At 48.5% G+C, this 121,896-nt stretch overlaps 4 protein-coding genes across 7 annotated transcripts in view; 1 reads left to right on the top strand and 3 right to left on the bottom strand.

Moving 5' to 3' along the window:
* Positions 1–747: 747 nt before the first annotated feature.
* Positions 748–30,236, bottom strand: LOC146009842 (uncharacterized). Of its 2 annotated transcripts, none has more exons than XM_083150379.1 (3): positions 30,160–30,236; positions 9,077–9,445; positions 748–1,924 (listed from the first exon to the last, which is right to left on the bottom strand). In XM_083150379.1, the coding sequence occupies exons 2-3, from the start codon at positions 9,360–9,362 to the stop codon at positions 1,020–1,022; spliced, it is 1,191 nt and encodes a 396-aa protein (XP_083006505.1). In that variant the 5' UTR covers positions 9,363–9,445; positions 30,160–30,236; the 3' UTR covers positions 748–1,019. The 2 variants fall into 2 exon arrangements, with proteins under 2 accessions (XP_083006505.1, XP_083006506.1); XM_083150380.1 differs by having other exon boundaries at positions 748–1,921.
* Positions 30,237–30,311: 75 nt separating this feature from the next.
* LOC146009851 (uncharacterized) lies at positions 30,312–69,113 on the top strand. The gene is made up of 8 exons (XM_083150391.1): positions 30,312–30,393; positions 32,280–32,432; positions 34,072–34,263; positions 36,212–36,335; positions 39,453–39,550; positions 39,670–39,823; positions 53,523–54,660; positions 67,838–69,113. Exons 2-8 carry the CDS (start codon positions 32,328–32,330, stop codon positions 68,523–68,525), a joined length of 2,499 nt encoding a protein of 832 aa, XP_083006517.1. The 5' UTR covers positions 30,312–30,393; positions 32,280–32,327; the 3' UTR covers positions 68,526–69,113.
* A 13,004-nt stretch (positions 69,114–82,117) lies between these two features.
* LOC146009831 (uncharacterized) lies at positions 82,118–107,249 on the bottom strand. Its single transcript, XM_083150354.1, has 5 exons — positions 107,141–107,249; positions 97,201–97,279; positions 93,430–93,527; positions 93,180–93,336; positions 82,118–83,829 (listed from the first exon to the last, which is right to left on the bottom strand). The coding sequence occupies exons 2-5, from the start codon at positions 97,232–97,234 to the stop codon at positions 82,541–82,543; spliced, it is 1,578 nt and encodes a 525-aa protein (XP_083006480.1). The 5' UTR covers positions 97,235–97,279; positions 107,141–107,249; the 3' UTR covers positions 82,118–82,540.
* An 11,234-nt stretch (positions 107,250–118,483) lies between these two features.
* The window catches only part of LOC146009832 (uncharacterized), a 47,100-nt gene continuing 43,687 nt past the window's right edge, over positions 118,484–121,896 (bottom strand). For all 3 annotated transcript variants that reach the window (XM_083150355.1, XM_083150356.1, XM_083150357.1), the window contains one exon: positions 118,484–121,896. This exon is cut by the window's right edge. In XM_083150355.1, coding sequence (XP_083006481.1) covers positions 120,766–121,896 — 1,131 coding nt within the window. In that variant the 3' untranslated portion in view covers positions 118,484–120,765.

Raw genomic sequence — 121,896 nt, 5'->3', positions numbered from 1 at the left:
CACAGGAAGTGGACAGCCGTTCACAGACAAGGATTCCTTTTTGGAGGCACACTTTTAATTTGTTGAGAGAAATGTATAGTGAATGAGTTAAAAATTAACTTTTAATTCCAATTATTCTAAAATAGTAATAACTCTATTAAATGATATGATGCAAAATTAGCTATGTAGAGTTAAACAAACAATTTAAATATTTTACATATTTTCATGTGAACAACAAGAGGGTCACTGATATACTTTAATAAATTCGTATCAAGATCAGTGGCAATTGGTGGTGTTATTTTACTTAAACATTTAGCATAAATTATGCAGATTTTAATTTTTCTAAAAATAATTTTTTGAACCTATAATAGGTTGGCTGATGACTGACCCAGGATATGTGATTTGTCTGTAAATACTTTTTTATATTTAAATTGGAGTATATAATATAAGAAATCACATATAAAGGCTGGGATATGATGGTGAAAATCACCAAATACCTTGCTGGACATAGGCCCTTATTCAGATCTGATCACGGTACAAATTTGTTCTCAAAATGGGCAAAACCATGTGCTCTGCAGGTGGGGTAGTTGTAACATGTGCAGAGAGAGTTAGATTTGGGTGAGTTATTTTGTTTCTGTCTAGGGTAAATACTGGCTGCATCATTTTTACACTGCAATTTAGATTTTAGTTTCAACACACCCCACCCAAATTTAACGCTCTCTGCACATGTTACATCTGGCCCACCTGCAGTGCACATGGTTTTGCCCATTTTGAGAACAAATTTGTACTGCGATCAGATCTGAACAAGGGCCATAATCTGATGCTAACATATTAGTGGCATATACTGCAGGACACCGAAAGAGGTCTTCTGGATACTACTGTATGTCTCATCAGCCCAGACCTGCTATAGCAGCAATGACAGGGACCTACACAACATTAAGCAGCTGTTTTTGTGTCTTAAACACACCTGTGTGACTTCTTTCATGTATTACAAAATCTGATTTCCGTGTAAAACATTTCCCTCACACAGAAAATGGAAATTACCTCTCACCAGTGTGACTTCTCTGATGTCTAACAAGATGTGATTTCAATGTAAAACATTTCCCACACTCAGAACATGGAAATGGCCTCTCACCACTGTGACTTCTCTGATGTCTAACAAGAATGGATTTCAATGTAAAACATTTCCCACACTCAGAACATATAAATGGCCTCTCACCTGTGTGACTTCTCTGATGTGTAACAAGATTGGACTTCTGTGTAAAACATTTCCCACACTCAGAACATGGAAATGGCCTCTCACCTGTGTGACTTCTCTGATGTTTAACAAGATCTGAGTTCTGTATAAAACACCTCCCACACTCAGAGCATGGATATGGCTTCTCACCTGTGTGACTTCTCAAATGTTTAACAAGATCTGACTTCAACGTAAAACATTTCCCACACTCAGAACATGGAAATGGTTTCTCCCCTGTGTGACTTCTCTTATGTGTAACAAGATCTGATTTATAAAGAAAGCATCTCCCGCACTCAGAACATGGAAATGGTTTCTCACCTGTGTGAGTTCTCTGATGTTTAACAAGATCTGATTTCAATGTAAAACATTTCCCACATTCAGAACATGGAAATGGCCTCTCTCCTGTGTGAGTTCTCTGATGTCTAATAAACACTGACCGATATACAAAACCTTTGTTACACTCAGAACAGGTAAAGGCTGAATCCCCTGTGTGAGCAGCCCTATCTGTAGCAATACTAGAGTTATTGGGAGAACATTTCCCATGATTAGCGGGATCAGATGATATATCAGCAGTGTCAGGTACAGGATGTATATATACAGTAACGGGGATGTCTCCTGGAGAGTCCTGTGTGATGTCATCTTGTATGTTACTATCTGGGGACAATATGAGATCTCCCTCCGAGGTCTTCCTGCCGGTGCCTCCATCTGCTGGAAATACATGTATGACAATAGGGTGTTGTTACCACCAGGAACACATTATACAATTAGTGACATCAAGAGGTTCAGTTGTTGCATTTCATAACTACAACTGATCACACTTATACATATATATACAGTATATAGGACTATATCACTGCACAGATAAGACATTGGTGTAATATACATCCAGATCCATCTGATAGGTCACAGCCATCACACCTGTCCTAGTGGTCTTTGAGAAAGCCCAGGATAGGAGCCGACATTCCCCCCATGAGTGGGGGAAATATAGCAGGAGACCCCTTGCACTAATATAGTTCTATATGTATCAGTGCCTAAGCAAGTGTGGGGTGGAGACTGGACAGATCTCTGGGCTGGTAACACACAGTGACATGATGTGAGGGGAGAGCAGGAGTATAATAGGGGCTGATGGTTCCTGATGTATGAGATACACCAGAGAGTGTGGGGAGGAGACTGGTCAGATCTCTCGGCTGGTAACACACAGTGACATGATGTGAGGGGGAGAGCAGGAGTATAATAGGGGCTGATGGTTCCTGATGTATGAGATACACCAGAGAGTGTGGGGTGGAGACTGGACAGATCTCTGGGCTGGTAACACACAGTGACATGATGTGAGGGGGAGAGCAGGAGTATAATAGGGGCTGATGGCTCCTGATGTATGAGATACACCAGAGAGTGTGGGGTGGAGACTGGACAGATCTCTGGGCTGGTAACACACAGTGACATGATGTGAGGGGCAGAGGAGGAGTATAATAGGGGCTGATGGCTGCTGATGTATGAGATACACCAGAGAGTGCGGGGAGGAGACTGGTCAGATCTCTGGGCTGGTAACACACAGTGACATGATGTGAGGGGGAGAGCAGGAGTATAATAGGGGCTGATGGCTGCTGATGTATGAGATACACCAGAGAGTGCGGGGAGGAGACTGGTCAGATCTCTGGGCTGGTAACACACAGTGACATGATGTGAGGGGGAGAGCAGGAGTATAATAGGGGCTGATGTCTGCTGATGTATGAGATACACCAGAGAGTGCGGGGAGGAGACTGGTCAGATCTCTGGGCTGGTAACACACAGTGACATGATGTGAGGGGGAGAGCAGGAGTATAATAGGGGCTGATGGCTCCTGATGTATGAGATACACCAGAGAGTGCGGGGAGGAGACTGGTCAGATCTCTCGGCTGGTAACACACAGTGACATGATGTGAGGGGGAGAGCAGGAGTATAATAGGGGCTGATGGCTCCTGATGTATGAGATACACCAGAGAGGGCGGGGAGGAGACTGGTCAGATCTCTGGGCTGGTAACACACAGTGACATGATGTGAGGGGGAGAGCAGGAGTATAATAGGGGCTGATGGCTGCTGATGTATGAGATACACCAGAGAGTGCGGGGAGGAGACTGGTCAGATCTCTGGGCTGGTAACACACAGTGACATGATGTGAGGGGGAGAGCAGGAGTATAATAGGGGCTGATGGCTCCTGATGTATGAGTTACACCAGAGAGTGCGGGGAGTAGACTGGTCAGATCTCTGGGCTGGTAACACACAGTGACATGATGTGAGGGGGAGAGCAGGAGTATAATAGGGGCTGATGGCTCCTGATGTATGAGATACACCAGAGAGTGCGGGGAGGAGACTGGTCAGATCTCTGGGCTGGTAACACACAGTGACATGATGTGAGGGGAGAGCAGGAGTAAAATAGGGGCTGACGGCTCCTGATGTATGAGATACACCAGAGAGTGCGGGGAGGAGACTGGTCAGATCTCTGGGCTGGTAACACACAGTGACATGATGTTAGGGGGAGAGCAGGAGTATAATAGGGGCTGATGGCTCCTGATGTATGATATACACCAGAGAGTGCGGGGAGGAGACTGGTCAGATCTCTGGGCTGGTAACACACAGTGACATGATGTGAGGGGGAGAGCAGGAGTATAATAGGGGCTGATGGCTCCTGATGTATGAGATACACCAGAGAGTGCGGGGAGGAGACTGGTCAGATCTCTGGGCTGGTAACACAGTGACATGATGTGAGGGGAGAGCAGGAGTATAATAGGGGCTGATGGCTCCTGATGTATGAGATACACCAGAGAATGCGGGGAGGAGACTGGTCAGATCTCTGGGCTGGTAACACACAGTGACATGATGTGAGGGGAGAGCAGGAGTATAATAGGGGCTGATGGCTGCTAATGTATGAGATACACCAGAGAATGCGGGGAGGAGACTGGTCCGATCTCTGGGCTGGTAACACACAGTGACATGATGTGAGGGGAGAGCAGGAGTATAATAGGGCTGATGGCTCCTGATGTATGAGATACACCAGAGAGTGCGGGGAGGAGACTGGTCAGATCTCTGGGCAGGTAACACAGTGACATGATGTGAGGGGGAGAGCAGGAGTATAATAGGGACTGATGGCTGCTGATGTATGAGATACACCAGAGAGTGCGGGGAGGAGACTGGTCAGATCTCTGGGCTGGTAACACAGTGACATGATGTGAGGGGGAGAGCAGGAGTATAATAGGGGCTGATGTCTCCTGATGTATGAGATACACCAGAGAGTGCGGGGAGGAGACTGGTCAGATCTCTGGGCTGGTAACACACAGTGACATGATGTGAGGGGGAGAGCAGGAGTATAATAGGGGCTGATGTCTCCTGATGTATGAGATACACCAGAGAGTGCGGGGTGGAGACTGAACAGATCTCTGGGCTGGTAACACACAGTGACATGATGTGAGGGGAGAGCAGGAGTATAATAGGGGCTGATGGCTCCTGATGTATGATATACACCAGAGAGTGCGGGGAGGAGACTGGTCAGATCTCTGGGCTGGTAACACACAGTGACATGATGTGACGGGGAGAGCAGGAGTATAATAGGGGCTGATGGCTCCTGATGTATGAGATGCACCAGAGAGTGCGGGGAGGAGACTGGTCAGATCTCTGGGCTGGTAACACACAGTGACATGATGTGAGGGGGAGAGCAGGAGTATAATAGGGGCTGATGGCTCCTGATGTATGAGATACACCAGAGAGTGCAGGGAGGAGACTGGTCAGATCTCTGGGCTGGTAACACACAGTGACATGATGTGAGGGGGAGAGCAGGAGTATAATAGGGGCTGATGGCTCCTGATGTATGAGATACACCAGAGAGTGCGGGGAGGAGACTGGTCAGATCTCTGGGCTGGTAACACACAGTGACATGATGTGAGGGGGAGAGCAGGAGTATAATAGGGGCTGATGGTTCCTGATGTATGAGATACACCAGAGAGTGCGGGAGGAGACTGGTCAGATCTCTGGGCAGGTAACACACAGTGACATGATGTGAGGGGAGAGCAGGAGTATAATAGGGGCTGATGGATCCTGATGTATGAGATACACCAGAGAGTGCGGGGAGGAGACTGGTCAGATCTCTGGGCTGGTAACACACAGTGACATGATGCGATGGGAGAGCAGGAGTATAATAGGGGCTGATGTCTCCTGATGTATGAGATACACCAGAGAGTGCGGGGAGGAGACTGGTCAGATCTCTGGGCTGGTAACACACAGTGACATGATGTGAGGGGGAGAGCAGGAGTATAATAGTGGCTGATGGCACCTGATGTATGAGATACACCAGAGAGTGCGGGGAGGAGACTGGTCAGATCTCTGGGCTGGTAACACACAGTGACATGATGTGAGGGGGAGAGCAGGAGTATAATAGGGGCTGATGTTACCTGATGTATGAGATACACCAGAGAGTGTGGGGAGGAGACTGGTCAGATCTCTGGGCTGGTAACACACAGTGACATGATGTGAGGGGAGAGCAGGAGTATAATAGGGGCTGATGGCACCTGATGTATGAGATACACCAGAGAGTGCGGGGAGGAGACTGGTCAGATCTCTGGGCTGGTAACACACAGTGACATGATGTGAGGGGGAGAGCAGGAGTATAATAGGGGCTGATGGCACCTGATGTATGAGATACACCAGAGAGTGCGGGGAGGAGACTGGTCAGATGTCTGGGCTGGTAACACACAGTGACATGATGTGATGGGAGAGCAGGAGTATAATAGGGGCTGATGGCTCCTGATGTATGAGATACACAAGAGAGTGCGGGGAGGAGACTGGTCAGATCTCTGGGCTGGTAACACACAGTGACCTGATGTTAGGGGGAGAGCAGGAGTATAATAGGGGCTGATGGCTGCTGATGTATGAGATACACCAGAGAGTGCGGGGAGGAGACTGGTCAGATCTCTGGGCTGGTAACACACACAGTGACATGATGTGAGGGGAGAGCAGTAGTATAATAGGGGCTGATGGCTCCTGATGTATGAGATACACCAGAGAGTGCGGGGAGGAGACTGGTCAGATCTCTGGGCTGGTAACACACAGTGACATGATGTGAGGGGGAGAGCAGGAGTATAATAGGGGCTGATGGCACCTGATGTATGAGATACACCAGAGAGTGCGGGGAGGAGACGGGTCAGATCTCTGGGCTGGTAACACACAGTGACATGATGTGAGGGGGAGAGCAGGAGTATAATAGGGGCTGATGGCTCCTAAAGTATGAGATACACCAGAGAGTGCTGGGAGGAGACTGGTCAGATCTCTGGGCTGGTAACACACAGTGACATGATGTGAGGGGAGAGCAGTAGTATAATAGGGGCTGATGGCTCCTGATGTATGAGATACACCAGAGAGTGCGGGCGGAGACTGGTCAGATCTCTGGGCTGGTAACACACAGTGACATGATGTGAGGGGAGAGCAGGAGTATAATAGGGGCTGATGGTACCTTACGTATGAGATACACCAGAGAGTGCGGGAGGAGACTGGTCAGATCTCTGGGCTGGTAACACACAGTGACATGATGTGAGGGGGAGAGCAGGAGTATAATAGGGGCTGATGGCTCCTGATGTATGAGATACACCAGAGAGTGCGGGGAGGAGACTGGTCAGATCTCTGGGCTGGTAACACACAGTGACATGATGTGAGGGGGAGAGCAGGAGTATAATAGGGGCTGATGGATCCTGATGTATGAGATACACCAGAGAGTGCGGGGAGGAGACTGGTCAGATCTCTGGGCTGGTAACACAGTGACATGATGTGAGGGGGAGAGCAGGAGTATAATAGGGGCTGATGGTTCCTGATGTATGAGATACACCAGAGAGTGCGGGGAGGAGACTGGTCAGATCTCTCGGCTGGTAACACACAGTGACATGATGTGAGGGGAGAGCAGGAGTATAATAGGGGCTGATGGCTCCTGATGTATGAGATACACCAGAGAGTGCGGGGAGGAGACTGGTCAGATCTGTGGGCTGGTAACACACAGTGACATGATGTGAGGGGGAGTCCAGGAGTATAATAGGGGCTGATGGCTCCTGATGTATGAGATACACCAGAGAGTGCGGGGAGGAGACTGGTCAGATGTCTGGGCTGGTAACACACAGTGACATGATGTTAGGGGGAGAGCAGGAGTATAATAGGGGCTGATGGCTCCTGATGTATGAGATACACCAGAGAGTGCGGGGAGGAGACTGGTCAGATGTCTGGGCTGGTAACACACAGTGACATGATGTTAGGGGGAGAGCAGGAGTATAATAGGGGCTGATGGCTCCTGATGTATGAGATACACCAGAGAGTGCGGGGAGGAGACTGGTCAGATCTCTGGGCTGGTAACACACATTGACATGATGAGAGGGGGAGAGCAGGAGTATAATAGGGGCTGATGGCACCTGATGTATGAGATACACCAGAGAGTGCGGGGAGGAGACTGGTCAGAGCTCTGGGCTGGTGACACACAGTGACATGATGTGAGGGGGGAGAGCATGAGTATAATAGGGGCTGATGGCTGCTGATGTATGAGATACACCAGAGAGTGCGGGGAGGAGACTGGTCAGATCTCTGGGCTGGTAACACACAGGGACATGATGTGAGGGGAGAGCAGGAGTATAATAGGGGCTGATAGCTCCTGATGTATGAGATACACCAGAGAGTGCGGGGAGGAGACTGGTCAGATGTCTGGGCTGGTAACACACAGTGACATGATGTGAGGGGGAGAGCAGGAGTATAATAGGGGCTGATGGCTGCTGATGTATGAGATACACCAGAGAGTGCGGGGAGGAGACTGGTCAGATCTCTGGGCTGGTAACACACAGTGACATGATGTGAGGGGGAGAGCAGGAGTATAATAGGGGCTGATGGCTCCTGATGTATGAGATACACCAGAGAGTGCGGGGAGGAGACTGGTCAGATGTCTGGGCTGGTAACACACAGTGACATGATGTGAGGGGGAGAGCAGGAGTATAATAGGGGCTGATGGTTCCTGATGTATGAGATACACCAAAGAGTGCGGGGAGGAGACTGGTCAGATCTCTCAGCTGGTAACACACGGTGACATGATGTGAGGGGGAGAGCAGGAGTATAAGAGGGGCTGATGGCTCCTGATGTATGAGATACACCAAAGAGTGTGGGGAGGAGACTGGTCAGATCTCTCAGCTGGTAACACACGGTGACATGATGTGAGGGGGAGAGCAGGAGTATAATAGGGGCTGATGGCTGCTGATGTATGAGATACACCAGAGAGTGCGGGGAGGAGACTGGTCAGATCTCTGGGCTGGTAACACACAGTGATATGATGTGAGGAGGAGAACAGGAGTATAATAGGGACTGATAGATCCTGATGTATGAGATACACCAGAGAGTGCGGGAAGGAGACTGGTGAGATCTCTGGGCTGGTAACACACAGTGACATGATGTGAGGGGAGAGCAGGAGTATAATAGGGGCTGATGGCTCCTGATGTATGAGATACACCAGAGAGTGCGGGGAGGACACTGGTCAGATCTCTGGGCTGGTAACACAGTGACATGATGTGAGGGGAGAGCAGGAGTATAATAGGGGCTGATGGCTCCTGATGTATGAGATACACCAGAGAGTGCGGGGAGGAGACTGGTCAGATCTCTGGGCTGGTAACACACAGTGACATGATGTGAGGGGAGAGCAGGAGTATAATAGGGGCTGATGGCTCCTGATGTATGAGATACACCAGAGAGTGCGAGGAGGAGACTGGTCAGATCTCTGGGCTGGTAACACACAGTGATATGATGTAAAATGGATTGCTGTAGTGACAAAGGACAATATGTGAATCTTTTATATAATAAACATTTATGACTCACCTGTGTTGATATCTGTAGGGATTTCCTCCTGCTTACACTGTGGATCTTCCCTCACGTACGTATCACCTTCTAACTCTATATCTTCTACTTTAATAACATTCAAATACGTCTCTTCTTCTCCCTCTGTATCTTCTACCTTCATATCAGTCACATACGTGTCTTCTACTCCCTCTGTATCTTCTGCCTTCATATCAGTCACATACGTCTCTTCTTCTCCCTCTGTATCTTCTACCTTCATATCAGTCACATACGTCTCTTCTTCTCCCTCTATATCTTCTTCCTTCATATCAGTCACATACGTCTCTTCTAGAACCTGGGAATACAGAGGACGGGGACATCTCTCTGGGGTATTCCTGTTACTGGGCCCATCTGTAGGAGACACACAGTGACTGAGAACATTGTATATATGTGATTATCCTGGGAATACAGAGGACGGGGACATCTCTCTGGGGTATCTCTGTTACTAAGCCCATCTGTAGGAGACACGCAGGAACTGAGGACATGGTATATATGTAATTATCCTGGGAATACAGAGGACAGGGACATCTCTCTGGGGTATCTCTGTTACTGGGCCCATCTGTAGGAGACACGCAGGGACTGAGGACATGGTATATATGTAATTATCCTGGGAATACAGAGGATGGGGACATCTCTCTGGGGTATCTCTGTTACTGGGCCCATCTGTAGGAGACACGCAGTGACTGAGGACATGGTATATATGTGATTATCCTGGGAATACAGAGGACGGGGACACCTCTCTGGGGTATTCCTGTTACTAGCCCATCTGTAGGAGACACGCAGTGACTGAGGACATGGTATATATGTGATTATCCTGGGAATACAGAGGACGAGGACATCTCTCTGGGGTATCTCTGTTACTGGGCCCATCTGTAGGAGACACGCAGTGACTGAGTACATGGTATATATGTGATTATCCTGGGAATACAGAGGACGGGGACATCTCTCTGGGGTATCTGTGTTACTGGGCCCATCTGTAGGAGACACACAGAGACTGAGGACATGGTATATATGTGATTATCCTAGGAATACAGAGGACGGGGACATCTCTCTGGGGTATTCCTGTTACTGGGCCCATCTGTAGGAGACACACAGTTACTGAGGACATGGTATATATGTGATTATCCTGGGAATACAGAGGACGGGGACATCTCTCTGGGGTATTCCTGTTACTGGCCCCATCTGTAGGAGACACACAGTGACTGAGGACATGGTATATATGTGATTATCCTGGGAATACAGAGGACGGGGACATCTCTCTGGGGTATCCCTGTTACTGGGCCCATCTGTAGGAGACACGCAGTGACTGAGGACATTGTATATATGTGATTATCCTGGGAATACAGAGGACGGGGACATCTCTCTGGGGTATCCCTGTTACTGGGCCCATCTGTAGGAGACACGCAGTGACTGAGGACATGGTATATATGTGATTATCCTGGGAATACAGAGGACGGGGACATCTCTCTGGGGTATTCCTGTTACTGGGCCCATCTGTAGGAGACACGTAGTGACTGAGGACATGGTATATATGTGATTATCCTGGGAATACAGAGGACGGGGACATCTCTCTGGGGTATTCCTGTTACTGGCCCCATCTGTAGGAGACACGCAGTGACTGAGGACATTGTATATATGTGATTATCCTGGGAATACAGAGGACGGGGACATCTCTCTGGGGTATTCCTGTTACTGGCCCCATCTGTAGGAGACACGCAGTGACTGAGTACATGGTATATATGTGATTATCCTGGGAATACAGAGGACGGGGACATCTCTCTGGGGTATTCCTGTTACTGGGCCATCTGTAGGAGACACACAGTGACTGAGGACATTGTATATATGTGATTATCCTGGGAATACAGAGGACGGGGACATCTCTCTGGGGTATTCCTGTTACTGGGCCATCTGTAGGAGACACGCAGTGACTGAGGACATGGTATATATGTGATTATCCTGGGAATACAGAGGATGGGGACATCTCTCTGGGGTATTCCTGTTACTGGCCCCATCTGTAGGAGACACACAGTGACTGAGGACATTGTATATATGTGATTATCCTGGGAATACAGAGGACGGGGACATCTCTCTGGGGTATTCCTGTTACTGGGCCATCTGTAGGAGACACACAGTGACTGAGGACATTGTATATATGTGATTATCCTGGGAATACAGAGGATGGGGACATCTCTCTGGGGTATTCCTGTTACTGGGCCATCTGTAGGAGACACGCAGTGACTGAGGACATGGTATATATGTGATTATCCTGGGAATACAGAGGACGGGGACATCTCTCTGGGGTATTCCTGTTACTGGCCCCATCTGTAGGAGACACGCAGTGACTGAGGACATTGTATATATGTGATTATCCTGGGAATACAGAGGACGGGGACATCTCTCTGGGGTATTCCTGTTACTGGGCCCATCTGTAGGAGACACGTAGTGACTAAGGACATTGTATATATGTGATTATCCTGGGAATACAGAGGACGGGGACATCTCTCTGGGGTATTCCTGTTACTGGGCCCATCTGTAGGAGACACAGTGACTGAGGACATTGTATATATGTGATTATCCTGGGAATACAGAGGACGGGGACATCTCTCTGGGGTATTCCTGTTACTGGGCCCATCTGTAGGAGACACCCAGTGACTGAGTACATTGTATATATGTGATTATCCTGGGAATACAGAGGACGGGGACATCTCTCTGGGGTATTCCTGTTACTGGGCCCATCTGTAGGAGACACACAGTGACTAAGGACATTGTATATATGTGATTATCCTGGGAATACAGAGGACGGGGACATCTCTCTGGGGTATTCCTGTTACTGGGCCCATCTGTAAGAGACACGCAGTGACTGAGTACATGGTATATATGTGATTATCCTGGGAATACAGAGGACGGGGACATCTCTCTGGGGTATTCCTGTTACTGGGCCCATCTGTAGGAGACACGCAGTGACTGAGGACATGGTATATATGTGATTATCCTGGGAATACAGAGGACGGGGACATCTCTCTGGGGTATTCCTGTTACTGGCCCCATCTGTAGGAGACACACAGTGACTGAGGACATTGTATATATGTGATTATCCTGGGAATACAGAGGACGGGGACATCTCTCTGGGGTATTCCTGTTACTGGGCCCATCTGTAGGAGACACGCAGTGACTGAGTACATGGTATATATGTGATTATCCTGGGAATACAGAGGACGGGGACATCTCTCTGGGGTATTCCTGTTACTGAGCCCATCTGTAGGAGACACACAGTGACTAAGGACATTGTATATATGTGATTATCTTGGGAATACAGAGGACGGGGACATCTCTCTGGGGTATTACTGTTACTGGCCCATCTGTAGGAGACACACAGTGACTGAGTACATGGTATATATGTGATTATCCTGGGAATACAGAGGACGGGGACATCTCTCTGGGGTATTCCTGTTACTGGGCCCATCTGTAAGAGACACGCAGTGACTGAGTACATGGTATATATGTGATTATCCTGGGAATACAGAGGACGGGGACATCTCTCTGGGGTATTCCTGTTACTGGGCCCATCTGTAGGAGACACGTAGTGACTGAGGACATGGTATATATGTGATTATCCTGGGAATACAGAGGACGGGGACATCTCTCTGGGGTATTCCTGTTACTGGGCCCATCTGTAGGAGACACACAGTGACTGAGGACATGGTATATATGTGATTATCCTGGGAATACAGAGGACGGGGACATCTCTCTGGGGTATTACTGTTACTGGCCCATCTGTAGGAGACACACAGTGACTGAGTACATGGTATATATGTGATTATCCTGGGAATACAGAGGACGGGGACATCTCTCTGGGGTATTCCTGTTACTGGGCCCATCTGTAAGAGACACGCAGTGACTGAGGACATGGTATATATGTGATTATCCTGGGAATACAGAGGACGGGGACATCTCTCTGGTGTATTCCTGTTACTGGGCCCATCTGTAGGAGACACACAGTGACTGAGGACATGGTATATATGTGATTATCCTGGGAATACAGAGGACGGGGACATCTCTCTGGGGTATTTCTGTTACTGGGCCCATCTGTAGGAGACACACAGTGACTGAGTACATTGTATATATGTGATTATCCTGGGAATACAGAGGACAGGGACATCTCTATGGGGTATTCCTGTTACTGGGCTTATCTGTAGGAGACACGCAGTGACTGAGGACATGGTATGTATGTGATTATCCTGGGAATACAGAGGACGGGGACATCTCTCTGGGGTATCTTTGTTACTGGCCCCATCTGTATAGGACACCACATGCCGCTTCCCCTGTATAATAGGAAACCACATTCTTCTCCCCCTGTATAGTAGGACACTACAGGCCACTCCCACTTTATAGTAGGACATTACATGCTGCTTCCCCTGTATACCAGGACACCATTATTTGTAGGCCTGGCCATCCTGTTGGGGTAGATGCTAAATTATAGTGGGCTAAAGGACCTGTGATGACATCACACCCACGTGACCCGCAGAGATCAGTGGGAGGAGTCAATACACTGAGTTCCATTTCCTCCTTCCTTTCCTACTGCAGGCAGGATCAGCATGTGCTGCGGACTGGGTGTGAGACATCCCAAGTATCAGGTACACCCAGCGGCACCCCCTCCCCTCTCACCTGCCCGGTGGGCACCCCCTACGTCACCTGCTCTTACCACCCACCTTACCCGGCGGAACAAAACACCCCCCACCCCTCCTTCGACGGGCACCTTCTCGCCCGGCAGCACCCTCCGCGTTCTTACCCTGCACCACCACCCGCACATTCTGCCCCCACACTGTCCCCCCTGCACATACGGGACTAAGTAAAAACCGGACCCGGATAAGACACCGGAACGCCGGACCAGACATCAAACTCTGCATTCCGGAGCTTATAGTGTCTGGTCCGAGGGGTGTCCCATGCGGGGGGTGTCTTGTCCGGGGGGATGCCTGTGATTGCTCACACCAGGGACATGGGGAAGGGGAGATTACAGCCTCCCCGTGTGGTCTGGACCGTTCCAGTTTTTATTACACCCCCGGACCATGCGGTGAGGCTGTATTCTCCCCCCTCTCCTCTCCCAGGTGACAGGTGCGAGAGCAGCCCCATCAGATGGAGCACCCACGGACAGGACACCCCCAGACCGGATACTACAAGCTCCGGAATGCAGAGTTTGATGTCCAGTCCGGCATTCCGGTGCCTTATCCGATTCCGGATTTTACCCATACCCTGCACATACTGCCCCCACACTGTCCCCCCCTGCACATCCTGCCCCCACACTGCCCACATAATACCCCACACTGCCCACCCATCACATAATACCCCACACTGCCCACCCTGCTTATACTGCCCCCACACTGCCCACCCTGCTTATACTGCCCACCCTGCATATACTGCCCACCCTGCATATACTGCCCCCACGCTGTCCGCCCCTGCGCATACTGCCCCCACGCTGTCCGCCCCTGCGCATACTGCCCCCACGCTGTCCGCCCCTGCGCATACTGCCCCCACGCTGTCCGCCCCTGCGCATACTGCCCCCACGCTGTCCGCCCCTGCGCATACTGCCCCCACGCTGTCCGCCCCTGCGCATACTGCCCCCACGCTGTCCGCCCCTGCGCATACTGCCCCCACGCTGTCCGCCCCTGCGCATACTGCCCCCACGCTGTCCGCCCCTGCGCATACTGCCCCCACGCTGTCCGCCCCTGCGCATACTGCCCCCACGCTGTCCGCCCCTGCGCATACTGCCCCCACGCTGTCCGCCCCTGCGCATACTGCCCCCACGCTGTCCGCCCCTGCGCATACTGCCCCCACGCTGTCCGCCCCTGCGCATACTGCCCTCACGCTGTCCGCCCCTGCGCATACTGCCCCCACGCTGTCCGCCCCTGCGCATACTGCCCCCACGCTGTCCGCCCCTGCGCATACTGCCCCCACGCTGTCCGCCCCTGCGCATACTGCCCCCACGCTGTCCGCCCCTGCGCATACTGCCCCCACGCTGTCCGCCCCTGCGCATACTGCCCCCACGCTGTCCGCCCCTGCGCATACTGCCCCCACGCTGTCCGCCCCTGCGCATACTGCCCCCACGCTGTCCGCCCCTGCGCATACTGCCCCCACGCTGTCCGCCCCTGCGCATACTGCCCCCACGCTGTCCGCCCCTGCGCATACTGCCCCCACGCTGTCCGCCCCTGCGCATACTGCCCCCACGCTGTCCGCCCCTGCGCATACTGCCCCCACGCTGTCCGCCCCTGCGCATACTGCCCCCACGCTGTCCGCCCCTGCGCATACTGCCCCCACGCTGTCCGCCCCTGCGCATACTGCCCCCACGCTGTCCGCCCCTGCGCATACTGCCCCCACGCTGTCCGCCCCTGCGCATACTGCCCCCACGCTGTCCGCCCCTGCGCATAATATCCCCACACTGTCTCCCCCCCCGCGCATATTATCCCCACACCGTCTCCCCCCCCGCGCATATTATCCCCACACTGTCTCCCCCCCCGCGCATAATATCCCCACACTGTCTCCCCCCCCGCGCATAATATCCCCACACTGTCTCCCCCCCCGCGCATAATATCCCCACACTGTCTCCCCCCCCGCGCATACTGCCCCCACACTGTCTCCCCCCCCCGCGCATACTGCCCCCACACTGTCTCCCCCCTGCGCATACTGCCCCCACACTGTCTCCCCCCTGCGCATACTGCCCTCTCCTGCACAAAATACCCCCATACTGTCCCACCCGCACATACTGGCCCTACACTGCCCCCTCCCGCGCATACTGGCCCTACACTGCCCCCTCCCGCGCATACTGGCCCCACACGGTCCCTCCCGCGCATACTGCCCCCACACGGTCCCTCCCGCGCATACTGCCCCCACACGGTCCCTCCCGCGCATACTGCCCCCACACGGTCCCCCCTGCGCATACTGCCCCCACACGGTCCCCCCTGCGCATACTGCCCCCACACGGTCCCCCCTGCGCATACTGCCCCCACACTGTCTCCCCCCTGCGCATACTGCCCCCACACTGTCTCCCCCCTGCGCATACTGCCCCCACACTGTCTCCCCCCTGCGCATACTGCCCCCACACTGTCCCCACACTGTCCCCCTTGCACGCACTGTCCCCCTTGCACATACTGCCCTCTACTGCACAAAATACCCCCATACTGCCCCCCTTGCGCATACTACACCTACTGCTCAAAATGCCCCCACACTTCTCAAAACACCCCCGGCGGGGCTAGTCCCACGGGCTTCTCACCCCCTGAGCCCCGCCCCCCCCCACACTTACCTGGTCATCCTCCCTGCTTCTTACTCGCCTGGGGCATGCCCCCCCCCCCTTACCTCTGTCCTGTCTGGCTGGCACACCACCAGCTTCTCGCCCATCTTGCGGCACCCCTTCCCCCCTTTACTTACCCAGGCACCCAAAATCCTCTGCTTCCTGACGGCATCCCCACCAGCATCTCACGCGGCAGCACACACACACACACCCCTTCTTACCCTGTGGCGACCCCTTCTTCCCGCTCGACGGACCACCCCCCACTTTACCTGGCGTGCCCCCCTCCCCGCCTGATGGCACCTCCTGCCCGGCGGCACCCCCCGCACTTGCCTGGCGGCACACTCCCCCTACTTACCCAGGCACCCCAAACCCCCTGCTTCTCGCCCATCCGGGGGCAGCCCCTCACTGCTTCTACCTTACTTACCCAGGTGCCGCCTCCTCCATGCTTCTCACCCGCCCGGTGGGCACTCCCCCCTGACCTCTGTTCTTACCACCCACCCCCATTCCTTATCCCGGCGGCACAATTCCCCCCCTCTCGACGGGCACCTTCTAGGCCGTCGGCACCCTCCACTCCCGTTCTTACCCTTCGCCACCAGCCGCTTCCCACCCGCCCGGCCAGGGGCTCCCCCCCCCCCTTTCCTCTCTCCTGTACGGTTGGCAACCCACCAGCTTCTCACAAGGCAGCACCCCCCACGCCCCCCCATTCTTATCCTATGGCACCCCTTTCTTCCGGCCCGACGGGCACCCCCTCCCCGCTTCTTACCTGGCATACCCCCTCCCCGCTTCTCACCCGACAGCATCTCCTGACCCGGCAATATCTCTCATCTCCTCTTTATTTCTCTCTCTCTGCCCCTAGTCTTTCTCCTTTTTCTCCTTCCCGCTCTTTCCCTTTCCTCCCTCTCTGACACTCATAAAACATTGCTGCCTCTCCCTCTTATTCCTCTCCCACTGCTGGCTGTGAGTGGGGCACTGCTGCCTCTCCCTCTTATTCCTCTCCCGCTGCTGGCTGTGAGTGGGGCACTGCTGCCTCTCCCTCTTATTCCTCCCCCGCTGCTGGCTGTGAGTGGGGCACTGCTGCCTCTCCCTCTTATTCCTCTCCCACTGCTGGCTATGAGTGGGGCACTGCTGCCTCTCCCTCTTATTCCTCTCCCGCTGCTGGCTGTGAGTGGGGCACTGCTGCCTCTCCCTCTTATTCCTCTCCCACTGCTGGCTGTGAGTGGGGCACTGCTGCCTCTCCCTCTTATTCCTCTCCCGCTGCTGGCTGTGAGTGGGGCACTGCTGCCTCTCCCTCTTATTCCTCTCCCGCTGCTGGCTGTGAGTGGGGCACTGCTGCCTCTCCCTCTTATTCCTCCCCCGCTGCTGGCTGTGAGTGGGGCACTGCTGCCTCTCCCTCTTATTCCTCTCCCACTGCTGGCTATGAGTGGGGCACTGCTGCCTCTCCCTCTTATTCCTCTCCCACTGCTGGCTGTGAGTGGGGCACTGCTGCCTCTCCCTCTTATTCCTCTCCCGCTGCTGGCTGTGAGTGGGGCACTGCTGCCTCTCCCTCTTATTCCTCCCCCGCTGCTGGCTGTGAGTGGGGCACTGCTGCCTCTCCCTCTTATTCCTCTCCCACTGCTGGCTATGAGTGGGGCACTGCTGCCTCTCCCTCTTATTCCTCTCCCGCTGCTGGCTGTGAGTGGGGCACTGCTGCCTCTCCCTCTTATTCCTCTCCCACTGCTGGCTGTGAGTGGGGCACTGCTGCCTCTCCCTCTTATTCCTCTCCCGCTGCTGGCTGTGAGTGGGGCACTGCTGCCTCTCCCTCTTATTCCTCTCCCGCTGCTGGCTGTGAGTGGGGCACTGCTGCCTCTCCCTCTTATTCCTCCCCCGCTGCTGGCTGTGAGTGGGGCACTGCTGCCTCTCCCTCTTATTCCTCTCCCACTGCTGGCTATGAGTGGGGCACTGCTGCCTCTCCCTCTTATTCCTCTCCCGCTGCTGGCTGTGAGTGGGGCACTGCTGCCTCTCCCTCTTATTCCTCTCCCACTGCTGGCTGTGAGTGGGGCACTGCTGCCTCTGCCTCTTATTCCTCTCCCGCTGCTGGCTGTGAGTGGGGCACTGCTGCCTCTCCCTCTTATTCCTCTCCCGCTGCTGGCTGTGAGTGGGGCACTGCTGCCTCTCCCTCTTATTCCTCTCCCGCTGCTGGCTGTGAGTGGGGCACTGCTGCCTCTCCCTCTTATTCCTCTCCCGCTGCTGGCTGTGAGTGGGGCACTGCTGCCTCTCCCTCTTATTCCTCTCCCACTGCTGGCTGTGAGTGGGGCACTGCTGCCTCTCCCTCTTATTCCTCTCCCGCTGCTGGCTGTGAGTGGGGCACTGCTGCCTCTCCCTCTTATTCCGCTGCTGGCTGTGAGTGGGGCACTGCTGCCTCTCCCTCTTATTCCGCTGCTGGCTGTGAGTGGGGCAATGCTGCCTCTCCCTCTTATTCCTCTCCCGCTGCTGGCTGTGAGTGGGGCACTGCTGCCTCTCCCTCTTATTCCTCTCCCACTGCTGGCTGTGAGTGGGGCACTGCTGCCTCTCCCTCTTATTCCTCTCCCGCTGCTGGCTGTGAGTGGGGCACTGCTGCCTCTCCCTCTTATTCCTCTCCCGCTGCTGGCTGTGAGTGGGGCACTGCTTCCTCTGCCTCTTATTCCTCTCCCGCTGCTGGCTGTGAGTGGGGCACTGCTGCCTCTCCCTCTTATTCCTCTCCCGCTGCTGGCTGTGAGTGGGGCACTGCTGCCTCTCCCTCTTATTCCTCTCCCGCTGCTGGCTGTGAGTGGGGCACTGCTGCCTCTCCCTCTTATTCCTCTCCCGCTGCTGGCTGTGAGTGGGGCACTGCTGCCCCTCTCTCTTATTCCTCTCCCGCTGCTGGCTGTGAGTGGGGCACTGCTGCCTCTCCCTCTTATTCCTCTCTCGCTGCTGGCTGTGAGTGGGGCACTGCTGCCTCTCCCTCTTATTCCTCTCCCGCTGCTGGCTGTGAGTGGGGCACTGCTGCCTCTCCCTCTTATTCCTCCCCCGCTGCTGGCTGTGAGTGGGGCACTGCTGCCTCTCTCTCTTATTCCTCTCCCGCTGCTGGCTGTGAGTGGGGCACTGCTGCCTCTCCCTCTTATTCCTCTCCCGCTGCTGGCTGTGAGTGGGGCACTGCTGCCTCTCTCTCTTATTCCTCTCCCGCTGCTGGCTGTGAGTGGGGCACTGCTGCCTCTCCCTCTTATTCCTCTCCCGCTGCTGGCTGTGAGTGGGGCACTGCTGCCTCTCCCTCTTATTCCTCTCCCGCTGCTGGCTGTGAGTGGGGCACTGCTGCCTCTCCCTCTTATTCCTCTCCCGCTGCTGGCTGTGAGTGGGGCACTGCTGCCTCTCCCTCTTATTCCTCTCCCGCTGCTGGCTGTGAGTGGGGCACTGCTGCCTCTCCCTCTTATTCCTCTCCCACTGCTGGCTGTGAGTGGGGCACTGCTGCCTCTCCCTCTTATTCCTCTCCCACTGCTGGCTGTGAGTGGGGCACTGCTGCCTCTCCCTCTTATTCCTCTCCCACTGCTGGCTGTGAGTGGGGCACTGCTGCCCCTCTCCCTCTTATTCCTCTCCCACTGCTGGCTGTGAGTGGGGCACTGCTGCCCCTCTCCCTCTTATTCCTCTCCCACTGCTGGCTGTGAGTGGGGCACTGCTGCCCCTCTCCCTCTTATTCCTCTCCCACTGCTGGCTGTGAGTGGGGCACTGCTGCCTCTCCCTCTTATTCCTCTCCCACTGCTGGCTGTGAGTGGGGCACTGCTGCCTCTCCCTCTTATTCCTCTCCCACTGCTGGCTGTGAGTGGGGCACTGCTGCCTCTCCCTCTTATTCCTCTCCCGCTGCTGGCTGTGAGTGGGGCACTGCTGCCTCTCCCTCTTATTCCTCTCCCGCTGCTGGCTGTGAGTGGGGCACTGCTGCCTCTGCCAACTGAACTAATGGGCCCTACACACGGACCGATAATCAGCCACTTTCTGAGCGATTTTACATAATTTTACTAAACCGCTTAGAAAGTGACTGAATATCGCTGTGTGTAACCCACACAGCGATATGGATGCGCAGCCCCGCGGGACCCCGATGAATAACAGCCCTGCCTGTAAATTTAAAGTGATCACTCAGAACGCCTTGTACATATCTGCTGTGTGGTGGCTTCTGAGTGATCACTGAAGGGGTCAACCCGGCCGGTCACACAGCCACCTCATTCCTATAATGTCTCAGGTACCTGGCCACCCACCTCTCACTGTCTGCCTGCAGCAGGAAGCTCTGACCAGCGGGAACTTCCTGTCTGGACTCTGCAGCATGTCCCAGGAGGCTGGTGGGTGGCATGCAGCGGTCTCTGGCAGCGCAGGGTTAGGCGGGGTAGCGCTGGTGGACAGGGGGTCCCTGCAGCGTATGTGAGATTATCAGCAGTGTTCCTGCAGTGGATGGGAACTACTAGTTCCCATCTGCCGCAGAGACCCTGCCGCTGACTTCACATACGCTGCAGGGACCCCCTGCCCGCCAGCGCTACCCGACCCTGTGCTGCCAGACCCCGCTGCATGCCACCCACCAGCAGGCAGGGGGTCCCTGCAGCTTATGTGAGATCAGCGACGGGGACCCTGCAGCTTATGTGAGATCAGCGACGGGGACCCTGCCGCTTATGTGAGATCAGCGGCGGGGTCCCTGCAGCTTATGTGAGATCAGCGACGGGGACCCTGCCGCTTATGTGAGATCAGCGACGGGGACCCTGCAGCTTATGTGAGATCAGCGACGGGGACCCTGCAGCTTATGTGAGATCAGCGGCGGGGTCCCTGCGGCGGATGGGAACTACTAGTTCCCATCTGCCGCAGGGACTCCGTGGTGACTTCTCATACGCAACAGGGATTCCCTGCCCGCTAGCGCTAACCGCTAGAAGCACCCCTCTACCTCTAAGATGCCCTGTGCACCTCTTCCAAGATGCCCAGCTCCCTCCTCACCCTGAGATGCCCAGATGCAGCACCCGGACCCCTTCCCCACTCACGGCAATTCCGCCCCCACTTGCAGCACCCAGACCCTCCCCCACTCGTGGCACTTCCGAACCCCTCCTCACCCTAAATAAACTGACCCTTGTGGTGGCCTTGTCTCAGCGGTGGTCTTGGTCCCCCTCATCCAGCGGTGCGGAGGAAATAAAAATTTTAAATGGCCACGGCCAGACAATCATGGCTTGTCATTGCCCCAACCCCTGGAGCTGGGTATATTAACCAGTTCAAGACGGGGCAGCCAGTCCGATGGCGGAGGGGGAGCAGAGAAGAGCTCCAAAAGAACAATCCCTGAGAGGTGGTGGAGGCCATGCAAAAGAGCTGCCCCAGGTGAAGACTCCGCAAAAGCCCTGGGGGGGCAGGAGCCCCCCTGGGTGAAGACAAGATGAAGTTTAATAAAATATTTAAAAACCTGTGTTTTTTTTTATATTTCCTTTACAGGGGGGCTATAGGTACCAGCAAGGGCGTAACTACCATAGGTGCAGCTGCTATGGGGCCTACTTTGCCTGTCAAAGTATCATGTGCTCTATACATTTTTCAGCATTAGATGATAAATAGGGATCCTTAAAAACTTTTGCTATGGGGCCCACATGTATCTAGTTACGACACTGGGTACCGGCGAGCCATTAATGCCCCACATGCTGGTACCTGTGGTTCTCCCAAGTGGAGCAGGCTTGTGGGATACTGGGAAAAGTCTTAAGACCTTGCGGGTACCCTCTAATACCCAAGGTCTTAAGACGATGCCCAGTATCCCATAAGGACTTTGTGAAAAGGAATTACCGGTAGGTATTAAATTCCTATTTTTACGGTTTAAACAAGCTATCAACCCTGCACCCACCGCTCAGGGGTGCAGGGGATAGCCTCGGGCTTCAGCCCAGGCCTGGGTTGATTAGTTAGGGTGGGTAATGTTTTGGCCATGGGATCCCATCGAGAGTGTCCCCTGGCTACGGCATTACACCCCCTTCTAGTGGAGCCTGGTGCTGGTCCCCAAAATACGGGGGACCCCTATTCATTTTGTCCCCTGTATTTTGGAAACCAGGGCCGGCTCAAGAGCCTGGTGCGTGTCCTCCATATCTTGGGAATCAGGACCACTCCTAGCTCTGGGCTGGTCATGAGGGGGGGGGGGCAGGGGGAGAAGAACCCCACGACATTTTTTTTAAGATTCAGGGTATGGCCGCGTAATAGTACAAATTCACATTACACCACACAGTAGTGCCACTTAAACACACTACACCAGCTAGAACCACTTGGACACACTGAGCCAGGGTTACGCACACCATAATGCCTGTTGGGCATGACTGTGCGTGGCATAATGCCTATTATACAACATACCACACCATTATGCCCATAACACAACATGCCACACACTGTAATGCCCACAATTTATGCCACACACCGTAGTGCCCCAGTACTCCTGCTTATACATACTGTATGATGCCTCCAGTGGTGCCCCCCCCCCCACACACACACACACAATTCCTAAAGTAACGCCATTACAGATAATGTCCACAAATGTTCCACCACATAGGGGCAGATTTATTAATGGGGCTATATACGTTTAAAATAACAGGTCCCGCTTCTCCTGCATAACGAAGAGAAGTGGGCACGCTTATAACCTTGATGTATGATGCAGGCGGCTGTCGATAAGGAGAGATGTTACTTCCTGTCTCCTCAGCTCTCCTTATTGGCGGCCAGGCAGCACTGCGCGAGCGCATTGTAAAAAAAAAAACCTCTCCCCTGGCCGGCTCTCTGGGCATGCACAAGATCTTGTTATTATCGCAAGATCTCCAGCGCAGCCCACAGCCAGCAGCAGGGCTAGTGCTGTCCCCACAGTGGGGAAAGGACAACACTAGCCCTAAGCTGAAGAAGCGGCTGTTAATACATTGCCCCCGCCACTAATTGCTGGGGGGGATTACAGAGGACAGCCGCGCCGAGCGTTACTCTTCAGGCTGTCCCTAGAGCACATTAGGTGTGCTGTTAATACATATAAAAACCCGTAATCCCCCAGTTAACCAGCATTAGGTGCAGATATGCACTTAACATTGGTTGATACTTCTGCCCTATAGCAACGCTCCTGCTCCCCTCTTAGCAGACATTTCAAATGTGGTCACTGCCGGACATTAGAGATAGAAAAAGAGTAAAGAGATGGGGTGAGGCGAAGGAAGGTCTTGCTCCAGCATCAGCCTTCCATGCACTGGCTTTTACAGTTCTGCAAAGGCATGCTCTCATGCTTCCCAGAGCTGGCAGCCCATGCTCACCTGTAATAGCACCAGCTGCCAGCACTGGGGAGCAGTAGAGCACTGGTGGCAGGTAGCATCGGGAGCAGCAGTACTCCGACAGCAGGCCCCGGGTGCAGCAGCGGATGACCCAGGGAGGAGAGTTCAGACAGCAGTGGCGGGTGGTCCAGGGAGCAGGAGTGCTCCGGCAGAGAGACCTAGGGAGCAGAGCTCTGGCAGCAGTGGTTGGCCCAGGGAGGAGAGCTCCAGCAGGCCCTGGGGAGCAGCGTGGGTGTCCGGCTCTGCCATGCTGCAGATCAGGGCACAAGAGCACAGGATGGCGGCTGCAGCACTCTTCCCACATGGGACACTGGGGGGGGGGGGGGGGATTTATCAGTTTTCCTTATACACCAGCTGCAGCAGTGCGCGAGGCATCCCTGGGGACCCACTCAGTTTAGGGGTCCGCAGTTAGGGCTAAAATTTTGCGAACTCTGCTCTCAACCTATTACATTTGGCCCTCTGTCTTTCCTTTCTGTCTCTCCCTCATTGACATTCTCTCTGCTCGCACTCCTCCCTTTATCTTGATATTCCCCTTTCGCATTTCTTTTTCTTGAATCCCCCTCTCCCTCTTTCTAGCTCCTCTCAATTTTTTGCTCTTTCCCAGACACCCTTTTTTGTCTATCACACCACTTACTCTTTCTTCTGCCCCACCTAAGAGGCCTTGTAGTGACGGTAGATTGGGTAGATCAAAGGCAGACTATGTAATGGAACCCATAAACAGTGAAGTGGGGTCCCAACTGTATAAAGTGAGGGGTACCTGGGCCCCACACATTTTTGCACCTAGCACGATCACTGGTTGTGTAAGAGGCATTAAGGTGTTGGGCATAATGTGTAAGGGGCATTACTTTGTGTGTGGCATATTGTTTAAGGGTCATTAATAATAATAAAATAACGAGGGGAGCATGAATGGAAATATAGAGCTATGGATTGTTTGGATAACCCCCCAAACCGGTTTCTTGCCTAGGGCCCCATTGAGCCTAAATCCGTCTCTGCATCCTTCCCACCACCCCTTCCTGCTCTCACAATCATAGGCATGTCCCTCAAAGCCTGCACATCCTACCTGCTATAGCATGTAGTATTTGACCCTAAATTGTGACCTGGAACTCATTTTAAAAAGAAAATTAGGGTCCCCGGGGACGAGCTCTTCTGACCCTGACATGAGCTGGCAATGGCGGGCAGGGGGAGGGAGACATGCAGGAGCGGTTAGGGAGATGGGGAGCAGCGGAGCCAGGCAGATGGTTACTTGCATGAGAGCACAGCGCTAATGTATGGGATACCTACTGATGCTGGTAAAAGGAGATCTGCCTTCTATTCCCTTTCACATCATCTCACTGCCCAGCCCTCTAGCCCACTGTCACCTCAATCCATTTCACCTTGCCCCTTGTTACATTACCACTTCCCATCGCCCTCTTCAACTCACCCCCATCACCACCCCTCTGCCCCATGTTTTTGCTCTTTCTCGCTCTCTACCAGTTCTCTTTTCTCTAGCCTATGATCTCTCCAACCCTCCGTCACCCTCTCGCCCCTTCTGTCCATCCTCTTTTTCTCTCCCCCTGCTCGCCTCTCTCTCCCTCTGACAGGCTCTCTCTTCCCCCTCTCCACCTGGTGCAGCCTCTCTCCCTAAAAAACACTTACTCCATCTTTAACCATCAATTGTGCACTGAAAATCTTCATTGAATTCTACTTTTTGAAAAAAAAAAAGACTAATAAAAATGATTGTATGGACTTCGTTTGTGTACATCATTTGAAATAACAGTTAAAGGAGGCTTGAAAAGACCAATTAGGAGATCACGTAACCCCACAAGTTGGCCAGGCGCCACCACTAGGCAACTTTAGGCATTTGCCTGGGGTACCGCCCACTGGAGGGCGGCACTTGGGCGCTGGACCCCCCCTGGCTCAAGGTAAGCAGTGCAACTCTCCCCCACCCCCTGCTATCCCCCATGGATTAACACAGCTGCCCTCGCCGCATCAACTGCCAGCCCCTTCCCTCCCATGGAGCAATGCGGCAACTGCATCACAACCCTCCCCCCCCCCCCCCACGCGGTCCTATAACACCCCCCTGTGGTGCGACGTGGCGGCGGCGGATGCATCACCCACGCCTGGGCCGCTCCGGTGCCTTGCACCGTCCCTGAAGGTGCCATCCCACAACTGACAGATGTCTGATTCAAACCTCTGTGTATAGGCACACTTGGATTTATACCATTTTTATTTAGAAATATATATATCTGTGAAGTGACCCATTTACAACTTTTAAGTAATTTATTGTGCCACCTAAACCAATCAGTTACACAATTTGTGTCCCATAGTTCCTTTTGTATCCATCCCCCATTCTGCCTCCTTGTGCCTCTAAAATCCAAGTCTGACCTGATTACCCTGGCAGCTCCTCGGGAGAGCTCACATACTATATGGCACTGGATGTAATAAATCCCTGGAAGCTGCAGGCGGAGGTTTCTTAATTTCATTAACCCACCTGGCTCTTAGTGCCCCCCCTCCCCCTACATCGGATGTGATACATTGTGGATGCTGAGCAGCACCCTCGATGTGCCGCTGACGGCTGCACATAAGGGTTATCTGCTGTATGTATGTGTGTGTATGTATGTATGTATGCTCTCCAGCTCTGACCTGAACGCACGGGACCGCGCATCGGATCAGATGTCATTCACATGCAATTTGGGCAAGATTCGAGTGAAATCGGGCCAAAATCACATAGGGTATGGGGGCCTTGACTGTGCCCTGTTATGACTATCTGTTCCTCTTCTGGCTCTCAGAGCCTTTGTCTGTGCCCCTTCTACCTAAATGTGCCAATATATGTGTCCTTTCTGCCAGTTTTCCTTTCCGTATCCTCTCCTCCTGTTTTTTGTACTATCCTGTCTTTATTTCGCTCTCTCTCTTCTCGCCTCTATGTTCCATCCCTTGCCCCCACCACTTGTTGTATGCAACCTCATCTGTTTCAGTAGCACCCGCAGCTTGTTTCATTCTCTGATCTGTGGTGCTTCAGTCAGTGCATACCAATTGCCCGCTATTCAGTGTCCCACTGGTTACCCATGAGTACAGCTGATTCGCTTCTCCTCATCTGTGAGAACCAAGCTAGTCCCATAACCGGTTCCTGCCATGGATCTCCCACCCCCTGACACCACTGGCCTGAGAAATCCAACTACGCCCACAAGCTCTCCACCTAGAGGAGTGTGGCTGATAGCTTCACCCCGCACTTCTCTTCTGCAAGTCTGATGTATTCACATTAGAAAAGAAAACACGATTTGTGTGTGTGTGTGGGGGGGGGGGTGTCGGACATTTATGGCGTGCCTGGGCACACAACACACCCTCCCTTTGCCCACTAGGATTTAGCCTAGCTATGTCTAAATGGGCTACAAACTTGTGGTCTAAAAGACCTGGTTCTTTACGCAAGTGTCTTGTAAAATGTGATGTACTTTTGGATTTAGCCTACTTACATAAAATGGGCTGGAATCAAGTGGCCTACAGGACCTGGTCCTTTACACCAGATGCTCATAAAATATCAGGTCCCTCTGCCCACTTGGATTTAGCCTACTTATATAAAATGGGCTGGAATCAAGTGGCCTAAAGGACCTGGTCCTTTAGACCAGATGCTCATAAAATATCAGGTCCCTCTGCCCACTTGGATTTAGCCTGCTTATATAAAATGGGCTATAATCAAGTGGCCTAAAGGACCTGGTCCTTTACACCAGATAATCATAAAATATCAGGTCCCTTTGCCCACTTGGATTTAGCCTACTTATATACAATGGGATATAATCAAGTGGCCTAAAGGACCTGGTCCTTTACACCAGATGCTCATAAAATATCAGGTCCCTTTGCCCACTTGGATTTAGCCTACTTATATAAAATGGGCTATAATCAAGTGGCCTAAAGGACCTGGTCCTTTACACCAGATGATCATAAAATATCAGGTCCCTTTGCCCACTTGGATTTAGCCTACTTATATACAATGGGCTGGAATCAAGTGGCCTAAAGGATCTGGTCCTTTACACCAGATGCTCATAAAATATCAGGTCCCTCTGCCCACTTGGATTTAGCCTACTTTTATAAAATGGGCTGGAATCAAGTGGCCTAAAGGACCTGGTCCTTTAGACCAGATGCTCATAAAATATCAGGTCCCTCTGCCCACTTGGATTTAGCCTACTTATATACAATGGGATATAATCAAGTGGCCTAAAGGACCTGGTCCTTTACACCAGATGCTCATAAAATATCAGGTCCCTTTGCCCACTTGGATTTAGCCTACTTATATAAAATGGGCTATAATCAAGTGGCCTAAAGGACCTGGTCCTTTACACCAGATGATCATAAAATATCAGGTCCCTTTGCCCACTTGGATTTAGCCTACTTATATACAATGGGATATAATCAAGTGGCCTAAAGGACCTGGTCCTTTAGACCAGATGCTCATAAAATATCAGGTCCCTCTGCCCACTTGGATTTAGCCTACTTATATACAATGGGATATAATCAAGTGGCCTAAAGGACCTGGTCCTTTACACCAGATGCTCATAAAATATCAGGTCCCTTTGCCCACTTGGATTTAGCCTACATATACAAAATGGGCTATAATCAAGTGGCCTAAAGGACCTGGTCCTTTACACCAGATGATCATAAAATATCAGGTCCCTTTGCCCACTTGGATTTAGCCTACTTATATACAATGGGCTGGAATCAAGTGGCCTAAAGGACCTGGTCCTTTACACCAGATGCTCATAAAATATCAGGTCCCTCTGCCCACTTGGATTTAGCCTACTTTTATAAAATGGGCTGGAATCAAGTGGCCTACAGGACCTGGTCCTTTAGACCAGATGCTCATAAAATATCAGGTCCCTCTGCCCACTTGGATTTAGCCTACTTATATACAATGGGATATAATCAAGTGGCCTAAAGGACCTGGTCCTTTACACCAGATGCTCATAAAATATCAGGTCCCTTTGCCCACTTGGATTTAGCCTACTTATATAAAATGGGCTATAATCAAGTGGCCTAAAGGACCTGGTCCTTTACACCAGATGATCATAAAATATCAGGTCCCTTTGCCCACTTGGATTTAGCCTACTTATATACAATGGGATATAATCAAGTGGCCTAAAGGACCTGGTCCTTTAGACCAGATGCTCATAAAATATCAGGTCCCTCTGCCCACTTGGATTTAGCCTACTTATATACAATGGGCTGGAATCAAGTGGCCTAAAGGACCTGGTCCTTTACACCAGATGCTCATAAAATATCAGGTCCCTCTGCCCACTTGGATTTAGCCTACTTTTATAAAATGGGCTGGAATCAAGTGGCCTAAAGGACCTGGTCCTTTACACCAGATGCTCATAAAATATCAGGTCCCTCTGCCCACTTGGATTTAGCCTACTTATATAAAATGGGCTGGAATCAAGTGACCTAAAGGACCTGGTCCTTTACACCAGATGCTCATAAAATATCAGGTCCCTTTGCCCACTTGGATTTAGCCTACTTATATAAAATGGGCTATAATCAAGTGGCCTACAGGACCTGGTCCTTTACACCAGATGCTCATAAAATATCGGGTCCCTTTGCCCACTTGGATTTAGCCTACTTATATAAAATGGGCTACAATCAAGTGGCCTACAGGACCTGGTCCTTTACACCAGGTGCTCATAAAATATCGGGTCCCTTTGCCCACTTGGATTTAGCCTACTTATATAAAATGGGCTACAATCAAGTGGCTTACAGGACCTGGTCCTTTACACCAGATGCTCATAAAATATCGGGTCCCTTTGCCCACTTGGATTTAGCCTACTTATATAAAATGGGCTATAATCAAGTGGCCTAAAGGACCTGGTTCTTTTAGTGAGTCTTTTAGACCACTAGGAAATAGCCTAATTTTATTGAATTGGCTAAATCAAAGTGGATAGAGGGACCGGTCCTTTATCCCACTAGGAAATAGCCTAACTTTAATGAATGGGCTAAATCAAAGTGGATAGAGGGACCAGGTCCTTTAACCCACTAAGAAATAGCCTAGTTTTATTGAGTAGGCTAAATCAGTGTGAACAGAAGGACCTGTCCTTTAGCCCACTAGGATATAGCCTATTTGTATTGAGTGGGCTAAATCATAGTGCCTGGAGGGACAAGGTCCTTTAGCCCACTATAAAATAGACTCAACCATCCTGTTGGGAACTACACATCCCAGAATGCTTTGCCACAGTTATAGCATTCCAAACTAGCAATACGGTGGCAATGCATGCTGGGACTTGTAGTTTCACCCAGAGTATTCGGAGAAGTGGTAATTATGTATCCCTCACATGCTATATGTTCTATTATATACACACATATAAATAATGCTGTTACTATACAGAGAGGCGAGGTAATGGCGTCACAAGGCATACAGGAAATGTAATCATCAGGCAATGACGTCATGTACACAATAGCGTCATCACCGTGACCTGGAGGAGCGGGGACTGCAGCCTGTGTCCCCTCCTCATCATTATTATATCCTATCCCCACATACTCACCCGGAGGCCGCCATACCCCACTTCTCTCTGCGGTCCAAAGTACTTCCGGGCGGTGCGGTTCAAGTTACTTCCGCGATGTGCGTTCCAGGATAGTTCCTGCCTGTGAGATCCAAAGTACTTCCGGGATGTGCGTTCCAGGATACTTCCGGGCGGTGCGGTCCAAATACCGGAAGTGTTATGACGTCACCTGTAGAGTGTTCTTTGCGGATTTCTGAGGACCGGTACCAGCTACAGGTAAAACAGGGGGAGCAGCATGTAGTGTCCTACTATATACAGGGGGAGCAGAATGTGATTTTTTTTGTTATTATTGTTATACAGCGGAGCAGCACGCGGTGTCCTGTTATTATTATTATTATACCGAGAGAGCAGCCTTTGGTGTCCTGTTGTTATTACTACTATTATTATTATACAGGTGGGAGGAAGCGGGAAGCCGTGTGGGTCACTCCTGTGTGTTGTCCTGTTATTATTATACAGGGAGAGCAGCCTGTTGTGTCCTGTTATTATTATACAGGGGGAGCAGCCTGTGTGTTGTCCTGTTATTATTATACAGGGGGAGAAGCCTGTGGTGTCCTATTATTATTATACAGGGGGTGCAGCCTGTGGTGTCCTGTTATTATTATACAGGGGGAGCAGCCTGTGGTGTCCTGTTATTATTATACAGGGGGAGCAGCATGTGGTGTCCTTTTATTAATATACAGGGGGAGCAGCCTGTGGTGTCCTGTTGTTATTATTATACAGGGGGAGCAGCCTGTGGTGTCCTTTTATTAATATACAGGGGGAGCAGCCTGTGGTGTCCTGTTATTATTATACAGGGGGAGCAGCCTGTGGTGTCCTGTACTTATTATACAGGGGAGCAGCCTGTAGTGTCCTGTTATTATTATACAGGGGAGCAGCCTGTAGTGTCCTGTTATTATTATACAGGGGGAGCAGCCTGTGGTGTCCTGTTATTATTATACAGGGGGAGCAGCCTGTGGTGTCCTGATATTATTATTATACAGGGGGAGCAGCCTGTGGTGTCCTATTATTATTATACAGGGGGAGCAGCCTGTGGTGTCCTATTATTATTATACATCGGGTGCAGCCTGTGGTGTCCTGTACTTATTATACAGGGGAGCAGCCTGTAGTGTCCTGTTATTATTATACAGGGGAAGCAGCCTGTGGTGTCCTGTTATTATACAGGGGGAGCAGCCTGTAGTGTCCTATTACTATTATACAGGGGGAGCAGGCTGTGGTGTCCTGTTATTATTATACAGGGGAGCAGCCTGTGGTGTCCTGTAGTTATTAATGTACAGGGGAAGCAGCCTGTGGTGTCCTGTAGTTATTTTTATACAGGTGGAGCAGCCTGTGGTGTCCTGTAGTTATTTTTATACAGGTGGAGCAGCCTGTGGTGTCCTGTAGTTATTATTATACAGGTGGAGCAGCCTGTGTTGTCCTGTTATTATTATACAGGGGAGCAGCCTGTGTTGTCCTGTTATTATTATACAGGGGGAGCAGCCTGTGGTGTCCTGTTGTTATTATTATACAGGGGGAGCAGCCTGTGGTGTCCTGTTATTATTATACAGGGGGAGCAGCCTGTGGTGTCCTGTTATTACTATACAGCGGGGCAGCCTGTGGTGTCCTGTTATTATTATACAGGGGGAGCAGCCTGTGGTGTCCTGTTATTACTATACAGCGGGGCAGCCTGTGGTGTCCTGTTATTATTATACAGGGGGAACAGCCTGTAGTGTCCTGTTGTTGTTGTTGTTGTTGTTGTTGTTATTATTATACAGGGGGAGCAGCCTTTGGTGTCCTGGCTATGAGTTGTGCGGTGTAACCTATCAGCAATACAGCATTGTGTGACAGGCACTAGGGCGTCTTATGTGTGACCAGGGCTGTGTGACATGGGGGATAGAGGAGGACTCAGTGCTTCATATCTATGTTACATGTGTGCTCTGTGCTGTGTATTATAATTAGTATACAGGGGAAGCAGCCTTTGGTGTCCTGGCTATGAGCTGTCACTGGGGCGTCTTATGTGTGACCAGGGCTGTGTGACATGGGGGATAGAGGAGGACTCAGTGCTTCATATCTATGTTACATGTGTGCTCTGTGCTGTGTATTATAATTATTATACTTACTCCTAGACCACTGAGCTGTGAGGATCCAGAGAGTTTACTACACGTCACGTGAGGATGAGACGCGTCACTGATTCCCTGAGGATGGAGAAGGACGGGAGTCACATGTCTGAGAGGATACTAAGTCTCACCCTGGAGATCATCTACCTGCTGACCGGGGAGGTGACAGTGACATCACTTATATCTATAGTAATAACACAGGGACATGACAGTGACATCACTTATATGTATAGTAATAATACAGGGAGGTGACAGTGACATCACTTATATCTACAGTAATAATACAGGGACGTGACCGGGGAGGTGACAGTGACATCACTTATATCTATAATAATAATAAAGGGACGTGACCGGTTAGGTGACAGTGACATCACTTATATCTATAGTAATAATACAGGGACGTGACCGGGGAGGTGACAGTGACATCACTTATATCTATAGTAATAATACAGGGACGTGACTGGGGAGGTGACAGTGACATCACTTATATCTATAGTAATAATACAGGGACGTGACCGGGGAGGTGACAGTGACACCACTTATATCTATAGAAATAATACAGGGACGTGACCGAGGAGGTGACGGTGACATCACTAATATCTATAGTAATAATACAGGGACGTGACCGGGGAGGTGACAGTGACATCACTTATATCTATAGTAATAATACAGGGACGTGACCGGGGAGCTGACAGTGACATCACTTATATCTATAGTAATAATACAGGGACGTGACCGGGGAGGTGACAGTGACATCACTTATATCTATAGTAATAATACAGGGACGTGACCGGGGAGGTGACAGTGACATCACTTATATCTATAGTAATAACACAGGGATGTGACCGGGGAGGTGACAGTGACATCACTTATATCTATAGTAATAATACAGGGACGTGACCGAGGAGGTGACAGTGACACCACTTATATCTATAGAAATAATACAGGGACGTGACCGAGGAGGTGACAGTGACACCACTTATATCTATAGAAATAATACAGGGACGTGACCGAGGAGGTGACGGTGACATCACTTATATCTATAGTAATAATACAGGGACGTGACAGTGACATCACTTATATCTATAGTAATAATACAGGGACGTGACCGAGGAGGTGACGGTGACATCACTTATATCTATAGTAATAATACAGGGACGTGACCGGGGAGGTGACAATGACATCACTTATATCTATAGTAATAATACAGGGAGGTGTCCGGGGAGGTGACAGTGACATCACTTATATCTATAGTAATAATACAGGGAGGTGTCCGGGGAGGTGACAGTGACATCACTTATATCTATACTAATAATACAGGGACATGACCGGGGAGGTGACAGTGACATCACTTATATCTATAGTAATAATACAGTGAGGTGACAGAGACATCACTTATATCTATAGTAATAATACAGGGAGGTGACAGTGACCTCACTTATATCTATAGTAATAATACAGGGACGTGACCGCGGAGATGACAGTGACATCACTTATATCTATAGTAATAATACAGGGACGTGACCGGGGAGGTGACAGTGACATCACTTATATCTATAGTAATAATACAGGGAGATGACCGGGGAGGTAACAGTGACATCACTTATATCTATACTAATAATACAGGGACATGACCGGGGAGGTGACAGTGACATCACTTATATCTATAGTAATAATACAGGGACGTGACCGGGGAGGTGACATCACTTATATCTATAGTAATAATACAGAGATGTGACCGGGGATGTGAGGGGATCTGGGATTGTATATAATGATATTTGATATCTCCCCCAATACACAGGATTACACAGTAGTGAAGAAGACATCCGGTGAGTGTGAGACACCCAGCAGCCGTCCCCGTGTGTCGGGAGGACAGAGCAGGACCCAGAGCCCCATAACGGTGCCTCCACGTCACTCACTGATACATGAGAGGCACAATGACCAGAAGATCCTGGAACTCACCAACAAGATCATTCAGCTGCTGACCGGAGAGGTGACTGCTGGGAATGGGACGTTATACAGTAACACGGGGGGATGTGACAGGAGAGGTGACTGCTGGGAATGGGACGTTATACAGTGACACCGGGGGATGTGACCGGAGAGGTGACTGCTGGGAATGGGACATTATACAGTAACACCGGGGATGTGACCGGAGAGGTGACTGCTGGGAATGGGACGTTATACACTAACACCGGGGGATGTGACCGGAGAGGTGACTGCTGGGAATGGGACGTTATACAGTAACACCGGGGGATGTGACCGGAGAGGTGACTGCTGGGAATGGGGCGTTATACACTAACACCGGGGGATGTGACCGGCGAGGTGACTGCTGGGAATGGGGCGTTATACACTAACACCGGGGGATGTGACCGGAGAGGTGACTGCTGGGAATGGGACGTTATACAGTAACACCGGGGGATGTGACTGAAGAGGTGACTGCTGGGAATGGGACGTTATACAGTAACACCGGGGGATGTGACCGGAGAGGTGACTGCTGGGAATGGGACGTTATACAGTAACACTGGGGGATGTGACCGGAGAGGTGACTCCTGGGAATGGGACGTTATACAGTAACACCGGGGGATGTGACCGGAGAGCTGACTGCTGGGAATGGGACGTTATACGGTTACACCGGGGGATGTGACCGGAGAGGTGACTGCTGGGAATGGGACATTATACAGTAACTTCGGGGGATGTGACAGGAGAGGTGACTGCTGGGAATGGGGCGTTATACACTAACACCGGGGGATGTGACCGGAGAGGTGACTGCTGGGAATGGGACGTTATACAGTAACACCGGGGGATGTGACTGAAGAGGTGACTGCTGGGAATGGGACGTTATACAGTAACACCGGGGGATGTGACCGGAGAGGTGACTGCTGGGAATGGGACGTTATACAGTAACACCGGGGGGATGTGACCGGAGAGGTGACTGCTGGGAATGGGACGTTATACAGTAACACTGGGGGATGTGACCGGAGAGGTGACTCCTGGGAATGGGACGTTATACAGTAACACCGGGGGATGTTACCGGAGAGGTGACTCCTGGGAATGGGACGTTATACAGTAACACCGGGGGATGTTACCGGAGAGGTGACTGCTGGGAATGGGACGTTATACGGTTATACCGGGGGATGTGACCGGAGAGGTGACTGCTGGGAATGGGACATTATACAGTAACTTCGGGGGATGTGACAGGAGAGGTGACTGCTGGGAATGGGACGTTATACAGTAACACCGGGGATGTGACCGGAGAGGTGACTGCTGGGAATGGGACGTTATACAGTAACACCGGGGATGTGACCAGAGAGGTGACTGCTGGGAATGGGATGTTATACAGTAACACCGGGGGATGTGACCGGAGAGGTGACCGCTGGGAATGGGACGTTATACAGTAACACCGGGGGATGTGACCGGAGAGGTGACTGCTGGGAATGGGATGTTATACAGTAACACCGGGGGATGTGACCGGAGAGGTGACTGCTGGGAATGGGACATTATACAGTAACACCGGGGGATGTGACCGGAGAGGTGACTGCTGGTAATGGGACGTTATACAGTAACACCGGGGGGATGTGACCGGAGAGGTGACTGCTGGGAATGGGACGTTATATGGTAACACCAGGGGATGTGACCGGAGAGGTAACTGCTGGGAATGGGACGTTATACGGTAACACCGGGGGATGTGACCGGAGAGGTGACTGCTGGGAATGGGACGTTATACGGTTACACCGGGGGATGTGACCGGAGAGGTGACTGCTGGGAATGGGACATTATACAGTAACTTCGGGGGATGTGACCGGAGAGGTGACTGCTGGGAATGGGACGTTATACGGTAACACCGGGGGATGTGACCGGAGAGGTGACTGCTGGGAATGGGACGCTATACAGTAACACCGGGGGATGTGTTTGGGTGATGACTGTATCTTTGTATGTGTCAGGTGCCTATAAGGTGTCAGGATGTCACTATCTATCTCTCAATGGAGGAGTGGGAGTATATAGAGGAACACAGGGGTCTGTACAAGGACGTGATGATGGAGAATCACCGGCCCCTCACATCACTGGGTAAGAGGAGACATTTATTGTACAGGGGAGAGCAGGTATGGGGGTCCTCTATATACACCCAGCATCTGATAATCACATATATACAATGTCCTCAGTCACTGTGTGTCTCCTACAGATGGGCCCAGTAACAGGAATACCCCAGAGAGATGTCCCCGTCCTCTGTATTCCCAGGATAGTCACATATATACAATGTCCTCAGTCACTGTGTGCCTCCTACAGATGGGCCCAGTAACAGGAATACCCCAGAGAGATGTCCCCGTCCTCTGTATTCCCAGGATAGTCACATATATACAATGTCCTCAGTCACTGTGTGCCTCCTACAGATGGGCCCAGTAACAGGAATACCCCAGAGAGATGTCCCCGTCCTCTGTATTCCCAGGATAATCACATATATACAATGTCCTCAGTCACTGCGTGTCTCCTACAGATGGGCCCAGTAACAGGAATACCCCAGAGAGATGTCCCCGTCCTCTGTATTCCCAGGATAATCACATATATACAATGTCCTCAGTCACTGTGTGTCTCCTACAGATGGGGCCAGTAACAGGAATACCCCAGAGAGATGTCCCCGTCCTCTGTATTCCCAGGATAATCACATATATACTATGTCCTCAGTCACTGCGTGTCTCCTACAGATGGGCCCAGTAACAGAGATACCCCAGAGAGATGTCCCCGTCCTCTGTATTCCCAGGATAATCACATATATACAATGTCCTCAGTCACTGCGTGTCTCCTACAGATGGGCCCAGTAACAGGAATACCCCAGAGAGATGTCCCCGTCCTCTGTATTCCCAGGATAATCACATATATACAATGTCCTCAGTCACTGTGTGTCTCCTACAGATGGGGCCAGTAACAGGAATACCCCAGAGAGATGTCCCCGTCCTCTGTATTCCCAGGATAATCACATATATACCATGTCCTCAGTCACTGCGTGTCTCCTACAGATGGGCCCAGTAACAGGAATACCCCAGAGAGATGTCCCCATCCTCTGTATTCCCAGGATAATCACATATATACAATGTCCTCAGTCACTGCGTGTCTCCTACAGATGGGCCCAGTAACAGGAATACCCCAGAGAGATGTCCCCGTCCTCTGTATTCCCAGGATAATCACATATATACTATGTCCTCAGTCACTGCGTGTCTCCTACAGATGAGCCCAGTAACAGGAATACCCCAGAGAGATGTCCCCATCCTCTGTATTCCCAGGATAATCACATATATACAATGTCCTCAGTCACTGCGTGTCTCCTACAGATGGGCCCAGTAACAGGAATACCCCAGAGAGATGTCCCCGTCCTCTGTATTCCCAGGATAATCACATATATACTATGTCCTCAGTCACTGCGTGTCTCCTACAGATGGGCCCAGTAACAGGAATACCCCAGAGAGATGTCCCCGTCCTCTGTATTCCCAGGATAATCACATATATACCATGTCCTCAGTCACTGTGTGTCTCCTACAGATGGGCCCAGTAACAGGGATACCCCAGAGAGATGTCCCCGTCCTCTGTATTCCCAGGATAATCACATATATACCATGTACTCAGTCACTGCGTGTCTCCTACAGATGGGCCCAGTAACAGGAATACCCCAGAGAGATGTCCCCGTCCCCTGTATTCCCAGGATAATCACATATATACAATGTCCTCAGTCACTGTGTGTCTCCTACAGATGGGCCCAGTAACAGGAATACCCCAGAGAGATGTCCCCGTCCTCTGTATTCCCAGGATAATCACATATATACAATGTCCTCAGTCACTGCGTGTCTCCTACAGATGGGCCCAGTAACCGGAATACCCCAGAGAGATGTCCCCGTCCTCTGTATTCCCAGGATAATCACATATATACCATGTCCTCAGTCACTGTGTCTCCTACAGATGGGCCCAGTAACAGGAATACCCCAGAGAGATGTCCCCGTCCTCTGTATTCCCAGGATAATCACATATATACCATGTCCTCAGTCACTGTGTGTCCTACAGATGGGCCCAGTAACAGGAATACCCCAGAGAGATGTCCCCGTCCTCTGTATTCCCAGGATAATCACATATACAATGTCCTCAGTCACTGCGTGTCTCCTACAGATGGGCCAGTAACAGGAATACCCCAGAGAGATGTCCCCGTCCTCTGTATTCCCAGGATAATCACATATATACCATGTACTCAGTCACTGCGTGTCTCCTACAGATGGGCCCAGTAACAGGAATACCCCAGAGAGATGTCCCCGTCCTCTGTATTCCCAGGATAATCACATATATACCATGTCCTCAGTCACTGCGTGTCTCCTACAGATGGGCCCAGTAACAGGAATACCCCAGAGAGATGTCCCCGTCCTCTGTATTCCCAGGATAATCACATATATACAATGTCCTCAGTCACTGCGTGTCTCCTACAGATGGGCCCAGTAACAGAGATACCCCAGAGAGATGTCCCCGTCCTCTGTATTCCCAGGATAATCACATATATACAATGTCCTCAGTCACTGCGTGTCTCCTACAGATGGGCCCAGTAACCGGAATACCCCAGAGAGATGTCCCCGTCCTCTGTATTCCCAGGATAATCACATATATACCATGTCCTCAGTCACTGTGTCTCCTACAGATGGGCCCAGTAACAGGAATACCCCAGAGAGATGTCCCCGTCCTCTGTATTCCCAGGATAATCACATATATACCATGTCCTCAGTCACTGTGTGTCCTACAGATGGGCCCAGTAACAGGAATACCCCAGAGAGATATCCCCGTCCTCTGTATTCCCAGGATAATCACATATACAATGTCCTCAGTCACTGCGTGTCTCCTACAGATGGGCCAGTAACAGGAATACCCCAGAGAGATGTCCCCGTCCTCTGTATTCCCAGGATAATCACATATATACCATGTACTCAGTCACTGCGTGTCTCCTACAGATGGGCCCAGTAACAGGAATACCCCAGAGAGATGTCCCCGTCCTCTGTATTCCCAGGATAATCACATATATACCATGTCCTCAGTCACTGCGTGTCTCCTACAGATGGGCCCAGTAACAGGAATACCCCAGAGAGATGTCCCCGTCCTCTGTATTCCCAGGATAATCACATATATACAATGTCCTCAGTCACTGCGTGTCTCCTACAGATGGGCCCAGTAACAGAGATACCCCAGAGAGATGTCCCCGTCCTCTGTATTCCCAGGATTGTACAGAGGAGAATCACAGGACCCCACAGGAGGATCAGGTAGGTGGGATTTAGGGTCTCCCCAATATACCACAGTGACTGTGACTATATGATCTGTACCGAAGCTGTGGGTCTTATACACTGATATTATACTGTGTAATGTTATCATATTCATTTAGGGCGAATCCCTGACTGTTATCAAGATAGAAGATACTGAGGGAGAAGAGGCATATGTGACTGATACGAAGGCGGAAGTTATAGAGGAAGAAGAGACGTATGTGAGGGGTGATCAGCAGTGTAAGGAGGAGGAGATCCCTACAGATATCAGCACAGGTGCGTAATAAACACACAGCACAGACAAAGGAGCATCAGGAGCCATCAGCCCCTATTATACTCCTGCTCCCCCCTCACATCATGTCACTGTGTGTTACCAGCCCAGAGATCTGACCAGTCTCCTCCCCGCACTCTCTGGTGTATCTCATACATCAGGAGCCATCAGCCCCTATTATACTCCTGCTCTCCCCCTCACATCATGTCACTGTGTGTTTCCAGCCCAGAGATCTGACCAGTCTCCTCCCCGCACTCTCTGGTGTATCTCATACATCAGGAGCCATCAGCCCCTATTATACTCCTGCTCTCCCCCTCACATCATGTCACTGTGTGTTACCAGCCCAGAGATCTGACCAGTCTCCTCCCCGCACTCTCTGGTGTACCTCATACATCAGCAGCCATCAGCCCCTATTATGCTCCTGCTCTCCCCCTCACATCATGTCACTGTGTGTTACCAACCCAGATATCTGACCAGTCTCCTCCCCGCACTCTCTGGTGTATCTCATACATCAGGATCCATCAGCCCCTATTATACTCCTGCTCTCCCCCTCACATCATGTCACTGTGTGTTACCAGCCCAGAGGTCTGACTAGTCTCCTCCCCGCACTGTCTGGTGTATCTCATATATCAGGATCCATCAGCCCCTATTATACTCCTGCTCTCCCCCTCACATCATGTCACTGTGTGTTACCAACCCAGATATCTGACCAGTCTCCTCCCCGCACTCTCTGGTGTATCTCATACATCAGGATCCATCAGCCCCTATTATACTCCTGCTCTCCCCCTCACATCATGTCACTGTGTGTTACCAGCCCAGAGGTCTGACTAGTCTCCTCCCCGCACTGTCTGGTGTATCTCATATATCAGGATCCATCAGCCCCTATTATACTCCTTCACTCCCTTATATACTCTCTGTAGTGCGGAGTTATGTGTGTACACTGTATAATAATAGTTATATTATCTCCAGCAGGGGGAGACACAAGCAGGGACTGATGGGAATTGCTGTATACTCTCTGTAGTGTGGAGTTATGTGTGTACACTGTATAATAATAGTTATATTATCTCCAGCAGGGGGAGACACAAGCAGGGACTGATGGGAATTGCTGTATACTCTCTGTAGTGCGGAGTTATGTGTGTACACTGTATAATAATAATAGTTATATTATCTCCAGCAGGAGGAGACACAAGCAGGGACTGATGGGAATTGCTGTATACTCTGTAGTGCGGAGTTATGTTTGTACACTGTATAATAATAGTTATATTATCTCCAGCAGGGGGAGACACAAGCAGAGACTGATGGGAATTGCTGTATACTCTCTGTAGTGCGGAGTTATGTGTGTACGCTGTATAATAACAGTTATATTATCTCCAGCAGGGGGAGACACAAGCAGGGACTGATGGGAATTGCTGTATACTCTCTGTAGTGCGGAGTTATGTGTGTACACTGTATAATAATAGTTATATTATCTCCAGCAGGGGGAGACACAAGCAGGGACTGACGGGAATTGCTGTATACTCTTGTGCGGAGTTATGTGTGTACACTGTATAATAATAGTTATATTATCTCCAGCAGGGGGAGACACAAGCAGGGACTGATTGGAATTGCTGTATACTCTGTAGTGCGGAGTTATGTTTGTACACTGTATAATAATAGTTATATTATCTCCAGCAGGGGGAGACACAAGCAGGGACTGATGGGAATTGCTGTATACTCTCTGTAGTGCGGAGTTATGTGTGTACACTGTATAATAATAGTTATATTATCTCCAGCAGGGGGAGACACAAGCAGAGACTGGTGGGAATTGCTGTATACTCTCTGTAGTGCGGAGTTATGTGTGTACACTGTATAATAATAGTTATATTATCTCCAGCAGGGGGAGACACAAGCAGAGACTGATGGGAATTGCTGTATACTCTCTGTAGTTCGGAGTTATGTGTGTACACTGTATAATAATAATAGTTATATTATCTCCAGCAGGGGGAGACACAAGCAGGGACTAATGGGAATTGCTGTATACTCTCTGTAGTGCGGAGTTATGTGTGTACACTGTATAATAATAATAGTTATATTATCTCCAGCAGGGGGAGACACAAGCAGGGACTGATGGGAATTGCTGTATACTCTCTGTAGTGCGGAGTTATGTTTGTACGCTGTATAATAATAGTTATATTATCTCCAGCAGGGGGATACACAAGCAGGGACTGATGGGAATTGCTGTATACTCTCTGTAGTGCGGAGTTATGTGTGTACACTGTATAATAATAATAGTTATATTATCTCCAGCAGGGGGAGACACAAGCAGGGACTGATGGGAATTGCTGTATACTCTCTGTAGTGCGGAGTTATGTTTGTACGCTGTATAATAATAGTTATATTATCTCCAGCAGGGGGAGACACAAGCAGGGACTGATGGGAATTGCTGTATACTCTCTGTAGTGCGGAGTTATGTGTGTACACTGTATAATAATAGTTATATTATCTCCAGCAGGGGGAGACACAAGCAGGGACTGATGGGAATTGCTGTATACTCTCTGTAGTGCAGAGTTATGTGTGTACACTGTGTAATAATAGTTATATTATCTCCAGCAGGGGGAAACACAAGCAGGGACTGATGGGAATTGCTGTATACTCTCTGTAGTGTGGAGTTATGTGTGTACACTGTATAATAATAATAGTTATATTATCTCCAGCAGGGGGAGACACAAGCAGGGACTGATGGGAATTGCTGTATACTCTCTGTAGTGCGGAGTTATGTGTGTACACTGTATAATAATAGTTATATTATCTCCAGCAAAGGGAGACACAAGCAGGGACTGATGGGAATTGCTGTATACTCTCTGTAGTGCGGAGTTATGTGTGTACACTGTGTAATAATAGTTATATTATCCCCAGCAGGGGGAGACACAAGCAGGGACTGATGGGAATTGCTGTATACTCTCTGTAGTGGGGAGTTATGTGTGTACACTGTATAATAATAATAGTTATATTATCTCCAGCAGGGGGAGACACAAGCAGGGACTGATGGGAATTGCTGTATACTCTCTGTAGTGCGGAGTTATCTGTGTACACTGTATAATAATAGTTATATTATCTCCAGCAGGGGAGACACAAGCAGGGACTGATGGGAATTGCTGTATACTCTCTGTAGTGCGGAGTTATGTGTGTACACTGTATAATAATAGTTATATTCTCTCCAGCAGGGGGAGACACAAGCAGGGACTGATGGGAATTGCTGTATACTCTCTGTAGTGCGGAGTTATGTGTGTACACTGTATAATAATAGTTATATTCTCTCCAGCAGGGGGAGACACAAGCAGGGACTGATGGGAATTGCTGTATACTCTCTGTAGTGCGGAGTTATGTGTGTACACTGTATAATAATAGTTATATTCTCTCCAGCAGGGGGAGACACAAGCAGGGACTGATGGGAATTGCTGTATACTCTCTGTAGTGCGGAGTTATGTGTGTACACTGTATAATAATAGTTATATTATCTCCAGCAGGGGAGACACAAGCAGGGACTGATGGGAATTGCTGTATACTCTCTGTAGTGCGGAGTTATGTGTGTACACTATATAATAATAATAGTTATATTATCTCCAGCAGGGGAGACACAAGCAGGGACTGATGGGAATTGCTGTATACTCTCTGTAGTGCGGAGTTATGTGTGTACACTGTATAATAATAGTTATATTCTCTCCAGCAGGGGGAGACACAAGCAGGGACTGATGGGAATTGCTGTATACTCTCTGTAGTGCGGAGTTATGTGTGTACACTGTATAATAATAGTTATATTATCTCCAGCAGGGGGAGACACAAGCAGGGACTGATGGGAATTGCTGTATACTCTCTGTAGTGCGGAGTTATGTGTGTACACTGTATAATAATAGTTATATTCTCTCCAGCAGGGGGAGACACAAGCAGGGACTGATGGGAATTGCTGTATACTCTCTGTAGTGCGGAGTTATGTGTGTACACTGTATAATAATAGTTATATTATCTCCAGCAGGGGGAGACACAAGCAGGGACTGATGGGAATTGCTGTATACTCTCTGTAGTGTGGAGTTATGTGTGTACACTGTATAATAATAGTTATATTGTCTCCAGCAGGGGGAGACACAAGCAGGGACTGATGGGAATTACTGTATACTCTATGTAGTGCGGAGTTATGGGTGTACACTGTATAATAGTTATATTATCTCCAGCAGGAGGAGGCACAAGCAGGGACTGATGGGAATTGCCGTATACTCTCTGTAGTGCGGAGTTATGTGTGTACACTGTATAATAATAGTTATATTATCTCCAGCAGGGGGAGACACAAGCAGGGACTGATGGGAATTGCTGTATACTCTCTGTAGTGTGGAGTTATGTGTGTACACTGTATAATAATAGTTATATTATCTCCAGCAGGAGGAGACACAAGCAGGGACTGATGGGAATTGCTGTATACTCTCTGTAGTGCGGAGTTATGTGTGTACACTGTATAATAATAATAGTTATATTATCTCCAGCAGGGGGAGACACAAGCAGGGACTGATGGGAATTGCTGTATACTCTCTGTAGTGCGGAGTTATGTGTGTACACTGTATAATAATAGTTATATTATCTCCAGCAGGGGGAGACACAAGCAGGGACTGATGGGAATTGCTGTATACTCTCTGTAGTGCAGAGTTATGTGTGTACACTGTGTAATAATAGTTATATTATCTCCAGCAGGGGGAAACACAAGCAGGGACTGATGGGAATTGCTGTATACTCTCTGTAGTGTGGAGTTATGTGTGTACACTGTATAATAATAATAGTTATATTATCTCCAGCAGGGGGAGACACAAGCAGGGACTGATGGGAATTGCTGTATACTCTCTGTAGTGCGGAGTTATGTGTGTACACTGTATAATAATAGTTATATTATCTCCAGCAGGGGAAGACACAAGCAGGGACTGATGGGAATTGCTGTATACTCTCTGTAGTGCGGAGTTATGTGTGTACACTGTATAATAATAGTTATATTACCTCCAGCAGGGGGAGACACAAGCAGGGACTGATAGGAATTGCTGTATACTCCCTGTAGTGCGGAGTTATGTGTGTACACTGTATAATAATAGTTATATTATCTCCAGCAGGGGGAGACACAAGCAGGGACTGATAGGAATTGCTGTATACTCCCTGTAGTGCGGAGTTATGTGTGTACACTGTATAATAATAATAGTTATATTATCTCCAGCAGGAGGAGACACAAGCAGGGACTGATGGGAATTGCTGTATACTCTCTGTAGTGCGGAGTTATGTGGGTACACTGTATAGTAATAATAGTTATATTATCTCCAGCAGGGGGAGACACAAGCAGGGACTGATGGGAATTGCTGTATACTCTCTGTAGTGCGGAGTTATGTGTGTACGCTGTATAATAACAGTTATATTATCTCCAGCAGGGGGAGACACAAGCAGGGACTGATGGGAATTGCTGTATACTGTCTGTAGTGTGGAGTTATGTGTGTACACTGTATAATAATAGTTATATTATCTCCAGCAGGGGGAGACACAAGCAGGGACTGATGGAAATTGCTGTATACTCTCTGTAGTGTGTAGTTATGCGTGTACACTGTATAATAATAAATGTTATATTATCTCCAGCAGGGGGAGACACAAGCAGGGACTGATGGGAATTGCTGTATACTCTCTGTAGTGCGGAGTTATGTGTGTACACTGTATAATAATAATAGTTATATTATCTCCAGCAGGGGGAGACACAAGCAGGGACTGATGGGAATTGCTGTATACTCTCTGTAGTGCGGAGTTATGTGTGTACACTGTATAATAATAGTTATATTCTCTCCAGCAGGGGAAGACACAAGCAGGGACTGATGGGAATTGCTGTATACTCTCTGTAGTGTGGAGTTATGTGTGTACACTGTATAATTTTAGTTATATTATCTCCAGCAGGGGGAGACACAAGCAGGGACTGATGGGAATTGCTGTATACTCTCTGTAGTGTGTAGTTATGTGTGTACACTGTATAATAATAGTTATATTATCTCCAGCAGGGGGAGACACAAGCAGGGACTGATGGGAATTGCTGTATACTCTCTGTAGTGCGGAGTTATGTGTGTACACTGTATAATAATAATAGTTATATTATGTCCAGCAAATGGAGACACAAGCAGAGACTGATGGGAATTGCTGTATACTCTCTGTAGTGCGGAGTTATGTGTGTACACTGTATAATAATAGTTATATTATCTCCAGCAAAGGGAGACACAAGCAGGGACTGATGGGAATTGCTGTATACTCTCTGTAGTGCGGAGTTATGTGTGTACACTGTGTAATAATAGTTATATTATCCCCAGCAGGGGGAGACACAAGCAGGGACTGATGAGAATTGCTGTATACTCTCTGTAGTGCGGAGTTATGTGTGTACACTGTATAATAATAGTTATATTATCTCCAGCAGGAAGAGACACAAGCAGGGACTGAAGGGAATTGCTGTATACTCTCTGTAGTGCGGAGTTATGTGTGTACACTGTATAATAATAATAGTTATATTATCTCCAGCAGGGAGACACAAGCAGGGACTGATGGGAATTGCTGTATACTCTCTGTAGTGCGGAGTTATGTGCGTACGCTGTATAATAATAGTTATATTATCTCCAGCAGGGGGAGACACAAGCAGGGACTGATGGGAATTGCTGTATACTCTCTGTAGTGCGGAGTTATGTGTGTACACTGTATAATAATAGTTATATTATCTCCAGCAGAAGGAGACACAAGCAGGGACTGATGGGAATCGCTGTATACTCTCTGTAGTGCGGAGTTATGTGTGTACACTGTATAATAATAGTTATATTATCTCCAGCAGGGGGAGACACAAGCAGGGACTGATGGGAATTGCTGTATACTCTCTGTAGTGCGGAGTTATGTGTGTACACTGTATAATAATAGTTATATTATCTCCAGCAGGGGGAGACACAAGCAGGGACTGATGGGAATTGCTGTATACTCTGTAGTGCGGAGTTATGTGTGTACACTGTATAATAATAGTTATATTATCTCCAGCAGGGGGAGACACAAGCAGGGACTGATGGGAATTGCTGTATACTCTCTGTAGTGCGGAGTTATGTGTGTACACTGTATAATAATAATTATATTATCTACAGCAGGGGGAGACACAAGCAGGGACTGATGGGAATTGCTGTATACTCTCTGTAGTGCGGAGTTATGTGTGTACACTGTATAATAATAGTTATATTATCTCCAGCAGGGGGAGACACAAGCAGGGACTGATGGGAATTGCTGTATACTCTCTGTAGTGCGGAGTTATGTGTGTACACTGTATAGTAATAATAGTTATATTATCTCCAGCAGGGGGAGACACAAGCAGGGACTGACAGGAATTGCTGTATACTCTCTGTAGTGCGGAGTTATGTGTGTACACTGTATAATAATAGTTATATTATCTCCAGCAGGGGGAGACACAAGCAGGGACTGATGGGAATTGCTGTATACTCTCTGTAGTGCGGAGTTATGTGTGTACACTGTATAATAATAATAGTTATATTATCTCCAGCAGGGGGAGACACAAGCAGGGACTGATGGGAATTGCTGTATACTCTCTGTAGTGCGGAGTTATGTGTGTACACTGTATAATAATAGTTATATTATCTCCAGCAGGGGGAGACACAAGCAGGGACTGATGGGAATTACTGTATACTCTATGTAGTGCGGAGTTATGTGTGTACACTGTATAATAGTTATATTATCTCCAGCAGGAGGAGGCACAAGCAGGGACTGATGGGAATTGCTGTATACTCTCTGTAGTGCGGAGTTATGTGTGTACACTGTATAATAATAGTTATATTATCTCCAGCAGGGGGAGACACAAGCAGGGACTGATGGGAATTGCTGTATACTCTCTGTAGTGCGGAGTTATGTGTGTACACTGTATAATAATAATAGTTATATTATCTCCAGCAGGGGGAGACACAAGCAGGGACTGATGGGAATTGCTGTATACTCTGTAGTGCGGAGTTATGTGTGTACACTGTACAATAATAGTTATATTATCTCCAGCAGGGGGAGACACAAGCAGGGACTGATGGGAATTGCTGTATACTCTCTGTAGTGCGGAGTTATGTGTGTACACTGTATAATAATAGTTATATTATCTCCAGCAGGGGGAGACACAAGCAGGGACTGATGGGAATTGCTGTATACTCTCTCTAGTGGGGAGTTATGTGTGTACACTGTATAATAATAATAGTTATATTCTCTCCAGCAGGGGGAGACACAAGCAGGGACTGATGGGAATTGCTGTATACTCTCTGTAGTGTGGAGTTATGTGTGTACACTGTATAATAATAATAGTTATATTATCTCCAGCAGGGGGAGACACAAGCAGGGACTGATGGGAATTGCTGGATTCTCTCTGTAGTGTGGAGTTATGTGTGTACACTGTATAATAATAATAGTTATATTCTCTCCAGCAGGGGGAGACACAAGCAGGGACTGATGGGAATTGCTGTATACTCTCTGTAGTGTGGAGTTATGTGTGTACACTGTATAATAATAATAGTTATATTATCTCCAGCAGGGGGAGACACAAGCAGGGACTGATGGGAATTGCTGTATACTCTCTGTAGTGCGGAGTTATGTGTGTACACTGTATAATAATAATAGTTATATTATCTCCAGCAGAGGGAGACACAAGCAGGGACTGATGGGAATTGCTGTATACTCTCTGTAGTGCGGAGTTATGTGTGTACACTGTATAATAATAATAATAGTTATATTATCTCCAGCAGGAGGAGACACAAGCAGGGACTGATGGGAATTGCTGTATACTCTCTGTAGTGTGGAGTTATGTGTGTACACTGTATAATAATAATAGTTATATTATCTCCAGCAGGGGGAGACACAAGCAGGGACTGATGGGAATTGCTGTATACTCTCTGTAGTGCGGAGTTATGTGTGTACACTGTATAATAATAGTTATATTATCTCCAGCAGGGGGAGACACAAGCAGGGACTGATGGGAATTGCTGTATACTCTCTGTAGTGCGGAGTTATGTGTGTACACTGTATAATAATAATAGTTATATTATCTCCAGCAGGGGGAGACACAAGCAGGGACTGATGGGAATTGCTGTATACTCTCTGTAGTGCGGAGTTATGTGTGTACACTGTATAATAATAATAGTTATATTATCTCCAGCAGGGGGTGACACAAGCAGGGACTGATGGTAATTGCTGTATACTCTCTGTAGTGCGGAGTTATGTGTGTACACTGTATAATAATAATAGTTATATTATCTCCAGCAGGGGGAGACACAAGCAGGGACTGATGGGAATTGCTGTATACTCTCTGTAGTGCGGAGTTATGTGTGTACACTGTATAATAATAGTTATATGATCTCCAGCAGGGGGAGACACAAGCAGGGACTGATGGGAATTGCTGTATACTCTCTGTAGTGCGGAGTTATGTGTGTACACTGTATAATAATAGTTATATTCTCTCCAGCAGGGGGAGACACAAGCAGGGACTGATGGGAATTTCTGTATACTCTCTGTAGTGTGGAGTTATGTGTGTACACTGTATAATTTTAGTTATATTATCTCCAGCAAAGGGAGACACAAGCAGGGACTGATGGGAATTGCTGTATACTCTCTGTAGTGCGGAGTTATGTGTGTACACTGTATAATAATAATAGTTATATTATCTCCAGCAGGGGGAGACACAAGCAGGGACTGATGGGAATTGCTGTATACTCTCTGTAGTGCGGAGTTATGTGTGTACACTGTGTAATAATAGTTATATTATCTCCAGCAGGAGGAGACACAAGCAGGGACTGATGGAAATTGCTGTATACTCTCTGTAGTGCGGAGTTATGTGTGTACACTGTATAATAATAGTTATATTATCTCCAGCAGGGGGAGACACAAGCAGGGACTGATGGGAATTGCTGTATACTCTGTAGTGCGGAGTTATGTGTGTACACTGTATAATAATAATAGTTATATTATCTCCAGCAGGGGGAGACACAAGCAGGGACTGATGGGAATTGCTGTATACTCTCTGTAGTGCGGAGTTATGCGTGTACACTGTATAATAATAATAGTTATATTCTCTCCAGCAGGGGGAGACACAAGCAGGGACTGATGGGAATTGCTGTATACTCTCTGTAGTGCAGAGTTATGTGTGTACACTGTATAATAATAGTTATATTATCTCCAGCAGGGGGAGACACAAGCAGGGACTGATGGAAATTGCTGTATACTCTCTGTAGTGCGGAGTTATGTGTGTACACTGTACAATAATAGTTATATTCTCTCCAGCAGGGGGAGACACAAGCAGGGACTGATGGGAATTGCTGTATACTCTCTGTAGTGCGGAGTTATGTGTGTACACTGTATAATAATAGTTATATTATCTCCAGCAGGGGGAGACACAAGCAGGGACTGATGGGAATTGCTGTATACTCTCTCTAGTGGGGAGTTATGTGTGTACACTGTATAATAATAATAGTTATATTCTCTCCAGCAGGGGGAGACACAAGCAGGGACTGATGGGAATTGCTGTATACTCTCTGTAGTGCGGAGTTATGTGTGTACACTGTATAATAATAATAGTTATATTATCACCAGCAGGGGGAGACACAAGCAGGGACTGATGGGAATTGCTGTATACTCTCTGTAGTGCGGAGTTATGTGTGTACATTGTATAATAATAATAATAGTTATATCATCTCCAGCAGGGGGGACACAAGCAGGGACTGATGGGAATTGCTGTATACTCTATGTAGTGCGGAGTTATGTGTGTACACTGTATAATAATAATAATAGTTATATTATCTCCAGCAGAGGGAGACACAAGCAGGGACTGATGGGAATTGCTGTTTACTCTCTGTAGTGCGGAGTTATGTGTGTACACTGTATAATAATAATAATAGTTATATTATCTCCAGCAGGAGGAGACACAAGCAGGGACTGATGGGAATTGCTGTATACTCTCTGTAGTGTGGAGTTATGTGTGTACACTGTATAATAATAATAGTTATATTATCTCCAGCAGGGGGAGACACAAGCAAGGACTGATGGGAATTGCTGTATACTCTCTGTAGTGCGGAGTTATGTGTGTACACTTTATAATAATAGTTATATTCTCTCCAGCAGGGGGAGACACAAGCAGGGACTGATGGGAATTTCTGTATACTCTCTGTAGTGTGGAGTTATGTGTGTACACTGTATAATTTTAGTTATATTATCTCCAGCAAAGGGAGACACAAGCAGGGACTGATGGGAATTGCTGTATACTCTCTGTAGTGCGGAGTTATGTGTGTACACTGTATAATAATAGTTATATTATCTCCAGCAGGAGGAGACACAAGCATGGACTGATGGGAATTGCTGTATACTCTCTGTAGTGCGGAGTTATGTGTGTACACTGTATAATAATAATAGTTATATTATCTCCAGCAGGGGGAGACACAAGCAGGGACTGATGGGAATTGCTGTATACTCTCTGTAGTGCGGAGTTATGTGTGTACACTGTATAATAATAGTTATATTATCTCCAGCAGGGGGAGACACAAGCAGGGACTGATAGGAATTGCTGTATACTCTCTGTAGTGCGGAGTTATGTGTGTACACTGTATAATAATAATAGTTATATTATCTCCAGCAGGGGGAGACACAAGCAGGGACTGATGGGAATTGCTGTATACTCTCTGTAGTGCGGAGTTATGTGTGTACACTGTATAATAGTTATATTATCTCCAGCAGGGGGAGACACAAGCAGGGACTGATGGGAATTGCTGTATACTCTCTGTAGTGCGGAGTTATGTGTACACTGTATAATAATAGTTATATTATCTCCAGCAGGGGGAGACACAAGCAGGGACTGATGGGAATTGCTGTATACTCTCTGTAGTGCGGAGTTATGTGTGTACACTGTAGAATAATAATAGTTATATTATCTCCAGCAGGGGGAGACACAAGCAGGGACTGATGGGAATTGCTATATACTCTCTGTAGTGCAGAGTTATGTGTGTACACTGTATAATAATAATAGTTATATTATCTCCAGCAGGGGGAGACACAAGCAGGTACTGATGGGAATTGCTGTATACTCTCTGTAGTGCGGAGTTATGTGTGTACACTGTATAATAATAGTTATATTATCTCCAGCAGGGGGAGACACAAGCAGGGACTGATGGGAATTGCTGTATACTCTCTGTAGTGCGGAGTTATGTGTGTACACTCTATAATAATAATAGTTATATTATATCCAGCAGGGGGAGACACAAGCAGGGACTGATGGGAATTGCTGTATACTCTCTGTAGTGCGGAGTTATGTGTGTACACTGTATAATAATAATAGTTATATTATCTCCAGCAGGGGGAGACACAAGCAGGGACTGATGGGAATTGCTGTATACTGTCTGTAGTGCGGAGTTATGTGTGTACACTGTATAATAATAGTTATATTATCTCCAGCAGGGGGAGACACAAGCAGGGACTGATGGGAATTGCTGTATACTGTCTGTAGTGCGGAGTTATGTGTGTACACTGTATAATAATAGTTATATTATCTCCAGCAGGGGAGACACAAGCAGGGACTGATGGGAATTGCTGTATACTCTCTGTAGTGCGGAGTTATGTGTGTACACAGTATAATAATAGTTATATTATCTCCAGCAGGGGGAGACACAAGCAGGGACTGATGGGAATTGCTGTATACTCTGTAGTGCGGAGTTATGTGTGTACACTGTATAATAATAATAGTTATATTATCTCCAGCAGGGGGAGACACAAGCAGGGACTGATGGGAATTGCTGTATACTCTCTGTAGTGTGGAGTTATGTGTGTACACTGTATAATAATAGTTATTTTATCTCCAGCAGGGAGAGACACAAGCAGGGACTAATGGGAATTGCTGTATACTCTCTGTAGTGCGGAGTTATGTGTGTACACTGTATAATAATAGTTATATTATCTCCAGCAGGGGGAGACACAAGCAGGGACTGGTGGGAATTGCTGTATACTCTCTGTAGTGCGGAGTTATTTGTGTACACTGTGTAATAATAGTTATATTATCTCCAGCAGGGGGAGACACAAGCAGGGACTGATGGGAATTGCTGTATACTCTCTGTAGTGCGGAGTTATGTGTGTACACTGTGTAATAATAGTTATATTATCTCCAGCAGGGGGAGACACAAGCAGGGACTGATGGGAATAGCTGTATACTCTCTGTAGTGTGGAGTTATGTGTGTACACTGTATAATAATAGTTATATTATCTCCAGCAGGGGGAGACACAAGCAGGGACTGATGGGAATTGCTGTATACTCTCTGTAGTGCGGAGTTATGTGTGTACACTGTGTAATAATAGTTATATTATCTCCAGCAGGGGGAGACACAAGCAGGGACTGATGGGAATAGCTGTATACTCTCTGTAGTGTGGAGTTATGTGTGTACACTGTATAATAATAGTTATATTATCTCCAGCAGGGGGAGACACAAGCAGGGACTGATGGGAATTGCTGTATACTCTCTGTAGTGCGGAGTTATGTGTGTACACTGTGTAATAATAGTTATATTATCTCCAGCAGGGGGAGACACAAGCAGGGACTGATGGGAATTGCTGTATACTCTCTGTAGTGCGGAGTTATGTGTGTACACTGTATAATAATAGTTATATTATCTCCAGCAGGGGGAGACACAAGCAGATATGCCCTGGAGGGAGATCGCATCTTGGCTGCAGATACTAAACTAGAAGATGACATCACAAAGGACTCTCCAGGAGACATCCCCATTACTGAAATATATATACACCCAGTACCTGACAGCGCTGATATACCATCTGATCCCTCTAACCGTGATGCCTGTTCTTCTAATACACAGCCTGCAGCTTATACATGTGATACACAGTGTCCCTGTTCTGGGGGTGGGAAATGTGTAATATCTAACCTACATGTTACACATCAGAGACGTCACACAGGTGAGAGGCCGTATCAATGCACTGAGTGTGGGAAATGTTTTAAAATTAAATCACATCTTGTTACACATTATATAAGTCACACAGGTGAGAGTCCATTTCCATGCTCTGAGTGTGGAAAATGTTTTACACTGAAATCAGTACTTGTTAGACATCAGAAAAGTCACACAGTTGAGAGGCCATTTCCGTGTTCTGAGTGTGGGAAATGTTTTACATCTAAATCGGAGCTTGTTAGACATCAGAGATATCACACAGGTGAGAGGCCATTTCCATGTTCTGAGTGTGAGAAATGTTTTACATCTAAATCAGATCTTGTTAGACATCAGAGAAGTCACACAGGTGTGAGGCCATTTACATGTTCTGAGTGTGGGAAATGTTTTAAGCAGAAATCACATCTTGTGGAACATCAGAGAAGTCACACAGGTGAGAGGCCATTTACATGTTCTGAGTGTGGGAAATGTTTTAAAGATAAATCACAACTAGTTAGACATCAGAGAAGTCACACAGTTGAGAGTCCATTTCAATGCTCTGAGTGTGGGAAATGTTTTACACTGAAATCAGTACTTGATAGACATCAGAAAAGTCACACAGTTGAGAGGCCATTTCCGTGTCCTGAGTGTGAGAAATGTTTTAAGCATAAATCACATCTTGTGGAACATCAGAGAATTCACACAGGTGAGAGGCCATTTCCATGTTATGAGTGTGGGAAATCTTTTATACATAAATCACAACTTGTTAGACATCAGAGAAGTCACACCGGTGAGAAGCCATTTCCATGTTCTGAGTGTAGGAAATGTTTTACACAACAATCAAATCTTGTAAAACATCAGAGAAGTCACTCCGGTGAAAAGTCATATACATGTTGAGTGTGGGAAATGGGAAGACCTTCCCTCTGTGCTATCCTGATATCCTGTACCAGTTGTCACTGCTGCTGTTATTCCCTGTCTTCTATTGGTCAGTTCCTGCAAGGCATCCTGGGTAGCTGGTTGGATGGCAGCTTAGTTTTTCTCACCGCCATGAGGCTACAAACTGGTTAGACTAGATACAGACAAAGGGGTCAGCCCACCATTCATTTCCTATTACTACAAACATAAAAAAAAATCAAATATCAGGCGCAAAAAGATAGTAAGATACTTGTATACTACCCTCTAATATTGTTTATAAAGAGGACAATAAACTTTACAACGACAGTTATTTGTATGTATCATGTTAATAAGTGACACCCTCGGTTGTCACCTGGTATTAAACATATAGAAGAAGAATAAAATAATCCGAATATACAGACACCTTTAGATAATATAGTCGATTGGTCACTGAACAACCTTTTGGTTACTGATGTCCTGATTCCAAAGGGAAACACAACAGCTCAGTATATTGGTAAATAGATGATAATAACTTGATCTTTATATTCAGTGTCCAGCTGTATATAACAATCAATGGATACAAATGTATGTGAGTATTGGTGGTATAAGTCTGTCCACCCCACAGTCTTTGTATGATCAGAGAAATGCTGTGCAATGTGCGCTGATCAGAGGTATTTCATCTCACCCACATTCCGTGCAGTTGTTTGGTGCTCCGTTCCTCCTCCTCCCGTTGCGGCTAGGGTACCACTCCCACTGCCGCCTCTGTGTTAAGCCATCGGGCAGGGGAACCGGGTGCACACACAAGCGCTGCACAGCGGACCGTCAGGCAAGGGGTGTGAACCAGGCTGTGCTGTCAAAGTCGAGTTGCATACGCACCACAATACAATGGTATGGCCGCCATCTTGGTTCGCATGGTTGCGTAAATGGAGTATAGGAATCAGGTGAAATAATAATGCGAACCCCGTGCGCAGCCATATTACTACACATCATTTCTTATCCCACTCCCACAAATAATAAAATATAGATAAATGGTTTTAATTCGCAGCACATAGCTTAAATGGTAAAACACAAACTTTTCTGTACATATTTCGCATCTGTGTGTTCCGTCTCTCACGCGCAGCGCTCCGGTTCTGGTCTAAAGTACGCAACTTGTAACAGCTGAGAGCTATGGAACAATTACATATTTAATGGCCACATTGCCACGAGGACAGTGTGGGAGATCCGGATGTAACAGGTTTTACAGCTTGAGTTATGACCCCTATAACGATGCATTGGGACAAAGACACAGAGGTGCATTCCCCTGCACCAATCCAAGAGAAGTGACACCTGATCTTCTGACCAATGGAGACCCTCACTCCCCCTTCTAGTTAGACACTATAAGAGGTTAAGCACAACCTAAGAGCTCTCTCATTGTACTATTTCTTCTTCCTGGACTGTAATCTGGATAGAATACCGGGAGCTCGGAACGAGTTGCACCCGTGTGTTAAGAGACGGTAACTGTTCATCTCTGTATGTGTATTTTGTATTGTGGCTGATTGTATTTATATCTGTATTTCCCCTTTTGTAATTAGATAGTAGTTTGTATATCCTGTGATTTGAATATATATATATATCTGTAACCCCCTGTTGTCCGCTAGGGACTAACATATACGGCTAATCAATTTGTACCCTTATTCCGGAATTTATACTGTCTTGTGTATTATTCGCAGTAAGCGGAAAGGTTTACAGGAATTATACCTGGTGTATTTACTTATAACTAAGTACTAAGTACTGCGAACACGATACCGCTATCAGGGTATCTTTATATGGTGTGCGCAACACTAAGAAGTTTTGCTACGTGGCGCTACGCTTTAGTTCGCCCGTAGATAGGAATAAAAGGTTGTAAGTTTACCGACGCTGTATGTAAACTGCGCACATCACTTGTTATCCATCGGTTTGATAATAATTAGACGCTGACAGGGCCGTTGCACACAGATGCTCCAGCCAAATGTCTGATTCCATGGGACCACGCTGGTAAATAGTGGTATAAAGCGGTGGATCCATACGAAGGTGCCGTATACCGGGTCAGCGATATCCGTTAGGCGTTTCTCCGCTAAAGTTAAGTGGCGGTTTCTTCAGAAGGTAAGTTGGCGTGCCTCAAGGATTGATATTTAAAAGACAAGGAGCCAATAAAATGCTTGCATCAATCAAGAATAGAATTCAGCAACAGGTGTCACTCATTATGCGTTTGTCACCTATGCTAGTCCCTGATTCTAGGTTCCTACAATTGAGAGTTTATGTAATGGACACACGGCGAGAGTATCTCCCATAGGCGGCTCCACCACCTTACATCTTCTCTGTCTTGTAGTTTCCGGAATCATCTCAGGCACCTGATAAGGTACCACAGTGCATCAGTGTAACAATGGGGACAACTGAGGATCCTGTCATTTCTCACAGTAGAAAGATGTGATGTTGCTCTTTGGAATCGTAGCAAGGAGCTCAATATATACTGGTTGAGGTATGTCAGCCTCTGTATACATTTTAGTAAAAGAAGAACATTTCAGTGTCAGTCCACAGTATATAGTAAATCTTACAGCAATATATATAATCAATAGTAATACAAGCCCTTTTGCAATGATTGACAATATGCCTGAAATCCAACCTCCTATACCTTGAAACCGATTGGCTGGATTTAACCCTGAGTCAGGCAGTGCACTGGGATGGTTTTATTCTTTAGCAAATGGATTTTTTAAATCTACTATTTCATTTATTTTGTTATTTATAACATCTTCTGAGTTAGTGTCATTGGTCAAATAAGTACAACATTTGATTCCATATATGGTCTGCAGAGTGACACAGTGTCCACCGGATACTGCAGCAAGGTAATCAATAACTAATCTATGTTGAACTAATTCTATTTTTATTATTTGCAATTCATGTCCTACATATCTAAATGTGCTGTCATATATATATATCAGTAATATTATCAATGATATCTCCCAACGCCTGAATCATTTTCTGGTTTGCTGTAGTTCCCCAGGTACCAAATGTAATGATATTTCCCAATGCTAAACCAGGGACAGGCAACTGGCGGACCCGGTCCACCTCCGGACCGCAAAGGATAGAAAACCGACTGATATGCGCGCGGTGACATCACCCACGCACCAGCCGCAATGCATCCCTGGGAATGCAGCTGAAGGATAGGAAAGCGGACCGGCGCTGCTAGTTTCAGTAACTAGTTTCAGGTGATGTCACTGCGCGCAGATCAGTCGGCTGCCGACTCGCTGGGAGAAGACAGCAGGATGGCCAAGTGGGAGCAGTGGCGGCATGAGGACCCGACGAGAGCGGCAGCAGGGAGCAGCGACGATAATGAAAGCCCCCAGTAAGATTAAATATAGGATGGGACTCATCATGGTCCCATAATGGCTTAGCAGCAGTGGGAGGGTAATGGGGAGGGGGTTTCTTCAATGTAGTACTCAGTACAATATATATATATATATATATATATATATATATATATATATATATATATATATATATAGACGAGTATCCAAATAGTTGCACTAAATGAAAACAGGAGGCGGCACTCTCGTAAATAGTGAAAACTGTATTCAAATCATCAAAGTGGGTAATGTGTCAGCAAACAATGGTGTCGACCAGTTTCGGAGCCGAAGCCCCTTCCTCAGGACAACTGACGTGGCAAAACAATCAAAAGTAATACTGTGCAGGGTGACCAGAATTATACAAGATACACATATAAATAGTAAAATACACTTACGTGACTCATGAGTGAGCTGCTGTGCGGCGGGACGGGGCTCCGGCAGCGTGTATACGTGACGCGTGACGTCAGTCAGTCGTCACGGCAACCCGGCGGCGTCTGTCCCGGCGCTCAGACGGGAGCTGTGTGAGGACAATTTTAGAAGAGCGCAACGTTAATTACAACGAAAGGCGCACTGTGTTCATTATAAATAGCATTGAAAGTGACATATGTTTTAAAGTGCAAAGTGCTCCGATAGAAAAATAGAATAAAAAGGTTAAAAACATGAATGACACTGCCTGTGCAGTCGTGGGGATTGTTAGATGCAAACATAATTATTGAATGGTCACGTAGGTGAATTTTGTACAGTCATAACATATATTGATATAAATTTACATACAAACAAATGGGCTGGTACTCAATATTCAGCCAAAAATGGGCTATGTGATATACCTGCCTTGCGTTATGCTGTACACACTGACATGTAAGTACTAATGGTAAATTGAACCCCATTATAGATCCCAAATAGAGGGATTTACTAACTTACAGAAAAGCCTGAAAAGAATGTACAATTCTATTATATTTAGATCAAGCTATTGTTTAATATATGCTCAGGTGCCTAAAGCACCATATAGACAGAAATTTTGAGAAGAAAAAGACCTTGTGAATATTTACAAAAATATATTTAGAGAAGTCTTCTCATTTAAGCCTCGAGGGGCCACTGTGTCCAATACATGGATCCAGTGAGTTTCTCTTTGTAATAGTTTCTTAAGTCTATCACCACCTCGTGGAGGCATGGGTACATGTTCTATAATTTGGTGTCGAAGGTTAGCCAATGTATGATGGTAATTTTTAAAGTGGCGGGCCACTGGTTGATCGATATCTTTCCCTGCCAAACAATTCTTAATGGCCGAGCGGTGTGCTGTTGCTCGATCACGAAAAGGTCGGCTGGTTTGGCCAACGTACAAGAGCCCGCAGGGGCATTTAATGACATACACCACAAAAGATGTGGTGCATGTAATCACTTGATTGATTTTGTACCGATGGCCAGTTCGAGGATGAATAAAAAACATGCCAGTGTCCATGTAACTGCATGCAGTACACGTGGGACACCGGTAACAGCCGGGCGCTTTGATTTGTACGCCCATAGGGGCCACTGGAGACAAATTGGTTTTAACCAAGATGTCACGTATGTTACGACCTCTTTTGAAACTGGGCATCAGCTTGGTTTTGGCAAAGCACGGGAGATCATGGTCACTTGTGACGAGAGGCCAGGTAGCATTAAGTACACGCGGTAAAGCGGCACTTGTTGAAGAGAACGTGGTAACAAAAGGGATTTTGTTATTGAGGTCTGTTTTAGGACGGCTAGTAAGCAGTCTAGACCTAGGTATTGTAAGTACCTTTTGTTTTTGTAGAAGTTGGTAGTTATATCCGCGTTCTAAAAATTTATGGACTACTGAGTCCAAGGCCTGGTCTAATGCATCATGGTCACTGGTGATGCGTGCGATGCGCAACATTTGAGACCGTGGTAATCCCTTCTTCAAACTGGGAGCATGGTGGCTGCCGTGGTGAAGAAGGGTGTTACGGTCTGTGGGTTTGTAATAGACGGTGGTTCGAAAGCCACCATCCTCAAGGTGAATAGAAACATCCAAGTAATTAATCACAGAAGGGTTACACTGCATGGTCAGTTTGATAGGATTATCTAACAAATTAATGTTGGACACAAGTGTAGTTAGATCCTCCTCGTCTCCCCTCCAGACCATCAGGAGGTCATCAATATAGCGGGAATAAAAAACAATATTTTGAGAAATGGTGTTGTCAGAAAAGAAAAACTTGGTTTCTTGAGCAAACATAAAAACATTAGCTAGCGAAGGGGCCACGTTGGACCCCATTGCGCATCCTGTACGCTGTAAATAAAAATTACCGTTATGTAAAAAGTAATTTTTGGTTAACACAAATTCAAGCAATTTCAAAAATAACGTAATATCAAGTTGATTAAATTGATTGTTAATCAAGAATTCCCGCATAATAGACAATCCAGTGGAGTGGGGGATTACGGTATATAAATTGGAGACATCCATCGTGCTTAATAAAGCATTGTTGGGAATACCGGTGAGCTGTTGTAGTTTGATGAGTAATTGGGTTGTGTCCTTGAGAAAATATGGTTGTGCCATGACATATGGCTGTATAAGTGAGTCCAGAAATTGTGAAATGGGTTGACAGAGGGAGTGACGAGCTGATATGATAGGGCGGACCGGAGGGTTATTGCAGTCTTTGTGGATCTTTGGAATGGTATATATCACCGGTGTGATGGGAAAATCAGAGGTAAGCGCCTTGTGGACCTTCTTGCTGATGTGTCCCTCTTGTGTTGCTTGGGTTAGCATGGCATCAAGTTGGCTCTTGTAGGTTGGGGTAGGGTCACAGCACAATTTTTCGTATGTGTTGGTATCGGATAGATGTAGATCTAGATTATAGACATATTGGGCTCGATCCTGGATGACGATGCCACCGCCTTTGTCCGCCGGGCGTATTATGATGTCTTGGCGTTGTGACAGGGCTTGTAAAGCCAATCTTTCTCCATTAGATAAATTGTGATGTCGTTGTGGCTGGACTTTGTCTAATTGGGTGATGGAGTCATCCAATAGACGGGAGAACGTACGCAATGTGGCATTTTGTGAGGGTGGATCAAAGGACGAGTGGCTGTGTTGGCGTAGAAAATCCTGATGTTTATCAGGAATACTTGTAACATCCTGGTATTGGAAAAATTCTTTAACACGTAAATTACGGTTGAACCGGTGAAGGTCTATTTTCCATTCAACTTTTTTATGTCGATTAGTCGGCACAAACGACAGACCTTTTGAAAGGACACTCTGTTCCATGGGAGTCAGAGGGGTGGATGAAAGGTTGAATATTAGTGTCTCTGTTTGTTTATGGGCGGTTTTGTAGAGCCTTTGCGTTTGGCCTCCACGGCGGGTGGGTCTGGTACTATACCCCCCGTGCGGGCCCTTGTGGCGCGGCCTAAAGGGATCCTAGTGGAAGATGTGGAAGGCTCATCGGAGTCGGCAAAGGCAAAGTCGCTGTCACTATTGGAGCCAGCCGGATCGCGGCGGGGCTTGCGTTGGGATTTAGAGCGTCCACGAAATCGGTAGTTGGTTGGTTGTGAGCCATTAAGCCACCTATACACACGTGAATCTTCATAGTCACTTTGAACCGTGACCAGTTTCTTTTTCTTAAAGCGTTCAAGTTCTAGTTTGTATGCTGATACTTGTGCTTCCAACTTGACCCACAAAGGCGCTTGTTTTTTGTCATCGATGGTACTCTTGTGCTTTAATTTAAAGGTTTCGATTTTAGCACGGGTGGCTTGTAAAGTTTTACCGGCCTCTTCTATAACTAAAATCATTAAGTCCATGCTACATTTGTTAAGCACAGAGATCCATTTGTAGCAGAATTCGGCGCTATTGCGACCTATAGTGGGCACGTTGGAAATGCGGAATCCGCGTGGTATCTGGGCATGGCGATAGTAACTGGAAAGTGACGTTCCATGCAACAAACAGTCCACCTCTTTCTTTTGTAATCTAAGTAGAGTATGGTATATGTCGTCAGGGGTCTCTGTCGACACTTCAGAGATCTCTGGTTCATCGAACAGGATGGCCTGTACTTGGTCTGCTGAGAGTGTCAACGTTTCTGTCATACGTTGTTGCAAATCCGTAAAAGTAAAAGCATCACCTCTAGGGGTGGCAGTGGTGTTATCCATGATATTCGGAAGTGTGGTGTTGAAAAATCCGGAAAAGCTGCTGCAGTCGTGGCAAAAGAGCAAGCGATACAGGAGAGTGGGTCCAGTGCCTTGTCACTTTAGGAGTCCTGGCGTGGAATCCAAATACATATATAGAGCATAGGACTGGCACTTGGAACAATGGGGGTACAGCGGTGGAGGTGCCTTCCACGGAGGTGATATATAGACGAGTATCCAAATAGTTGCACTAAATGAAAACAGGAGGCGGCACTCTCGTAAATAGTGAAAACTGTATTCAAATCATCAAAGTGGGTAATGTGTCAGCAAACAATGGTGTCGACCAGTTTCGGAGCCGAAGCCCCTTCCTCAGGACAACTGACGTGGCAAAACAATCAAAAGTAATACTGTGCAGGGTGACCAGAATTATACAAGATACACATATAAATAGTGCATTACTGAATTACTGTATACTCCCTGTAGTGCGGAGTTATGTGTGTACACTGTATAATAATAGTTATATTATTTCCAGCAGGGGGAGACACAAGCAGGGACTGATGGGAATTGCTGTATACTCTCTGTAGTGCGGAGTTATGTGTGTACACTGTATAATAATAGTTATATTATCTCCAGCAGGGGGATACACAAGCAGGGACTGATGGGAATTGCTGTATACTCTCTGTAGTGCGGAGTTATGTGTGTACACTGTATAATAATAGTTATATTATCTCCAGCAGGGGGAGACACAAGCAGGGACTGATGGGAATTGCTGTATACTCTCTGTAGTGCGGAGTTATGTGTGTACACTGTATAATAATAGTTATATTATCTCCAGCAGGGGGAGACACAAGCAGGGACTGATGGGAATTGCTGTATACTCTGTAGTGCGGAGTTATGTGTGTACACTGTATAATAATAGTTATATTATCTCCAGCAGGGGGAGACACAAGCAGGGACTGATGGGAGTTGCTGTATACTCTCTGTAGTGCAGAGTTATGTGTGTACACTGTATAATAATAGTTATATTATCTCCAGCAGGGGGAGACACAAGCAGGGACTGATGGGAATTGCTGTATACTCTCTGTAGTGCGGAGTTATGTGTGTACACTGTATAATAATAGTTATATTATCTCCAGCAGGGGGAGACACAAGCAGGGACTGATGGGAATTGCTGTATACTCCCTGTAGTGCGGAGTTATGTGTGTACACTGTATAATAATAATAGTTATATTATCTCCAGCAGGGGGAGACACAAGCAGGGACTGATGGGAATTGCTATATACTCTCTGTAGTGCGGAGTTATGTCTGTACACTGTATAATAATAATAGTTATATTCTCTCCAGCAGGGGGAGACACAAGCAGGGACTGATGGGAATTGCTGTATACTCTCTGTAGTGCGGATATATGTGTGTACACTGTATAATAATAGTTATATTATCTCCAGCAGGGGGAGACACAAGCAGGGACTGATGGGAATTGCTGTATACTCTCTGTAGTGCAGAGTTATGTGTGTACACTGTATAATAATAATAGTTATATTATCTCCAGCAGGGGGAGACACAAGCAGGGACTGATGGGAATTGCTGTATACTCTCTGTAGTGCGGAGTTATATGTGTACACTGTATAATAATAGTTATATTATCTCCAGCAGGGGGAGACACAAGCAGGGACTGATGGGAATTGCTGTATACTCTCTGTAGTGCGGAGTTATGTGTGTACGCTGTATAATAATAATAGTTATATTATCTCCAGCAGGGGGAGACACAAGCAGGGACTGATGGGAATTGCTGTATACTCTCTGTAGTGTGGAGTTATGTGTGTACACTGTATAATAATAGTTATATTATCTCCAGCAGGGGGAGACACAAGCAGGGACTGATGGGAATTGCTGTATACTCTCTGTAGTGCGGAGTTATGTGTGTACACTGTATAATAATAGTTATATTATCTCCAGCAGGGGGAGACACAAGCAGGGACTGATGGGAATTGCTGTATACTCTGTAGTGCGGAGTTATGTGTGTACACTGTATAATAATAGTTATATTATCTCCAGCAGGGGGAGACACAAGCAGGGACTGATGGGAGTTGCTGTATACTCTCTGTAGTGCAGAGTTATGTGTGTACACTGTATAATAATAGTTATATTATCTCCAGCAGGGGGAGACACAAGCAGGGACTGATGGGAATTGCTGTATACTCTCTGTAGTGCGGAGTTATGTGTGTACACTGTATAATAATAGTTATATTATCTCCAGCAGGGGGAGACACAAGCAGGGACTGATGGGAATTGCTGTATACTCCCTGTAGTGCGGAGTTATGTGTGTACACTGTATAATAATAATAGTTATATTATCTCCAGCAGGGGGAGACACAAGCAGGGACTGATGGGAATTGCTATATACTCTCTGTAGTGCGGAGTTATGTCTGTACACTGTATAATAATAATAGTTATATTCTCTCCAGCAGGGGGAGACACAAGCAGGGACTGATGGGAATTGCTGTATACTCTCTGTAGTGCGGATATATGTGTGTACACTGTATAATAATAGTTATATTATCTCCAGCAGGGGGAGACACAAGCAGGGACTGATGGGAATTGCTGTATACTCTCTGTAGTGCAGAGTTATGTGTGTACACTGTATAATAATAATAGTTATATTATCTCCAGCAGGGGGAGACACAAGCAGGGACTGATGGGAATTGCTGTATACTCTCTGTAGTGCGGAGTTATATGTGTACACTGTATAATAATAGTTATATTATCTCCAGCAGGGGGAGACACAAGCAGGGACTGATGAGAATTGCTGTATACTCTCTGTAGTGCGGAGTTATGTGTGTACGCTGTATAATAATAATAGTTATATTATCTCCAGCAGGGGGAGACACAAGCAGGGACTGATGGGAATTGCTGTATACTCTCTGTAGTGTGGAGTTATGTGTGTACACTGTATAATAATAGTTATATTATCTCCAGCAGGGGGAGACACAAGCAGGGACTGATGGGAATTGCTGTATACTCTGTAGTGCGGAGTTATATGTGTACACTGTATAATAATAGTTATATTATCTCCAGCAGGAGGAGACACAAGCAGGGACTGATGGGAATTGTTGTATAGTCTCTGTAGTGCGGAGTTATGTGTGTACACTGTATAATAATAGTTATATTATCTCCAACAGGGGGAACACAAGCAGGGACTGATGGGAATTGCTGTATACTCTCTGTAGTGCGGAGTTATGTGTGTACACTGTATAATAATAGTTATATTATCTCCAGCAGGGGGAGACACAAGCAGGGACTGATGGGAATTGCTGTATACTCTGTAGTGCGGAGTAATGTGTGTACACTGTATAATAATAGTTATATTATCTCCAGCAGGGGGAGACACAAGCAGGGACTGATGGGAATTGCTATATACTCTCTGTAGTGCGGAGTTATGTCTGTACACTGTATAATAATAATAGTTATATTCTCTCCAGCAGGGGGAGACACAAGCAGGGACTGATGGGAATTGCTGTATACTCTCTGTAGTGCGGATATATGTGTGTACACTGTATAATAATAGTTATATTATCTCCAGCAGGGGGAGACACAAGCAGGGACTGATGGGAATTGCTGTATACTCTCTGTAGTGCAGAGTTATGTGTGTACACTGTATAATAATAATAGTTATATTATCTCCAGCAGGGGGAGACACAAGCAGGGACTGATGGGAATTGCTGTATACTCTCTGTAGTGCGGAGTTATATGTGTACACTGTATAATAATAGTTATATTATCTCCAGCAGGGGGAGACACAAGCAGGGACTGATGAGAATTGCTGTATACTCTCTGTAGTGCGGAGTTATGTGTGTACGCTGTATAATAATAATAGTTATATTATCTCCAGCAGGGGGAGACACAAGCAGGGACTGATGGGAATTGCTGTATACTCTCTGTAGTGTGGAGTTATGTGTGTACACTGTATAATAATAGTTATATTATCTCCAGCAGGGGGAGACACAAGCAGGGACTGATGGGAATTGCTGTATACTCTCTGTAGTGCGGAGTTATGTGTGTACACTGTATAATAATAATAGTTATATTCTCTCCAGCAGGGGGAGACACAAGCAGGGACTGATGGGAATTGCTGTATACTCTCTGTAGTGGGGAGTTATGTGTGTACACTGTATAATAATAGTTATATTATCTCCAGCAGGGGGAGACACAAGCAGGGACTGATGGGAATTGCTGTATACTCTCTGTAGTGCGGAGTTATGTGTGTACACTGTATAATAATAATAGTTATATTATCTCCAGCAGGGGGAGACACAAGCAGGGACTGATGGGAATTGCTGTATACTCTCTGTAGTGCGGAGTTATGTGTGTACACTGTATAATAATAGTTATATTATCTCCAGCAGGGGGAGACACAAGCAGGGACTGATGGGAATTGCTGTATACTCTCTGTAGTGCGGAGTTATGTGTGTACACTGTACAATAATAGTTATATTATCTCCAGCAGGGGGAGACCCAAGCAGGGACTGATGGGAATTGCTGTATACTCTCTGTAGTGCGGAGTTATGTGCGTACACTGTATAATAATAATAATAGTTATATTATCTCCAGCAGGGGGAGACACAAGCAGGGACTGATGGGAATTGCTGTATACTCTCTGTAGTGCGGAGTTATGTGTGTACACTGTATAATAATAGTTATATTATCTCCAGCAGGGGGAGACACAAGCAGGGACTGATGGGAATTGCTGTATACTCTCTGTAGTGCAGAGTTATGTGTGTACACTGTATAATAATAATTATATTATCTCCAGCAGGGGGAGACACAAGCAGGGACTGATGGGAATTGCTGTATACTCTCTGTAGTGCGGACTTATGTGTGTACACTGTATAATAATAGTTATATTATCTCCAGCAGGAGGAGACACAAGCAGGGACTGATGGGAATTGCTGCATACTCTCTGTAGTGCGGAGTTATGTGTGTACACTGTATAATAATAGTTATATTATCTCCAGCAGGGGAGACACAAGCAGGGACTGATGGGAATTGCTGTATACTCTCTGTAGTGCGGAGTTATGTGTGTACACTGTATAATAATAATAGTTATATTATCTCCAGCAGGGGGAGACACAAGCAGGGACTGATGGGAATTGCTGTATACTCTCTGTAGTGCGGAGTTATGTGTGTACACTGTATAATAATAGTTATATTATCTCCAGCAGGGGGAGACACAAGCAGGGACTGATGGGAATTGCTGTATACTCTCTGTAGTGCGGAGTTATGTATGTACACTGTATAATAATAATAGTAGTTATATTCTCTCCAGCAGGGGGAGACACAAGCAGGGACTGATGGGAATTGCCGTATACTCTCTGTAGTGCGGAGTTATGTGTGTACACTGTATAATAATAGTTATATTCTCTCCAGCAGGGGGAGACACAAGCAGAGATGCCCTGGAGGGAGATCACATCTTGGCTGCAGATACTAAACTAGAAGATGACATCACACAGGACTCTCCAGGAGACATCCCCATTACTCTATATATACACCCAGTGCCTGACAGCGCTGATATACCATCTGATCCCTCTAACCGTGATGCCTGTCATACATGTGATACTCAGTGTCCCTGTTCTGCGGGTGGAAAATGTGTGATATCTAACCTACATGTTGTTACACATCAGAGAAGTCACACAGGTGAGAGGCCGTATCAATGCACTGAGTGTGGGAAATGTTTTAAAATTAAATCACATCTTGTTACACATTATATAAGTCACACAGGTGGGAGTCCATTTCCATGCTCTGAGTGTGGAAAATGTTTTACACTGAAATCAGTACTTGTTAGACATCAGAAAAGTCACACAGTTGAGAGGCCATTTCCGTGTTCTGAGTGTGGGAAATGTTTTACATCTAAATCAGATCTTGTTAGACATCAGAGATATCACACAAGTGAGAAGCCATTTCCATGTTCTGAGTGTGGGAAATGTTTTAAAGATAAATCACAACTAGTTAGACATCAGAGAAGTCACACAGGTGTGAGGCCATTTACATGTTCTGAGTGTGGGAAATGTTTTAAGCAGAAATCACATCTTGTGGCACATCAGAGAAGTCACACAGGTGAGAGGCCATTTACATGTTCTGAGTGTGGGAAATGTTTTAAAGATAAATCACAACTAGTTAGACATCAGAGAAGCCACACAGTTGAGAGGCCATTTCCGTGTTCTGAGTGTGGGAAATGTTTTAAGCATAAATCACATCTTGTGGAACATCAGAGAAGTCACACAGTTGAGAGGCCATTTACATGTTCTGAGTGTAGGAAATGTTTTAAAGATAAATCACAACTAGTTAGACATCAGAGAAGTCACTCCGGTGAGAAGTCATATACATGTTGAGTGTGGGAAATCGGAAGGCCTTCCCTCTGTGCTATCCTGATATCCTGTACCAGTTGTCACTGCTACTGTTATACCCTGTCTTCTATTGGTCAGTTCTTGCAAGGCATCTTGGGTAGCTGGTTGGATGGCAGCTTAGTTTTTCTCACCGCCATGAGGCTACAAACTGGTTAGATACAGACAAAGGGGTCAGCCCACCATTCATTTCCTATTACTACAAACATAAAAAAAAATCAAATATCAGGCGCAAAAAGATAGTAAGATACTTGTATACTACCCTCTAATATTGTTTATAAAGAGGACAATAAACTTTACAACAACAGTTATTTGTTTGTATCATGTTAATAAGTGACACCCTCGGTTGTCACCTGGTATTAAACATATCGAAGAAGAATAAAATAATCCTTGCAACCCGAATATACAGACACCTTTAGATAATATAGTCGATTGGTCACTGAACAACCTTTTGGTTACTGATGTCCTGATTCCAAAGGGAAACACAACAGCTCCGTATATTGGTAAATAGATGATAATAACTTGATCTTTATATTCAGTGTCCAGCTGTATATAACAATCAATGGATCCAAATGTATGTGAGTATTGGTGGTATAAGTCTGTCCACCCCACAGTCTTTGTATGATCAGAGAAATGCCGTGCAATGTGCGCTGATCAGAGGTATTTCATCTCACCCACATTCCGTGCAGTTGTTTGGTGCTCCGTTCCTCCTCCTCCCGTTGCGGCTAGGGTACCACTCCCACTGCCGCCTCTGTGTTAAGCCATCGGGCAGGGGAACCGGGTGCACACACAAGCGCTGCACAGCGGACCGTCAGGCAAGGGGTGTGAACCAGGCTGTGCTGTCAAAGTCGAGTTGCATACGCACCACAAGACAATGTATGGCCGCCATCTTGGTTCACATGGTTGCGTAAATGGAATATAGGAATCAGGTGAAATAATAATGCGAACCCCGTGCGCAGCCATATTACTACACATCATTTCTTATCCCACTCCCACAAATAATAAAATATAGATAAATGGTTTTAATTCGCAGCACATAGCTTAAATGGTAAAACACAATCTTTTCTGTACATATTTCGCATCTGTGTGTTCCGTCTCTCACGCGCAGCGCTCCGGTTCTGGTCTAAAGTACGCAACTTGTAACAGCTGAAAGTTATGGAACAATTACATATTTAATGGCCACATTGCCAAGAGGACAGTGTAACTGGGAGATCCGGATGTAACAGGTTTTACAGCTTGAGTTATGACCCCTATAACGATGCATTGGGACAAAGACACAGAGGTGCATTCCCCTGCACCAATCCAAGAGAAGCGCCACCTGATCTTCTGACCAATGGAGACCCTCACTCCCCCTTCTAGTGAGACACTATAAGAGGTTAAGCACAACCTAAGAGCTCTCTCATTGTACTATTTCTTCTTCCTGGACTGTAATCTGGATAGAATACCGGGAGCTCGGAACAAGTTGCGCCCGCGTGTTGAGAGACGGTAACTGTTCATCTCTGTATGTGTATTTTGTATTGTGGCTGATTGTATTTATATCTGTATTTCCCCTTTTTTAATTAGATAGTAGTTTGTATATCCTGTGATTTGAATATATATTTATATATCTGTAACCCCCTGTTGTCCGCTAGGGACTCACATATACGGCTAATCACTTTGTACCCTTATTCTGGAACTTATACTGTCTTGTGTATTATTCGCAGTAAGCGGAAAGGTTTACAGGAATTATACCTGGTGTATTTACTTATAACTAAGTACTAAGTACTGCGAACTAGATACCGCCATCAGGGTATCGTTATATGGTGTGCGCAACACTAATAAGTTTCGCTACGTGGTGCTACGCTTTAGTTCGCCCGTAGATAGGAATAAAAGGTTGTAAGTTTACCGACACTGTATGTAAACTGCGCAATTCACTTGTTATCCATCGGTTTGATAATAATTAGACATTGACAGCGCCGTTGCACACAGATGCTCCAGCCAAATGTCTGATTCCATGGGACCACGCTCGTAAATAGTGGTATAAAGCGGTGGATCCATACGAAGGTGCGGTATACCGGGTCAGCGATATCCGTTACGCGTTTCTCCGCTAAAGTTAAGTGGCGGTTTCTTCAGAAGGTAAGTTGGCGTGCCTCAAGGATTGATATTTAAAAGACCAGGAGCCAATAAAATGCTTGCGTCAATCAAGAATACAATTAGGCAACAGGTGTCACTCACTAAAAAAAATGAAAAATATACATAGATATAAATATAGGAGCAAACAATAAAATCACCAAATGTTTCCTATAAAGGAACTGACACATTTTATAAGTTCCAAACTAAAGTCTCAAATTGTCACACTCTGGCCCTTATTCTGAATCGGACGGTACGGCCCGCGTGCGGCCGTACCGCCGATGTTTTTAGTCTGCACATGCGCAGAGGTCAATCTGCGCATGTGCAGCCCCATTCGCCGCAGACGTATTTCGTCCGCCGCAAAGGGGGCGTATAGGGGCGTGAGGGGCTTCATACCCTCATTTCCCTATGTATACGCCCCGCGTTTCATGGGCGTTCCCATGCAAACGCGGGGCGTATGCATGCTAATCAGGGTATGACGCCACTGATGGGGGCGGAAAGCTGACGTCGCCGGATGTCAGCTCTCAGCCCCCATACAAGCTATCACACGGACGATTGTCCGTGTGGTCTCAGCTTGCGGGAGCTGCTGTGGCGTGCGGCCCTGCCTTCGATGGTCGACGACCATCGAATGCAGGGGGCAGCTCCCACCATGGTGGAGGCGTACGCCCCACCATTTTTATGCGGATCGCCAGCCGTCCGTGTACGGACGGCCGTGGCGATCCGTCTCGTGGGCGGGGATTGGTTTGTGCGGCCGGAGCACCGTGTGCGGCTCCGGCCGCACCAACCAGAATAAGGGCCTCTGTTATATTGTGTGAATACCTGGTACTCTGACATCACCTTGTCAGCTGATCTCAGCAGCCTATCACACACCTACAGCTGAGTGATACTCCCTGTGAGAATTCCCACTGGTGCCAGAAGCAAGGTGTTACTTCCCTGAGCTACATGCTGTTCCTTGTCTCTCATGTGCAAGTTAAAGATTCTGTTATCTGGGCCAGAATTGCAGTTGCTGTAATTCCCTGCACTCCAGCTAAGTACTTCTCTGCAAGTAATCAATCCTGCAAATACCTGTTCACCAAGCTCATCCTGCAAACACCAGTGTTACCTGCCTATACAGCTGACTGCAATCACCATCTGCACAGTACCTGGGGAGATCCACTCTCAGTTTGCTCATTCAGTCTCTGTTCACTGCTTGTTGGTTCCAAGCTCATACCTGAAGTCATCCAGTGCTGCATAGTATTACCAGCGTCCAGTGTCTCAGGTACTCACACCATTCCAGCATTATACCTGTGTGTATCCAGCCTTCTGATTTACTGTTACCGACCTGGCTATCCCTGTGACCTGCACCTGCTAAACCCTTGTCTGCACTACGCTCCCTGATATCTGGTACTGACCTGGCTATCCCTGTGACCTGCAACTGCTAAATCCTTGTCTGCACTACGCTCCCTGATATCTGGTACCGACCCGGCTATACCTGTGACCTGCAACTGCTAAATCCTTGTCTGCACTACGCTCCCTGATATCTGGTACCGACCCGGCTATACCTGTGACCTGCAACTGCTAAATCCTTGTCTGCACTACGCTCCCTGATATCTGGTACCGACCTGGCTATCCCTGTGACCTGCAACTGCTAAAACCTTGTCTGCACTACGCTCCCTGATATCTGGTACTGACCTGGCTATCCCTGTGACCTGCACCTGCTAAAACCTTGTCTGCACTACGCTCCCTGGTATCTGGTACTGACCTGGCTATCCCTGTGACCTGCAACTGCTAAACCCTTGTCTGCACTACGCTCCCTGATATCTGGTACTGACCTGGCTATTCCTGTGACCTGCACCTGCTAAAACGTTGTCTGCACTACGCTCCCTGATATCTGGTACTGACCTGGCTATTCCTGTGACCTGCAACTGCTAAATCCTTGTCTGCACTACGCTCCCTGATATCTGGTACTGACCTGGCTATTCCTGTGACCTGCACCTGCTAAATCCTTGTCTGCACTACGCTCCCTGATATCTGGTACTGACCTGGCTATTCCTGTGACCTGCACCTGCTAAAACCTTGTCTGCACTGCGCTCCCTGATATCTGGTACTGACCTGGCTATTCCTGTGACCTGCAACTGCTAAATCCTTGTCTGCACTACGCTCCCTGATATCTGGTACTGACCTGGCTATTCCTGTGACAAAGAACCTGCTAAATCCTTGTCTGCACTACGCTCCCTGATATCTGGTACTGACCTGGCTATTCCTGTGACAAAGAACCTGCTAAATCCTTGTCTGCACTACGCTCCCTGATATCTGGTACTGACCTGGCTATCCCTGTGACCTGCAACTGCTAAATCCTTGTCTGCACTACGCTCCCTGATATCTGGTACCGACCTGGCTATCCCTGTGACCTGCACCTGCTAAATCCTTGTCTGCACTACGCTCCCTGATATCTGGTACTGACCTGGCTATTCCTGTGACAAAGAACCTGCTCAATCCTTGTCTGCACTACGCTCCCTGATATCTGGTACTGACCTGGCTATCCCTGTGACCTGCAACTGCTAAAACCTTGTCTGCACTACGCTCCCTGATATCTGGTACTGACCTGGCTATCCCTGTGACCTGCAACTGCTAAATCCTTGTCTGCACTACGCTCCCTGATATCTGGTACTGACCTGGCTATCCCTGTGACCTGCACCTGCTAAATCCTTGTCTGCACTACGCTCCCTGATATCTGGTACTGACCTGGCTATTCCTGTGACCTGCAACTGCTAAAACCTTGTCTGCACTACGCTCCCTGATATCTGGTACTGACCTGGCTATCCCTGTGACCTGCAACTGCTAAATCCTTGTCTGCACTACGCTCCCTGACATCTGGTACTGACCTGGCTATCCCTGTGACCTGCAACTGCTAAATCCTTGTCTGCACTACGCTCCCTGATATCTGGTACTGACCTGGCTATTCCTGTGACAAAGAACCTGCTCAATCCCTGTGTACCTCCAGCCATCTGTTATTTGCTACCGACCCGGCTATCCCTGTGACCTGCACCTGCTAAACCCTTGTCTGACTACTGCTACTTCCAGTGTAACCAGCACCTGTACGAGAAGCCTGGTCAGAGGGCCGCGACCGACGTGCCAGGTGCCGCAAAAGCCCAAATCCCGCTTGGAGGGGTCACTGGCAGAAAACCCCTGGCACGGTTAGACTCCGCGCCTCTGCTCAGGTACAGTCAAATTCTCACACAGGTAGTGTCCTCCTCTGTGATCCGTGACACAAATATATCCGAATCTGCCGTGCACATACCTCACACACCGTACCCTGCTTGATTTCAACTATTCTGAGTCTTGACTGCCCTTTGGTGGCAGACCAGCTTGTTGAAACAAGAGGAAATCCCTGCCATGGTGTCAACCCCATAGCAAATCAAAGTACCCCATCCAGAAAGGTTCTATATCTGGTCCCCATACTTAATTACAATATCTGGGACCTAATACATTGCAAGAACAATTACCTGGAACAGAGGTGACTTTCTCTAAACCTGACTGTTTAGACATAAAATGGCAACCTACTAGCGTAAAATCACTATATTATCCCCTCCTGGCCTGAAGTGATGACATCCTGAAACAAATGTCTCTCCTTATACTTTCTCAATGATATCTGTGCAAACACAATCAGGACAAGACATGTAGAAATTATCCCTTCAGTTTCCTGATTTTGAAATAACTTGCGCTCAACAAAGATACACAAATTTCTCTTTTTCCTGAACTCGTATGAACCACAATAGCTGTGTTACTGTTTGTTTTCAAGGATAAATTCTAGCTTGCATCAAAAAGATATGAAACACAAATACTAACAACTGTGATAGATCAATGTCATCCAATGCAACAAATATTCTAGGTCCAAATGTTTAAACTCAGACAATATAACCACTAGTGGAAACAAATACAGCGTCTGAGAAAACCATTTATTCGATATGAATGGAACACTCCAATAGCTCAGTATTGCATTAAAGCATGGGTCTTCAACCTGTGGCCCTCCAGATGTTGTGAAACTACATGTTCCAACATGCATTGCCACATTATTTCCTATAAGAGCATGCTCAAACTGTCAGGGCATGCTGGGACATGTAGTTCCACATCTGGAGGGCCACAGGTTGAAGACCTGTGCATTAAAGCATCAACTACTGGTATTACAGCAGTAAATTTGCAAGACATTCAAGCATTCAATCACACATATACAGAGAAAGGAAGAAAGAGAAAATACCTTTGAATGACTGAGGTGTTAATCCTTGCTTTTTGTATGCCAACAGGCTGACAGGTAATCACAGAGAGTCAGAGTGTGAGTAGAAGTCTACTCACCACATGGATTTTAGAGTCTGGGTCTCCGTGGGCAGCTATCCTTATGTCCGTTAGTTAACAGATAAGAAGGATCTCGGTGGGACCTCCAATTAATAAAGCCAGGTCATTTTACAAGACATCAAGATACTGAGTTCAATATAGTGTCAGTCAATCAATAATTCTGGCACAGCTGTGATAAGTAACGAGTCACACAACAGAAGTAGTGTAACCAGGTCACTCTCAATACAGTAATACAAGTGTTCCCAAACTTTTTCAAATCGCGGCACCCTAGAGCATCAGAATTTTCTTCACGGCACCCCTAGTCCAAAAGTTTCTTATTCTGTAAATTGTTTTGTATGTCATACATGGGTTTATTTATGGGTGAGGGACAGGATAGCTTCTGTTTGTCCACATATGTTATTATTGGTAGCCCACCAGCAAAGTTTTTGCCTTTTACAATGACCATAAATAATTTTAGTTGCCTCTAGACCACTAATCCAAGGCACCCCTGCGAGTGTCCCTAGGCACCCCAGGGAGCCTAGGCACACAGTTTGGGAACCACTGCAGTAATAGGAAAGTGCCCGTTTATTAGTTCCAAACAATCATCATAGCATATTAATTAGCATAGAATACACCTACTTAAGCAAGCTAAATTCTTATAGGTTCATTATCATACCTGTTCCCTGTCTCTCATACACAGAATACCCTGACTGTTCTCGAACAATAGCTGTTATTGACATTTCTACAGATACATTGGTGGACACATTCCCAAACCAGAAACATCTTGTCCCTTGTCTTGTGGCCTTTCTCACACGATCCTGTCTTCTAATCTGCTCATCATTGTAACTTATTTAACACAGGAATGTTAAGGCCGTCTCTCGTACGTGGAGTTTTGAAAAACAATCTTCACTAAAGGTCATATCGTCAAAAGTTAAAATGGAGTCCCTAAAACAAAATGGAGTTATCTTTAACAGTTTTGAGCTACAAAAGATATGTGAAGGTGTATGCTAATGACAGCAATGGAACACACAGGCTCTGAGCTTTATGGCTGATAATGCAGGAATAGTAATGCACACACTTGTGATCCAGGCAAAGTAATACACACACTTGTGATCCAGGCAAAGAAATGACCTTTATTGTAATATTACCGTAAGGAAATACAAGAAGACATATCACCCCAGGAATATTTATATCACCTCTTTATGTCCATTATATAGCAATAGTAGATTATACTAAGGAGCTCATGCGAAAATTTGCATGGGAATAAAATAGGATTAATTGTATAGCGAGGTTGGTGGTTTGTAGTAGGATAAAATAACTGGTTTATTTGTAGCCATTTCGAGTAGCCAACAAAACTGATGTCATTTTTAAAATGGTAACTAATTTATCGGTTTTGTTTAAGGATGCAAGGAGAAAAGGGCTAGTTTTTTTTCCGCACGGGCCACTTAGGCTTTAGGTTTAATTTTTTACCTACATTTTAGATATACCCAAGGAGGAGCTCTTCCCATCTTATTATAGAAGAGTGGTCCAGGTCTCTGGGAAACCTGTCTGCAGAGACAGGGAATAGCGTATCAGGGCCTCCTCTGGTGAGATCCCCACTGCTGGCTGCACCTGAGGTCCAGAAGGTATGCTTCCTTTCTACACCCCAACTCTTAGTGTCCAGCCGCAGCTTTGTAAGCAGGGATCTGGTGTGGGTGGACAGCTCTGCAGTGCACTCATCCTGCTGCAGGTGCACAGAGCTCCAGGGCTCTGCTGCTAGAGGTGGCATTGTGTAAGTGGCCGGCCACCAATTGAGGCCACGTGTTGCGTATCCTGCAGTGAGGCAGAGCTGCTGTACCTGTAAACAGCTGAATGGGCACTGGTTCAGCTGTCAGGTGGGGGGGACAGAGACTGGACAGCGGTCTGGTAGCAGCACTGACGGTAATGTACCAGTGCTGCTAGTCTTATTACCACATGGAATCCCCCATGTTTTTCATACACTAAAGGGATCCGGGGCAGCGGGAAGGTGGAGGGGCGGTGTTTATTATGTAACAAACGCATCAGTTTATACCAGGGCTGGGCATTTGCGGCCCTCCAGATGTTGATGAACTACACATCCCAGCATGCCTTGCATCAGTTTCAGCATGGCTACATAGCAAAACTAATGCAAAGCATCCTGGGATGTGTAGTTCATCAACATCTGGAGGGCCGCAATTGCCCAGCCCTATACAATAGTTTTATACAAGAAAGTGTAATTGATAGAAATGTTTAATGTTACTGTTGTTATGTGGTAAAGTGACATGGTTTATGGGAAATGTTTATAACTAAGTGAAGCCGTGAAAGTTATAACATAATCTCTCCCATTGTTATGGGTAAGTTATACTAGAGATAGTGAAATGTAAAAAGGTTTATAAATGTTATTATGGTTCTATTGTTTCCTCATGTTATGTTATGCATGTGGACACGCATAATCCAGTGGGGAAATATGTGGCATCCCAACACAGTAATTAATGTTGATTTGTAGACAAACAATACAACGTGCAATTGATAATTAACAATTTGTCAGAAGCGGAGAACATGATCTTTCAAATGGTTCCTAATTTTTGTTTAAGGATGAAGGGGCCACGGCGACAAGGTAGTAGGACATGAGTTTGTTGTGCTCCCTGGCCCAACAGGGAGCACAACAACAACCCTCTTCCCAATCTGTCTCTGCAGTGCTGCCAGTGACCCGCCTGCGCTGCCTGCTTACCACCTCTGGAACATGGTGGTGGGCGGCCGGGCCCTTCAGATTGTGTCCCTCTAGCCTCCTTCCTTGAGCGGCCTGTCCTCCATGGAGACTTCCGGCGCCCACCCACGGGACCTTGGAGTGGCACTCTCTGCCTGTTAGGTGCCCAGTGCTCTCCCTCTCCTGGCGATACAGTGGCATAGGGTAAGGGGATGCCTATATATAATCTTAATTAGGATTGTTCATAAAATCGCTGGTCCCTATATTCAGCAGTGGACCAGTCATTGGGGGCATGGCCTATCTAAACATCAGCCATCTTAAAGGGGTTCTTGTACTGGACTGCATTTATCTGCCTGGGGTTGGAAAGCCCTGTTTTAGTTTTATTTGTATTTACATTGCTAATATCCTGCTGTGTCACAGTCATAGTGATTATTCCCACTACACACACACTGACAGTCTTCTGTGTTTGTTGTCCCTTGCTTGGGTCATATTCCCATTTATTTAGTGTGCAGGAGGAGCGTTCTCCCGTATACCGGAAGTATGTTAAACTTCTATTTCTGAATATATTAGATGTGCATGCTCACTGTAACTATAGTTTAAGTGGAAAACAAAGGCTTTAAACCAAGATAAATATATTGTTTACGCGGCGTGATGACAAGACAAGAGTCTAATCCCCATTCTAACACAAATTGTAACTATTGCAAAGAAAATGCTTCTGGAAAATCTGACTTCCAAAAAAAAGTCCCAGTACTACAATCAGTTAGACGACTCCTGATGGAAACAATGTATTTCTAGCGACAATCCACCTTGTCAGAGGTAGAAAAAAAGAGTCACAGGGTTTACAGAAAATGGGGATCCTTTATTGGGTCTTTATCCACAATTCCAACAACAAATTCTTCAGATCTATGATAAAACACAATGGTACAAACCTATATCGTAGTGGGAACTCTTGTGCTCCCCGACTCTTCCTCTACTATTACCCCCTCCCCTATATCGTAGTGGGAACTCTTGTGCTCCCCGACTCTTCCTCTACTATTACCCCCCTCCCCTATATCGTAGTGGGAACTCTTGTGCTCCCCGACTCTTCCTCTACTATTACCCCCCTCCCCTATATTGTAGTGGGAACTCTTGTGCCCCCCGACTCTTCCTCTACTATTTCCCCCCTCACCTATATCGTAGTGGGAACTCTTGTGCCCCCACACTCTTCCTCTATTATTACCCCCCTCCCCTATATCGTAGTGGGAACTCTTGTGCTCCCCGACTCTTCCTCTAATATTACCCCCCCTCCCCTATATCGTAGTGGGAACTCCTGTGCTCCCCGACTCTTCCTCTACTATTACCCCCCTCCCCTATATCGTAGTGGGAACTCTTGTGCCCCCCCACTCTTCCTCTACTATTCCCCACCTCCCCTATATCATAGTGGGAACTCTTGTGCTCCCCGACTCTTCCTCTACTATTACCCCCCCCCCCCCCTATATCATAGTGGGAACTCTTGTGCTCCCTGACTCTTCCTCTACTATTACCTACACAACATAAAACCTATTTCTACTAGGAATATTACCGACTAGCTCCCCCCCCCCCCCTCCCTTACCTCTACCCCTGTGTAATGTCTGCTTGTGATACGTTATTTTGTACTTAGGTTTCCCCTGGTTATTTATGATGTTTTATATAGTTTTTTCTTCCCTTTATTGTATTGGGTGTGTGTTGGATAGGTTTTATTGATGTTCTCTACAATGGAAGGAATGTTTATGTCTGAAATACTGTCCCAGTCTTACTGTCCCCCCCACCTATTTCATCGCTATGTGCTAGATGGTTTGGGGAATTTTTGTCACGTCATATTTACTATACTAAAAATGTAATCAAATATATTTGGGGAAAAAAAGTATGAAGGGGGGTAAGAGGGAGCGTCACCATAAATTACCAACTAGAAATCATATATATGATATTTTTTTGAAAGACAAATCTGTCCCTTGGCCAATAGTAATTTATAAATATAAGCTGTTCACCGCAGGAGATCAAATACAGGTTGGACTTGATGGACTAATGTTTGTGTTCAACCTCAGCAACTATGTTACCTATGTGACTTCTCAGAGCTCTAACAAGTTCTGAATTACATGTAAAACATTTCCCACCATGACAACATGAAAATATTGGGGGAAATTTACTAAGAATAGGAATGCAAAAAGTTGCATTCGTATTCTTAATACGAATGAATACGACTGCATACATCGTATGCCCAGTCGTATTCCAGAGGAGGATTTACAAAGCAGTCAAATACGACTGCTTTGTAACCCTCCGATGTCGTATTCATTCGTATATACGGCCGCTAATATGAATTAGTGTAGGCAGTCTGCACGGATCAGTCAGATCCATCATATCAGTCAGATCCATCATATTAGTCAGATCCGTGCAGGCTGCAAGGTGTAAAAAAAAAATTTGTAAAATAAAAAAAAAAAAAAACCGGCGTGGGGTCCCCCCCACAGCTGAAACCAGCACCAGGCTGACAGAGCTGGGGCCGGTAATTAAAAATCAGGGAACCCGACAAATAGGGGTTCCCCGATTTTTAACAACCAGCCCCAGGCTCCAGGTCCGGAGCTGGTTCCCAAAATACGGGGGACAAAATGACTAGGGGTCCCCCGTAGTTTAAGAACCAGCCCCAGGCCAAACCAGCCAGCAGGGTAATGCGACAGCCGGAGGGAGACTTGTTATACAAGTCCCCCCGGCCAAAGCATTAACCCCCTGACCGGTCAGCCTGGCCCGGGGCCCTGGGGGAGTGGGGACCCCCCCAATAAAGGGGTCCCCCCCTCTAGGACTTACCTGACCAGGCTGAAGCCTGGTGCTGTCCCTGGTGACCCTGGGCGGTGGTCACCGGGCTGATAAAATGGTGTAAAAAAAAGAATAAACTATTGTTTAAAGCTGTGGAACTATGAGTCCCAGCAAGCCTCCCCGCAAGCTGGGACTTGGAGAACCACAAGTCCCAGCCTGCGGGGCATTAAAGGGCCCACTGGGTCTTGTATTTCCACAGTTAAAAAAATAGTGAAATAAACACACACTGACACACCTGAAAAATAAAACTTTAATACATACATTACACACACACTGATACTTACCCATCTTGATCACATAGGAAGGTCCCGGTCCGGATCTATGTCGGCATTCTTCACCATGTCGGCGGCGGCGTCCGGTCCGGGGTCCGAAGAAATCCATGGTGGACCTGTGGAAGGAAATCCTAATCACCCAGGTCCTCCATGGAAGTTCTTCAGTCTTGATCCGCCGTAGTCCAGTTCTTCTTCCAGGTTCTTCAAGCTGCCAGCGACTCCGGCATCTCCCCGCAGCGGACTGAGAGGCGCAAAGATCCTTCATCCTCCGTGCCTCTCATCAGAATGATTCTATTGGCCGCTAGGTGGCCAATCAGGAGCTGAGAAAGTCGGCTCCTGATTGGCCGCCTAGCGGCCAATAGAATCATTCTCATGAGGCGCGGAAGATGAAACATCTCTGCGCCTCTCAGTCCACAGCGGGGAGATGCCGGAGTCGCTGGCAGCTTGAAGAACCTGGAAGAAGCCCTGGACTACGGCGGATCAAGACTGAAGAACTTCCATGGAGGACCTGGGTGAGTAGGATTTCCTTCCACAGGTCCACCATGGATTTCTTCGGACCCCGGACCGGACGACGCCGACATGGAGATCGACATGGTGAAGAATGCCGACATAGATCAAGACTGGGACAAGACACCGGATTAAGACCCTGGGACCTACCTATGGGATCAAGATAGGTAAGTATCAGTATGTGTGTAATGTATGTATTAACGTTTTATTTTTATTGTGGGTCAGTGTGTTTATTTCACTATTTTTTTAACTGTGGAACTACAATGCCCCGCAGGCTGGGACTTGTGGAACTAATGCCCCGCAGGCTGGGACTTGTGGAACTAATGCCCCGCAGGCTGGGACTTGTGGAACTAATGCCCCGCAGGCTGGGACTTGTGGAACTAATGCCCCGCAGGCTGGGACTTGTGGAACTAATGCCCCGCAGGCTGGGACTTGTGGAACTAATGCCCCGCAGGCTGGGACTTGTGGAACTAATGCCCCGCAGGCTGGGACTTGTGGTTCTCCAAGTCCCAGCTTGCGGGGGAGGCTTGCTGGGACTCATAGTTCCACAGTTTTATACAATAGTTTATTCTTTTTTTACACCATTTTATCAGCCCGGTGACCACCGCCCAGGGTCACCGGGGACAGCACCAGGTTTCAGCCTGGTCAGATAAGTCCTGGGGGGGGTCCCCACTCCCCCAGGGCCCCTGGCCAGGCTGACCGGTCAGGGGGTTAATGCTTTGGCCGGGGGGACTTGTATAAAAAGTCTCCCTCTGGCTGTGGCATTACCCTGCTGGCTGGTTTGGCCTGGGGCTGGTTCTTTAAATACAGGGGACCCCTAGTCATTTTGTCCCCGTATTTTGGGAACCAGCCCCGGACCTGGGGCTGGTTGTTAAAAATCGGGGAACCCCTATTTGTCGGGTTCCCTGATTTTTAATTACCGGCCCCGACTCGGATCTGACTGATCTGTGCAGGCTTAAAGCAAATACGACAGGGATATCAGGGTGTATTTTCCTGCCGTATTTTCGTGGCTGTTTCACGCCAATTAGCAACCGTATTATCAATACGGCTGCTTAGTACATCAGGAACCACCATTCTTTTGAATGGTGATTCCTGTCGTATTCTATCGATGGTGCAGACATTTGTATTTGTAAATACAAATACGAATGTCCCATTATTAAGAATATGAAAATACATTTTTTTGGCATAGTAAATGCCAAACACGTATACACCAAAAAATTTGTATTTTCATATGACAATACGATTTTTTTTTTTTGTAAATTCCCCCCATCATCTCAACTGTGACTTATCTGATGTCTAACCAGATTTAATTTGTGTTTAAAACATTTCCCGCACTCAGAGCATAGAAATGGCCTCTCACTTGTGTGACTTTTGTGATGTCTGCTCATTTGTGATTTCTGCGTAAAACATTTCCCACACTCAGAGCATACAAATGGCCTCTCGCCTGTGTGAATTCTCTGATGTCTAACAAGGTCTCGTTTGGATATAAAACATTTTCCACACTCAGAGCATGGAAATGGCCTCTCACCTGTGTGAATTTTCTGATGTCTAACAAGTTCAGGTTTGTAGGTAAAACATTTCCCACAATCCGAGCATGGAAATGGTTCCTCAACTGTGTGACTTCTCTGATGTACAATAAGATGAGATTTCCGTGTAAAACATTTCCCGCACTCAGAGCATGAAAATGGTTTTTCACCTGTGTGTATTCTCTGATGTATAACAAGTTCTGATGTGTGTCTAAAACATTTCTCACACTCAGAGCATGGAAATGGTTTCTCACCTGTATGAATTGTCTGATGTTTATCAAGATCTGATTTGCGCCTAAAACATTTATCGCACTTAGAGCAGGGAAATGGTCTCTCACCTGAATGAATTATCTGATGACTAACAAGTCCTGATTTGTGTGTAAAAGATTTCTCACATTCAGAGCATGAAAATGGCCTCTCACCTGTATGAATTTTCTGATGACTAACAAGGTCTGATTTCCGTGTAAAACATTTCCCACATTCCGTGCACAGAAATGGTTTCTCAGCTGTGTGACTTATCTGATATCTAACAAGTTCTGATTCCTGTGTAAAACATTCCCCGTACTCAGAGCGTGTAAATGTTTTTTCACCTGTATGACGTCTCTGATGTATAACAAGTTCCAATTTGCGACTAAAACATTTTCCACAATCCGAGCATAGAAATGGCCTCTCACTTCTCTGATGTGCAAAAAGATAGGATTTCTTTGTAAAACATTTTCCACACTCAGAGCATCGATACAGCCTCTCACTTGTGTCACGTCTCTGATGTGTAACATGTAGGTTAGATATTACACATTTCCCACCCCCAGAGCAGGGACACTGTGTATCACATGTATGAGATGCATGGTGGGTATTAGAAGAACGGGAATCACGGTTAGAGGGATCAGATGGTATATCAGCGCTGTCAGGTACTGGTTGTATATATGCAGTAATAGGGATGTCTCCTGGAGAGTCCTGTGTGATGTCATCTTCTAGTTTAGTTTCTGCAGCCAAGATGCGATCTCCCTCCAGGGCATCTCTGCTTGTGTCTCCCCCTGCTGGAGATAATATAACTATTATTATACAGTGTACACACATAACTCCACACTACAGAGAGTATACAGTAATTCCCATCAGTCCCTGCTTGTGTCTCCCCCTGCTGGAGATAATATAACTATTATTATTATACAGTGTACACACATAACTCCGCACTACAGAGAGTATACAGTAATTCCCATCAGTCCCTGCTTGTGTCTCCCCCTGCTGGAGATAATATAACTATTATTATTATACAGTGTACACACATAACTCCGCACTACAGAGAGTATACAGCAATTCCCATCAGTCCCTGCTTGTGTCTCCCCCTGCTGGAGATAATATAACTATTACTATTATACAGTGTACACACATAACTCCGCACTACAGAGAGTATACAGCAATTCCCATCAGTCCCTGCTTGTGTCTCCCCCAGCTGGAGATAATATAACTATTATTATTATACAGTGTACACACATAACTCCGCACTACAGAGAGTACACAGCAATTCCCATCAGTCCCTGCTTGTGTCTCCCCCTGCTGGAGATAATATAACTATTATTATTATATAGTGTACACACATAACTCCGCACTACCGAGAGTATATAGGGGAGTGCAGGAGTATGATGTATGAGATACACCACAGAGTGCAGGGAGGAGACTGGTCAGATCTCTGGGCTGGTAACACACAGTGACATGATGTGAGGGGGAGAGCAGGAGTATAATAGGGGCTGATGGCTGCTGATGTATGAGATACACCAGAGAGTGCGGGAAGGAGACTGGTCAGATCTCTGGGCTGGTAACACACAGTGACATGATGTGAGGGGGAGCAGGGGTATAATAGGGGCTGATGGCTCCTGATGTATGAGATACACCAGAGAGTGCGGGAAGGAGACTGGTCAGATCTCTGGGCTGGTAACACACAGTGACATGATGTGAGGGGAGAGCAGGAGTATAATAGGGGCTGATGGCTCCTGATGTATGAGATACACAAGAGAGTGCAGGGAGGAGACTGGTCAGATCTCTGTGCTGGTAACACACAGTGACATGATGTGAGGGGGAGAGCAGGAGTATAATAGGGGCTGATGGCACCTGATGTATGAGATACACCAGAGAGTGCGGGGAGGAGACTGGTCAGATCTCTGGGCTGGTAATACACAGTGACATGATGTGAGGGGGAGAGCAGGAGTATAATAGGGGCTGATGGCTCCTGATGTATGAGATACACCAGAGAGTGCGGGGAGGAGACGGGTCAGATCTCTGGGCTGGTAACACACAGTGACATGATGTGCGGGGAGAGCAGGAGTATAATAGGGGCTGATGGCTCCTGATGTATGAGATACATCAGAGAGTGCGGGGAGGAGACTGGTCAGATCTCTGGGCTGGTAACACACAGAGACATGATGTGAGGGGGAGAGCAGTAGTATAATAGGGGCTGATGGCACCTGATGTATGAGATACACCAGAGAGTGCGGGGAGGAGACTGGTCAGATCTCTGGGCTGGTAACACACAGTGACATGATGTGAGGGGGAGAGCAGGAGTATAATAGGGGCTGATGGCTCCTGATGTATGAGATATACCAGAGAGTGCGGGGAGGAGACTGGTCAGATCTCTGGGCTGGTAACACACAGTGACATGATGTGATGGGGAGAGCAGGAGTATAATAGGGACTGATGGCTCCTGATGTATGAGATACACCAGAGAGTGCGGGGAGGAGACTGGTCAGATCTCTGGGCTGGTAACACACAGTGACATGATGTGAGGGGAGAGCAGGAGTATAATAGGGGCTGATGGCTCCTGATGTATGAGATACACCAGAGAATGCGGGGAGGAGACTGGTCAGATCTCTGGGCTGGTAACACACAGTGACATGATGTGAGGGGAGAGCAGGAGTATAATAGGTGCTGATGGCTCCTGATGTATGAGATACACCAGAGAGTGCGGGGAGGAGACTGGTCAGATCTCTGGGCTGGTAACACACAGTGACATGATGTGAGGGGAGAGCAGGAGTATAATAGGGGCTACAAAGAAAAAACGGAGAGACTCAGACTAGGTGAGTCAAGCAGCGCTCAAGTCAATGAAATAATACCAAAAATTGAAAAGGTATAACAATTTTTACTGTTTCTTTAAAAACACATGTAAATACAATACACAAATAAAACCAATATCATAATGACATAATGAATGAAAGGGGGGGAATAAAAGTAAACTGGAATGAATGAAAAAATACAAATTATTAAGAAAAAAAGTCCCGCCTCAATGGACACAAAAGAATGTACTGTGTCGACACTTTTTGAAGAAATAACAGGTAAGTGCACGTTACCAACAGTGAGTAGTGGATCCTATGTGATTGGTTATTGCCCCCCACCTCTGGACACAATTGTGACACCCTGTCAGACCTGGACACTACCTCCATTGCTCATCCTAATTGGATATTTGCTATTTGGCGGACACCGTGCATGATAAACCACTGGTTAACACCATCTACACCAGTGTGGACTGCTATTAGGCACGGAAGCCACCTACTCATCCTATTGCTGGAAATCCAATCTGGGTGAAATCGCTCCAGACAACTTTCGGTGATTGAGATAATTACATCAGTCTCTCACCCCAACAATAAAAGGTCTGGTTTACATCAAGCGAATACCTCCAGCGGCACCAAACATTACCGCAAACATCGAGAGGACCCCCAGTATTATCCACATCCAAAGGATCCACTACTCACTGTTGGTAACGTGCACTTACCTGTTATTTCTTCAAAAAGTGTCGACACAGTACATTCTTTTGTGTCCATTGAGGCGGGACTTTTTTTCTTAATAATTTGTATTTTTTCATTCATTCCAGTTTACTTTTATTCCCCCCCCTTTCATTCATTATGTCATTATGATATTGGTTTTATTTGTGTATTGTATTTACATGTGTTTTTAAAGAAACAGTAAAAATTGTTATACCTTTTCAATTTTTGGTATTATTTCATTGACTTGAGCGCTGCTTGACTCACCTAGTGTGAGTCTCTCCGTTTTTTCTTTGTATTCTCGAGTGGGGAGTGACTACCCCCACAACTAAGCAGCTGCTCTAATCGGAGACCCAGCCCATTGCAAGGCGCCTGACTATTCCTAGTGAATACAAGTATAATAGGGGCTGATGGCACCTGATGTATGAGATACACCAGAGAGTGTGGGGAGGAGACTGGTCAGATCTCTGGGCTGGTAACACACAGTGACATGATGTGAGGGGGAGAGCAGGAGTATAATAGGGGCTGATGGCTGCTGATGTATGAGATACACCAGAGAGTGTGGGGAGGAGACTGGTCAGATCTCTGGGCTGGTAACACACAGTGACATGATGTGAGGGAGAGCAGGGGTATAATAGGGGCTGATGGCACCTGATGTATGAGATACACCAGAGAGTGCGGGGAGGAGACTGGTCAGATCTCTGGGCTGGTAACACACAGTGACATGATGTGAGGGGGAGAGCAGGAGTATAATAGGGGCTGATGGCTCCTGATGTATGAGATACACCAGAGAGTGCGGGGAGGAGACCGGTCAGATCTCTGGGCTGGTAACACACAGTGACATGATGTGAGGGGAGAGCAGGAGTAGAATAGGGGCTGATGGTTCCTGATGTATGAGATACACCAGAGAGTGCGGGGAGGAGACTGGTCAGATCTCTGGGCTGGTAACACACAGTGACATGATGTGAGGGGGAGAGCAGGAGTATATTAGAGGCTGATGGCTCCTGCTGTATGAGATACACCAGAGAGTGCAGGGAGGAGACTGGTCAGATCTCTGGGCTGGTAACACACAGTGACATGATTTCAGGGGGAGAGCAGGAGAATAATAGGGGCTGATGGCTCCTGAAGTATGAGATACACCAGAGAGTGCGGGGAGGAGACTGGTCAGATCTCTGGGCCGGTAACACACAGTGACATGATGTGAGGGGGACAGCAGGAGTATAATAGGGGCCAATGTCTGCTGTTGTATGAGATACACCAGAGAGTGCAGGGAGGAGACTGGTCAGATCTCTGGGCTGGTAACACACAGTGACATGATGTGAGGGGGAGAGCAGGAGTATAATAGAGGCTGATGGCTCCTGATGTATGAGATACACCAGAGAGTGCGGGGAGGAGACTGGTCAGATCTCTGGGCTGGTAACACACAGTGACATGATGTGAGGGGAGAGCAGGAGTATAATAGGGGCTGATGGCTCCTGATATATGAGATACACCAGAGAGTGCGGGGAGGAGACTGGTCAGATCTCTGGGCCGGTAACACACAGTGACATGATGTGAGGGGGAGAGCAGGTGTATAATACGGGCTGATGGCTCCTGATGTATGAGATACACCAGAGAGTGCAGGGAGGAGACTGGTCAGATCTCTGGGCTGGTAACACACAGTGACATGATGTGAGGGGGAGAGCAGGAGTATAATAGGGGCTGATGGCTCCTGATGTATGAGATACACCAGAGAGTGCGGGGAGGAGACTGATCAGATCTCTGGGCTGGTAACACACAGTGACATGATGTGAGGGGCAGAGCAGGAGTATAATAGGGGCTGATGGCTGCTGATGTATGAGATACACCAGAGAGTGCAGGGAGGAGACTGGTCAGATCTCTGGGCTGGTAACACACAGTGACATGATGTGAGGGGAGAGCAGGAGTATAATAGGGGCTGATGGTTCCTGATGTATGAGATACACCAGAGAATGCGGGGAGGAGACTGGTCAGATCTCTGGGCTGGTAACACACAGTGACATGATGTGAGGGGAGAGCAGGAGTATAATAGGGGCTACAAAGAAAAAACGGAGAGACTCAGACTAGGTGAGTCAAGCAGCGCTCAAGTCAATGAAATAATACCAAAAATTGAAAAGGTATAACAATTTTTACTGTTTCTTTAAAAACACATGTAAATACAATACACAAATAAAACCAATATCATAATGACATAATGAATGAAAGGGGGGGAATAAAAGTAAACTGGAATGAATGAAAAAATACAAATTATTAAGAAAAAAAGTCCCGCCTCAATGGACACAAAAGAATGTACTGTGTCGACACTTTTTGAAGAAATAACAGGTAAGTGCACGTTACCAACAGTGAGTAGTGGATCCTATGTGATTGGTTATTGCCCCCCACCTCTGGACACAATTGTGACACCCTGTCAGACCTGGACACTACCTCCATTGCTCATCCTAATTGGATATTTGCTATTTGGCGGACACCGTGCATGATAAACCACTGGTTAACACCATCTACACCAGTGTGGACTGCTATTAGGCACGGAAGCCACCTACTCATCCTATTGCTGGAAATCCAATCTGGGTGAAATCGCTCCAGACAACTTTCGGTGATTGAGATAATTACATCAGTCTCTCACCCCAACAATAAAAGGTCTGGTTTACATCAAGCGAATACCTCCAGCGGCACCAAACATTACCGCAAACATCGAGAGGACCCCCAGTATTATCCACATCCAAAGGATCCACTACTCACTGTTGGTAACGTGCACTTACCTGTTATTTCTTCAAAAAGTGTCGACACAGTACATTCTTTTGTGTCCATTGAGGCGGGACTTTTTTTCTTAATAATTTGTATTTTTTCATTCATTCCAGTTTACTTTTATTCCCCCCCCTTTCATTCATTATGTCATTATGATATTGGTTTTATTTGTGTATTGTATTTACATGTGTTTTTAAAGAAACAGTAAAAATTGTTATACCTTTTCAATTTTTGGTATTATTTCATTGACTTGAGCGCTGCTTGACTCACCTAGTGTGAGTCTCTCAGTTTTTTCTTTGTATTCTCGAGTGGGGAGTGACTACCCCCACAACTAAGCAGCTGCTCTAATCGGAGACCCAGCCCATTGCAAGGCGCCTGACTATTCCTAGTGAATACAAGTATAATAGGGGCTGATGGCACCTGATGTATGAGATACACCAGAGAGTGTGGGGAGGAGACTGGTCAGATCTCTGGGCTGGTAACACACAGTGACATGATGTGAGGGGGAGAGCAGGAGTATAATAGGGGCTGATGGCTGCTGATGTATGAGATACACCAGAGAGTGTGGGGAGGAGACTGGTCAGATCTCTGGGCTGGTAACACACAGTGACATGATGTGAGGGAGAGCAGGGGTATAATAGGGGCTGATGGCACCTGATGTATGAGATACACCAGAGAGTGCGGGGAGGAGACTGGTCAGATCTCTGGGCTGGTAACACACAGTGACATGATGTGAGGGGGAGAGCAGGAGTATAATAGGGGCTGATGGCTCCTGATGTATGAGATACACCAGAGAGTGCGGGGAGGAGACCGGTCAGATCTCTGGGCTGGTAACACACAGTGACATGATGTGAGGGGAGAGCAGGAGTATAATAGGGGCTGATGGTTCCTGATGTATGAGATACACCAGAGAGTGCGGGGAGGAGACTGGTCAGATCTCTGGGCTGGTAACACACAGTGACATGATGTGAGGGGGAGAGCAGGAGTATATTAGAGGCTGATGGCTCCTGCTGTATGAGATACACCAGAGAGTGCAGGGAGGAGACTGGTCAGATCTCTGGGCTGGTAACACACAGTGACATGATGTCAGGGGGAGAGCAGGAGAATAATAGGGGCTGATGGCTCCTGAAGTATGAGATACACCAGAGAGTGCGGGGAGGAGACTGGTCAGATCTCTGGGCCGGTAACACACAGTGACATGATGTGAGGGGGACAGCAGGAGTATAATAGGGGCCAATGTCTGCTGTTGTATGAGATACACCAGAGAGTGCAGGGAGGAGACTGGTCAGATCTCTGGGCTGGTAACACACAGTGACATGATGTGAGGGGGAGAGCAGGAGTATAATAGAGGCTGATGGCTCCTGATGTATGAGATACACCAGAGAGTGCGGGGAGGAGACTGGTCAGATCTCTGGGCTGGTAACACACAGTGACATGATGTGAGGGGGAGAGCAGGTGTATAATACGGGCTGATGGCTCCTGATGTATGAGATACACCAGAGAGTGCAGGGAGGAGACTGGTCAGATCTCTGGGCTGGTAACACACAGTGACATGATGTGAGGGGGAGAGCAGGAGTATAATAGAGGCTGATGGCTCCTGATGTATGAGATACACCAGAGAGTGCGGGGAGGAGACTGGTCAGATCTCTGGGCTGGTAACACACAGTGACATGATGTGAGGGGAGAGCAGGAGTATAATAGGGGCTGATGGCTCCTGATATATGAGATACACCAGAGAGTGCGGGGAGGAGACTGGTCAGATCTCTGGGCCGGTAACACACAGTGACATGATGTGAGGGGGAGAGCAGGTGTATAATACGGGCTGATGGCTCCTGATGTATGAGATACACCAGAGAGTGCAGGGAGGAGACTGGTCAGATCTCTGGGCTGGTAACACACAGTGACATGATGTGAGGGGAGAGCAGGAGTATAATAGGGGCTGATGGCTGCTGATGTATGAGATACACCAGAGAGTGCGGGGAGGAGACTGGTCAGATCTCTGGGCTGGTAACACACAGTGACATGATGTGAGGGGAGAGCAGGAGTATAATAGGGGCTGATGGCTCCTGATATATGAGATACACCAGAGAGTGCGGGGAGGAGACTGGTCAGATCTCTGGGCTGGTAACACACAGTGACATGATGTGAGGGGAGAGCAGGAGTATAATAGGGGCTGATGGCTCCTGATATATGAGATACACCAGAGAGTGCGGGGAGGAGACTGGTCAGATCTCTGGGCTGGTAACACACAGTGACATGATGTGAGGGGAGAGCAGGAGTATAATAGGGGCTGATGGCTCCTGATATATGAGATACACCAGAGAGTGCGGGGAGGAGACAGGTCAGATCTCTGGGCTGGTAACACACAGTGACATGATGTGAGGGGGAGAGCAGGAGTATAATAGGGGCTGATGGCTCCTGATGTATGAGATACACCAGAGAGTGCGGGGAGGAGACTGGTCAGATCTCTGGGCTGGTAACACACAGTGACATGATGTCAGGGGGAGAGCAGGAGTATAATAGGGGATGATGGCTCCTGATGTATGAGATACACCAGAGAGTGTGGGGAGGAGACTGGTCATATCTCTGGGCTGGTAACACACAGTGACATGATGTGAGGGGGAGAGCAGGAGTATAATAGGGGCTGATGGCACCTGATGTATGAGATACACCAGAGAGTACGGGGAGGAGACTGGTAAGATCTCTGGGCTGGTAACACACAGTGACATGATGTGAGGGGGAGAGCAGGAGTATAATAGGAGGTCTGATGGCTCCTGATGTATGAGATACACCAGAGAGTGCGGGGAGGAGACTGGTCAGATCTCTGGGCTGGTAACACACAGTGACATGATGTGAGGGGGAGAGCAGGAGTATAATAGGGGCTGATAGGTGCTGATGTATGAGATACACCAGAGAGTGCAGGGAGGAGACTGGTCAGATCTCTGGGCTGGTAACACACAGTGACATGATGTGAGGGGGAGAGCAGGAGTATAATAGGGGCTGATGGCTGCTGATGTATGAGATACACCAGAGAGTGCGGGGAGGAGACTGGTCAGATCTCTGGGCTGGTAACACACAGGGACATGATGTGAGGGGGAGAGCAGGAGTATAATAGGGGCTGATAGGTGCTGATGTATGAGATACACCAGAGAGTGCAGGGAGGAGACTGGTCAGATCTCTGGGCTGGTAACACACAGTGACATGATGTGAGGTGGAGAGCAGGAGTATAATAGGGGCTGATAGGTGCTGATGTATGAGATACACCAGAGAGTGCAGGGAGGAGACTGGTCAGATCTCTGGGCTGGTAACACACAGTGACATGATGTGAGGGGGAGAGCAGGAGTATAATAGGGGCTGATGGCTGCTGATGTATGAGATACACCAGAGAGTGCGGGGAGGAGACTGGTCAGATCTCTGGGCTGGTAACACACAGGGACATGATGTGAGGGGGAGACCAGGAGTATAATAGGGGCTGATGGCACCTGATGTATGAGATACACCAGAGAGTGCGTGGAGGAGACTGGTCAGATCTCTGGGCTGGTAACACACAGTGACATGATGTCAGGGGGAGAGCAGGAGTATAATAGGGGCTGATGTCTCCTGGTGTATGAGATACACCAGAGAGTGCGGGGAGGAGACTGGTCAGATCTCTGGGCTGGTAACACACAGTGACATGATGTGAGGGAGAGAGCAGGAGTATAATAGGGGCTGATGGCTGCTGATGTATGAGATACACCAGAGAGTGCGGGGAGGAGACGGGTCAGAAGCATTTAAATTAGTTTACCAGAGCAAGGTGTTGAATCAGACATTGCTTGTAGTGACTAAGCAAGGAGGATATGTGACTTTTTAGAATATAAAAAACATTTTTTATTCACCTGTTCTAAAATCTGTAGGGATCTCCTCCTTACACTGCTGATCACCCCTCGCATACATCTCTTCTTCTCCCTCTGTATCTTCTACTTTAATAATTGTCAAGTACGTCTCTTCTTCTCCCTCTGTATCTTCTGCCTTCATATTAGAAAGGTGCTCATCCTAAAAAAACACAAAATATAACACACAGCATCTGTACAGATCATATAGTGACAATCACTTTGGTATATTGGTGAAAGCCTAAATCCCACCTACCTGATCCTCCTGTGGGGTCCGGTGATTCTCCTCTGTACAATCCTGTGAATACAGAGGACGGGGACATCTCTCTGGGGTATTCCTGTTACTGGGCCCATCTGTAGGAGACACGCAGTGACTGAGTACATTGTATATATGTGATTATCCTGGGTATACAGAGGACGGGGACATCTCTCTGGGGTATTCCTGTTACTGGGCCCATCTGTAGGAGACACACAGTGACTGAGGACATGGTATATATGTGATTATCCTGGGAATACAGAGGACGGGGACATCTCTCTGGGGTATTCCTGTTACTGGGCCCATCTGTAGGAGACACGCAGTGACTGAGGACATGGTATATATGTGATTATCCTGGGAATACAGAGGACGGGGACATCTCTCTGGGGTATTCCTGTTACTGGCCCATCTGTAGGAGACACGCAGTGACTGAGGACATGGTATATATGTGATTATCCTGGGAATACAGAGGACGGGGACATCTCTCTGGGGTATCTCTGTTACTGGGCCCATCTGTAGGAGACACGCAGTGACTGAGGACATTGTATATATGTGATTATCCTGGGAATACAGAGGACGGGGACATCTCTCTGGGGTATTCCTGTTACTGGCCCATCTGTAGGAGACACGCAGTGACTGAGTACATTGTATATATGTGATTATCCTGGGTATACAGAGGACGGGGACATCTCTCTGGGGTATTCCTGTTACTGGGCCCATCTGTAGGAGACACACAGTGACTGAGGACATGGTATATATGTGATTATCCTGGGAATACAAAGGACGGGGACATCTCTCTGGGGTATTCCTGTTACTGGGCCCATCTGTAGGAGACACGCAGTGACTGAGGACATTGTATATATGTGATTATCCTGGGAATACAAAGGACGGGGACATCTCTCTGGGGTATTCCTGTTACTGGGTCCATCTGTAGGAGACACGCAGTGACTGAGGACATTGTATATATGTGATTATCCTGGGAATACAGAGGACGGGGACATCTCTCTGGGGTATTCCTGTTACTGGGCCCATCTGTAGGAGACACGCAGTGACTGAGGACATGGTATATATGTGATTATCCTGGGAATACAGAGGACGGGGACATCTCTCTGGGGTATCTCTGTTACTGGGCCCATCTGTAGGAGACACACAGTGACTGAGAACATTGTATATATGTGATTATCCTGGGAATACAGAGGACGGGGACATCTCTCTGGGGTATTCCTGTTACTGGCCCATCTGTAGGAGACACGCAGTGACTGAGGACATTGTATATATGTGATTATCCTGGGAATACAGAGGACGGGGACATCTCTCTGGGGTATTCCTGTTACTGGGCCCATCTGTAGGAGACACACAGTGACTGAGGACATTGTATATATGTGATTATCCTGGGAATACAGAGGACGGGGACATCTCTCTGGGGTATCTCTGTTACTGGGCCCATCTGTAGGAGACACACAGTGACTGAGGACATTGTATATATGTGATTATCCTGGGAATACAGAGGACAGGGACATCTCTCTGGGGTATTCCTGTTACTGGGCCCATCTGTAGGAGACACACAGTGACTGAGGACATTGTATATATGTGATTATCCTGGGAATACAGAGGACGGGGACATCTCTCTGGGGTATCTCTGTTACTGGGCCCCTCTGTAGGAGACACGCAGTGACTGAGGACATGGTATATATGTGATTATCCTGGGAATACAGAGGACAGGGACATCTCTCTGGGGTATTCCTGTTACTGGCCCCATCTGTAGGAGACACACAGTGACTGAGGACATGGTATATATGTGATTATCCTGGGAATACAGAGGACGGGGACATCTCTCTGGGGTATTCCTGTTACTGGGCCCATCTGTAGGAGACACACAATGACTGAGGACATGGTATACACAATGACTGAGGACATGGTATATATGTGATTATCCTGGGAATACAGAGGACGGGGACATCTCTCTGGGGTATTCCTGTTACTGGGCCCATCTGTAGGACACACACAGTGACTGAGGACATTGTATATATGTGATTATCCTGGGAATACAGAGGACAGGGACATCTCTCTGGGGTATTCCTGTTACTGGCCCCATCTGTAGGAGACACGCAGTGACTGAGGACATTGTATATATGTGATTATCCTGGGAATACAGAGGACGGGGACATCTCTCTGGGGTATTCCTGTTACTGGGCCCATCTGTAGGAGACACGCAGTGACTGAGGACATTATATATATATGTGATTATCCTGGGAATACAGAGGACGGGGACATCTCTCTGGGGTATTCCTGTTACTGGCCCATCTGTAGGAGACACACAGTGACTGAGGACATTGTATATATGTGATTATCCTGGGAATACAGAGGACGGGGACATCTCTCTGGGGTATTCCTGTTACTGGCCCCATCTGTAGGAGACACGCAGTGACTGAGTACATTGTATATATGTGATTATCCTGGGAATACAGAGGACGGGGACATCTCTCTGGGGTATTCCTGTTACTGGCCCCATCTGTAGGAGACACACAGTGACTGAGGACATTGTATATATGTGATTATCCTGGGAATACAGAGGACGGGGACATCTCTCTGGGGTATTCCTGTTACTGGGCCTATCTGTAGGAGACACGCAGTGACTGAGGACATGGTATATATGTGATTATCCTGGGAATACAGAGGATGGGGACATCTCTCTGGGGTATCTCTGTTACTGGACCCATCTGTAGGAGACACACAGTGACTGAGGACATGGTATATATGTGATTATCCTGGGAATACAGAGGACGGGGACATCTCTCTGGGGTATTCCTGTTACTGGGCCCATCTGTAGGAGACACACAGTGACTGAGGACATTGTATATATGTGATTATCCTGGGAATACAGAGGACGGGGACATCTCTCTGGGGTATTCCTGTTACTGGGCCCATCTGTAGGAGACACACAGTGACTGAGGACATGGTATATATGTGATTATCCTGGGAATACAGAGGACGGGGACATCTCTCTGGGGTATTCCTGTTACTGGGCCCATCTGTAGGAGACACACAGTGACTGAGGACATTGTATATATGTGATTATCCTGGGAATACAGAGGACGGGGACATCTCTCTGGGGTATTCCTGTTACTGGCCCATCTGTAGGAGACACGCAGTGACTGAGGACATTGTATATATATGTGATTATCCTGGGAATACAGAGGACGGGGACATCTCTCTGGGGTATTCCTGTTACTGGGCCCATCTGTAGGAGACACACAGTGACTGAGGACATGGTATATATGTGATTATCCTGGGAATACAGAGGACGGGGACATCTCTCTGGGGTATTCCTGTTACTGGCCCATCTGTAGGAGACACGCAGTGACTGAGGACATGGTATATATGTGATTATCCTGGTAATACAGAGGACGGGGACATCTCTCTGGGGTATTCCTGTTACTGGGCCCATCTGTAGGAGACACCCAGTGACTGAGGACATGGTATATATGTGATTATCCTGGGAATACAGAGGACGGGGACATCTCTCTGGTGTATCCCTGTTACTGGGCCCATCTGTAGGAGACACACAGTGACTGAGGACATTGTATATATGTGATTATCCTGGGAATACAGAAGACGGGGACATCTCTCTGGGGTATTCCTGTTACTGGGCCCATCTGTAGGAGACACACAGTGACTGAGGACATTGTATATATGTGATTATCAGATGCTGGGTGTATATAGGGAACCCCCATACCTGCTCTCCCCTGTACAATAAATGTCTCCTCTTACCCAGTGATGTGAGGGGCTGGTGATTCTCCATCATCACGTCCTTGTACAGACCCCTGTGTTCCTCTATATACTCCCCCTCCTGCATGGAGAGATAGACAGTGACACCCTGACACCTTATAGGAACCTGACACACAATGATATATACGGTAGAAGAACCACATATTATCCGGACTCTCTCTTAGTGATATACTATACAATGTGAGATAACTACTACCACGGTGTATACAGCCCACAGGACAGAACGCTGGAGGTATACGTGGCACTGGCCAAGTGTAATATATAAAACACACAATTTTATTAACAACTAGTAAAATAATAGAAATCCCCACAAAAATATTAGTTATAAAAGCAAAAGGCAGAAATAACGCAGCACTATATGATGTCACCATATGTGGAAGCTCTGCACCCAATTCTACCACTTGGTAGTGACTAATCCCATCCCCTAATCATGATGTCACCATATGTGGGAGCTCTGCACCTAATACTACCACTTGGTAGTGACTAAACCCCTCCCCTATTCATGGCATGCACGTATGTATGTCACATGATGCATAGACAATTTAGGACATTAAGGCCTCAGTAATCTGTTGTGTAAATATAATAGTCCTGTTATTAGGTCACACTGGGTATAAGGAAGGAAGAAGGAAAAGCACATGAGGAGGGGAAAGGGCCCTGCACGTGAGAGCTTACATACCACAGGGGAGGGGCAGACAGACAGGTGACACAGGTGGGGTAGGCTGTGCAGTGAGAGTGGATCAGGTGAGAGATGCTGGGTGTGAGCAACAAGTGGGGTCTTGGGAGCCTGTGAGTAGTTTTTTAGAGAGGTAGAGAATGTGAGGGGGGAGAGGGACGAGCCGCTGTGCAGGGTCCCGGAGCCTGCCGCCCACAGGAGAGAAGAGGAGCCGCTGTGCAGGGAGCCGGAGCCACACACACCTTCCTCTGAGGTCATCTTGCTTAGATGACTGAGGCCTGGATCCAGGAGTGCTTGCATATCACGTATGTATATTGGTTGTGGCTAATAGCTGCAGCCTGCCGCCCACAGGAGAGAAGAGGATCCTGTGCAGGAAGCCGGAGCCTGCTGCCCACAGGAGGGAAGAGGACGTTGTGCAGGGAGCCGGAGCCTGCCGCCCCCAGGAGAGAAGAGGATCCTGTGCAGGGAGCCAGAGCCTGCCACCCAAAGGAGAGAAGAGGATCCTGTGCAGGGAGCCGTAACCTGCCGCCCAAAGGAGAGAAGAGTATCCTGTGCAGGAAGCCGGAGCCTGCTGCCCACAGGAGGGAAGAGGACGTTGTGCAGGGAGCCGGAGCCTGCCGCCCCCAGGAGAGAAGAGGGCCGTGTGGAGGGAGCCGGAGCCTGCCGCCCACAGGAGAGAAGAGGATCCTGTGCAGGGAGCTGGAGCCTGCCGCCCAAAGGAGAGAAGAGGATCCTGTGCAGGGAGCTGGAGCCTGCCGCCCACAGGAGGGAAGAGGACCCTGTGCAGGGAGCCGGAGCCTGCCGCCCACAGGAGAGAAGACGAGCTGCTGCACTGTGCTGGGAGCCGGAGCCTGCCGCCCACAGGAGAAAGATGAGCCGCTGTGCAGGGAGCCGGAGCCTGCCGCCCACAGGAGAAAGACGAGCCGCTGTGCAGGGAGCCGGAGCCTGCCAGCCACAGGAGAGAAGACGAGCCGCTGTGCAGGGAGCCGGAGCCTGCCACCCACAGGAGAGAAGAGGAGCCGCAGTGCAGGGAGCCGGAGCCTGCCGCCAACAGGAGAGAAGAGGAGCCGCTGTGCAGGGAGAGGGAGCCTGCCGCCCACAGGAGAGAAGACGAGCCGCTGTGCAGGGAGCCGGAGCCTGCCACCCACAGGAGAGAAGAGGAGCCGCTGTGCAGGGAGAGGGAGCCTGCCGCCCACAGGAGAGAAGACGGGCCGCTGTGCAGGGAGATGGAGCCTGCCGCCCACAGGAGAGAAGACGAGCCGCTGTGCAGGGAGCCGGAGCCTGCCACCCACAGGAGAGAAGACGAGCCGCTGTGCAGGGAGCCGGAGCCTGCCGCCCACAGGAGAGAAGAGGAGCCGCTGTGCAGGGAGAGGGAGCCTGCCGCCCACAGGAGAGAAGACGGGCCGCTGTGCAGGGAGATGGAGCCTGCCGCCCACAGGAGAGAAGACGAGCCGCTGTGCAGGGAGCCGGAGCCTGCCACCCACAGGAGAGAAGAGGAGCCGCTGTGCAGGGAGATGGAGCCTGCCGCCCACAGGAGAGAAGACGAGCTGCTGTGCAGGGAGCCGGAGCCTGCCACCCACAGGAGAGAAGACGAGCCGCTGTGCAGGGAGCCGGAGCCTGCCACCCACAGGAGAGAAGACGAGCCGCTGTGCAGGGTGATGGAGCCTGCCGCCCACAGGAGAGAAGACGAGCCGCTGAGCAGGGAGCCGGAGCCTGCCACCCACAGGAGAGAAGACGAGCCGCTGTGCAGGGAGCCGGAGCCTGCCACCCACAGGAGAGAAGACGAGCCGCTGTGCAGGGAGCCGGAGCCTGCCAGCCACAGGAGAGAAGAGGAGCCGCTGCGCTGTGCAGGGAGACGGAGACTGCCGCCCACAGGAGAGAAGAGGAGCCGCTGTGCAGGGAGCCGGAGCCTGCCAGCCACAGGAGAGAAGAGGAGCCACTGTGCAGGGAGACGGAGCCTGCCGCCCACAGGAGAGAAGAGGAGCTGCTGCGCTGTGCAGGGAGACGGAGACTGCCACCCACAGGAGAGAAGAGGAGCCACTGTGCAGGGAGATGGAGCCTGCCGCCCACAGGAGAGAAGACGAGCCGCTGTGCAGGGAGATGGAGCCTGCCGCCCACAGGAGAGAAGAGGAGCCGCTGTGCAGGGAGCCGGAGCTTGCCGCCCACAGGAGAGAAGAGGAGCCGCTGTGCAGGGAGCCGGAGCCTGCCGCCCACAGGAGAAGACGAGCCGCTGTGCAGGGAGCAGGAGACTGCCACCCACAGGAGAGAAGAAGAGCCGCTGTGCAGGGTGATGGAGCCTGCCGCCCACAGGAGAGAAGACGAGCCACTGTGCAGGGAGATGAAGCCTGCCGCCCACAGGAGAGAAGACGAGCCGCTGTGCAGGGAGCCGGAGCCTGCCACCCACAGGAGAGAAGAGGAGCCGCTGTGCAGGGAGCCGGAGCCTGCCGCCCACAGGAGAGAAGACGAGCCGCTGTGCAGGGAGCCGGAGCCTGCCGCCCACAGGAGAGAAGAGGAGCCGCTGTGCCGGGAGCCGGAGCCTGCCGCCCACGGGAGAGAAGACGAGCCGCTGTGCATGGAGCCTGCCGCCCACAGGAGAGAAGAGGAGCCGCTGTGCAGGGAGAGGGAGCCTGCTGCCCACAGGAGAGAAGACGGGCCGCTGTGCAGGGAGCCGGAGCCTGCCACCCACAGGAGAGAAGAAGAGCCGCTGTGCAGGGTGATGGAGCCTGCCGCCCACAGGAGAGAAGACGAGCCACTGTGCAGGGAGATGAAGCCTGCCGCCCACAGGAGAGAAGACGAGCCGCTGTGCAGGGAGCCGGAGCCTGCCACCCACAGGAGAGAAGAGGAGCCGCTGTGCAGGGAGCCGGAGCCTGCCGCCCACAGGAGAGAAGACGAGCCGCTGTGCAGGGAGCCGGAGCCTGCCGCCCACAGGAGAGAAGACGAGCCGCTGTGCCGGGAGCCGGAGCCTGCCGCCCACAGGAGAGAAGAGGAGCCGCTGTGCAGGGAGCCGGAGCCTGCCGCCCACAGGAGAAGACGAGCCGCTGTGCAGGGAGCAGGAGACTGCCACCCACAGGAGAGAAGAAGAGCCGCTGTGCAGGGTGATGGAGCCTGCCGCCCACAGGAGAGAAGACGAGCCACTGTGCAGGGAGATGAAGCCTGCCGCCCACAGGAGAGAAGACGAGCCGCTGTGCAGGGAGCCGGAGCCTGCCGCCCACAGGAGAGAAGACGAGCCGCTGTGCAGGGAGCCGGAGCCTGCCGCCCACAGGAGAGAAGAGGAGCCGCTGTGCCGGGAGCCGGAGCCTGCCGCCCACGGGAGAGAAGACGAGCCGCTGTGCATGGAGCCTGCCGCCCACAGGAGAGAAGAGGAGCCGCTGTGCAGGGAGAGGGAGCCTGCTGCCCACAGGAGAGAAGACGGGCCGCTGTGCAGGGAGCCGGAGCCTGCCACCCACAGGAGAGAAGAAGAGCCGCTGTGCAGGGTGATGGAGCCTGCCGTCCACAGGAGAGAAGACGAGCCACTGTGCAGGGAGATGAAGCCTGCCGCCCACAGGAGAGAAGACGAGCCGCTGTGCAGGGAGCCGGAGCCTGCCACCCACAGGAGAGAAGAGGAGCCGCTGTGCAGGGAGCCGGAGCCTGCCGCCCACAGGAGAGAAGACGAGCCGCTGTGCAGGGAGCCGGAGCCTGCTGCCCACAGGAGAGAAGACGAGCCGCTGTGCCGGGAGCCGGAGCCTGCCGCCCACGGGAGAGAAGACGAGCCGCTGTGCATGGAGCCTGCCGCCCACAGGAGAGAAGAGGAGCCGCTGTGCAGGGAGAGGGAGCCTGCTGCCCACAGGAGAGAAGACGGGCCGCTGTGCAGGGAGCCGGAGCCTGCCACCCACAGGAGAGAAGAGGAGCCGCTGTGCAGGGAGACTGCCGCCGCTGACCCACCAGGGTGATCCGTCCGTCACATACAGACCAGTGTGTGAAGGAGTTGGGGGCAGGGAGGGGGTTTGCCTGTTATACAGTCATTAGGTCAACACTATTAAGGTCGACATGCAATGGGTCAACCACTGACGGTCGACAGGGTTTAGGTTGTGTAAAAACAGAAATAACGCATCAATAATTCTATGCTTTTGTTATACTCTGTTTTCTTATATACTGTTATTATTGCTGCAGGTGGCTTTAGCTTGTTGCACAAGGTACTAGCCGCGGCGTTTGAGGCCTACCCTTTTTGCTACGCAGCAGGTGTTTGTTAGAAGCAGCAGCCATTTTGTCAACTAGGACTTGCGTGAAAACATTATAAAATGGCTGAAGATACAGAACAGTGCTGTAAAAGTGATTTCTTATAGAGAATTGTTTTTGGTTTTAGAAGCTTAAGAATGTGATGTTGACAGTATAATGGAGCAAGGACAGACAGCTAGTCTCCACAAACTGAATAATATGGGAACAGGGCCACATATGCGTAGACCCACAAGGCCACTGAATCTTTGCCTAGTAACAAGGAAGGTGGTTGATGGGTGAATGATGACATCATGAGTGAAAGCAGAGCTTGCCAATAAGACTCAATGCTTATGAGTAATTAATTAATTAATGTGATTAAGGTTTAAATATCAGAGTTAGAGAAGGAGGGGGCTGGCAGTTGAGGAAGAACAGGCAGGCACGGGGGGCTGGAGGTAACTATGAAGGAGGTTTAATCATGGCTGATCACTGTCCTTGATAGGTGTCCATTTTGATTTGATTCAGAATTATTGTTTAAGTATTAGCTAATCAATGTCATGTTTCTTGTGTTATAAAGTAAATATATATAAGTTTGCGTTATCAATCATATCGTTATCAGTTGACATGGAAAAGTTCCACACAAGCATTATGTCAGTATTTTTCTGAGCCGACTTGCGGTATTTCATGCCTGTTCCCGTACTGCTGGAAATGTCCAGGTTGCTTTGGAGGTTAATGATGCTACATTCCTCCAGCGCTACATTCCCCGGAGGTAACCAGATGAGAACACGCCGGGAGACACGGCCAACACCGCCGGGAAGAAGTGACCAACCAGAGAGGAGGGAATGACAGCGAGGCACCGGAGCAGGACTAGGTAAGTCGGCAGGGGAGGTAATCGGCCGGGTGTGCAACAACACCGCCCTCTTCACACTCCGCCTGTCAGAGGAGTCACCCACCCGACACCGAAGGGCAACAACCAATGCAGCAGCCCTCCCGCCAGCGAGCGGCACCGACAGGCCGGACCCGCCACTAGCCAAAGCCCAGAATCCGGCAGCACCCAGGACCTGGCTGATAGTGATTCCACAGCCCCCAAGCACAAGCAGAGGCTCACAGCTCCCACAAAGTTACCACCAACCCCAATCCCCATCCCACCACCACCCACTTGTACCATATCCCATCTGTAGAACGCATACCGCATTGCTGCATAACGTACTGTTGTATCCATGAGCTCAGACCGCATCGTCATTTCTGCATTATGACCCCGATGGTTTACAGTTGTTATACCCATAGTTATATTCCAAGTAAAGCATTTACAATACCCATAAATAGCCAGTCTCCAATTCCACCCACAGAAGGGGCAGAGCGCAGGACAAACAAACTGTATTACGGTTACCAGATATAGCTGCAATCACACAATACGTCAGCAGGTATCAGCAGCGCGCCCCAGAGAGGCCTTAGGTGGGCACTAAAAGAGTCGATAAATCCCCACACAAAGAGGTGGTCACAGATCTCAGATTGTTTGGGCGGCTTGTAGTTATCTTCATCGGCCACTAGATGGAACCAACAGATCAAAGGATCAATCCCACACAGACGTTATGGGGGAGGGGACACCTATAATTTGGTGAGTGTTTGTGTCTCATTGTGAATCTGCGCACTGACACGTTGTCTTCCTGAAATGTTGTGTGTTTATACTGACCGGAGTGCCGCCGGATACTGCAGGTTTGGGATGTGTGGCCAGCTCTTAGCTGTACCCCAGCGGAAGGCGACAAATGTAGTGAGTGCCAGAGTCTTGGACATATTATATATATTATTCCCAAAACCTCCTCGCCCTTATATGCCAATGTACAAATTTAAGGCTGCTTCACCACAAGGTTTCCTGAGGGCTCGGAAACAGATCACCACAAATAACTCCCAATAGTGGTGCAGCGCCAATAACTCAACGTCCACAAGTTCTATAAAATTCTCAAAGCAAATGACGGAAACCACCAGCCAATCAGCTCCTACCAGCCATGTCACAGGCTGTGTTTGATAAATGACAGGTAGGAGCTGATTGGCTAGTGGTTTATCACTCTCCATTTTAGCACATCTGGCCCTAATTGAATAGGGGGAGGCCTCTTTTACATACGACTTGTGAAGAAACGAATAAAATACGATCTTGGAAAATTTCCGTCATTTGCTTTGAGAATTTTATAGAACTTGTGGACGTTGAGTTATTGGCGCTGCACCACTATTGGGAGTTATTTGTGGTGATCTGTTTCCGAGCCCTCAGGAAACCTTGTGGTGAAGCAGCCTTAAATTTGGACATTGGCATATAAGGGCGAGGGAGGTATTGGGAATAATATATATAATATGTCCAAGACTCTGGCACTCACTACATTTGTCGCCTTCCGCTGGGGTACAGCTAAGTGCTGGCCACACATCCCAAACCTGCAGTATCCGGCGGCACTCCGGTCAGTATAAACACACAACATTTCAGGAAGACAACGTGTCAGTGCGCAGATTCACAATGAGACACAAACACCCACCAAATTATAGGTGTCCCCTCCCCCATAATGTCTGTGATGGAGGTGAAGCCTCACGCCGTAATGATGACGTCATAGATGCGTACACCCGTCACCAGGAAAATACCGGAATATTGTGGCACTAAGGAATTATCTGTAAAGGACGACCCCTTCCCTCCGGTACCCTTATATAAGTCACATGTGCAGCCGGATACACCCTGGGGTCCTCACACTTACTAAGCGCCCCACGCTGCTACACTATTGCTCCTGCTCCCCCTGTATAGTAGGACACTACATGCTGCTCCCCCTGTATAGTAGGACACTACATGCTGCTCCCCCTGTATAGTAGGACACTGCATGCTGCTCCCCCTGTATAGTAGGACACTGCATGCTGCTCCCCCTGTATAGTAGGACACTGCATGCTGCTCCCCCTGTATAGTAGGACACTACATACTGCTCCCCTGTACAGTATTACACTACATGCTGCTCCCCCTGTATAGTAGGACACTACATACTGCTTCCCCTGTACAGTAGGACACTACATGCTGCTCCCCCTGTATAGTAGGACACTACATGCTGCTCTCCTGTATAGTAGGACACTGCATGCTGCTCCCAATGTATAGTAGGACACTACATGCTGCTCCCCCTGTATAGTAGGACACCACAGGCTGCTCCCCCTGTATAGAACACTGCATGCTGCTCCCCCTGTATAGTAGGACACCGCATACTGCTCCCCCCTGTATAGTAGGACACTACATGATGCTCCCCTGTATAGCAGGACACTACATGCTGCTCCCCTGTATAGTAGGACACTACATGCTGTTCCCCCTGTATAGTAGGACACACCAGGCTGCTCCCCCTGTATAGTAGGACACTACATGCAGCTCCCCTGTATAGTAGGACACTACATGCTGCTCCCCCTGTATAGTAGGACACTACATGCTGCTCCCCCTGTATAGTAGGACACTACATGCTGCTCCCCTGTATAGTAGGACACTACAGGATGCTCCCCTGTATAGTAGGACACTACAGGATGCTCCCCCTGTATAGTAGGACACACCAGGCTGCTCCCCCTGTATAGTAGGACACACCAGGCTGCTCCCCCTGTATAGTAGGACACTACATGCTGCTCCCCCTGTATAGTAGGACACTACATGCTGCTCCCCCTGTATAGTAGGACACTACATGCTGCTCCCCTGTACAGTCGGACACTACATGCGGCTCCCCCTGTACAGTAGGACACTACATGCGGCTCCCCTGTACAGTAGGACACTACATGCTGCTCCCTCTGCATAGTAGGACACTACATGCTGCTCCCCCTGTATAGTAGGACACTACATACTGCTCCCCTGTACAGTATTACACTACATGCTGCTCCCCCTGTATAGTAGGACACTACATACTGCTCCCCCTGTACAGTAGGACACTACATGCTGCTCCCCCTGTATAGTAGGACACTACATGCTGCTCCCCTGTATAGTAGGACACTACATGCTGCTCTCCTGTATAGTAGGACACTGCATGCTGCTCCCAATGTATAGTAGGACACTACATGCTGCTCCCCCTGTATAGTAGGACACCACAGGCTGCTCCCCCTGTATAGTAGGACACTACATGCGGCTCCCCTGTACAGTAGGACACTACATGCGGCTCCCCTGTACAGTAGGACACTACATGCTGCTCCCTCTGTATAGTAGGACACTACATGCTGCTACCCCTGTATAGTAGGACACTACATGCTGCTCCCCCTGTATAGTAGGACACTACATACTGCTCCCCCTGTACAGTAGGACACTACATGCTGCTCCCCCTGTATAGTAGGACACTACATGCTGCTCCCCTGTATAGTAGGACACTACATGCGGCTCCCCTGTATAGTAGGACACTACATGCTGCTCCCCTGTATAGTAGGACACTACATGCAGCTCCCCTGTATAGTAGGACACTACATACTGCTCCCCTGTACAGTAGGACACTACATGCTGCTCCCCCTGTATAGTAGGACACTACATGCTGCTCCCCTGTATAGTAGGACACTACATGCGGCTCCCCTGTACAGTAGGACACTACATGCTGCTCCCCCTGTATAGTAGGGCACTACATGCTGCTCCCCTGTATAGTAGGACACTACATGCTACTCCTCCTGTATAGTAGGACACTACATGCCGCTCCCCTGTACAGTAGGACACTACATGCTGCTCCCCCTGTATAGTAGGACACTACATGCCGCTCCCCTGTACAGTAGGACACTACATGCTGCTCCCCCTGTATAGTAGGACACTACATGCTGCTCCCCCTGTATAGTAGGACACTACATGCTGCTCCCCTGTATAGTAGGACACTACATGCTGCTCCCCCTGTATAGTAGGACACTACATGCCGCTCCCCTGTACAGTAGGACACTACATGCCGCTCCCCCTGTATAGTAGGACACTGCATGCTGCTCCCCTGTATAGTAGGACACTACATGCTGCTCCCCTGTATAGTAGGACACTACATGCTGCTCCCCCTGTATAGTAGGACACTACATGCGCTCCCCCTTTACAATTGGCGCCATTACCTGCTGTTGCCGGACAGATACTCGGTAGGTACAGCTGGGGAGCGGGACAAGAGATGATTCAGCATCCGTTCCCGAGCTAATTAAATCTCTAATCCCCCCGTTTTCCGGTCTGTGCGTTCCACACTACTTCCGGTCTGTGCGGTCCACCCTACATCCGGGCGGTGCGTTCCAACCTACTTCCGGGCGGTGCGTTCCAACTTACTTCCGGGTTGTGCGTTCCAACCTCCTTTCGGGATATGCGGTCCACCTTAATTGTGGGCTGTGCGTTCCACCATACTTCCGGCCGGTGAGTTCCAATATACTTCCGGGATATGCGGACCACCTTAATTGGGTGCGTTTCAGTATACCTGTGTGTTTCAGATGGAGCAGCATGTGGTGTCCTACTGTACAGAGGCACAGCATGTAGTGTCCTACTGAACAGGGGGAGCAGCCTACGGTGTCCTACTTGGGGGAGCGGCCTGTGGTGTCCTAATATAAAGGGCATGTGATGTCCTACATTACAGGGGGAGCAGCATGTGGTGTTCTATTATACAGGGGGAGCGGCATATAGTGTCCTACTATACAGGGGAAGCAGGCAGCATGTAGCATCCTAATGTACAGGGGGAGCAGCACATGGTGTCCTATTATACAGGGGGAGCAGTATGTAGGGTCCTACTATACAGAGGGTGCAGCATGTAGCATCCTACTGTACGGGGGGCAGCATGTGGTGTCCTATTATACAGGAGGAGGAGCATGTAGTGTCCCACTTAGGGTGACCAACTCATCCCTTTAATCAGGGACACATATTAATTACACAGGTTCTGTGGCAGTTTAAAACCAGGTGAAAGCCAGCCACAGAACCTGTGTAATTAATATGTGTCCCGGATTAAAGTAATGAGTTGGTCACCCTAGTCCCACTATACAAGGAGAGCAGCATGTGTTGTCACACTATACAGTGGGAGCAGCCTGTGGTGTCCTACTATACAGGGGGAGCGGCCTGTGGTGTTCTACTATACAGGGGGAGCGGCCTGTGGTGTCCTACTATACAGGAGGAGCGGCCTGTGGTGTCCCTACTATACAGGGGGAGCGGCCTGTGGTGTCCTACTATACAAGGAGAGCAGCATGTGTTGTCACACTATAAAAAGGGGATCGGCCTGTGGTGTCCTACTATACAGGGGGAGTGGCCTGTGGTGTCCTACTATACAGGGGGAGTGGCCTGTGGTGTCCTACTATACAGGGGGAGCGGACTGTGGTGTCCTTACTATACAGGGGGAACGGCAAGGAGTGACCTATTATACAGGGGGAGCGGCATGTGGTGTCCTATTATACAGGGGGAGCAGTATGTAGTGTCCTACTATACAGAGGGAGCAGCATGTAGTGTCCTACTATACAGGGGGAGAGGTATGTAGCGTCCTACTGTACAGGGGGAGCAGTATGTAGTGTCCTACTATACAGAGGGAGCAGCATGTAATGTCCTACTGTACAGGGGGAGAGGTATGTAGCGTCCTACTGTACAGGGGGAGCAGCATGTGGTGTCCTATTATACAGGGGGAGCAGTATGTAGTGTCCTACTATACAGAGGGAGCAGCATGTAATGTCCTACTATAACTATACAGGGGGAGCAGCATGTAGCGTCCTACTGTACAGGGGGAAAGGTATGTAGCGTCCTACTGTACAGGGGGAGCAGCTTGTGGTGTCCTATTATACAGGGGGAGCAGTATGTAGTGTCCTACTATACAGAGGTAACAGCATGTAATGTCCTACTATAACTATACAGGGGGAGCAGCATGTAGCGTCCTACTATACAGGGTGAGAGGTATGTAGCGTCCTACTGTACAGGGGGAGCAGCATGTGGTGTCCTATTATACCGGGGGAGCAGTATGTAGTGTCCTACTATACAGAGGGAGCAGCATGTAATGTCATACTTCAATGGGGGAGCAGCATGTGTTGTACTGCTATACAGGGAGAGAGGCCTGTGGTGTCCTGATATACAGGGGGAGCTGAATGTAGTGTTCTACTGTACAGGGGGAGCAGCATGTAGTGTCCTACTATACAGGTGGAGTGGCATGTAGCGTCCTACTATGCAGGGGGAGCGGCATGTAGAGTCCTATTGTACAGGGGGGTTATTATACAGCTTGAGTAGCCTTTAGTGTCTGGTTGTTGTTATTATATAGGGTGAGTGGCATGTGGTGTCCTGTTATTATTATACAGGGGGAGTGGCTTGTGGTGTCCTGTTATTATTATACAGAGGGAGTGGCTTGTGGTGTCCTGTTATTATTATACAGGGTGAGTGGCATGTGGTGTCCTGTTATTATTATACAGGGGGAGTGGACTGTGTTGTCTGGTTATTATTATACAGGGGGAGCAGCCTGTGGTGTCTTGTATTTATCATTATACAGGGGAGCAGCCTGTGGTGTCCTGTTATATCAGGCATTCCCAACCACGGTCCTCAAGGCACACCAACAGTTCAGGTTTTAGTGATATCCAGGCTTGAGCACAGGTGACTTAATTAGTACCTGTGATTCGGATTAATCTGAAGCCTGGATATCACTAAAACCTGCACTGTTGGTGTGCCTTGAGGACCGTGGTTGGGAATGCCTGTGTTATATTCTACCCTTTACCCTACCCTGGCTAGCCTTTCCTCATAGCCCAATGTAACCATCCCTAACCTGGCTAGCCTTTCCTCATATCCCAATGTAACCATACCTAACCTGGCTAGCCTTTCCACATAGCCCAATGTAACCACACCTAACCTGGATAGCCTTTCCTCATAGCCCAATGTAACCACACCTAACCTGGCTAGCCTTTCCTCATAGCCCAATGTAACCATCCCTAACCTGGCTAGCCTTTCCTCATAGCCCAATGTAACCACACCTAACCTGGCTAGCCTTTCCTCATAGCCCAATGTAACCATCACTAACCTGGCTAGCCTTTCCTCATAGCCCAATGTAACCATCCCTAACCTGGCTAGCCTTTCCTCATAGGCCAATGTAACCATCCCTAACCTGTCTAGCCTATCCTCATAGCCCAATGTAACCACAACTAACCTGGCTAGCCTTTCCTTATAGCCCAATGTAACCACCCCTAACCTGGCTAGCCTTTCCTCATAGCCCAATGTAACCATTCCTAACCTGGATAGCCTATCCTCATAGCCCAATGTAACCAGCCCTAACCTGGCTAGCCTTTCCTCATAGCCCAATGTAACCACACCTAACCTGGCTAGCCTTTCCTCATAGCCCAATGTAACCATCACTAACCTGGCTAGCCTTTCCTCATAGCCCAATGTAACCATCCCTAACCTGGCTAGCCTTTCCTCATAGCCCAATGTAACCATCCCTAACCTGGCTAGCCTTCCCTCATAGCCCAATGTAACCATCCCTAACCTGTCTAGCCTATCCTCATAGCCCAATGTAACCACCCCTAACCTGGCTAGCCTTTCCTTATAGCCCAATGTAACCACCCCTAACCTGGCTAGCCTTTCCTCATAGCCCAATGTAACCATTCCTAACCTGGATAGCCTATCCTCATAGCCCAATGTAACCAGCCCTAACCTGGCTAGCCTTTCCTCATAGCCCTATGTAACCATCCCTAACCTGGCTAGCCTTTCCTCATAGCCCAATGTAACCATCCCTAACCTGGCTAGCCTTTCCTCATATCCCAATGTAACCATCCCTAACCTGGCTAGCCTTTCCCCATAGCCCAATGTAACCATACCTAACCTGGCTAGCCTTTCCTCATAGCCCAATGTAACATTTCTAATCTGGCTAGCCTTTCCTCATAGTCCAATGTAACCATCCCTAACCTGGCTAGCCTTTCCTCATAGCCCAATGTAACCACACCTAACCTGGCTAGCCTTTCCTCATAGCCCAATGTAACCATCCCTAACCTGGCTAGCCTTTCCTCATAGCCCAATGTAACCACACCTAACCTGGCTAGCCTTTCCTCATAGCCCAATGTAACCATCCCTAACCTGGCTAGCCTTTCCTCATAGCCCAATGTAACCATCACTAACCTGGCTAGCCTTTCCTCATAGCCCAATGTAACCATCCCTAACCTGGCTAGCCTTTCCTCATACCCCAATGTAACCGTACCTAACCTGGCTAGCCTTTCCTTATATCCCAATGTAACCATATCTAACCTGACTAGCCTTTCCTCATAGCCCAATGTAACCACCCCTAACCTGGCTAGCCTTTCCTCATAGCCCAATGTAACCATCCCTAACCTGGCCAGCCTTTCCTCATAGCCCAATGTAACCACCCCTAACCTGGCTAGCCTTTCCTCATAGCCCAATGTAACCATCCCTAACCTGGCCAGCCTTTCCTCATAGCCCAATGTAACCATCCCTAACCTGGCTAGCCTTTCCTCATAGCCCAACGTAACTATACCTAACCTGGATAGCCTTTCCTCATAGCCCAACGTAACTATACCTAACCTGGCTAGCCTTTCTTATAGCCCAATGTAACGTGATTCTGTTAACCCATCGTATTCTCCGCCATTTTAGCCTTGATTCTCGTTCTGCCAAAGCCGGGGTGAGATTTAGTTACCAGCCTCCTATGGGCCCATATCCTCGTTGAATGTAGACTACAAACTTTTTACAAAGATTATGGCTCTCGGGTCCTAGGTAATGGCTGCCTTTCTGATCCCATAACTATAACTAGAGGCACTCAGCCAGGCTGCCCATTATCCCCTCTTCTCGTTGCCCCTGCAATTGAACCACTGGCTATTGCCCTGAGATCTAATAAGGGATTTAATAGAATTCGGATTGGCACTTTATTTGCAGATGATCTGATTCCCCCAATAGCTGCCCCGGCCTTTCTGTTCCTCACATATATGATACTAGGTCTGAATTTGAAGCTGTTGCAGGCTAGAAGATAAACCAAGATTAATCAGACAGGTTGGGCAATACGCCAATCCCTACTCCCTTCAGATTTATACACCGTTCCGTTACCTCACGTCTCCATTTCATTCCTTACGAGATCTCTAGAACTACATCTTTACCCCCAATATTAAATCCATACTTAGACAACCAATAGAATGGCCTAATCTTCCCGTGTCCTCGCTGGGCCAAGCGGCAGTGTTGGAATGCGTCATCTTTCTCCAACTTATCTCCAATCCAAACGTTACCTATTAAAATGTCTAACAGAGATACACAACTTTGTAACAGGGCTTTCTCAAAATGTTTGTAGTCAGGTTAACACCTTCAGTGGTGCTTTATTTAAGGTAGCGCTCCCCACTGGGCGAGTTTTTTAGGGGGAGCGCTACCTAAAGAACACCCCCTCCCCCGCGCTGTGTATAGGGTACGAGCAGCGCCGCTGAACACTATGCCCTGCGCCCTGTCCCGGCATGCGGCAACCCGGCTTGTCCTAAACCGGCACCGCAGGCTGTAATACATACCTCCCAACTTTGGCTGCCCAGTAGGCGGGACGGGGGGTTATTCCCCACTGCTTAGCAGCTGACGGGGGACTCCCAACAGCCCCCCACACCGCGGGACACTGCCGCCCGCAGGTGGGACAGCGGGACAGGCCCTGACAATCGGGACTGTCCCGCTAAAATCGGGACTGTCCCGCTAAAATCGGGACTGTTGGGAGGTATGTGTAATACAACAGCCGAGGGGGGGGGGGTGTCGGGGTGAGGCGGAGGTGGTGGCGCGGCAGAGGGGAGGGAGCAGCTGAGTTCAGCAGCGCTGCCCGGCGCTAACCACTGGCAATCCTGAGAAATTTCAGGCCTTTCCAGACTGGTTATTAAGCCATAGACCAGAAAAATTTTGTGATTTCCAGTGAAGGGGTTAAACTCAAACAAAACAAAGTAACCCACCCAAATCTAACGCTCTGTTATCAGCCACAGAGGCTCATTCCTGTTTAGGTATTTTGTTATGTATTTTCATGTTCTGTGTTTTGTTTGTATGTTCTCTCCGGGTTTCGCTTTATTCTCTTGTCCTTGTATCTGTGGGATTGCAGCCTGTGCAGCACAGCTGCTGCTATCAGACCTGTAGCTTGGGTGTTGTCAGGCCGCTCAGCTGTGGCTTGTGTGCTCATTAGTGGGCTTTATAGTCTGTGGTTATAGACGGGGGGGCCACACGGGCGGCTACTTGTTGGGGGCGTGGCCAGAGCAATAGCACCATTTTAGCCATCTCCCCCCCCCCCCCCCCCCCCGACGTGCAATGCCGGTTTTTATGGCATTGCACTGCGGTGGGCAGGGCTAAAACAGCGCTATTCGCATCATTTGACCCGCTGACCCCCCGCCGAGGGGGGATCGCAGGTGCCAGTGGGGGGGGTCACGGGAGCCAGGCGGTTTTACGGGTGGGTTGCCCCTCTTTCCGGGGGGGGGGGGGGCGGTTTCAGTCTTGTTCCTGGGTCACAGTCCTGAGAGATCCTGTCTGTACAGTGTTGATTCCTGTCCTGCAGCCTGTGTCGACCTTTCCTGCAGAGTTCTGCCATAGTCCTGTCATTTGGTTGTGGAGCTGCAGCCTGGTGTCCCTACCGTGCTAAGCCTGGTCACTACAGCCGTCTCATCTGTCCAAGCCTTGTCTGTCTGTCAGGGATCTGCAGTCCACATAGGACAACTGGACCACAGCCATGTAATCCGGTATCACCTTCTGGCATTGTTGCCTTTGTACTTCTCGTCCTTGTGTCCAGTCGGTCAGTCCCTGTGTTATAGTCTGTGTAGTATTGTTGTTGTGTCAGTCAGTTCTCCTCTTATCACCTCACGGTCTCCACTGGGGCTTTGTCTCCAACACAAGTCCATGCTGCAACGGAGTCTGGGCGGACCTAATTCACCCTGACAGCCGGAGCGGTTACAGGCGAGGACTAGCCCGCAGGCACCAGTGGACCACTGAGGGGGGATAACAGAGTTAGGGTCCAGACTAGGGACAGCTGTAGCTAAATCACCACTAGTCACAGCTTCACAGTTAGTTTGTATCTCCCGCTTCCTTACACTCTCTCTGCACCCGTTACATCTGCCCCACCTGCAGTGCACATGGTTTTGCCCATTAGAGAGTGATTGTGCCTTTGCGAGTGAACCAGAATAACCCCCTATGTCCAATTGCTGAGATATCGTTACTGGGACCTATTACCTGTTACTAGGCAGACATGATGGTCGCCCTGTGCACTATGTGCTCCAAAGACTTTCCTAATCTTTTACCCCTGAGGCCTTTCTTAAAACGGGACCCACCATGAAACCCCTATCCTCCGCAATGCTGCAGGAAGTCCATTACCGGACCACCCACAGACCCCATATAACCCAACGTCTGCATATGGTCCTCGATGAGGACGGATCTAGCCCCAAATGTAGAACACAAAAGCCCCCTTTATACAGGTTTGGGATTGTTCTAAACTTCCACGCTCCTGGAATTTCTTAATACGTTTAAGCTAAATATATCATTAGACCCGAACGCTCTTCTTTGGTCAGTCTTTACCTCTGGGAACTTGGGCCGGGATGACAAGAGTCTAATCCCCATTCTAACACGAATAGTAACTATTGCAAAGAAAAGGATCCCGAAAAATCCGACCTCAAGAAAAGTCCCAGTACCACAATCAGTTAGACGACTCCTGATGGAAACAATGTATTTCTAGCGACAATCCACCTGGTCAGAGGTAGAAAAAGGAGTCACAGGGTTTACAGAAAATGGGGATCCTTTATTGGGTCTTTATCCACAATTCCAACAACAAATTCTTCAGATCTACACAATGGTACAAACCTATATCGTAGTGGGAACTCTTGTGCTCCCCGACTCTTCCTCTACTATTACCCCCCTCCCCTATATCGTAGTGGGAACTCTTGTGCTCCCCGACTCTTCCTCTACTATTACCCCCTCCCCTATATCGTAGTGGGAACTCATGTGCTCCCCGACTCTTCCTCTACTATTACCCCCCTCCCCTATATTGTAGTGGGAACTCTTGTGCTCCCGACTCTTCCTCTACTATTACCCCCCTCCCCTATATCGTAGTGGGAACTCTTGTGCCCCCACACTCTTCCTCTATTATTACCCCCCTCCCCTATATCGTAGTGGGAACTCTTGTGCTCCCCGACTCTTCCTCTAATATTACCCCCCCTCCCCTATATCGTAGTGGGAACTCCTGTGCTCCCCGACTCTTCCTCTACTATTACCCCCTCCCCTATATCGTAGTGGGAACTCTTGTGCTCCCCGACTCTTCCTCTACTATTACCCCCCTCCCCTATATCGTAGTGGGAACTCTTGTGCTCCCCGACTCTTCCTCTACTATTACCCCCCTCCCCTATATCGTAGTGGGAACTCATGTGCTCCCCGACTCTTCCTCTACTATTACCCCCCTCCCCTATATCGTAGTGGGAACTCTTGTGCTCCCGACTCTTCCTCTACTATTACCCCCCTCCCCTATATCGTAGTGGGAACTCTTGTGCTCCCTGACTCTTCCTCTACTATTACCCCCCCCCCTCCCCTATATCATAGTGGGAACTCTTGTGCTCCCCGACTCTTCCTCTACTATTACCCCCCCCCTCCCCTATATCGTAGTGGGAACTCTTGTGCCCCCCCACTCTTCCTCTACTATTACCCCCCCCCTCCCCTATATCGTAGTGGGAACTCTTGTGCTCCCCGACTCTTCCTCTACTATTACCCCCCTCCCCTATATCGTAGTGGGAACTCATGTGCTCCCCGACTCTTCCTCTACTATTACCCCCCTCCCCTATATCGTAGTGGGAACTCTTGTGCTCCCGACTCTTCCTCTACTATTACCCCCCTCCCCTATATCGTAGTGGGAACTCTTGTGCTCCCTGACTCTTCCTCTACTATTACCCCCCCCCCCTCCCTATATCATAGTGGGAACTCTTGTGCTCCCCGACTCTTCCTCTACTATTACCCCCCCCTCCCCTATATCGTAGTGGGAACTCTTGTGCCCCCCCACTCTTCCTCTACTATTACCCCCCCCCCTCCCCTATATCGTAGTGGGAACTCTTGTGCCCCCCCACTCCTCCTCTACTATTACCCCCTCCCCTATATCGTAGTGGGAACTCTTGTGCTCCCTGACTCTTCCTCTACTATTACCCCCCCCCTCCCCTCCCCTATACCGTAGTGGGAACTCTTGTGCCCCCCCACTCTTCCTCTACTATTACCCCCCCCCCTCCCCTATATCGTAGTGGGAACTCTTGTGCCCCCCCACTCTTCCTCTACTATTACCCCCCTCCCCTATATCGTAGTGGGAACTCTTGTGCCCCCCCACTCTTCCTCTACTATTACCCCCCCCCTCCCCTATATCGTAGTGGGAACTCTTGTGCCCCCCCACTCCTCCTCTACTATTACCCCCTCCCCTATATCGTAGTGGGAACTCTTGTGCTCCCTGACTCTTCCTCTACTATTACCCCCCCCCCCTCCCCTCCCCTATATCGTAGTGGGAACTCTTGTGCTCCCTGACTCTTCCTCTACTATTACCCCCCTCCCCATCCCTATACCGTAGTAGTAGTACGTTTATTTATAAGGCGCCGCAAAGTGTCTGCAGCGCCGTACATAGCAAACAAAAAAAAAAAATTACAAGGTAATGTACAGGGTGTGTTGAAAAATACAGTATAAATAGGGGTATAGCTGGTAGAACTAAAATCAGCATCAGTTCAGAAGTAGGTGTCAAAATTGTCGAGGAGACTGAAGATGAAGTAGAGGAAGGGAAGAACAGGACAGGAGCACTGGTGAGGTAAAGAGTTAGGCTGGTTTCACACACTCCGGCTCCTGCCGGACGGTGAAATCCCGCACGGCCAGGGAGCCGTGCCGCACACACTAGTTTATCATGGAGGGGATGGCCACAGCCCGGCAGCCGTCCCTTCCAGTGGCGGGATCCAGCTGCAACCGTGCGGCCGGGCCGTGGCCGTCCCGTGTGAATGGACACAATAGTGTCCATTCACAACTAATGTGTGTGGCACGGCTCCCTGGCCGTGCGGGATTTCACCGTCCGGCAGGGGCCGGAGTGTGTGAAACCGGCCTTAGGGTGAGTACGTGAGGAAGGAGGACCCTACTTATAAGAGTTAACATACTAAAAATAGGTGGGTGGACGAACAAAAAACAACAGGATAAGTAGGAACGGAGGGGAACGGAGGCAGGATAGGAGGATCAAAAGAGGTTAGGAGGAGGGATAGGCTAGTCGAAAAAAGTGGGTTTTGAGGGAGCGCTTGAAGGAGGTAAGGGAATCAGAAAGCCTGATGGGAGGCGGGAGGTTGTTCCAGTGCAGGGGGCAGCGCGAGAGAAGTCTTGGACACGGGAGTGGGAGGAGGTGATTAGGTGAGAGGTCAGTCGGCGGTCAGCGATGGAGCGAAGAGGATGGGAGGGAGTGTGGATAGAGATCAGTGAAGAGAGGTAGGGAGCTGTGGAGGAGGAGAGAGCCTTGTAGGTGGTGGTGAGGAGTTTAAAGAGAACTCGGAAAGGAATGGGGAGCCAGTGAAGAGATATACAGAGGGGGGAGGCGGAGGTAGAGCGGCGGGAGAGGAAGAGGAATGGTCTGATGCGCGAGATGTTGCGTAGGTGAAAGCGGCAAGACTGTGAGAGAGCACGAATGTGGGGGGTGAAAGAGAGGGAGGAGTCAATGATGACACCGAGGTAGCGCGTTTGGTCGGTGGAGGTGATCTCGGTTTCACCAATGCTGATGGAGGTAGTGGGAGAAGAGGGGATGTTCGGGGGATGGAAGATTAGAAGTTCAGTTTTAGCCATGTTTAGTTTCAGGAAGCGTTGGGTCATCCAGGCTGAGATGGCCGTGAGGCATTCGGAGACCTTGGACAGGAGTGATGGGGATAGGTCGGGGGAGGAGAGATAAATTAGGGTATCATCAGCATAAAGGTGGTAATGAAAACCATAGGAGCTGATGAGGGTGCCCAGAGAGGTGGTGTAGAGGGAGAAGAGGAGAGGGCCAAGGACTGACCCTTGGGGAACACCGACTGGCTGGGGGGTAGTAGGAGAGGAGGAGCTCGGAGTGGAGACGGAGAAGGAGCGATCGGAGAGGTATGAGGTGAACCAGGAGAAGACCGTGCCAGTGATGCCAAAGGAGCGGAGGGTGTTGAGCAGGAGAGGGTGGTCAACAGTGTCAAAGGCAGCCGACAGATCAAGCTGGATGAGGATAGAGAAGAGGCCTTTGGATTTAGCCGATAGTAAATCGTTAGTGACTTTGGTCAGGGCAGTTTCAGTGGAATGTAAAGGGCGGAACCCGGATTGGAGGGGGTCTAGAATGGAGTTAGCAGTAAGGTGGCTTAGGAGACGATTATAGGTCAGACGTTCTAGGAGCTTGGAGGCAAAAGGGAGGAGGGAGATGGGCCTGTAGTTGGATGGAGAATTGGGGTCCAGATTTGTTTTTTGAGAATTGGGGAGACAAGAGCGTGTTTGAAGGAGGAAGGGAAGATCCCAGAGGATAGGGAAAGATTAAAGAGGTGAGCCAGGTGAGAGCAGACTGACGGACTGAGACGACGGATAATATTGGAGGGGATAGGATTGAGCGGGCAGGTGGAGGGAGAAGCGGATTGAAGGATAGAGTGGACTTCAGCAGCAGTGGTGGGGTAAAATGAGGACAGGGGTTGGAAGGAGGGGAGTGGAGATGTAGGAGGGGAGGAGGGAGAGGGTGAGGTCATGGCAGCAGTGATGGCAGTCCTGAGAGAGGAGATTTTGGTTGAAAAGTAGGTAGCAAAATCAGCGGCTACGATGGAGGACGGAAGAGCTGGAGGAGGGGGGGAGAGCAAGGAGTTGAAAGTGGCGAAGAGCCTGCGGGGATTGGATGATTGGGAAAGGATGAGGGACTTAAAGTAGGATTCCTTGGCCAGAGCAAGGGCAGAGCTGAAGGAGGAAAGAATGAATTTGAAATGGAGATAATCCGCAAGGGAGCGTGATTTCTTCCAGAAGCGCTCAGCAGTGCGAGAGCACTTTTTAAGGAATCGGGTGATAGGCGAGTGCCACGGTTGGGGGTTGGAGCATCGAAGGGGAATAGAGGAGGGAGGGCAGGCAGAGTCCAATGCCGAAGATAGGGTGTCATTATAGAGGGAGGCGGCGAGGTTCGGGCAGGACATGAGGGCGATTGGGGCGAGAAGAGGACACAGCGTGTTTGAGAAGGCAGCAAGATCAAGTGTGTTGACGTTATGCCGTGAGACAATGCGCTTGGGAGGGGGGGTGGGAGAGGGGGAAGCAGTGAGGGAGAAGGAGATGAGGTGATGGTCAGAAAGAGGAAAAGCCGAGATAGTGTAGTCAGTAAGGGAACAAGAGCGAGAGAAGACGAGATCGAGGGAGTGTCCTTGGATGTGGGTGGGAGAGGTAGTCCACTGAGATAGGCCAAGAGAGGAGCAGAGAGAGAGGAGTTTGGAGGTGCCAGGATCAGCGGGGTTATCCAAGGGGATGTTAAAGTCACCAAGAATGACAGATGGCAGGTCGGAGGAGAGGAAGTGTGGAAGCCAGGCGGCGAAGTTGTCAAGAAATTGGGAGATAGGGCCAGGGGGGCGGTAGATTGCAGCGACACGGAGGTGGTAGGGGTAGTATAGACGGATAGAGTGAGACTCAAAGGAGGAGAAAAGGAGAGAGGGTTCAGGGTGAATGACACTGTGGGTGCATGAGGCTGAGAGGAGAAAACCCACACCGCCACCTTGGCGACCGTCAGGCCTGGGAGTGTGAGAGAAAGAGAGACCACCGTGGGAGAGAGCAGCTGGAGAGACAGAATCAGAGGTGGAGAGCCAGGTCTCGGTGATAGCAAGGAGATGGAATGCTCTAGAGATGAATAGGTCATGGATGGCAGGGAGTTTGTTGCAGATGGATCTGGCGTTCCATAGTGCACAGGAAAGAGGGGGGGTGGGTTGCGTGTTTATGTGGATAAGGTTTTTGGGATTGCAGAAGCGAGGGGGGGTCGTTGGGAGGGTGGGGGTGCGGGGGCGAGTGGTCAGGATAGGTATGGGATGGGAGGGGGGAGGAGCGGTTGGAGAAAGTGAAGTTGAGAGATTAACAGCCATGAGGACCAGAGGTGAGAGGGTAGGTTAGTGAAAGCAGACAGAGGTATTTGGGGGGACAGATGGCGTCTGTAGTAGATTTGCAAGGATCTCCCCCCCCCCCTCCCTTACCACTACCTGTGTCATGTCTGCTTGTCATTCATTATTTTGTACTTATGTTTCCCCTGGTTATTTATGATGTTTTATATAGTTTTTTCTTCCCTTTATTGTATTGGGTGTGTGTTGGATCGGTTTTATTGATGTTCTCTATAATGGAAGGAATGTTTATGTCTGCAGTACTGTCCCAGTCTTACTGTCCCCCTCACCTATTCCATCGCTATGTGCTAGATGGTTTGGGGAATTTTTGTCACATGTCTATGTGGTGTTCTACAAGGTCATTTATGGTGACACTCCCTCTTCCCCCCCATCATACTAAATATGTAATAAAATATATTTGGGGAAAAAAAGTATGAAGGGGGGAAAGAGGGAGCGTCACCAGAAATCACCTTCTAGAAATCATATATATTTTTTGAAAGACAAATCTGTCCATTGGCCAATAGTAATTTATAAATATAAGCTGTGCACCGCAGGAGATCAAATACAGGTTGGACTTGATGGACTAATGTTTGTGTTCAACCTCAGCAGCTATGTTACCCGTGTGACTTCTCAGAGGTCTAACAAGTTCTGATTGTGGGAAATGTTTTACATAGAATTCAGAACATGGAAATATCCTCTCATCTGTGACTACTCTGATGTCTAACCAGATTTAATTTGTGTTTAAAACATTTCCCACACTCAGAGCATAGAAATGGCCTCTCACTTGTGTGACTTTTGTGATGTCTAATAAGATGTGATTTCTGCGTAAAACATTTCCCACACTCAGAGCATAGAAATGGCCTCTCGTCTGTGTGAATTCTCTGATGTCTAACAAGGTCTCGTTTGAATATAAAACATTTTCCACACTCAGAGCATGGAAATGGCCTCTCACCTGTGTGAATTCCCTGATGTCTAACAAGATCAGGTTTGTATGTAAAACATTTTCCACAATCCGAGCATGGAAATGGTTCCTCAACTGTGTGACTTCTCTGATGTTTAACAAGGTCTGATTTCCGTGTAAAACATTTCCCGCACTCAGAGCATTGAAATGGTTTTTCACCTGTGTGACTTCTCTGATGTATAACAAGTTCTGATTTGCGTCTAAACCATTTCTCACACTCAGAGCATGGAAATGGTTTCTCACCTGTATGAATTGTCTGATGTTTATCAAGATCTGATTTGCGTATAAAACATTTCTCACACTCAGAGCAGGGAAATGGTCTCTCACCTGTATGAATTCTCTGATGACTAACAAGTTCTGATTTCCGTGCAAAACATTTCCCACACTCCGAGCATGGAAATGGCCTCTCACCTGTATGAATTCTATGATGACTAACAAGATGTGATTTCCGTGCAAAACATTTCCCACACTCCGAGCATGGAAATGGTTTCTCAGCTGTGTGACTTATCTGATATCTAACAAGTTCTGATTCCTGTGTAAAACATTTCCCGTACTCAGAGCATGGAAATGTTTTTTCACCTGTATGACGTCTCTGATGTATAACAAGTTCCAATTTGCGACTAAAACATTTTCCACAATCCGAGCATAGAAATGGCCTCTCACTTCTCTGATGTGCAAAAAGATAGGATTTCTTTGTAAAACATTTTCCACACTCAGAGCATCGATACAGCCTCTCACTGTCACGTCTCTGATGTGTAACATGTAGGTTAGATATTACACATTTCCCACCCCCAGAACAGGGACACTGTGTATCACATGTATGAGATGCAGGCTGTGTATTAGAAGAACGGGAATCACGGTTAGAGGG

This window comes from Crinia signifera, chromosome 6 (genome assembly GCF_055691185.1).
Source record: "Crinia signifera chromosome 6, ASM5569118v1, whole genome shotgun sequence".
Classification (NCBI taxonomy): Eukaryota; Metazoa; Chordata; class Amphibia; order Anura; family Myobatrachidae; genus Crinia; species Crinia signifera.
Note: the sequence above shows the minus strand (reverse complement) of the source record. Positions and strands in the feature narration are given on the sequence as shown.

Bases quoted from the DNA above. Each gene is read 5' to 3' on its own strand.
- LOC146009842 (XM_083150379.1), bottom strand. From the start codon at position 9,362: ATGAAGGAAGAAGATATAGAGGGAGAAGAAGAGACGTATGTGACTGAT. The intron at 1,925-9,076 runs GTGAGTCATAAA...ATGTATTTCCAG, and splicing joins CCCTACAGATATCAACACAG to CAGATGGAGGCACCGGCAGG.
- LOC146009851 (XM_083150391.1), top strand. From the start codon at position 32,328: ATGAGACGCGTCACTGATTCCCTGAGGATGGAGAAGGACGGGAGTCAC. The intron at 32,433-34,071 runs GTGACAGTGACA...CCCAATACACAG, and splicing joins TCTACCTGCTGACCGGGGAG to GATTACACAGTAGTGAAGAA. The intron at 39,824-53,522 runs GTGCGTAATAAA...TATTATCTCCAG, and splicing joins CCCTACAGATATCAGCACAG to CAGGGGGAGACACAAGCAGA.
- LOC146009831 (XM_083150354.1), bottom strand. From the start codon at position 97,234: ATGATGGAGAATCACCAGCCCCTCACATCACTGG. The intron at 93,337-93,429 runs GTAGGTGGGATT...GTGTTTTTTTAG, and splicing joins GGACCCCACAGGAGGATCAG to GATGAGCACCTTTCTAATAT. The intron at 83,830-93,179 runs GTGAATAAAAAA...TATTATCTCCAG, and splicing joins CCCTACAGATTTTAGAACAG to CAGGGGGAGACACAAGCAGA.